The sequence below is a fragment of the Anser cygnoides genome, chromosome 12, assembly GCF_040182565.1.
Source record: "Anser cygnoides isolate HZ-2024a breed goose chromosome 12, Taihu_goose_T2T_genome, whole genome shotgun sequence".
Taxonomy (NCBI): Eukaryota; Metazoa; Chordata; class Aves; order Anseriformes; family Anatidae; genus Anser; species Anser cygnoides.
In genome coordinates this window covers 3,434,859-3,576,242 of record NC_089884.1, presented here as the reverse complement: position 1 = coordinate 3,576,242, position 141,384 = coordinate 3,434,859, and the positions used below count along the sequence as shown (strand labels likewise).

General features: G+C 42.4%; 3 protein-coding genes and 1 long non-coding RNA gene across 7 annotated transcripts; 3 read left to right on the top strand and 1 right to left on the bottom strand.

Moving 5' to 3' along the window:
- The first annotated feature begins 45,382 nt into the window (after positions 1-45,382).
- Positions 45,383-79,554, top strand: LOC106044855 (hepatocyte nuclear factor 4-beta-like). Its single transcript, XM_067004163.1, has 14 exons — positions 45,383-45,515; positions 49,399-49,590; positions 51,122-51,262; positions 51,995-52,131; positions 54,058-54,185; positions 60,318-60,489; positions 62,419-62,513; positions 69,895-70,001; positions 71,114-71,269; positions 72,394-72,481; positions 73,128-73,280; positions 75,464-75,700; positions 76,333-76,446; positions 77,531-79,554. The coding sequence occupies exons 5-14, from the start codon at positions 54,071-54,073 to the stop codon at positions 77,665-77,667; spliced, it is 1,374 nt and encodes a 457-aa protein (XP_066860264.1). The 5' UTR covers positions 45,383-45,515; positions 49,399-49,590; positions 51,122-51,262; positions 51,995-52,131; positions 54,058-54,070; the 3' UTR covers positions 77,668-79,554.
- Positions 79,555-80,447: 893 nt separating this feature from the next.
- On the bottom strand, positions 80,448-100,571 carry ZDHHC7 (zinc finger DHHC-type palmitoyltransferase 7). 3 transcript variants are annotated; one of them, XM_067004166.1, is made up of 9 exons: positions 100,361-100,504; positions 94,600-94,685; positions 92,469-92,791; positions 91,359-91,418; positions 89,511-89,635; positions 84,689-84,785; positions 84,153-84,234; positions 83,750-83,880; positions 80,448-82,685 (listed from the first exon to the last, which is right to left on the bottom strand). In XM_067004166.1, exons 3-9 carry the CDS (start codon positions 92,772-92,774, stop codon positions 82,509-82,511), a joined length of 978 nt encoding a protein of 325 aa, XP_066860267.1. In that variant the 5' UTR covers positions 92,775-92,791; positions 94,600-94,685; positions 100,361-100,504; the 3' UTR covers positions 80,448-82,508. The 3 variants fall into 3 exon arrangements, with proteins under 3 accessions (XP_066860267.1, XP_066860266.1, XP_047930998.1); XM_067004165.1 differs by lacking the exon at positions 94,600-94,685 and having other exon boundaries at positions 100,361-100,571; XM_048075041.2 differs by lacking the exons at positions 91,359-91,418; positions 94,600-94,685 and having other exon boundaries at positions 100,361-100,561.
- Positions 100,572-104,879: 4,308 nt separating this feature from the next.
- LOC106044878 (uncharacterized) lies at positions 104,880-114,169 on the top strand. The gene is made up of 11 exons (XM_013195071.3): positions 104,880-105,315; positions 106,702-106,836; positions 107,397-107,521; positions 107,827-107,895; positions 108,813-108,926; positions 109,207-109,322; positions 109,863-109,918; positions 111,370-111,422; positions 112,052-112,179; positions 112,374-112,530; positions 113,637-114,169. Exons 1-11 carry the CDS (start codon positions 105,112-105,114, stop codon positions 113,737-113,739), a joined length of 1,260 nt encoding a protein of 419 aa, XP_013050525.2. The 5' UTR covers positions 104,880-105,111; the 3' UTR covers positions 113,740-114,169.
- A 7,328-nt stretch (positions 114,170-121,497) lies between these two features.
- Positions 121,498-130,148, top strand: LOC106044843 (uncharacterized). 2 transcript variants are annotated; one of them, XR_010834337.1, is made up of 3 exons: positions 121,498-122,838; positions 123,331-123,480; positions 128,023-130,148. It is a non-coding gene; the product is annotated as an uncharacterized lncRNA (long non-coding RNA). The 2 variants fall into 2 exon arrangements; XR_007167527.2 differs by lacking the exon at positions 128,023-130,148 and adding an exon at positions 125,807-127,241 and having other exon boundaries at positions 121,499-122,838.
- The last annotated feature ends 11,236 nt before the right edge of the window (positions 130,149-141,384 follow it).

The window sequence follows — 141,384 nt, the reverse complement described above, 5'->3', positions numbered from 1 at the left end:
GATTAACAAAGAACAGAAACCCGATAAAAGGGCTGGATGAAGCACAGGGTAGATTCAGCTGTTCTACAGATGTGAACTCGTAGAAATCCATTTGGTTCTGGCTGTTTTTGAAACAAATCACCTCCTTCGCTTCTTCACCATGCAGTCTCTTAAGCGTTGTCACAGCATCTCCACCCCACCAGAAGGAACAAATATCCTCCACATGCTTACACTGTTGGAAACCCATCTGCAAGAAATAGGTTTTAGGCTTTGTATTTGAGTATATTTTTCATAGTTGGGCTCAGGGCTGGAGGGAAGCCATAGTGAGCACATAAACTGCAGCCATTCCAATAGCAAATGCTGGTCTGTGTTTGGGTGACAAATCAATTTTCCTGTGCTCTTGCCAAGGTCTATGACACCTTCTCTATTTTTTTATTTTTTATTTTTTTATGACGTTATTAGTCTCCCAGGAATGTTTTTGGAGCCTCCGTGTAACTTATTGCCCTGCAGGTACAGGGCAGCATCCAGCTTGTCCTGCTATAGTGGGGGCAGCTCACTGCTTTGTGCTGAGCAGCCTAGGGTAAAATTAATGAACTGTCTCCATAAAAGTGAACTGAGTAGCCCTGATCTAGTCCCGCTTCTCTATGGGGAAAAAAAAAAAAGAAAACAACATGCAATTTATGCTGTTAAGTCTTTTACATAGCCAACATTCTACTTCTTTGTGGTATAAATAGTACAAGCAAAGCAATCATGCTGAGTGTGATTTTTTTATGTTAATTTTAATGTATGTATGTAAATTAAAAAGGAAACATTGTTTAATAAAAACAATTTAGTGGTGACATTGACTTTGTTGTTACTAATCTCTGTTCTAGAGCTGAATTTCTGTGAAGAGACTGTCAAACAGGTTCAGGGATTTCCTGTGTGCATCTGTCCATTGGATAAACTCAACTCTTCTTTTGGCCTTCAAGTTTCTTCACTTTTCTTGACGAGCCCAACTGGAACCACAGGTAGATATCTGGAGACATTTTTTGTATTTCCTGATTTAAAACTGATATCCATCTCATGAGTATGAAACTAGGATACGTTGCTGCCACACAGATGTCCTTTACCCATTTTATCTATTGCAATACTTCTTGGAATGCACTCTATTTTCTCTTCTGTTCTGCTCCCTACATGGTGATACACTGGAAGATATTAAATAACAAAACAGCAAAGAGGATATGTTTTACATTATTTTGTTTATAAGAACACTTTTGACTGGTAAATAGCTACACCCTTCATAAGTGTTTTCAGTTCTGTCTTTGAAATATGAAACTGTAATGCTTTCAACAAGCAGCTCTTAGTTGTCTAGTATTTTTCTTGTGTAAGGATACCCAAATAGTTTGAAAATCAAAATCTTTCCAGAAAACATGAAAGTTTGGGCATGCTTATTTATTTATTTATTTATTTATTTTTTTTCCTCCTTGCCTTTTTTAAACAAGCCATGCAAAATTCAAGCTGTGACTAGAAAGGAATGATTGTTCATGATGGTGAATGGTTCATGCTGAGTCGGGTGCCTTTCGTATGGGAATTGGTGCATGATCTGTAAAAAGACACAGCAACCTGATGAGGCCACTTGCGTGAGAGACTTCACCTACTTTCTCTCTTATTAAACTCAGCAAAAAAAGTGTCTTGTATAATAAACAAATAGCTTGAGATGTGTAGGGAAGAGCGGTACCTTCAGACACACTGCAGTGGTCTGGAGTAAGACATTTCCATGATGATAATTTCTCAGAAGCAGATGACCAGACTGGTCACGATATTTCAATGCTCCTGCTCTGTGGCTCCCAACAGCACAAAGAGATCATAAAAATATTCATATTTACTAGCTCATGTTTTTTCCCTGGGAGAATTTCTGAGTACATTCTTGATACTTGGTCCCTTTTCCCAAGTGGGTCACAGAGATAGGATTCTCCTTGACTTCGCCATGAGAGAGCATGAAAAATGAGGTCCGAAAGTGAGGTGGCCCAAAATCAACTTATTCTAAGTTAGCGTTACATCCAGGTGATTTCCTTGTGAAAGGCTTTTTGGTCTTACTGAAGTCAGGATGATTTCCTCTAACTGTGCTGTACTCTACTGTCTTGATCCACACTTCCAGAGAGAGTTATTTCAACACTAATCTCAAGTCATTTTGAGAGCACCAGGAGTAGGTGCTAATCTCAAGTTGTTGGTTGATTACACAAAGCAAAAGTTTGTAGACTGAGTCTGAATAAATGCTTCAATTAAGGTCATAGTGATCAAGACTCTAAGGCTAAAGCACTTTATGGAAAAGCGGGCTCTTAGGAATGAGTTGTATTAAGAGTAAAGATTTTATTAGAGAATGAGAAACAGGGCTGGGAAGACAGGAACCTGACTTCAGCAATAAAATGTACATGGTTGCCTTTTTCTTGGAAACTGATGTGCAAAGGTAAAGTTGTACAACATGGTCAACACTTCATCAGGCCAATGTCAATGATTTGGGCTTTTCCTGACTCTGGGCAACAGCAGAGATTTGCCTTGCTTTAAACTGCCCTGAAAGGAGAGTTATGCTCTTGCTAGGAAGCAACACAGAGAGGCTGCAGTGAGGACTGGAGGCAGTGCTGGGACACTATGTGGCTACAGCAGCTGGTGGAGGTGCCTGTGGAGGTGAACTGGCCATGCTGAGCTGCTTGAGTGTTTGGCTCCCCCAGTTCAAAGTTAGCTTTTGGACTCTACAAGACAATAAGAGCTGAATTTAAGGATATCTGCAAGCAGAATGTAATCTGGAAGAGCAACCAGGGCAGATAGCCTTGGACATACTGTTGGAGTTAGCTGAGTTTGGCTCTTGGAGGGATGAAATACAGAGGCAGCCAAACACCCACATGACCCCAGCTCTGAGCTTCACTGCCTTTGCAACAGTGGATTTGTTGTTTCCTTGGAAAACCAGGCTAAAATCCCAGCAGCAGATCATTTTCAACTTCTCAACAGCTGAGGTAGAAAAGAAAGGCTTTATCCCGAACTGTTATCACTGGAAGCGCCTAGTGGTGTTTGAATTCTTGTCCTTCCTTCATCTTATCTTCCTCTAGGAGGAGACCAGTCCCAGGAGCAGGGCCAGTGTGTTTGCATTTCACTGCTGAAGTGTTAATGAGATGTCCTCTGGTTTGCTTATGAGGACGCAGGATGCAGCCGGGTGGGCTGAGGGCCAAAGGGAGGGACGTGGAGAGGATGTGTCAGAAAGGACCGTGGCTCTGTGCCTTGTGGGAGCCCTCCACGTCTGTGTGGCGGTCCCAAGGGCAGAACTGCTGGAAAAGGCAGCTTCACCCCCACTCAGCCTGTGCCGGGGATTTGCTTTGAGTATCGCTGTTCGGTCCTTGGCAGAGTTTTTGCTTAGAAGTACAAGGCAATGATCCAGGCAAGGCTCAACAAACGGGGAATTTCCATTGCAAAAACCACACGCTTCATGGCCGTGCAGTGATCCTTCCTGTGTCTCCCTGTGTGGAGAAGAGCTAAGAGAAGTGTCAGTCTAGTTGGGCTCAGTCTTGGGGATGCTTGAGGGAAGCCATCTCATGTATGAGCACAGCCCCCTGCCCTCTCCCAGTGCTATATCCTTCCAGATTAGCATCACGGTTGGGCCACTTGCTCATTCTTCTCCTATCATCAGAATGCCATTTCCTCATCCTTCTCCTGTCAGCAGAATGCCAGCACAGAGAGGTAGCCAGTAATGTGGGAGATGATATGAGCAACTATCAGGAAGAATTCACTGATATACGACATGTTACTATTATCCCAGCAGCTGTCCATGTAATTACAGAGGGGCTCGTCTAGGGCTGCCATCAGCCCTGTAGCAGCAGAGGGGGATTGGCCCATCCCCTGCCACCCAGCCTTTGTGCGAGTAAACCAGCTTGGCTCCCAGGCTGCATAACCGAGGGAACAGCACAGCCCAAAGAAAGTGTCTTTGAGGGCAATGTCTGCAAATGGTGTGCTGTGGTGGGACAGATGAGTCTCTTCTTGTTTGCATTTCAACAGTTGGCTTTGGCAGCCTCAGAGCCAGTGCAGCCCATGAGCATCAAAGGGTTCCTGTTTGGGTATGAGCAGACCAGACTTTCCCGAAGGAAAAAGTAGGACCACATTATTCAAAGTAGTTGTGTGTAATTGAATAAAGAAGCTTGGCGCCTTGCAGAGGAGGTACAGCCACCGTTTCGTGTCTTGCCGTTTCACATAGAAGTTGCAGAAGACTTCAGACATGGGAAGGCCTCCCAGAATAAATATTCATCAAATACAAATGTGCAGTGAGACTTGGAAGTCTGGTGAGGAATAATTATATTGCATTAGCTGTGTTATTACACGAGGCAACCAATGTACGTACACACTGCAACCAACCCCTGCTCCTCCAAAAAGCTGCCTGAACAAGGGATGTAAGGAAGGCTGAGTATTTCTATGTGGCTCTATCTCATGCAGTGTTGGTGTAGAGTTTACCACTTGTCCACTTCTGCAAACAAATTACTTGGTCTAATGAATCAGTGAACCTGCAAACCTGACTTCATTTTATCTTCTTGGAGGTTTTTAAAGGTGTTTGAGTACCAGTGTCTGTCCTGTGTCAGCATTAGAGACAGTTATTTAAAAACAAAAATACAGCTTGAAAGATCAAGCAGGGTTGATGGCTATGCAAAGAGAAATGTATCACAGGGTTGCAATGATTGTGTTTCTGATCATGTTTTTAGGGGCTGCAAAGCCAGGAGGAGAAGCTGCACATGCAACTAATGTGTGCTTCTGGAGACCCGGGCAAGTCCTTGTCTACCAGCAGCATTTTGTCTTTCAAGCAGTAACACTTCAGGGATAGCTGAGATATCATTTATAGAACAGTACAAGACCAAACCCATGCTCTAAGACTACTTGATCTAACGAATGCTTGGCTTCTCTAAAAGCCTTGAGATGCAGAAAGGAAAATAACTTTCTGCTAGTTGGAAGGGTAAAAGTAATAGTGATAACACAAAATATTTCCTGTGTTCTTCGTGCAGAGGAAGTCAACAGACTGTATAATTCGAGAAGCCATTTAGCCGTGTCTGGATGTTCTGTTCTAAAGCATGACTGTGATTGCACCAATTCATTTGGTGGGGTTGCAAAATAAAATATACTGAGTCAGCAAACGGTTGCAAATATTTTACTCAGTTTCTTCATTGAAGGTTTGAAGGACTACATTGAAACCAAATGTAATACAAGTTGAGGAGATTTAGACAGAATTTAGACATTTTTTCCTATATCACTGGCAAGCACTGAGTAATAATCCCACTGGCCTCAGCAGAAAAGTCCTAGTCTGAGCAGAGCATTTCTAAGGTTCAAATCAGCTGGTGTTTGTGGAAGTTTTTTTGCTGTTTTGCAAAGTTTATTTTCTCAAATGAGACAGAAACATCCAGAAATATCATGACTTCTACAGAAAACAAGTTGGAGTAGGCCAAATAAAATGACAGTCTCCATTTGGCAGGGAGAGGAGATGATGCAATTAGCTGATTTTTTTGTTAAATGAGTAGAAAGGTATGAATTTGATACATAGCCTTTTTCTGGCCAGAAATGTCATGGCAAACTGAGCAGAAAAGATAAACAGCTAAATATTTTGGCAAAAAATGACCTATGTCTGTGTCTATAGTCAGATAATATTCGATTATAAAACTTGAGATGAAAAAAAAAAAAGACCAAAACAAATCTCCTTAATTTATTTATTTTCTCCGTACTACCACTTTCAAGTCTCCTTCAGATCTCTCTCCCATTTTCTGAATTTATCTCTGGTAGAAATCTGGTCTGGTCTTTTGCAAAATCAGAGCATGTGGGATACTTTCAAAAATCACAAACAAATAGTTTCTGCTTTGTTCTTTTTCCTGAAAATACTGGAAAACAAAAACTGGTTGTGAGAGACCAGAGAAGGAGCATAGCTCATTTCCTTAGATGAGACCTTTTTTTTTTTTTTTAACAGGACCACCTGAATTGTTGTCCTAAAGATGTCAGCTCTTAATTGAAGTCAGGGAAGTCTAGGCTAGGGGAGGAGCAAGGAGGCTAAGCCAGTTTTAATTGGTGTAAATTTGCAGCCACCAGTGATTAGAGGTGGCTGTGTGAGGAGCACCAGGAGAGATAAAGGGTTTGAAGGGAGACTATGGGCCTCTCCAGGTCCTGTCATCCCTTCTGAAAAGGGGGATTTGTTATCACCAGGTGCCATCGTTACTGCTTTCCCTCTCAGTAACCAAATCTAATAGCTGTCCTGCCCTTCGTATTGCTGTATGGATTTAAATGTCTCTTTAGGAAAATTTTTCACAGCCTTGGTTGACAAAACATTGTGTGTGGATGACCCAGCAAAGTTGACATCTGTCTAAAACTGCATTTTCATGAATGTGAGTACATTTATTCTTGCTGCAAAATCTTTTTGAAGGTATATCAACAAGCTCTTTCTGGTTTTGACCTCACTGAAGGCAGACAGGGTAGCAGTCATTTCTTTCATTAATCAGCCTTACACCATTTGCTGGATTTAGTAACAGTCGTGTTTTGTTCTTTTTCTCTCTTTCATTGGTGAGTTGCTGAAGCAATAGTTGCAAAATATTTGGGTTATGTGTTGCAAAGCATGAAATGTAGCTCAGAGTGAAGCCCAAGCTGGCTACCGTTTGTAGCTTCAGAGGTCTTTGGGATATTGTCCCTTGAGTGACATCTGCAAGTGGAAGCCAGAGTTGTCTGAGGTCACGTCACCAGAGGTGACCCTGAGCATTACCTTACACCAAGAGGTAGCTTCTTGCCTTTATTTATTTTCTTGAGGTTCTCCTTGGGTTTATTTTTGGTAGCATTGCATTGAAGACTTCTCCAAGTCAAGGTGCTGTGCAGCGCTGGATGCCAGAGCAGGCTTTGGCAGTGCTGGTGAGGCCTGGTGTGTGGCTGCAGAGCCGCACTAGGAAAGAGTAGGAAAATTGCTGAGAGTTTGCTTGAAAGTGTTTTTCCCATTTGGCATCCAGACACGAAGCATCATTCTCTCAAATGTTGTAGCCGGTCCATCTACCACTTCGTTAGAAATGAGAATAAGACCATGAATGTTTCTCCTGCCCTAACTGTGGAGACCTGATATTTATTTCCCATATCACTTCTTGACCAACTCATAGTCTGCACAAGATCTTATCACTTCCTTGTACAATAATAACCAAATCTTTTCAATTGTATTACATTCCTCTATCAGTGCAACTGGCATTCTCTTTGTCTTCTGTGCTGCAGCTGCATGCGGAGCCGAAAGCTTTAGGAAGATTTTCTACAATCTCCAAGATTTCTGACATAATTTGCTAACTGCAACTCCTGTCAGTTTTTTACAGAACTTCCCATCCGGATTGGGAGATAGATTGCTTCAGGAAATGTTGCCCAATACAGTTATGTGTCATATAATCAAACCTCGATTGTTTGCATCCCATTTAGGAAAGCGAAGCCTTTGCTGTGCTGGGAGCTTGGTATGCCCCCTGAGGTTTGCCTGGCACTGCAGGAGCACAGGTGTTGCAAGAATTTTGCTCCTGCAAAGCACGGTTACAGCAGGGGACAAAACCAGCATTTTTTTTTTTTTGATGAAATTTGCACCGGTGCACAGGAAGTTTTGCAGGTTGCTGAGGCTTCAGGGGAGTTGTGGCTCTTTCCTTGGTGGTGTAGCTTGTCTCCATTCAGTTAACAAGGGTGCAAATGTGACCCTAATGCCACCACGCTCCTCAAGAGTGCTAGCAGGATGTGCCACAGGTCAGGGCATGAAGGCAGTCTTCACTTGCCAGGATGGTGACTGGCCTCTTCTGCCCATTTTCATGGTGTGCTGCAGGGCTGTAACACTGCCTTATGGCGTTTGTTGCAGCAAACACAGCTACTAGATCTGTAATCTTTTTCTTTTTCTTTCTTTCTTTTTTTTATATAAATAACTCTTTCCAGATTGGATTGCACAATCACAGCTGAATTGCAAGCCCTGAGAATCCTTTGTGCATTAGCAGGACACAAGTTTTTGCCTTTGACATTTCAGCTACAGATTAATTAGTGCTGCCTCCTCCCACTTCTGATCCACTTTTCTTTTAATTTTCTGAAAAATAAATGTCTCAAAATTCTACAGAGGATCAAAACCACAATGTAATCAGAATCTGACCGTAAAAGTATCACTCGGGCTTCACGCTGCTTGATGTGCTCAGACTGTGCATTCTGCTTAATGCAAACCAGCCTTGCATGCTGATGACAGAGAACTCAAAACGTAGCTCATTGCTCATTCGAGTCAATTGCTACTGCTCCCAGGGGACAGGTATCGTAGTTATTATGGGCTCACAACAAAAATGGCACTGAAAGCAAACAGTGTCCTCCTGGCAAAACAGACCGCGCTCTACTTGTGGTTAGTGTGTTTTTGCATCCGTGCCAAACTGAAATGTTTACAGCATTTCTGTGGGGCAGATGACTAAGCTAACATGTTGTTAATATATATATTTACTGCTGCGTTCGGGATATTTGACGCAAAGTTGGGGGAGGGGGGGAGGAAAGGAGGTTGGGGGGATTTCTAACAAAGCATCAATTCCATGCGGTGTCAAGGCCTGAAGATGTGTTCAAGGTTGTCATCCTGAGAAATTCTAGCAATGGGATTTTGGCAGGAGAGGGCAGCAGAATGACGTTTGGTCCTGGATTCTTGCCAAGGTCAATGGCATCTTGTCCTGAGCATGTATACCTGTGTTATCTTGGGCAGACACCCATCTTTGCTTTTAAAAACTGTGTTGGAGCATCACTGGTGAGCCTGTCCCCATGTATCCTTAGGACTGGCCACATTTCACCGTACCCAGCTTCACTATTGTTCATTGCAAAGCCAATTGCTTCATGTGCTCCTTGCTGTGGTCTCAGAGAGCTGCTGTTTCCTATTTTCTTGATAAGAATGTTTATCTCCCGAGCTGTGAACACACATTTCCTATGTCCTGTTGCTGCTTTTCTAGCTTAGACAAATTCTTGTTCATAGTTTTGTTTTCCAAAGTCATTTTTTTTTTTTTTCTGGCCATTCTCTTCTCACTTCTTCCAAGTTATTCGCGCAGTCTTTCCCATCCTTGAGTGGTTGAGTTTGATGAAAAATGGTTGCATTTGAAAGCCAGCAGCAATGAACAGGATGGAGTAAGCCTTGAGTCTTACAGCAGCAATATTTTAATGCAGCTCTGCATGGGATGTTGGCTGTATCTCAAGCAGCTTTTTCCCAATGACTCTTGGAGTCTGTCTCCGTCTCGCTCCTGGGTTCTCTGCAACGGTGGACACCCCTGCCACCTGTTCCTCATTCACACTTTGTTTCTCCTTTCTAAGTACAATTCTTTGCCCTCATCTTTGTGGAATCTGATCTTCTTCATCTTGTCCCATTTCACCAGTTTTCCAAGAAAATTTGGAATTTAATCCTGGCTGGTAAGGTTCTTGTAAGCCTTCCTACTGTGATACAACCTCAGACTTTGCAAGTTCACGTCTTTGTTTCTTTATCCAAGTCACAAGTGCCGTTACTAACTAGACCAGGTTCCTGGGGGGTAGCCCGTGGACCTGACCTCGCACTGATAAAACCGAGCAGGATGTTTTAATTAGGTTCACATTCACATTGCAGTGGTTTTGTTGCCACCAGATTTACCCATGTTAGCTTATCCAAATGTCATGCAGAGAGAGTCGCAGTAAGGTTCCCAGGGAAATAAATCTCCAAAACTTTGTTTCTGCTCTGCACTCGCTGGTGTCCCGCTGTGAACGTTATCTAGCTCTTAGCTAAGGAATGCTGGATTTTTTTTCCACCTTGCTTGATAAAACAGTGGTCTTAACCCAGACCTTTTCTTTGCAATGTTGATTCTTTGCTTCTCAGTTTGCTGTTTTTAGAGCAATAGCAGAGTTTTTAAGTTTTTACTTTATTTAAAACAGGGCTATCGTCTACTCTGTGCTTCACATAGCAAATAAACCCCTCTGCTTTTTTTTACAGGATAGAAAGATGAAAAATTTTACCAAAACAGGAAGCAATGACAAGATGTGGGTTTATTGGATTATTAGCTCTAGGGCATGAAGTTTTCATATGGTATTTTTGAGGTGGTAGCATCCAAAGGTCACTGAAAGTGTCAGACCACAGATACATGTTAGACTTGATGTCCTGAAGTTCAAGTGCTGGATCATTCAGTTTATCGAAAGTCCTATATTAAGTTATTGGCCTAGAGGGAATTAATTATCTGGTGCACAGAAGTAGTAATTAGATGAGTTATCTTCTATATTCTACCTTACTTGTGCTTCTATTCCCTTCTAACTTGGGAATATGCTTCCAGAAATACTTGACATATATGAATTTTGGGCTAGGAATGTCTTGAATAAACCACAAAACCAATGGATTCTCAATTTCTATTTCCATTTCCTAATTACATTTTATTATATAATTGTAATTAAATTTGATAACAATGGAACACAATGTACCAAACATTCAGGGAAAAAAATGTGATTGGAAAGAAAACAACCTTCAACCTTTAGTAGAATTTGGACTTTTTCTCTTTTAAATAAAACCATCTGTATTTATATTTTAAAAGTTTGTCTAGGCCAAATGTTGACAAACTGTACTATTTCCTAATCTGTAACCTGGATGGTGACCCCTTCATGTGGCCAGGCATGTCCTTAGCCTTCATATACAAGGTACAGTGTGAGAAGCCAGAGGAGAATATTATTTGCCAAAAGTACTTAAAAAAGAAAAAGAAAAATGAAGGAATGTATGCTACCTACAGCCTTAGAAAAAAATCAGTCATATATCCTTGTTGCAATGAGGTAGTCTGAGCTAAAATACAGAACAGCTAGACTAATGTACTAATAAGCTGTTCTCAGAAACCTGAAATATTTCTATTTTTTTCTCCTTGATTTCAAGCACAAACTGGAGACTGAAGCTTGTGCGTTCCTTAAGCCTGGAGTGTGCTTGGATCTCTGGCTTGGTTTATTCCCACATCCTGATTTAATTGTTAACTTAAGGTATGTTTATGCACATACACAAATAGAAAAATATCTTAACATTGGTTAGTCAATTCATATTAATTAATGTTAATGAAAGTAAGGATGAAGAAAAAAGAAAACATGGACTCTTATTCAGTTTAGAGTTTTGAATTCAAGCTGAGCTTATAACCCAAATCACTTCTTGTCCGTTGCTCACAACTGAAGAAACTGGGTTGCCCATACAGCAGGTTTAAATCAACTGAGAGGCAATAATTTAAATATTAAAAAATAAATCCATAACTTGATTGAGGAGCTTATTTTTGTGGGATATTTTGAAGCTGACCTATCTTGTGAAACATAAGCCTGTTAAACATCTTGGTTGGGACCTTTGACTTCAGAAATTTCTAAAGCTGTGGGTTTCTAAGGGCTGAATATAGAATGGGAATTAGTCACTGCTTCCCATGCTTATATACTCCTCCCTGAGCATCACCAGCCCTTTGATCTGAACCAGTCCATATGTTCTTGTGTTCTTGTCTCTTCACCTCTATTTTAACCTGAGTTAGCTCATTGGGGTTGACCAAACTGAAATAAAAACATTTTTTCTTTTCAGAGTAGACATAACATCAAGCATCCTTGTTCAAATAAAATCCTGTTCAAGTGACTGCAGCAGAACTGAGGGAGGACTTGGGATCTGGTCTTTATTTTTAAGTTCTTGCTTAACTTCAGAACTTAAGTATGATGATTCAGATTGGCTTGGTTAAAAAAAAATAATTCCCTCCTCCTCATGCCATAAATCAGTGTGTTCTGGCTTTTGTCCCCAGGAAGGGACTGTCTGTTCTGCTGCCAGCGTTATTCCCAGTTCTTTGTCATAGTTATAGGACACGATTATCTTCAGGGGCAGGCTGTTGCCTTGTCGTCCTCCTGACAGTTTTCAGAAGGCTGAGAAGCTTGGCCTTTGGTTTGCAGACCATCTCCTTTCCTTCTTGTCTCTAATCAGATCACTTCTCTGCCATGAGCTGAGCTGCAGAAGAATTTGGGTTCAGGGAATATTTGCATTTTCTGTCTGTAATTTACCTATAAGTGGGACTGGTGGGATGTTCGGTTCAGAAAATGGGGCAGCTGATGTCCCCTGGTGCAATACCACTGCCTGTGCAGCATATGCAGTTATGTTCAGACCCCATAGCTTCCCACTCTCTGGTCCTCTCTCCTTTTTTTCATCCTTATCCATGTTGATATTACCCTTCCCTCAGCAGCACTCAATGCCATGCTTAACATTGCATACATTTGTAAAGCTTACTTTGCTGAGAAAAAACACAAGGTTTTCCTCTGTAAATCGGCTGTTCCAGGACACCAAGGATGGCTCGTTGGAGGTGCACATCAAGGTGTGTAATTACTACCAAAGCTATCAAAGTAATGCATATTAGAATATTGAATATTTGCTATTGCAAACTGTTGGAAGCCACCTTTATAAGATTGCAAGCTGTTCTTCTATTTCCTCCTTACTTTTGCTATTTTTTCTCCCATGTTGTTTATCTGTAGGTTTTAGAAAGAATCCAGAGGAATTGCAGTTTCAGAGGTCAGTGCAATAAATTAATTAAAGAAGGTGTGTGGCTTTGGTAGGGCGACAACATGAGCATATGAGCGTAACAGAATGAAATCAGCTTCTCAGAAATTGTAAATCATCATTGCTCCTGCAAAATCCACCCTGGTAAATATAGGAGTTGGGAGCTCATGCAGGAAAATAGTAAAGACACTAAATTCATTTCCATACTAGTCCTAGAGTTGTAAAAAATCAGATAGTCAAACTTTTTTCGCTTTAATGCATGGTTTTTATCAACAACCTGCTCACTAATAATGAATTTTGGGAATGTACTTAAATACATGTTTAAATATAGTTGTATTCCAAAGAACACGAGAAATTATTTCAATTTCCACTGAAACTACACACAACAGTTGAGGTTGGAGGAGATCTCTGCTCAGAGAAAGGTCAATGAAAGCAGTTTGCTCAGGAGCAACTTTTTGCTCATTTAATATAAATTTCTGAATCAGGACTTCAACTTTTCCTTTATATTTCAGAGGTGAATGGGAAAGGAAACAGGAAAAAAAAAATCCCATTTTCCACCTTTCATCTTAAAGTCCCTTGTCCATGACAAATGCAGTGATGGTTCAGCTGATTTGCAGACTTCATGTATTACTGCCAATATGACAGCAATTCTGACCCTTCAAGAACTTGGAAGGAGAAACCCCCAAAAGACTCACTGTGACAAAAGCAACCCCTTTTTTGATATTTGAATGCTTTGAGTCCAATATTAAATGCCTCACTTCAAGTTTTAGTCTAGTTCTGTACCGGCACAGAGGCCAGTACAGACATGTCGATGTGATGTCTAGGGGGACCAAAAGTCATCAGGAACTGATCATGCCATGTCCGTGTGAAAGTCAGCAATAAGAATGGTCTCAAAGAGGCTGTGAAATCCTCCCACCTCTAGAGATTTTCAAAACTTGGCCAGACAAGACCCTGAGCTACCTGATACAGTTTTAGAAGTTAGCCCTGTTTTCAGTGGGGGTTTGGTCCTACCAGAAGTCCCTCTGAATCCATATTGCTCTATTTCTTGCAGATGGTGCTTGAAGGCACTTGTTGGCTTCATACCTTCTCAGTCTAAGCTCCACACCAAAGCTGAAAGTCTGATTTTTCACAGGCCTTCGTCGTTTTCTGAAGTGCTTAATGTCCATTTGATCTCCCCTGCTCTCTCTGAAGGAAGACAAGCTGGCTGGCAACGCGCTGCAGGGATTGAGGGGGCTGAAGAAGTGGAACGTAAACTCCAGAATATTGTCTGGACTGGCTCAATGTGCCATCAGGTGTGAGGTTTGGATAGAGATTTGTGGAGTTTGATGCCTTGCCCAGACAGAGCTTGAGTTCAATCACTTAAAGGCATGTCCGGCTAGGCACAGCCATTGTGTTGAGTCCTGGAACATGAATATCCTGTGCGCTTTCAGTAAGAGCCACAGAAGTGTTTGGTTTTACAGGTCACTTCATTTGTTTCTGGCCCTTGCCTATGATAAATAGCTCTGTCTATTGCACTGGGCTCTTGCAAAGCTGTTTGCTCATGCCTGTAGGCGGTCAGGTCTACCTGAGATGGTTTTTGCGTTTTGGCCCCGGTGGTCCAAGGCCCAGACTGGGAAGACACACTTTGTGAGCTTGGCACAAGTGGGATTTATTTGAGTACCCTCTGGGCTGTCCATTAGACAAAGCCCGCAGTGGAGAGCATATATCTTAGCAGTGGCATCAAGAGGTTTTATTTGGAGACAGGCTGAGATTTAGAACGTCACTTTTGACAGTTATAAATGAAGCTGTTTTCTCTTTGCACTGTTATTTATGCTGTGATAATATTGCATCAGTAAAATATACCACTCTGGCAGTGTCAGCTCTTGATTCCACCTGTCTAGGGCTGTGGCCAAAGCTCCTCCATCACAGTTGCTCCGTGACCAGATCTGTCATTGCTGTGTTAAGTCTCTTCTCTCCTCTACATCCTGGCAAATGAAAATCACCACCACTAGTAACAAAAATCCCAGCAGGGCTGAAATCCAAGTACCATCTGTGTTTATATTGTCCGTGTTATAATCTGTTGGATGGTCACCTGTGATACTCCTGCTCTGGAGTTTATTTTTTGGGAGCAAAAAGGCCAGTAACACAGAGGAAGTCGGCCTCCTTTGTGCAAGTCTCCATTATTTATACAGCAATGACACTTTTTGGGCAACAGTCAGCATTTGAGCTAGTGAGCAGACAGCCCGGGGTCACTCCCAGAACAGCGGCTGCAAAAATGTGCAGAGTTTTACAGTTGTGCCAACATGTGCAGAGCAGTCTGTCGGTGCCATCCTGCCTCCTCTGGAGATCAGTGCCATCACCCCAGCAGCTGAGATGCAACACATATCCCCTTTTTGGCAACCTCTCTGAAGGGGGCTTGTGGCCTCCTGTCCACCGCAGAACTGCCTTCATCAGGAAAACGGGGTAGGTAGCAAAATATAGCAATTCTTAAAGGCGTGGAAAAGCCAGAATAATCCTACCTCAGGCTTGGCAAGGTACAGCATTGCAGCACATTCCTTCATCATTGTAACTCTGGGCTGGGGCTGTACAGCCAGACGATGCTGGCAAGGCAACAGAAATTCAGTTTGTGATTTTTGGTGGGGGAATAAAGATTAATACCACCAACTGTAAACTCAGGGTGGGGGAATTTTAGGAGAGCAAAAATGTCCTGACTCTGGATTGTGCCAGAAATTAATATCCCAGTTCTTGCCCAAAGTACAGTGTTGTCTTTCCAGTATAGTCAGGGCCTAAAAATTACTTCTCATCTGAAAAGAATAATGTCTCTGAGGCAGCATATCCAATTAGACTTGGATGGCTTTGCCTTTAGGTACAGGTGTCTTGACTCTGTTACTGAATCCACAAGGTGGAAGAAGTCCAAGGCTGAATGGAGCATCATTCCCCAGCAACTCGTACCAGATGTTAAAGAAATGAATAGAAATGAAAGTCAGCATTCCCTGGGACAAAAGTATCAAGGTATTTCCTAGGCTTTTGTTTCGTTGTTTGAAAGCTTTTGTGTGTCCTGTGTTTTGGTTATTGACAGTTTTTCACTTCAGTCTGAGAGACAGGACAGTTTGCACTGTAGATGGCTGTTATTAATTAAAATAAGGAATGATGATATTAAAACCAGAAATGGTGAGTCCAGTCACAAGGATGAGTGTTAGGAGAAGAGGGGTGGTTAATGTTGAGCCCTCTGTTACCAGCATGTCGGTCACCAGCTTATCGTGTGCAGGCTTTGACAGTCAACTGCAGTAGGACAGAGCTTCTGATTCTGCCCCACAGCTTCGTTACATGAGCCCCACCAAGGCTACACATAAACGTCTTAATTTTGAAAAGCTGTCATGCTTTCCATGACCTTTCTGAAATCCTTTTTCTGCTGATCTTCAACTGGTTGTTACCACGTTGCAGGTGCTTCTTGTGGGCTCTTAAAAAAATCTCAGAGTTACAAGGTACTTCTGGTCCCATTGGCCCTTCAAACTAACCAAAATTGTTTGGGAGAATCTTGGGTAGAATTTGCTGGGGACTGAGCAAATATGTCATGACTACCCTTAGACATAATTCTAAGTGCTTCTGAACCAGTATATTCCTGAATGCAGCATCCCACCCGGAATATAGGAAAGGAATGTATTGACTATGAGATAAAAACCTAAAAATGTGCTATTGAATTCTCTATTGTGATTCAGTTACCATAAACAGTAATTAAATAGCTATGGGGCTATCCACTGGCATGAGGAACATTGCATACTGTTATGTTTTCCACAGGCACAGAGCCAAGCTTGGGCCAGAGTTAGTCTTGATGCCTTTTACTTCATGCAGAGGGAATTGCAAACATGACGCTTTCCTTCAGAGTCGTGCACTGAAAACCCCCATGGCATCTCCCATTCAAAATCAAAATGCATCCAGGAGCTGCATGCTATGAAGTGGGAACAGACAAATGACAGGTCTTTGGGGAATGCCGTTGCAAGGGGTACTCATTCTCTGGCACGTGTCCCAGCTCAGCCAGGTGGTGGGTGGATGTCCAACCTCCACTGCAAAGGAAACAGCAGAGCCCACGGCCACATCCCAGCAAAGCAATAACTTCTGTTTACTTAAACTTTTCTCCTCTTGCTTTTCCCCTGCAAGCATCCTCCTATCCCGTCTGACTCAGATTTGAAGTGACCTCCAGCACTTTGTATTGAGAAAGGAGGAGGAAAAAGGTAACCTGGCTTTGAGATAATCTTTTGGGAGGAGGATGCTGAAGTCATTAGTCCTCCTGCCTCTTCTCTGAATTTTCTTAGTCTGCTGTTTTCTGCTTCAAGGGTAACAGGAGCAGTACCAGCCCTCAAACGAATGGCTTAAAAGTAATGCATTTTTTAAATCTAGTAAGTTTTGTATTCTTACAGGATGGTGTCTTTTCCGTGGGGAAGTATTAGCTCTCATTTTTTAATTCTTTTATTTTAAAGGCAAGGAAGACCCTTTGCAAAGGAAAATAAAACAAAACAAAACCAACCAAACAAAAACCCCAAATCAATACAAGTGTCAGTGTTCCCAGAACCCGGACCTACGCCAACATGCCAGAGGTCCTGAAGTACATGGAAATACCTTAAGAAATGATGACAGCAGGCATCTTTTCCTCCTCTTTTTCACTGGTGGGTTTGCTCCCTTGTGTTTGCTGCAGATGAAGGTCCATGGACAGTCCCCATGCAGCAGGTTATGACTGTTAATTGTGAAGGTGGGGTGGACTGAAAAGACTTTGCTCTCATTGGAGCACTTAAAAATATTTTGAATCTATATCTTTTTCAAAATCTGGATGTAAAATGCTGAAACACCTCATGCCTTTGAGCTTCGTTCCTCCGGAACAGTTCAAGTGCTTGTAAAGTGGCAACCAGTGCTGAACCCTGAAAATTCCAGTCCCAAGAGTGTTCAGATATCTTGGATGGAAACTGAGGCATTGGGAGGTAGTAAGAGCAGAGCAAAGAGCTCAAGCCCAAATTCACTGCTCTAGCTGCTGTTCTCTGCAGCTCCTAGTGTCTATTGGTGAATGTGTTGACAACATTTACGTGTAAAGGTACTACAGTGAGAGGGATCATATAAATAGATTAGACAGAAAGACTTAAAATCAACTGGCAAGCTCTGAAGGTTAATAGTCTCCATCCCGAACAACTGTCTGAGCAATCAGCTCATATAAATCTCAGCTCCGTGTTCAATGCTACTCCTGCTGACGTTTCAGTAGAGTGATTATTAATTTCTCCAGACTTCTAGAGGAGAGCTCTGTGAAAAAAGAGGAAAAAAAAAAAAGAAATAGACAAAAGTACAGAAAGTACAAAAAAAAAGGTGGGGGGGGGAGGGGCAGAGAAAAAAAGCAGAAGATACAGCCAAGACATCAGTGATAAAGCGGAGCAGAAGAGGCAGCCAGAGCCTTGGACTGCAGCGCGGGACATTGTGTGCTGGAATCGGGAGTCGCTCAGAGAGATCAATATTTGCTGTTCTGCCAGCCCACATGCCAAAGGACCGTGTCACAAAAGGGGAGAAAACGCATCACGTAAATCTGTGGAAAGTGAGCGATAGGGTGTGAAATGCAGATAACAGGGGGTAATGTAATAAGTCTGTAAAAGAAGATATACTGTGGTTTAAAATAATAGATTATTTGGTGGATGTGTTTTTCCCCCTGCATCTGCCTTTTGTTTGTGTTCCTGTGCTTTGCCTGCCACTTTTCTTCTGTTTCATCCTCACTTTCTTCTAATATTTCCTGGGCCTTGCAAAGAAGAGCAAAACTTGTTATTGCCCTGGCTGACCATGCCAGGTTCTTTGCAGGGCCCCTCTGAGAGTAACCTTCTGTACCGTGCAATGGATTGAGGCCATTTGTCTCTCTTCTGCCTAGCTTTTTCCACTGCCATGGATAGAAGAGGCTCTGGGAAACTGCCTTGTTTTCTCCCATGCGAAGCTGGAGGTGGATGAAGGCTGGGAAATCTTTGCCTCTGTATCCAGACTAAGATGCCTGTTAGAGCATCTGAGCAAGGGATGAATGTACCTGGTCCTCTTCTCCTTGTCCAGGAGGACACCATGGACATCAAAGTGAGTCCTGGGATCACACAGCTCCTGAGCTACCACAGCTACACACCACACCGCTTACTCAGGGGTTGCAAGTGACTTACTACATAGCTATAAATTCCAAATTTCTCCTCTGCATATCGGGTTGCTCATCGGTTATCTGGACTGCCCAGTGGCAGCACTGTCCGGTTTATTGCGGAGCTACTTAGAATTTATTTCATATGTCAAATGTTCATAACTGTTCAGACTTTGGCAGCTTCTTGATTGTCTGATTCATATGGATGTTCGTTTTTGGCCATAGATTTAGCTTGCTCAGAGTTTTTATGATGTCTAGTGGAGGCTTCTGTGTTACCCTTTGGCTTGCAAACCTCATTTTGACGTGATGATTAGATGATAAAAAGTATTTCTCCTTGCTTGGAAGATACTACCATATGAGGGCTATGGGACCATAAACTCATTGCTAGGATAACGTCAGGCTATAAACTACAAATTAGTTGTCAATGTAAGGAAATACTCCTCAACCAAAGCCAGGCTTCACTTGTAGTCTTCCAGGGAACAGGGGCAAATAGATGGTAACCCCAGCAAAGAAATACGTGGTGAAGACAGTCCTGGGAAGTTCAGGTAAAGGATAGTGTCAGCAGTCTGCTTTGGTGCACTGGGATCTAGGACACATCAGCTGTTTCTAATAGTGAATGCTGAGCCTTAGCAAAACCCTGAAATTCATTTTTAAGAGTGTGTTTAGTGTCTAGCCAAGGAACTTCTTTTTGCTAAAACTTTTCCACTATAACTGGCAGAAATGCAACCGATCATAACTGCATATGAAAGATTGCACAACACATCTCCCTGTAAGCCAAAAACAGGGAAAAGGCAAAGAGCATCCCAGATATATTACAACGAGCATTTAGACTAAATGGTACCATAGCTATGTATACCTGCCATGAATGTCTCCGAATACTGGATGCAAGGACTGTGCTTCACTTTTAAATCTTTCCAGAATTACCATACAAATATTAAGAAGTCCAGCTACAAAAGGTATCAACAGAAAAAGATGAGCCTTTTGTTTGTTTTAGACATTATTCATCTATGGTGTTTCTTCTGTGGGTAGGAGAATCTTTTCTGCAAAGCTTGCTGTAACCTTTTCTTGAGTAATTATTGCAGACTACCAGAGCTCCTGCATATTTGTGCTGGGTAATTTGTTGGCTGCTTTATGGTGCAGAGAAATTTGGATAAAGCTCTGACCCCATGGAGTTTAGAAGGATCGTGACTACCTCTGCCTTGGCACAATTTTAAAACCAAAAGAAAGATTTATATTAGGTTTCAGAGAGTAATTTAATGATTTAATTTTTTTAGTGTTTCCCCTTACTCACCAGGCACAGCAAAATTCAGGTAGATAGCCCAGCCCATATCTCAGTGTTCCTTCCCCATCCTCCCCAGCTGGTTTTTGTTCCCAGAAACACAAAAGCAGTCTTTTGGGAGAGGAAGGAAGAGAAGCTAACACCAACAAGATAATCATAGTGGGGGGTACTGAGGTCAGAATAATATTTTAAGGTAATAAGCAAAACAGAGACATACATTGGTTGAGTGAATCAAATCATTGCTGGAGAGGATGAGTTCTCTTTTACATTATTGAATGAAATTTCCCCAGAAAGTTTAAATCAGTGATGTTTTCTACTGTAACTCACTTTCTGTGGCAGGTTTGTGTTGTTTTTCAGGTTATATATTTTTCCCTGCTGTTCCTGTTAATACCAAATTTATAGAAAATATGGTGGTTTTTTGTTTGCTTTATTCTTGGACTTGTTCTCAAGTAAAGGGAAAGAAGAAAACAGAATTTTATGCAAATGTTTGCTGAAATTTACAGCTGAAGAACATTTGATTTGAAGTTTAGACATGTAATGCTCTTCATAAGTTACCTACTATAAATTTGAAACTGATGTTATAGTTTTGATTACACATTTTTATGATGCATTTTGTGCCTCATTTCTAGACAGATTTATAGCCCTTACAGAATACTAGATGAGTGACTCCACATGCTTCATGTCAACAAGTTCTCTTTATTTTTATTTTTTCCCTGAAACTTCTGCTGGTTAAAATTAAGCCTTATTGCAGTCAAAGTACATTTGTTCTCTTCATTTTTGAAAGGCTCTTGTTCATCCCAGAGAATCTGATGAAAATGACCAAGGGTTTTGACTCTAGAGATAGATAGCAGTGAATGAGGGCTGGTATCCATACTTCCAACCCTGAACCCAGGTCCTCATATATGTTTTGAATTGACCACCTGAGTTTTGACATGATTAAAGGGCAAGGCAAAGCCTATCTAACCTACAAAATGTCCTTTCCAAAATAATCCAAGCAAGAGAAAAAGAGAGAGGAGAGAACAATGTCGCTCTTTACAGGCTAACAGATGTGAAACTATCTCCAAATAGCAGAGTAGCCAACAATAATTTATAACAAATCATGAGCTGTTGGAAAGAAAAATATCTTTACACTGGGCTTTGAATAAATGCTGTGGCTTGGATACAAGTACAGATTTTGCCCAAGTGTTCTGGCAGATGCTTTGCCTTTGATGGGTCCCTAGGAAGGTCCCATCATTATCCTTGCATCATCCTGTACCACCCAAAAGTCTGACACATGTCAAAGCCAGACACGGTAAGCAAAACGTTATATTTATTTATATTTATTTCTGAATAAACAGAAGTGTGTTTATATTCATTTCCAACACCCTCAAGGGCTTACAAGGTCTGACTAAGGCTACCAGGACAGAGTTACCCTCTGGCATATTCATAAACACGGGACATGCAGACACAGGAGGTAGCTGCCCAGGATATCACATCACTGCTTGATCTAACTACAAGGTCAGCATGTGCTTCACATGCATTATTGCACCTGACTCACACAGGATGTGGCTTTTTTTTGCAGGCTTGCCCTTGAGTTCATAGTGTGGAAATTTGTTATTAGTCCCTAAAGAGGAATAAGCATCTTCCCTGGGTGTTGTATGGATGGTAGCAGTATCCAGCCTGAAATGAGTGGCTGAATCAGACAGAGGAAACGATAATGCCTTGAGTAGGCCATCCAGGGGAAATGTAACAGCCCGGTGGCAAAATAATCCATCTCCCACCCTTCATGCAAGGGGAGAGACAGGCATATTGCTGAGACCTGCTGGGATAATGCAACCCTGATGGGTCCATCAGACCTTTAGAAGATGGTGGCTGGAGGGAGACAGTCTGCTCCCCAGCAAAGTTTTACATGCTGTAGTTGGTAAGGCAGAAAATGTTCCCAGTGTGTCAAAGTGCACAGTTTATCCTGGGTGTAGTCCTTGTTTTCCAAACCAAGAGCATGTTTGGAGGCAGCAACAGTGGAAGGATGTTGCAGATGGGTCGGCACATGCATCAAATGCAAAACGCACCTGAAGCCAGTAGTGGTGAAGCTCCCTGTCCCATGGAGCTGCTCACCAAGGGCAGGGGTTGGAGCAGCTGGTTTTCAGGGAGCTGCTTCAGGAGCAGAGATTTACACAGTGCTTGACAGAAAGTCCACTTCAACAGCTCCTGTTTGCAGCTGGTGCATTGTGTGGAGGCAGCCACTGCTCATTTGCTTGTTTTCCAGCCCCACACGCTTTAGTTTGGCTCTGGGGATCAGGTGCCCAGGGACACGGGGAATAGGCCCTGTTCAAGGACAGAACATCTTGTTAAAATATTTTCTTTCCATTAAAATGACAGGGACTTTTTTTTTAAGGCTGTTGCCTGCCAGCTCATGAAGCAGAGCTAAGAACGAATTCCTCATGTGCAGCATATTTCTTTTTACGACCTGAAAAGCAGCACACAGAGCAGCTTACAGATTTTCTTCAGGCACTGCTAATTTATCTCACACCCAGCCTCCACCCCTTGGAACAGTTAATCTTCTGGTTTTTATTTCTTTAAACCTGGCCTTTTCAAAGTGTTTTTTGTAGCAGCCAAGATGCTGCCTGCCTATCCTCTCACTACTCTGCATCAAACCCATGAGAATCACTTCATGGGTTACCATCTCACATTGCTTTGGTGATTGGCTGTCAGGGGCAAAGAGAAACTGGGCCAGCTTCACCCAAAACTGACTTTTAGACCTTTGTGTCTCCACGTTGTGAGGAACCTTTGGCTTTGTTGTACCCTGGTAACTCCGTCCTCCTTTGCAGCAGCCTGCCCTCATGTTCCTCTTTGTAAGGCTGAGTATGGGATCTTTCAAACCCTTTCCTTCAAAAGGTTGTCAAAACCATTAAAAATGCTTTGGAAACAGCTTGAAAACAAAAGGTTCTTTGTTTTCTTCTCTGTGTTTTTCAACAAAGTTTCAATCTTTTCCACAGCATGAAGAAGTGTTTTCAGTTCATTTCCCTAAAAGCTGTAATACCTTGCAGGTTCTCCTTTTCCTTCAAATCTCCCTAAATATAACATCTTGAGAAATTGTCCTTCTCATGTTCTCCCCAGGAAGTGATGCATGTCTTTTTTAAAAATTATTATTATTACTTATTTTTTATTTGTTTTAACCTAATCTAGTTTAAGATGTAAGTTCTTCAGGGTGAAGAAGAGGGCTACATTTTGGCAGCCTTCGTTTGATAATATTGACTTAATATGGGTTAGATCGCCAAGAATGAGAACACCAGGCAGTACTTTCTGTTCAACACAAGTTCACGTTTAGGGAAGCCGTGGCTTTTAGTATTTTGTATTCTAAAAAAGAGAATTACAGAATTACAGAATCTGGTGTTCCTCAACTCTCTGCTCTGCAACTGTCCAACAAGGTCAGATGTTTCCTGGGCGTTATTTCTGTGCAATAAGTAGTGGTCATCTCCCAACCAGCTAAGACCAGATGCCTGAATCTATTGAGACTCCTGTGATTTGTCCCTCACCCAAGAAGTCTTCCCAGAGCACTTGAGTGACCTGAAAATGCAAATGCAGGGTTGAATTGGTAGCATCCTGTGCAGGCTTAGACTTCCTCAATGGCTGACAGGGTAGACAAGGATATCTGCAGAAGAGAATTACCTCTTTTCCTGCTGATTTCACTGAGTCTGTCACAGGTTGTTGTCTGAAAGCAGAGGCACTAGAATAAGAGTTGTTATTATTGCAGCCTCTGAGGTATGCGGAGGAAATGGTAAAATATGTATGCAAAATGTCTACAAGTGGAAGCACACCAAGAGCTATGAAAACGAGCAGGTGTTTATAAAATAAAGTTCTTTGCCTTCTACTTTTTTTTGTCTACTTTTGTCTACTTCCTTGCAGAGTTGGAGTTTTTGTCATGCTAATAGGAACTCTGTGCACTTTTGTCAAGGTCCTAGAGCTAACATGATCCAAAACATTCAGAATTTGTGAACTTTTTACTTTTTTAAAATCTTTTCCAGTCAGTAAGAGAAAAATCATTACTCAAATCTAGCAGTAATGGAAGTAAAGGTGGTGTTGGTCTAGTCCAAGAAAGATAAATTTGAATTTGATTCCTTTCAGTGGTATTCTAGGAACAGTGGCAGAAATAACAGATCTGAGGATGATCATGACTATTATTATGTGATTAAAATCCTATTTCTTTTTTAAAATGTCCCTGCTTTTTCAAAACTGTTTTTCCACAGGATGCTAGCAATATTTGATGATTTCCAACTGGAGGAATATATAAAATAACAAAGAATTGTTACACTTGATAGTGCTTCATGGCTGGTGGTCTGGCAGCTGTTCAGATGATACATTCGAACACTTAGATGAAAGTATCTTGGAGAGTTTTAAAAGCCTTTCTTAGAAATGGATATGTGTGTGATTCAGTTCACTTCTCTTCCCCAGCCATGACAAATAAGTGTTACCAGCGTCAGGATGAATAGTCCTGGTGAAGGGCAATGGCAGCTTGTTCAAAGAGGGTTTACAGCTGAAACGTGGAAGGAAAATACTGTCAGACCTGCCCTCGAAAGAGTGAAATGTGCTCAAAGAGAGGGATGTGACATAAAAAGAAAACCCAGTACGTTTCCTGTCCTCAGGCCAAATTTTCTTCCTACCTTTGAGGAAGATTGACCCCTTTCCTTTGGGAAAACTGTGCAACCCTATAAAGGAGCAATATCAGATTAGATTCAGTAAGCTTTTCCCTGTATATGGCAATTTTGTCCATGGTCAGGGTAATTAATGGCCAATATAATTAATCTGTTATTTTCAAATCAGCTGATGAAAACTGTAGGTAATGATTGCATGAGCAACTGCAGAAGGAAAGATGCACACTGTGGTGTCTGCTGCTAGATCTAATTTTCTGGAAACAATGAGTGATGTGGCTTTTTCTGGGGAGGATTTAAGAGAAAACCAGGATGAATTAACTATGAATTTAATAGAAAACCAGGATGAATTACACGTGCAGTAATAATACTATCTTGCAGGCAACTAAAGGGGCTACTTGTTTTTAATAGACCTAATCTTGCTTCAACAGCCTTCAAAAACTATCTGGATGTGTCTGACTATTACCCAGAAAGACAAAACAACAAGAGAAAAGTGGGTCAGACCTGTCCTTCCAGCACCAGATTTCCACAGGGGGAAACAGAGGAGACCCAAGTGGTGGGCTACAGGAGGGTGCACGCAGATGGTGGGAGCTGCTTTTGAAAACCACTCACTGGCAGAGCCAGAGCTCTTCACCATTACTGATGCCAATTCAAGTTTCTTCATGTTTTCCTCAGTTCTATTTTTCAGTGCAGTCCGAAAGTCTATCAAGGACTGTGGCTTAATTTTTCCAGTGGTTTGTCGGTATAAAAAGATGCCATTTCCACAGAGGCTGTTGTTCCCAGTGTAAATATGTTTTTAGGCACAGAGCAACATAATCCTACAGAGCAGAGAAGCTGCAAACCCTTCTGGCAGTGTCTACGGCAGCATAAATGCTCTGTTTCTATCCTTTCTATTTATGGAAATCCAAAGACCATTTACCTCCTAGATTCACATAGGATTTGATATAGCATAGTCAAGAACCATGGATTACTGCTTGGTAGGTGTAATTTCAAGGAAACAGCAGAGGTTGGGGAGAGGCTGAGCCTCAAGAAATAGCCATACTCCCCAGTGTGGCTCCCCAAAGAAGCCGTGGTGATGCCTTCTCCTGCTCCTTAACGGACGTTAATTTAACTGGTTGTGGAAATGAGACTTTCCTTTAAAACTCCTAGTATTACAGTTTATCTTAGATTTTGTATCACTGATAGCTGGCTCCTGAAAGAATGGGATCTCCACACAGGAGAATGGAGAACACGCAGAAACCCTTGCAGCCCAGATAGCTGCTTGGGTCTCCCTCAGTCCTGGCAGGGACAGGCAAAACTTTTTTTTTCCCATAGGCATTCTGTCATTGCAAAGTTTTTTTTTTTTTTTCTTTAGAAATTCCAGACTAAAAATGTATATAAAAAAGGAACATTTGAGTTCTCCTGGCTAGACCAAGAAAAATTCCTTGTGGTTTAGATGGTTAGACTTCAGCTATGTGCTGGCACAAGGCCCAGTTTGAGAAGTGATGGGGGGAAGCAGGGACTGTGCTGAAACCTTCTGGAGCCTCCTGTGAGGGCTGCCTGGTGTCCTCCAAAAAGCTCGTGCCGTGGCTCAAGGGTACACCATACACCACCACCATGCTGGTCACAGCTTCAGGCCCTTGGGCTATGCCATGAGTGCAATGCTGAGTGCTCTACATCAGCCGATTGCTGCTGCTTCTGTCGTGAGATTTGCCCATCACTAAGGACACTTTGGCAACCACTGAGTCGCTGTTTGATTTCTGTTTACAATGTAATAAACACATTTCTATTTAGCTCTGCCTTTAACACCTCATCTAGGTTTGCAGGAAGGCTTATGGTCCTGAAGTACTTTGGCAAAAACAGAGGGCAAAGTGGAGCTATTTCCAGTTTTGTTTTAAGAAAGAAAAAATAGTAAAGACACTTATTTATTTATTTTATTGTTTCTAGAAGAAGATGGGAAAGGACACGTAGACTACTCTGCAATATCTTCCCAGGAAGAGTAAAGGAACTGAAGAAGCCAGGAATGAGGTAGACAAAATTCTTCCTTTAAAAAAACAACAGCATTAGTTTAATTATTTGGAGAAAAATAAGAATCTAGAACAAATGCTCTAGCTGTTGAAGAGTACATCGTACGTTAAAAATTAAGAATAATAAGAAAACCTCTTTCTTTGGAGCGTTCTGAAAAGTGGAATAAAAAGAATTCCTGATCTATTTCTTAGGGAAGATTTCTCCCCACCCTGTATCCCAACAGATGTTTTAAATCACATGATATGACTTCAGAAGTCTGGTAACTTCTGCTGGGATTTTCCTAGTTCCCAGGTTTTCTGTCCAGAGGGGATGTCCTATCTCCCTGGAGTTCCTCGAAGTGGGCATTAATTTTGCAAGAAAAGACTTCAGTGGCTTGAGTTTCCCTGCTCCATTAGGTGGTTTCTCGTTATACGAGGACAACAGTGGCTGCATTGTTGAGCCCTTGGTTTTGTTTTCTTTTGTTTTTTTTTTATTTTTTTCCTGTTGTTGCTGTGCATGCTAATCTCCACTGCAAGCTTGACTGACATCTTAAAGAAGTTATACTATTAAACTCATCTTGTTTTATCTGATTTTTCTAAATCCAGTAGTTCAGAAAATTATTTCAATTTTAGGAGAATCTGAAGTCTTTATGACAATTCTTAAGTTAAACATAGCCTCACTTAACAAAGAATTAAACTATTTGGGTAAGTTCATTCTTTTCATAATACTGTCAGGCTCAAAGGGGATCCACCAAGAGTAAAGCTGTGTGGGTAACAGGCTAGTTGATATTTGGCTGGCCAGATCATAGAATCATAGAAAGGTTTGAACGCAGTTCCTTAAATATCACATAGCTCCAAACCCATGGGCAGAGATGCCACCCACTAGATCAGGTTGCCCAGTGGCCATGTGTAATTGCTTATGTAAAGGTACAGCTGTGGACCATTTTCTAGGCAAATTACATGTGTCCTAGATATCCTGTTTAGGATATCTACTGCAGCCCTCAATGCCATGCTATTTTAGTTGGGCTTGTAAGTGGAAGCAGAAAAAATGAAGTCTACCTTTTGCATCTGTCACAACATCAGGTAGAAATTATCTCCTTAATAAAACTAATGATGTAATTATGATAGCTACTTATGTCATTATAATGTCACAGTTGCTCAAGTTCTTTCACTGGATCAGGACCCTTGTCTGCCATCTCTCCCTTACCTGGCATTTCTCAGATTCACCAGAGTACTCGCATGTATTACAGAAGAATAATTTAGGTTTATCTGAGGTTTGAAATCGTATCTCTGGCAGTTGGTTACTGCACTGACTTTGGTGACTCTCACTATTACTGCATGTCATCGCTGGCCTCATGTGAGGAACAGTGAGTGTCAGATTAATCAGCCCTTACTGTAACGAAAACCAAAGCCAGTTGGTTTCAAAAAAAGGGTATGGGTTGTTGGTCTGGTAAGGAAAGTACTGGAAGAGAGTTGTTTTTGCCAGCGTTGGCACCAGAAAAAATGAAGCAGAGAGGGTTGCGTGCTTGAGTTTGAATTCTCAGCATTCAGGCAGAAAACCGAGACTTGCATGCTGTGATAAAATCCCATGCAAATCATAAATGTGCAGAAATTCATTTTAACAGGAAACAGCCAGTTTTGGTCTAAATAGCTGTGCGGAGGTTTTTGCTGTTACTCTGAGCAGTGGTATTAGACTGCTCTGGTGCCTCAGCTCCAGAGACATGAGGAATCCTGGCAATAAAAATGCTTCCTCCAATAACACCTTCAAGCCTGGCATTGCTTAATGGGCTGTGAGATCACATGAAGGCAGCTGCTTCTGACCATTATAGAGGACACATTACTCCTTTTAGTCAGTTTTAGTACATAGAAACCACAAAATAAGAAAAAAGTAAATCAAGGCTAAAATACGACATCTCCACCTCCACACGCAGGAAACAATAACAGTTCAGTAGTGCTGGCATGAAAGGGACTGATCTCAGCTTTATCGTATTGGGAAAGTAATAAACACCCATATTAGAAGAGCTGTAGATCATTTCATTCTTCCTGCACACCCACTGTGGTCCTCCTGTTCCCTGCCTCCTGCCATCCCACAGGGGAGATTAAATAACGTGGAGGATGTTCTGTGCTGCATGACTATAGTGGCCAGAAGATTGCTGGGACCTGGGACTCATTTTATCCGCAGTTTGGTAAGAAGAAGCAGTTTGTGCTCCAAAAATCTCCTTAACCCAAAGGAAAACTTCTTCTAAGCAGTTGTTCCTGTTAGAAAAATGCCCAGGCTGGAAGGTGCCCCACCAATAACTCCAGCCTGTGTCACACAGTAGAGACCCACGTATTCCCCAGAGGACACGGACTAGCCAAGACCCCTTGGAAGGCATGTTCCTGTATAGCATACAAGGCGTGAGACTTCTGTCCTGCCTCTCAGCTGGAGCCAAACAACCCTCAGACCTCCCCTAGGACATGTTCAACAACCACACAGGACAAAATCCCAGAGTAAAGAAAGGGACGTTGTCTGCTAGATGATCTTCATGCACACTTAAGACAGTGGAAGGTTTTCAGGGTGACTTTTTCTTTCTACTCTCGAAAGACAAAAGGCCACCTACAGAGCAAGGTCAGAATTCTGGCTGTAATTGCAAATTTTTGTATTTCATATCTCCATACCTGCTTTTTGTTTTGCAGGTATGAATGAATTTTTATTCTGGCATTCTGGCTACCAGGGACATAAGAGTTCAGATATGAGCCTTCAATTTCATTAGTAGAAGGAAATCTTCAATGCAAGCCACACTACTAGGATAATACTGATGTGTTATACCTTTCAGAAGGGACCTCACCTACTGGGAATGCTCTCTCCTTTCCAACTCCTGTTTCTTTTTACCATCCCTGGAAGAAACCCCTGAATAAATCTGATCTCATGTTTTTATTCCTGGAATACAGAAGCCTTTGAGAAACATCTTCTTCCTTTGCTTCTAAAAGGGCTGTGGTAGAGAACATGAATGATGGTGTATCCTGTGGCTGGCAACAACACGTCAGAAATGGGCACCTCTCTGGGGACAGAAGAGAAATCATAGTCTTCCTTCTTCCTGCCTGCTGAAGCCAGAGGTATTGTGTGTGGTACGGCTGTGGTTTTGTTGTTCGGCTACGAGGGCCTGTTAATAGTGATCCACATTTCAGGAAGTACAAGGCAAGAATTTTTTATTATTTTTTTTTTAAGGTTGGGAGTGAGTGACTGAGTGTTCTGTTTAACTTCATGGGTATCTTGTTGCCTAGACGTGTTGAAATGGTTGATCTGCAATACTCAGAATTTGGCTTTCGCCTCTTGCAGCTGGGAGGGACAAGAACATTGTTCTTCCATTGATATTTTCTGGAATTCACCCTCCTCTGAATCAGTTCCTCCAGGTCAATCTGTTCTTTAAAACAGATTTTAGGTTGATGCAGCTTCTCTTCAAGTGCATCAAGTACAGGGCACATCTGCCAGTAGCAACTTTTTGGGAATATTGTTTGAAGAATATCTTGAAAAATAACATTGAGTGGCAAGGTGCAGATGTTTGTAATAATTTTCACTTCTCATTTGAATGAACTGGGTGAAATGGGAGTGGGTTTTGGCTAGATGACTTACCCACCCTTCCACCACTTCCTCCATATCTGCCTCTCTTGGACCATACCTGATGGCAGGCACGTCAAAAAGGGATAAAAACAGCATGTCACATATCTTTGATGTGGGATTATTTTATGTCTGTCCATCTGAAAACCATTGCAGTGAGACACCAAAAGCATAACATTGCTGAACTTTTATTGAAGAATTTGTTCTTGGCTTCATGCCCATAATGCAGCAACTAAAAGTAAAAAATAGAATGCACTTAGCTTGCACTTTCTCCTTACAGTAACTTTCCCTTTTATTATAATTCAAGTCTGGGGGCTTTCTCTAGAGAGTAAGTATGAATAAAGTATATAATGAAAGCTTACATGGTGGTCTAGTTTTCAAGGGTCCAGCAACACTGTAATTTATTCAGTTTCAAATTAGTCACCAGCTTGAAACTGCAGATATAGTCCCAAGTTTTAGGGCAGTCAAATGGGAAAAATCGTCCTCAAGGATAGAGAGGTCTGTCGTTTTCTGAGAGACTTTAATATTCTCAGTCATGATGTGGGGAGTGCACACAAACAGACTCAGTGAGGTCAATGAGGGAGTTTGTCTTCAAACATGTGTGGGAAGTATGCTGAGCTCCGTGTTTGTCTGTCCACTGCCCAGGTGAGGTCAGCCAAGTTACTTTAAGCTGGGTCTGAAGAATTAGTCCTATTTTACCACTCTTAATTAAAGTGCCAAAGCTGCCAAACAAGTCTTATTTTCCATCAGTAAATGTTTTTAAACAGCTAAATATCTGTGCCTGGGACCTTAAAATTGCTTAAAGTATGGCAGTGTTGAGGAGTTAGACGTTTTAGCTATGATACTCAGATACTTTGTATGAAGCATTTATTGGAAGACAGACTAAACCCACATCTCTGTTTCCTGCAGCGGGTGCTCTTAGCATGATGCTGCAAAGCTGCATAGCCTGGCTGATGGGAGATGAACCTTGCTTCAGGCAAGGTGGTGGTGGGGCTGGATTGCCTGACCTCATAGGAAAACACCCTGCTTATTCAGATTCTAGGAATATCTGCAGATAAAGCCAGAAAATATGTCAAGGGTCAAAATAGTAAGTGTGCCACAGATGGATTGTGACTACTATGGTGATCAGGTATGAAATAATCATTTACAGAAGCCTGATGGCTGGCTGGTGTGTATCTTTCAAAACATATACTCTTTTTAATCAGTGGGTAACCATCCAGTTTTTCTGTGGTGATCTGTCCAGACAGGCCCAGAGTAAGTGGTACTTTCTGAATCAGATCTATTAAGGAGTATGCCTCATCACAATAATTCAAATCTGCTCCATATTTTAACAAATTGAGAGAGAGCGAATCTCTTTTACCATGTAGACCCATGGTTTCTTTCCTCTGTTTTGTTCTCCCTATTAGAAGGAACTCCATGCTGGGTTTTCACAAGCTTAGAAGGGTTTAGGAGCAGGGAACTAATGCAGGAACAGAAGCTAATTGCCCACCTAAAATCCACCCTGATCCAAATCTCCCGCCTTGGCACCACATTTTATCAGACCGTTTCAGCAGGCACAGTACAAGAAGCAACACCAAACAGAAAGCTTGCAAGACATCCCCATTGATTGTGTGCCTGAATACTGCAAGCAAAAAAGAGTACGTTAGCCATGTGTTCCTTTTCAGGAAGGAGGAGGACATCAGGAAGTCTCTTAATCCTTGCTAGGTTGCAAAGTGATGGAAACTTGAAAGACTGCCAGGGAGAACTGGGATAAAAGCATTAGTATTCTATTTTTTTGGGAATAAAACTACCTACCCTGTGAAAAAAAAAAAAAAAGTCCCTGTAGCTGAGTGATATATCTGTCTCTGAAAGAAATTTGAGTTGGGTTCTTAAAATACTCCCTCCGTCAGTTTATGATGATGGTTTCTGAGTTCTTTCAAGTGGTTTTTTTGGAGCTGCATTAGATAGTATGAGACAATTCACACTGTTCTTAGAAACCATCAAGGGCAAGCACAGACAGAGAAGCAAGAGGACATAACTCGGAAGGGGCTTTTCTACCCACTCTGCAGATATTAGTTTGTAAAAAATAAATACATTCATAATCAATCTGGAAAGTGATACAAAAAGATCACAACAACATGTACTCGCAAGAATGTACTTTGAAGAACATGTTGTACTTTCATGCTGAAATATTTTACTTTCATTGCAAAATATTTTGAAATTGAGCTTTCCTGCAGGGTTATTTATCCAGCCTGTGTGGTTTAGGAGTGCTGCAAGAGGGTTTCAGGTGTTACCTCTCTGCCTCGCGGGGGCTTGGGACAATGAGCTGAATCTCATACACAGACAAGTTCGGCATTTGGGACTGAAACCACAGAAGGAAGTAGCTGCCTGGTAGGGGCTTAGCTCAGCATGTCTCAGTCCAAAGTATAGATCCTTAATGTCCCCATGTTTGGCTGCTGCCCAGTCAGAAAGTCCCTAAAAGTCCACTGACACCTTCATTTCCACAACGAGGACACTGAGGCATCGGGATGTCCCCTTCTGGGACCCTGCCACGCTGGTGTCTCTGGACAAACTAACCACCACCACCCTTAAGAAAAGTGGAAGCAGAAATACAGGTGTCTGGCTCTCTTCATTCCCATTCTTGGGCCATGGGCACTCCTCCATGAAGCATTTGGGTCCTCTTCCTTTTGACCTCCCTTCTTGAGAGGAATCTGGATACAAGAGGAAGGTGGTCCCAAGGTTCTGCAGTCATCGCGCTCCGTCACGGAGGGAGAATGACCATCAGCATGACTGCACTGCCCAGCCAAAGTGGAGAAAAGGGCTGTCATGGGGGATTGAGTACAGAGCACAAGATATTTACATAATTCCTGGCCCAGGAATGGGAGAGATGTCTCATGCCTCAAAGGTTTGTCCCCTCACAGCATTGCTCACTGAATGCATAAGGCAAAGGGTGGCTCTCATGATTCGGGCAAGGAGTCTGCCTTGGAGCATTTATGCAGCCATGGAGATTGTCACAATAAGACTGGAAGCCAGCACCAGAAGCACCTAATTTCCCGTGAGGGCTGTGGCTGAAGGCATACTTCTTCTGCTGGCATTTTCTCTTGGCCAGCATCTCCTTCCTCCCATGCCAGCTGTTCTGGAGGCCAGTCCAAAGGTGTCTTGCTGCCTCCACAGACTGGAAAAGAAGCCTTGGCAGCAGTGATCTGCTTCACACTGTAGGATATCCTGGCTGCCTTGGCTCGCCAGGGGATTTAATGCTGCTTGATTTGCCTGAAGTTATGCATGAAGCATCTCACAGGGAGTGAATTGGACAAGTCTTCCCTTCCTGCCATAGCCACTGCACCACTCCAGCTGGGGCACCTCTGTTATTTAGCCTGCTTTGCAGCTAAGCAGAGTAGCTCAGCTCACTATTAAGTATTGGTGAGTGTTTTCATCATCACTGATGATATGAGACACTTGTAATGCCATTTTTGTTTCACCTGCTTGAGCTTTGTCTCTCAAGGCTTCCATGAGGGACAAGATTCATTGCTGTGAAGTCGTCAGACACTAGTAAGGTACGTGGCCCTGATGTTATTGTGATTTATTGACTTCACTACTCATGTAAGAGTTGTGGGAAGTTGCTAAACCACTGACCACTGGCCTCCGAGAGGGTATATCAGGGGAAGACCTTGCACATATATCCTTTTGTACATACACCCATTAGCCCAGCCATGAGCATGGGCTTCAGGCTGAGCAAACCTCTGCTCTGATGTGGAAGGCAGTTTCCATGAGCAGCAAATGAGCATCTGTCAGGCGCTTCAATTGCAGCTAATAATACTTTAATTTTTCCCTTTGTTCTCTGCCTTTTATCCTTTGATGACTTAACAGGCCACCCAAAACAGAGGAGACTCCTGGCTTTTCAAAGCAGGCACTTAGCAGCATCTTGTGCAGTAGCACAATATCAGCCGAAAATGTTCCCCTGACTTCTGGGGAAAAGAGCAGCAACAATTTGCAGAAGGTTTATTTAAACATGGCTGTTTATTTTTACTGGAGATTGAGTTACCTTCCCTTATAGGAGTAATGTCTTGGAATCTTCCTCTGTTCGCCTACAATAAATCTCAGTTGTCCAAAGAAAAGGAGTGAAGCTCAGAGTCATTTTTCTTTGCTTTCCTCCATTGGCAAGTGAAGGAAATGCCCCATGAAGAATCATTTATAACAACCTTGCTTTTGAAATTTTTGGCAAGTCCCTGGCATATTGGCTAGATAAATTATTGCTCTATCTCTTGGCAGGCAGAACACAAAGCGGCAGCTCTCTTTTTTCTAGTAGACTGGTGGGATCTCTACTATCAGACAACACAGAGAATAAAGAAAGCCAGAAGAAAGGCTCACAGCTGGATCTCAGCAAGGGTGGCAGGGGTGGAGGCGGGGAACCCCAGGTCCTGTTATGACTTCAAGCCATCTTTTGTCCCAGCAGTTGCCGACAACCACACGGACAACATTTTGCTGCTGGTATTGTGGCTTCTTGCGAATCATGGGCTTTATTTCTCAGTGCGGGCAAACAACAATGTGAACTTGCACTCAGAGCTCTTTAATTCTCTGAGAAGGGACGGCATTTGGGCTAACACACAGTAAAGGGACCTCAGGGAAGAGTAGACTGATGGTGAAGACTAAGACTTCAAAGGCGTTCTGAAATGGCTTTGACTCTTCCCATCCTTTTTCTGAGAAGCTTTTCAAGGAGATTTGCTTCTGTGGGCTAAATTGCTTCAAAGTATTTGGCTGATAGAACAGCTGGAACTGATAATCTCCAGCATCTAACAGGCTCTGTTATGACAATTATTATTTATTTATTTGAAATTGCCCCTTGTTTTTCCCTATGAAGCTCTGAAAAGATTTTACAAAGGATAACTACTTTTTGCATAATCACAAATATGTACAGCTAGATAAACTGGGGTTATATAAGTAGGTCAGGATTGCACAGTGCATCAGCACATGGGCAAAAGGAGTGTAAAAATAATAGGGTGGAAATTTGGCAGCAAAGTCCGGGGAATTTCTATAAATTTTAGTCTAATTTCCTAGGGAAACGAATCTTATGATACCCATCTCTCTAAGTCTGATAATTTCTTTAAGGTTTAAGAGGAAACAGTGCTGAGATATGCAACATAGCTACAAGCAAATATCTGCATAGTGGCCAAAGTGGAAATGTTTTTTTAGGAAAAAAAGACACCTTTCCAGCATCGAACAAAATTAACGTGGCAGAAATACCTTTATTTGGGAACATGGAACGGCACCCTTTGATGGACTTGACCTAAAAAGTGGTGAGTGCCCAGTTTATTCTGCTGGTAAGTTTTGTTTTAAGATTATCAGACCTTTCTGAGTATCCTAGCATAAAGACATTCTGCCTCAAGTGGTGTTCATCCACAGGAATGCTGTGTATTGTCCCTTTTCTGTAGTATACAGCTAAATCTGGAATTTAGCCATATTGCAGACCTGACCCAATAGTCACGAAAATACAAAATTATAGTTATTTCAGACTTTGCAAGGCAGGAAATGGGATATTTTCCTCCTTCTCAGTCTCCATCTCTCCTTAGTGGTGTTAGGATTTACAAGAATTTGGAGGTTGTATGCTTCAGCAAAAACATTTCCCCAGATTAGATGAGGCTCATTCTTTGGTCTCCTTTAAAAATATTATAAGAAATTTCATCAGACCATGAAACTCAGAATATCAAATTAGAGTCTTACCCAAATAATCCAGGTTTGGGGGATCTTGTCATGCTAAGTGGATTTTTTGGCACCAACCAATTTTATTACGGATGGAGCCACAGTGGAACCACATTAGAAAAGTATATTGTTACAACACTTTCAATATCAACAATGCTACTTGGAAAGTAATAATGCGTTCCAGATGGCTAGAAAGAATTACTGTCCATTTTAAAATGGATTTTTTGTTGTTGTTTAGATGATTTATTTTGATAAAATTTGAGATAATTTAGATTTCTGTCAAATGGTCAGTAAATGTGAAGATAAGGCTGTTCACAGAGCATGAGATAAGCTTATTCTAAAAGGCTACTTTCATGTAGTTTGATTAGATAGAGTTTCATATCGGTCTTATTTCTTTCATCTGAAGTATTACAGCTAATTTTGCTTTGTGAAAGCAGACATTGAAACTGCTCGGTTATGTCCAGGGTTTTTCCACACCACTGGCAAGCAATGGGACTGCAGTTACCTGTCTGTAAGCTGTGTAATAACAGCCACTGATGTAGCAGGTGAGAGTTTGAGATGCTCCAATGAAATTTATCTCAATTTGTTATATATAGCACATGAATTGGAGCTGAGCTACTGAAACTGAAATAAAAAAAAGATGTTTTAAACCTGTCTTTGCTCTTGTACTGAACACATTTGAGGGAAGTCTAGGTGCTGTTAGGTGAAGTTAAAGTCATTGTAAGTTAACAGGGGTGTGTTTTTTTTACAGGTTCCAAATCACCATGCTCCTTCATTGTCCCGGTGCACCAATACCCATGAAGGTCTGTGTAACACAGGTGGGGCCATACCTTGTAACTCCTTCCCATCACTGATGTTCTTCTGTACCAAATTATCCTGCAAACAAGGAACAGCAGACAATGCAAAGCTAACACCATCCCTGGACAGAGCAGGTAAAATATTGCCTGAGCAATCTTGTATGGAACATTTTTTTCAGTCCTGCTGGTTTGGCAGGGATATCGATGTTTAGTTTCTTGCTTGTGACATGCCACTGTCCCCAGGTATGGCAGTGTGAACAAAGGCTGTTGTGATGTGTCTTGGCCTTTTATTGTCTGTTCTTAAGACCTGCTGTATCTGGGCTCTTCCCCAGTTTCTCTTTTGGCCATTGTTTAGACACTTTGAATCAGGCATTTATAGGCCCCCAGAGGCACTGGGAAATGCTAGGCACAGGGGCAGCTGTGGCATTCAGGCTGGCTGAATCTGGACGTGCCTTCTGCTGAGCCTAGTCCATGGTGACATCCCTTGTTATGACACAAAGCTCGAGTCTGCTCTATGCAGCTCCCTCTCTGCTGTACCCAGCAGCATCCACCCATCTCTCCGGCCATTGGACTTTCTCTCTGAAGACTTCATTTTGCTTTGTGTGTTTCTCCAGCAGGCATTAGTTAAGCTGCTCACTGAAAAGCTTTTGAAGACATTCCCCAGAGTTGGTGGCTGCTGAGCATCAAGCAGTGGAAGAGCTTGAGGAGGTTTTGTTAGTCCTGGCTGACCAGATTCCTGTTTCATGTTTGAAATAGATCTGCAGCCAGTTGGTTAACAAAATATTATTCTCAGGATAACTACCTGAGCCACCTCGCCAAGCCAAAGAGTCATAGTAGGGTTCCAGAAAGGCCAATATTAAATCCAGAGACATCAACATTAGTGAAGTAGGACTAAATTATCTCCATCTGTCTCTTGCTCTTGCCTGAGGCAAAGAAATAAGTAGCTCCCTTGAAAAGAAGAAAAGATGAAGGCTGTGTTAATGAGGACCATAACAAAACTTGTAGCTCAGGTCACGTTCTTTTTCCAGTCCTATCAAGTTCAGTCAAAGAATATCTCAGCTCCCGTTGCTTGCCTGCCAGCTGCTCTACCAAAGCCCAGTTTCCTTGGCAGTAAGAAGAACAGCCGTGCCACCATGCAGCATCAGAGACATGAGCTGACCCTGCTTTCAGGGGTGGCTTCATATAGGTGACACACTGAGATTCTTTTCAGCTTGCATTGTTCTTGATTCAGTTAGCTGGTTTTAAGTGTTAATTGCATATTAAGCATAAACAGAAGTTGCTGCTAAGTGCTTTGAATCATAGAATCATCTAGTTGGAAAAGACCTTCAAGATCATCATGTCCAGCCATTGACCTGACCTACTGAGTCCCATCACTAAACTATGTCCTTTAGTGCCAAATCCACACATCTCTGAAATACCTCCAGGGTATTTAATACTTCCCTGGGCTTCCTGTTCCAATGCTTAACCACGCTCTCCATGAAAAAATTTTTCCTAATATCCAATCTAAACTTCCCCTGGCACAACGTGAGACTGTTATCTACCCACACTGACCAGCATCATTGAGTGTAAGTTTTGAAATGTATGGGGAAAATTATATGTAAACACTGGCCCTTGCTCTACCCTAAATGCATTTAAGGATAGAATAGAAGCAAAATAAAAATCAACCTTAATGTTAATTAAGAATGTTCAGAAACTTTCACTGTGTCTTTCTGTTCAGTTCTTATGACAAAACTGCTTGTAGAAGTAACACAGATTTCAGATGTGAATTGTGCCTCATTTAGTACTGCAACGTATCTTGATTCCACTATTAATTTCAATTAACATCCATAGGTTCTCTGGAAAACTCTACTTCCCATATGAATCTCTCTATATAAGTAACCACATCAAAAATGCTTGTATTTTAACGATACTTCATTATGATTAGGGACTTTTTCTTCTTTTTGAAAGCTTCATGATCCCCAAAAGCCCATCAGAAGCAACACTTTGGGGGAAGAGCTCTACGAGGGGCTTTACTTTTGAAAGATGATATGAAGTAAGGTAGAAAAAGCTTCCTAAATATAGATAGAGGTTCAGAAGGATGTAGCTGTTCATAAAAGTTTGCATTTGTGCAGCACTTTGGTGCATATTGTTGGGCAAAGTGGAGATGTGTATAATGAGGCATGGAAAACATAAATTCAGTTGGCTAGGATCATGGGGTAAGTAATTATCCCTGTGGGAAGATAGCAGGTGGATTAGTTACTGGGCTGCATCTGCAATAAGCAATTAAAGGAAAACATCTGTTTCACATCGTCCATTTCTTCTTTTCCAGGATACTCCTCCACTGTGTCTCTCTGATACTGCAACCTGGAGACAAGTCACTTCTCTAATGAGGCTGTGCAAACATCATGTGTTCCTACGTGGAAAGAGGTGGAGAAGGCCAGGAGCAACAGGACACAGTAAGTAACATCTGGGAACATCTCCTGACTCTCTTGTTTTATTTTCTATTAGATTCTGCCTTGCTCCAACACAAAATAAATCCGTTTCCAGTGACTTAAAAGTAGACCTATTAGAGGTGCAGAAAATAAATCCTAGAGCCAGCTCTGCTAAGTGACTCATAGTATCTCTGCTGCCATCTTGAGTAAGAGGAAAGTCTGAGCATCAAATCAACATTTTCCTGTTTGACTGAGCTGCTCAGAGTGGCTTTTGTTAAATTAGCCAGGCCAAAGTGATATCTGATGTGCAATGTGTTGTGAAGCCTCTGTTTGAGCCAGGAAAGGTTACCATGAACTCAGTGCTTCAGGGTATCCGTGGCTGATGACGAGTGTCCTTTTGCCAGTAAAAACTAATAATAAATGAAACGTAAATGCTACACTTTACATGCCCTTTTCTTCCTGTATCATTGCAAGCAAGATTTCTTTTTGTTCTGGATGAATTTAACTGGGCTGGATTCTGTTCAAAGTTATGATAAATCTTGAATAACCCTGTTTTAGGTGAGCTGATTTCTGTAGTGCTGGTGTAGATTTACACATTCATAATAAAGAGAATGATTTTTTCCCCCCATTTTTGGTAATTTCTCACTGTTGGTAAGTTAGCCAGCAACCTGAACCTAATCATCTATAGATTTTCAAGATGCATAGGGATTTGATTACATTTGTCTATGTACATAGATATAAAAACAATTTTTGAAGGTGCGGACTTCATTATTTAATGTATCCAAGTTGTGGACTTGGCTGAGTAAGCATTTCTTTCTCTGAAAAGCCCCTTATCATTATTGCTTTTGTCTGTGATTTATTTTTCAAGCAGGGATTTAGATTAAATTTCTGTAAAAAGATCGAGTATATTTGAGCAGTCATATGTGGTTTAGTGATGCATATCAGAGTGTCAGCAAGTGTTTATTTGCTTCTAAATATTTTGAACTAAACTCAGCTATCAGTTATGTCAATATACAACTGGAATAACTCCAGTTACAGCAGTGGAGTTGCTCCTGATTTATCCTTTTACTTTAAACAAGGATAAGATTTGATACTACATATTCCTACAGTAAAATGGGAACAGAGCAAAGACAGTGTGAAGGGCTTTGGCATTAGGTTGTTCGTGGAAAATATCGTCATGTCATGTGTCATTGATAACAGAAATACAAAAGGGAAGGAAAATTATCCACCCTTGCTCAGGATCACAAAAAGTAATGAATCACACTCTCTCTTTAAAATAGAATGAAATTGCCTGGCATTAAGTGTTTATGCAATACGAGAACTGTTTCCCTAATCTCTAGTTCAGACAGATTAAAATGCAAATATTTCCAGTGCAGTAAGAGTTCACTAAAGCAGACTATTGCCTAGGGAAATATGCCTTTTGGCTGTGCTTCCATTAACTCTCCTGGAAGAAAAAAAAACAAAAGAAAGAAATGAACCTAATTAGTGTTCCACGTTTTTCTAAGTAGAAAAATGGGCCAAAAATCCCTATATGCTTGAACAGAATATTGTGGTTATGGAGCGTAAATTGTCTTCTCCTGTTGAAATGGTTTTTCATGGGGGCTGATGTAGGTTAGAAAGTCCTAACTGGAAGCAAGCAGAGCTGCTGGAGGTCCTGGAGAAAGGTGCAATGATCTATTTTATAGAATCAGAAAAATAGTAGTGATATTTATCTTCTTTTATATTTACCTTCTATATGTGTCAATGAAATTTTGGCCAAAATAGATGTATTTCATTTCATGGTGTTGGTGATTCACTCTATCTAAGCTTGAGGACAGCTTCTTGGCTTGAAAGATGTTGCTAAATTATTTTCAGTACTTGTCATGGTCTTTTGCATAAAGGAATCAGTACTGATGATCAGCTCTTTGGTGCCTCTTTAAGTTTAAATGATTAGATGCGTGATCAAACTTTCTCCCACCCTGTGAGGTGTAGATTCAAGTGCATCTCATAAAGCAGCAGAATGATTTGTTGGACATGGCGACATGCATCAGTGGCTGAGCACATCTGGCCTCTGTCTTCAGCCTGGACAACTTGTTTCACACTTGAGTTTTCCTTTTTACCTTCTGTCTGCTTTGTTTATCACAAGGAGGGACTGCTTCTTACTGCATTTCTGAACAGCACCTGGTGTAGAAGCATCCAACCCCTAAGTGCTGCTGGAATATAAATAAGAGTAATAAAGAACTTTTTCCCTGTACTAATATTTCAACAGTGTTTTTATGCAGAAATTTGGCTTGGAGCAAAGTATAATTGGCAGAGAGCTTTTAACTAGGAAGGCCACATTGACCTATTTCAGCAGGGGACCAGAGAATAACAAACCCATGTTATGCTCTAAACATAACTGAATTGAGAAATAAAGCTTGGGTCTAAGCACTCCTCCAGGATTTAAGATGGTTCCCTACCACCACCACCCCAAATATCTGGAAAAAAAAACAGGAGGTCAGAAGTCAGGTTCTTCCACATGGCAGGGGAAAAATAGCTGTCATACTAGGAGCCTGAGTGCATTATTTGACATTGCACTTCAGCTGTGCCCCCACAGATCACTGTGTTAACACAAATCCTGCCTCTCCTTCCCCCTGTGTGTGGAATTCTAAAGGAAATTATTATTAGAGCTGGTGAAGACTTTTCATTTATCTTTCATTACTTTTTCCTCTGTTAATTTTTCCTTTCCTCTTTCAAAACTTTATGTGATGTGAGGAGGCATGATCAAAACAGGTTAGACAGAAAAAGTAAAGGCATATGAGGCCAGGTTGTAACTGGGTTCAGCAGACCAGCACCTGCAGAGGAAGCCACAGACTTCCCTGTCCCTTCTGCTCCGGGCCGTGACACAAGGTAGGAGGCAAAGCAAGGGTGGGAAAGACACCTTTTACATCCCATGTGTGTACTTGTACATATTCTAGACATTTTTCTCCTTTCTCTCTCTAAATATATTGTAAATGTCACTTTTTTTTTTCTTTGAATGCATTTCTAATTTACAGCAGGTAATCCAGTGACACTGAGCCTGTGAGCGCAATGGGACTTTTACCCCTGGGGTCACTGTTGCATAAACACAACTGCCGACATCTAAGGGATAACTGCCCTGACTGTCAAGGTAAGCAAGTGCAGAGCTTTCTAGGAACTGTTCATTAAAGTGAACAAATGCATGAGCACACCTAGTAGGGGAGAAGGAAAATGCAGACAAATTTTTTTGTTTCCTGGTCTTCATGGATTAGCAGCACAGACTGCAGGATTGACAGAATCATTTTCTGAAATGCTGGTGGTGTTCAGAATTTGAAGTTTGGTGTGAAACATAATTTTAACCCCCCCACCTTACTCTTAGGAAAAGGCAGATGATCATGAAACAGTTCAGGCTGAAAATGACTTCAGCATCTGGAGGTTGCAAATGGTCATTTTTGAGTCAGAGAACTGGTGGAAGGGTGCTGTGGGTTGTTGCATATTTGGTTCAGCCTAAATCATCACGGTCATAGTCATCATAATAAAAAGAAATTCCTTTCCCAGTACAACCATGAAGAACGGAGATGAGCTTCCTCCTTTGCACTCTTCCCAAACTATAGCTATTGAACTCATTGGGTGAAGTCTTCTATTAAAATTGATAGCTATGCTCACGGTGTTGTCTGCACTGTGAAATAATGGTCACCAGCTTCACTTTGACAAGTGTGTACTGCTCCAAATTAGGAAGGACTTTTCTTGTTAGAGACGGAAGTAGATGATGGAAAAACTTGCCTCAGGTCCATGAGATAATTTTGATAAAAAGAAGACTTTTGTGCAACTTGCCTCCTAATAAGCACATCTGTTTAGACTAGATTTAGGTTAGATCTGAGTGCTTTTTGAATCCATGCAGTCTTACAGGGCTAAGTGGATCAGATTATGACCTGCAAAAACCTCCCAATTTCCATATTTTTCCCTTATAAAATACATGTTTCAGCATGACCCACAGTTACATAAACTGATTGATGGCATAAAAACGCATGTAAGGTCTGTCCCTGATGTGACATTTACTGTGCATTTCGGTTCAGAGGATTTGTTAAAAACTCTGCTATGAGCATATTTTGACCCTGTCTTTTGATGGTTAATTCCAGTTTCTAAATTATTTATTTGATGTCACATACTCTTTAAGATATGAAATTGGTCTAATTAAAGATGTGCAAAATATAGCCTATATGACGGATATAAGGAAAACATACTTTTCTGTGTGAGTGGTAAAGCCCACAGCCACAAACACCTCTCCAGTTTGGTAGCCTCAAAAATGCATCCACAAATATTATTCATCTCTGTGGTCTGCAAAGAGTTATCAGGGGTTATAACTTCCTGGAAACATCTGTGAAACTAGGAGTTTTGTATATGGATGTATTTGTCACTCAGTAAAGAGTCACTTTCTTTTACTATTCCCACCAGTCTAAGAGAACAGCAATTATGAATAAGGCAGTCTGGAAAAGACTAAAATATTCAAAAATGAGTATTATGGGGAAAATATAGCCTGATGTTTACAATAATTTCTCCAATTTAAACTCATAAAAAGCATCTTTCCAACACGTCAATGTGTTTACTTAACACATTTTTTTGTGGGAGAATCTTTAAGAAAGAAAATGTCTGAATTTGTCCCAAATAGTTTTAAAATAACTTCTCAGTTTGGATGAGAAGGCAGAACATATCCGCCTGTAGGTGAATGCAATAATCCTGAAACTTCAAGAGTTGAGCAAGATGCATCTTGTACTCAGTAATTTTGATGAACAACTACTACTCAGTTTATGGATGTTGTTGAATCACTGCGTTATGTCAGATTTTTTCACAGTCACTAAGGCACTTTTTTAATGATATGCCTACTAGAAATAAGAAAGAGTCCTCATGGGATATAGGACTGATGATTTAGTAGAGCTCTTAAGTGCACTGGACTATGTTAAAGACTATAATGTTAGAAATACACACCCCAACCGATGCTAGCATTTCTTTCCAGTATTCACAGAGATTGGAGCACTGTTAGTGTTACTCAGAGCTTTGGATCGTGAAGGAACCACAGGATAAACTACTGAACGACACTGCTGGATTAAATATTTGCTGATGATACCCTTTTTCCTATCTTTCAATGTCTAGCTGAGATGAATGGTTTATAACGACTACTTCTGGACATATTTCTGTAGAGGGGGAGAGGCACTGATTCTTAAGGACTACTGTGTTTCCTTGTTTCCTGTTTTAAAAGCAGAAAAAATGGGGGATTCTCCCATTGTCCAGTTCCTTAGGTTAAACTACCTTTATATATATATATATATATTCATTTTTCTTATTGGTTTCTCTCTTTAACGTTATCCATTAAGACTCTCAGATATCACCCCCCAAGCTGCATTAATTTTGGTACAACAACCAGTTAAGATAATCCATCATTACTGGCAGAGCCCAATCAAATTAGGTCTTGTAATGTCCCAGAGAAAGGGACAATCCCAGTGGAAAAGGCTCACTGTTAGAAGGATGAGAGAAAAAAAATGCAGAGGGAAGGGAAACTAGAGAAACAATCACGAAAAATGATATTGCTAAATGTTTTCTTAGGAAACAACACTGAAATGAGTGATATGGAGGAATTCCACATTTGTTCTGAGCTATTAATTTGTCTGCACAATGGCAAAGCTAGAAAGTCTTGGGGCCAAGAACAGAAACCAAAACCACTCTCCAAAAATGCTGCATGATTTTCCAGGTAAGAAACTTGCTTTCAACTCCTCTATTTACTGGAACACAGACAATGATTCACTTGGTCACAACTAAAGGTCAGTTCATATTCTTAACAATTCTCTGGAACTAAGCCAAAAATCTGTTGATTTTTATCTCATGTAGTGAAAATACAAAGTGAAGATGCCGAGTGAGGGTGGAATCAACAGCTTACAACCAGAAAAGGTGGGTTTGAAAGAAAATGGAATACTCATGGTGTAGAGCTGAATCAGATTTCACCGCAGAAGTCTTAAAATACAAAAAAAAACACAGCAAAAAAGTTAGATACCTTCAAAACCAGAGGTAGAAATTTATAAAGTACAAGCGAAAGTCTAACAACTGCCAGACTAACTCTTAGCAATGTCAAAGATCTCATTTTAAGTTATGTGAACATGATTTCGGTAGGTTACCTTAAAAAAGGTGCTTTATATGACAGCAAAAGGCTTATAAAATAAAGGCATCCCCTAAAATAGAAAGAACAACAGTGACATAAAACATTCATCGTGCTTTCAGTGTGAAGTGAGAATTTGCACTCCTAACCTCCCACATTGGATCTGGGTCTTGAATAGCATTTCTGTTTTCTCTTCAGCTAAGCTAATGACAGATCTGAAGAAGTGTCAACACTGCAACCAAAAAAGCTTGAAGCAGCAGGAATGTCATTCACAGGGGAGATTGGAGTCATAGCAAATACACTTTTCAAGGTTGCTTACTCCTGACTAAAGGCATGTAGTTTTCAGCAAGAAAAGCCAAAATCTTGGCAGCGGTGCTCTCCAGATGAGTCCCATGCCTACTCTGAGCAGCATCAGGTGAGGTAATGTTGCTCCCATCTCCCTGGCTCCTCTCTCCTATCCCGCTGCCAGCTCTTGTTCAGGCTCAGGTATTTGCTTTAGTCAGACTTTGTCTTCATAGAAAGCAGGTGGAAACAGATTATCTCCCTGTCAAAGAGGGGAACTTTGTGAGGAGTCATATCCGAACAAGACATACTTACATTAAAGTAAATTCATTAAAATATGTTACATGGTGAGTGAGCTGCAGTTTCACAAACATTTTAATATCATTCATAAACTGATGGTATCAGATACAATCTATTCTGAAACCCTTATGATTTCAGACATAACATGCTGTACCCCAATAGTTATGGGGTTTGCTACATGGGACATAACTTTCCACTCAGTTATAGAAAGCAAAGCTGAAAGCAACTTACCATCAGCCTCAAATGTTAATCAGAAGCTGTACCATGGCTGACAGTTGCAAACAACAGTAATAACTAAGATGTTTTATTTCTGTCCTTTTAGTACATTTCTTTTGGTTCACTACCAAATATTTAAACTTTCACTCCTTTCTTCTGTGACTTTTAAACTTCAATAAACTTTCATTTCAATTTGAAATGAACAGTCATTTTGAAATCAACAAACATTCTTTTCCCCAAAAGGTATTTAACAAAGAAGCTTGTTCCCTTTCCTTTATAATTGATTTCAAGTGTTGACCAATTGACCTTTTTCAAGTAAAGAGAAGAAACAAGAAGTTCTCTGTAATATCTCCAAAGAATTCCCTCAATAGAAGTATTTTTTGATGAGAGGAAAAAGTTGCAGTTTGAAAAATATTGGAAGCGTTTCCTCTTTCTGAGAAATTGTTGCTGCTTGTGGAGAAAATAAATGCAAACTGGTGTATGCAGGCAACAGGTGTTTGCTACGAAGCATCTGCCAAGAAGGGACAAGTCTGCAAGGGGCATCAGACTCCAAAAGACCCCAAGTAGGCTAGGAAATGAGATTTTACTCAGGTGTCCAAAACAGGGGATATATTTGCAGAACATGAATGGCCTGTGGCTACATGAAGATATCTACAAATTCAGTCATTGTTCCCAGTGGGAGCTCCTGTTTCTCGACAGATGTGAAATTCAGGCTGTTTCATATTTAGAAACCTAAATGAGCACTTAGCACTTCTGAAGTTCTGGCCTTGGCCAAACGCACCATATCCAAGAACAAAAGTCACATGAACTCAGAACAAACCATCAGGTTAATCCTTGGTCACTGCAAGAATGTAAAACATCTCAGATTTATTCCCCAAATCCAGTACAGGTTTCAGCTGTGTTGAACAGTCAGTACATCACTGAAATAATTGAGAATTTCATAAATTCACTGACCTGAAACCATTGGTCAGTATGGGCTTTGTGATTTATGTTTGACGATTTGTAAAGACAAGAATCCATCATTCACGCCTGGTGGAAAATGCACCCAGGCCCCAGAAAGGTCTTTGGATTTTCTGTTGTTTGATTTTTAAATTATCCTAAAGGAATTGTTTCAGCATACTGATTGAAGCTTGCTTCACTTTCTATTTTCCCCAAAGGGTTACTATGGAAGATTGAATTTAATTAATCTAAAAGCAAAATAAGTAATTGCTAGATGAACGTGTTTGGCAGCAGCAAACCAAAATAAGTTCATCTGGAGAGAGAGGGAGTGAAAGTCCAGGTCCTTACGTCTAGATTTTCTGCTCCTGGTTGTGTGCTAAGGAGATGCAGTACCTATGGAAAAATTACTGCCAGAGATTGGCTCATGTAACCAGTGTTCCAGGGAGCCTGGCTCAAGTCCTTGAGCTTCTGTGTTGGCTCTGCTGCTCCTGTGTACACCAGTGATGGCTTCTGAGACCTCTAGGCTCTTTTTTTCCCCCCACCATAGAAGGGTCTGTCACAGAATCATCTAGGTTGGAAGAGACCTCCAAGATCTCCTAGTCCAACCTCTGACCTAACACTAACAAGTCCTTCACTAAACCATATCACTAAGATCAACATCTAAACGTCTCTTAAAGCCCTCCAGGGATGGTGACTCAACCACTTCCCTGGGCAGCCCATTCCAATGCCTAACAACCCTTTCGGTAAAGAAGTTCTTCCTAATATCCAACCTAAACCTCCCCTGGTGCAACTTTAGCCCATTCCCCCTCATCCTGTCACCAGGCACGTGGGAGAACAGACCAATCCCTACCTCGCTACAGCCTCCTTTAATGTACCTATAGAGAGTGATAAGGTCGCCCCTGAGCCGCCTCTTCTCCAGGCTAAACAACCCCAGCTCCCTCAGCCGCTCCTCGTAAGACTTGTTCTCCAGACCCCTCACCAGCTTCATTGCCCTTCTCTGGACTCTCTCAAGCACCTTCATGTCCTTCTTGTAGTGAGGGGCCCCAAACTGAACACAGTACTCAAGGTGCGGCCTCACCAGCGCCGAGTACAGGGGGACAATCACTTCCCTAGACCTGCTGGCCACACTGCTTCTTATACAAGCCAGGATGCTGTTGGCCTTCTTGGCCACCTGAGCACACTGCTGGCTCATATTCAGCTGCCTATCAACCAGTACTCCTAGTACTTCCCTTCTCTGCCAGGCAGTTTTCCAACCACTCATCTCCCAGCCTGTAACTCTGCTTGGGGTTATTGTGCCCAAGGTGCAGGACCCAGCACTTGGCCTTGTTGAACTTCATACAGCTGGCCTCAGCCCATCAGTCCAGCCTATCCAGATCCTCCTGCAGAGCCTTCCTACCCTCGAGCAGATCGACACATGCACCTAACTTGGTGTCATCTGCAAACTTACTGAGGGTGCACTCGATCCCCTCATCCAGGTCATCGACAAAGATATTAAAGAGGACCGGCCCCAGCACTGAGCCCTGGGGGACTCTACTAGTGACCAGCCTCCAACTGGATTTGACTCCATTCACCACAACTCTTTGGGCCTGGCTATCCAGCCAGTTTTTAACCCAATGAAGCATATGCCAGTCCAAGCCATGAGCAGCCAGTTTCTTGAGGAGAATATTGTGGGAAATGGCGTCAAAAGCCTTACTGAAATCAAGGCACACCACATCCACAGCTTTTCCCTCATCCACTAAGCATATCACTTTGTCATAGAAGGAGATCAGAACCTGCCTTTCATAAACCCATGCTGACTGGGCCTGATCACCTGGTTGCCCTGTAAGTGCCATGTGATGACACTCAATCTGCTCCATGAGCTTCCCTGGCACTGTCCTTTCTGAACACCTGGAAGTGTGAACATGGGAAGGTGCTGGAGGACTAGGATACTGGTTTGTGGTAGCAGATGCACAAGGCTCACTTCAGCACATACATACAAGTTGCTGGTGATGCAGATTATATTCTCAAAATATCCAGAACTGTGCAGTTACATCTTCACTGCTTGCTAGAGCTGGCACAAGTACCCATCCTGGGCCACCTCCAGCCACAGGAGCAAAGCAGGCTGGTTGTGAGCATACCAAAGGATCCCTTTGCTAGAACAAATGTTGTACCTGATATTAATTCCTCAGTCTTAGAAGTATGTGTTTTTTGTTGTTTTTTAAGCTGATTAATTATGAAGGAATGCAAGAAATAGAAAAACAAGAATAATTTTATTTTTTTTTCTAGCCATTTTCTTTGATTCAAAATAAAATGGCCAGAGCTTTCTGTGCAGTAGGCACTGTGATACCCTCCACCTTCAGTGGAACTGTTCCTCCTTCAGAGAGGGTATCCTCCTATATGGGTGGATATTGTCCTCCCATGGGTGATGTTATCCCACATCCACCACATCATCTATCACATTCAGGTCCATCATGAAGATTTGAGGAATGCTGGATGGTTAAAGCCATTCCAGCTACAGATGCTGTCAAGGCATTGTGGAGAAAAAACCTATGTCCTTACTCAGGTTTTGTTCACTGCTGCAGGATATGACTCATTGGCTGACCATTGTCCGGCTCCAGAAATTTGGTCTCTAAACAACCCCAGATTTGGTGGACTTAAACTCTGACGGATCTGTCACATCCAGAGGTCTTTGAAACACAAAGACTGAAGCATGGATTTCCAACAGGGGAATCAAAGGAGCTCTAATGCAAAGCCATCACCGAGCCAAACCAAAGGTTTGACAATTTTGGCTAACTTTTTTTTTTTGAGGAGGAATGCGTTGTTAGTTGGCTGGTTGCCATTAGCTTCAATGAGAATGGTATTAGCTTGGGGGTGGAGTGGCCTTTTGGGGACTATAGCATTCAGAGACTCTTGAGAAGTGATCGACCTGCCCATCATGCTGTGCAGAACCCAACATCCCCAAATGAAGGGTGAAAGTAAACCATGGAGAAACTCTGCAACACTCCCCTCTCCAAATGTAGTCAAGAGCAAGAAAATAAAACCCACCTAAGTAACTGTCATCTTTAAACCTTGTGAGCCTCCCCCATGGATAATTCAACTTTGCAACTTTCAATTTAGGCTGTGGTGACACAGACATTCCTAACGGGTATCTGCTGTCCTGATTTTTAAATATTCAGTGAGTTTACAGCACAGTAAATGAATTGGCCTGATGCTGTTTGGAAAAACAAAGATGCTGGCCAAGAAGCGTATTAAGCTGTTTTTAACTTTGCAAGCAATTTAGGCAATACAACTGGAAGAACAGGCAGCCCTTCACTATGCAGTAAAAGTCACAGTACCAAATGATTAATCATAAGAAGTGCCTGATAACGTAAAGAGATTCTGCTGCTAGTGCAATTCAGTCTTATACGCCATATGAAACTGCTTTCAAGAAAAGAGGGAATGGATCTAGTAGACATCTGGTCTGGGTAAATTTGTCATGTCTGCAGTTGTAATTATACGCTAATGATATGATTTCACACTGCTTACAATCCCAGCAGCACACTGTTTCTAATTATACATTACCCAGAAAAAAAAAGGCCTTACTGACTTCTGCCTTTCAATTATTGTTTTTATTCAAGTTTATGGGCTACTGATGCTTCTGGTATCTGAGAACCACCTGAGGATTGTTGAGTACATACTCACAAAGACTTGCAAATTCAGGAAAGAATATAATTATTGCCACTTTTCAGGTGAAGAAAATCTATAAATTAGCAATAGGGCATTTCAGTGTGCTTTTAAGAATGAAGGAAGAATACTTAAATTTCTGTGCCAAAAGAAACAGTTAGGGTCTGAAGTCTGCCTCACCATTTTGTATAGCAAAGGTCTGTCCTCAGTTTCAGTGTCTTTGACACCTCCCCCCATATGCAGCAGTCTCACTTTCTTTGAAAAAACAGCATCCACAGACCAGCATGCAACTGCCATAGCTTACAAACATCTTCTCCCACCACTTACGTTGCCAAAAAAGTGTTGCTTCTGACAGCATGTTTTTGGTGTTCTGTGTTCTTACTTAATTCATCAAAGAGTTCTTATCTTTTCTGCACTTCAACTTGTCTAATAAGAACTCCCAAAGGCATCTGATTTTATTTCTAGGAATAAGCTTGTTGTTTTATAGAGACCATGTGCTTGTCAGAGCTTGCCCTCTGTCCTTGCCACAGCACATATGAGAAACCACATAGATTAATTCCCAGAGCACTGCCTTTGAACATACATATTACTTTTATTAAACAAAACTCCGCATTTTTTCTCCATTTTCCCTGCACTCTCCAGCTACCTCCAGTCTCAGAGTCAAAAAAGTGAAAAAAAGGACAAATCAACATTAACTCCCTATGGAGATAAAACACCAACAAGATGTTTTGGAAAAATATGAAGATATTAAAACACACAATACATTGTGGTAAACTTACCTAGGTAGGTATCACTTCTACAGCCCCAAAGGAATGCCCTTACATAAAAACTCTTCCCCACCTCATAAAACAACTTGCTAGGACCCATGTGTGGGACATAGGGGCCCTAACTGGGGGGAACAGTTACCACTCAAACACCACCCCCCCTCTCCCACTTACCACCAGCCTCTTTCCTGGGCATATTTATATGTCTAACACTAGCTTGAGATCAGCTGGAGAGAGATCCCTCCCTAGCTCCCCAATTGGTCTGCTCTTAATTAAAGGTTAAATCATTTTATGGTAAGGAAGAAACCAGAGGTTTGCTGGCTCTTGGCTGGGACAGGTGTTTGCTTCATAGGGATAATGAATGGTGCTGAGTAGATGTGAGGGCACCTAAAAGTGAGCTAGATTTCTCCCAAAGTTAATAAAACTCAATCCCAGCCTTGAATACATCATAGTGAAGGTGTAGCTGTGGCTGAGAAATTGATGCAAGAAAACAAAAAGAGGAAAAAGAAGAAATTGTTCAGCCCTCAGCAAAGTTTCAATACTCTTCAGGGCTGCTTTTGTGCTGGCAAAGTTTGGAACAGGGTGCTGACTTCTGTTTGAAATGGGTAGAATTGCATTTTATCACTCCAACACCACCTTCCATAAGTCAATCCTGACATCAGTATGGATGCGATGTTGAAAGCCTGGTCCTGAACTGTAAAATTTGCTCAATAACCTTTTCTTGTTCCTAATACTTCTTTCTTGTTCCCAGAACAAGAAGTGTTCAAGCATGTCCTCGCTGCCCAGATTTCTTTGGAAAAGAGCCTTAACCCTCACTTTGTACTAAGAAATTGAGAACAGCAGGAGCCCCAGTGTCTTCTCTCTGGGCCACAACTGCCTGAAAGCACGGTGAATATATAGATGGCTATTTCAATGGTGATTAACCCATACAAAACCCACTCAAAGCAGAGAACTCTAAGTCTCTTTACTTAGCTGTGATAGTAGCAGAGTGCTGAGAACCAAGCAGGATCATGTCCATAGCTCAGTTCAAAAAAATGTGCCAGATTAATAGGCATAATCAAGACTGACATTGAGTAAGAGGCAAGAACGACTAATCAGATGCTAACTTAGCTGATGCTGGCATTACTGAAAGCCTGGGGGCATAGTCCAAGGATAAAAACATAATGTCTTATCTAACCAAGGAGTCATTTGTGCACCACTAGTTACAACATGTACTTAAAAAAGGAAAGAAAGAAAAAAAATATCTATGGCACATGAAATTATTTTATGCCCCAGAAATGATAAGAAAATAAAGTTAAGTGTTCCTGCACCCAATCTTTATAGGGGAAAAGCCCATCTACAGTTAACCCATTGCAAAGTCTACTGTAAGTCCCCAGGATATGGACAAATCCTGACAGCTTGCATTTAAAATGGAGACTGCGTAGATGAAATAAAAATGAGTATATCTAAGATATTTCAAAATGCAGTTTTGGCACATTTATTGCTGTTTGGAGTTTGCTAGGATACATGGGCTGCCCTGTTCTTTGGTTCAGTGAGAGTTCAGGCCGTCTGGCAATCCCCTTCCTTTGGCCAAGGCTCTTTTTTTTCTGGCAACACATTTCCCTGTTTCTCAAGACTTCTTTCCTCCAGATTCAACAGGATGTTGAACTGGATCTCACAGAACAGCTCATGGAAAGGAAAGGCTCTCTGACACAAAACAACGTCACTGGAGGGTGAACTTTAATGTCAGGGAAGGCATCTGGAGGATGAAACCAGGAGCAAACCAACCACTTCCAGGTGTAATGCTATGGGGAAATTCATGGCTGTGTCTTATTTCCAGTCTTTTTCAGTACAACTCATGAGTCCCTAACAGTGAAAGAACTTCTGTGCAAAATTCATTAAATTAAAAAAAAAACCACACACGGTCCTGGGGGAGAAGCTAGAATTGTACTTCCATAATACAGGCCTTTCCCAGAAAAGCCAGGCATGGGTCATCATGAAATGCAACACCACACATCTGTGAGGGAGTCTACCCGGTTCCTTCCAGCCTTTCCCATTTCCATCATTTGCCATCACTTGAAACCTTCTGCCGTAGCAACCTGAAACCACAGCCAAGCCTTTGTTGGGTGGGAGCTCTGGGAAACTAGGGCTGCCTGGAGGGAGGAGGAGGAAGACCCAAGTGATGGAGCCAGTGGGAGAAGTTACCTCACCTCTACGTGTGGGGCAGGGTGAAAGCATGAAACCGGCTGTAACAAAACCTCATTTTTCCCTTCCAGTTGTTCCAAGAGGCACCACTAGTGCCTATTGGCAGTACCTCCGGCTCTAAACACTGACCTGTCTTAATGGTCTTTAGCCAGTGGTGACACTGACTCATTGTCTTTGCCAGCTTCAAGTGACATCACTTGATCTTCTTCCCAAGGGCTGGTAGCCAAGCAAGGTGACACCTTCGCGGCACGGGCATGATTTGACATGACCACCACTTCACCCTGGAAGAGCAGTGCATGTGTGAACGCCTCTCTGCAGCCCTTTTCAAAATGTTTGTGCAGGAACAGCCATAAACCAGGCTGTATTGACCCAAAGATGCAATCCAAGTTGTTTGAGTCTAGGCCTTATCTACATCATATTATCAGGACCGAGAGCACAGATGCACCCCGGGAAGGGAGGGGACTGAGCGCGAGAGAAGGAAAGGCTTCGTCCCTTCTCTCCTGGCACGGGGAGGGGACTGCGGGCAGAGCTGGGTAATGATTTGTCAGCGCAAAGGCTGGGGTGTCTCTTTGTGGAGGAAAAACTTGGCCGTGATTGACAGCAGGGCTGTTTTTGCCGCTTCCCTTGCAGTTGACAAGTAATAATGAAGCTTTGTCAGTCCATCATGGACATGGATATGCCAGATTACGTCGACTCCTTGGACTCCTCTTATACCATGCTAGAATTTGAAAACCTTCGGGTGCTTCCGAACAACGCTGGTGAGATTTCTGTTCGCTTCCTCTTGAATAACCTTTATTGCCTTTGTTAAAAAGCTGAACGCCTAGGAAAGACAGGTAGGAGGTGTGGGGCAAAGGGTGGAAAGGGTAATATTTAAGCAGCTGACCTGCCAACCTCTCTTGCATCTGCAGTTACATTTGGGCTGAAATGGGCCCCCTTCACTTCCTGGTCCTTTTTAGGTTATTCCTTTCCTTGGTGTGCTGAGCATCATGTCCTGAAGAGCCAACAAGGTATTGCAAATGTTGGCAGAGCTCTTGATGGCACACCATGCATTTGTCTCCCTGTATGACTTATGTGAGGAGTTATTATTAATATTTCTGTCTTAAAATTTGTTTTATTCCAAAATATGACTTAGGTTCGTATTTAATCCTTGGAAAAAAATGCCACCTGCATTGTAACTCACACAATACACCATGTGTCTGATGTAAGTTGTTCCTAGGTACTTAGATAGAGAAGCGATATGCAAGTGATCACTTGCCTTTTTTATTATTATTATTATTATTCGTTGCTACCAAGATTGTCCGTAAGCCCTTAGGCCATATAAAGAACTTGGCTAGGAGTCATGAAGTTTTATATAAAGAGACTTCCGCTTGATCACAGAAATAAAGCGTGTTCTGTGATATTTGGGATTTGAATAGTCAAAGGTATTCTAACTTAAAGCAAACACTTTTATGGGACATTAACTGTTCACTGCCTGAAATATAAAGGACACTTTAGCCATATAACATAGAACCAATCATGTAACTGAATGAAATCCTGATGTTAGCAATGCCTTTGAAGAGTTTTGGCAACATTTCGTTTAATTTGTTAAGAAGCTTAGTGAACTTGAGATGGGATTTTGTTTCACATTTTCTGATTAGATGTCTCATCAAAAAAAATCAGAGTTTCAGAAGGGCTATAGCCTATAACATAAAATGTTTAGACTTATTATTGTTGGACATGGAATATGTCAGGAGACGAGTAAAGTTAAAAGGCCTGAATAAATTTAAATTTAAAGTTGACTTCAGGAAAAGCTCTCTCTGCCCCTAAATAAAGGATTTTTTTTTTTTCCCAGATCCAGATAGACTGGATCTTATTTCTTATTTTTGAAGGAAGTTTTACATCCAACACTCTACTCCAGAAATGTTATTTAACACAAATATTTCATTTTATCACTCACTGCTGAAAAACTAGATATTTTTACTTTTTGGAGTGGTACATATTTCCTCCAAATTCAATATAATTTTTCAGATTCAGTACCAAAACCTGTTTGGAGCTCTTTATGTATTTCTTTTTTTTTTTCATTCAGTGGAACTGACAGGTTGAGTTTTTCTGAAGTTTATCTAGATCAGTCTTGGGTTATTTGTCTAGCTGTTAATGAGTAACTGGTTCTCTCAGGAACTAGCTGTTTTGAAATTAGCTTGTTTGTCTTGGGTAAGTGTCCTACAGTTTGTAAAAATAACTTTAAAAAAGACCTCAAATGTCCATACATTGAAATATATTGCTAACCAACCAAGTCATCTCCTGTAGGTAACCTTAAATAGCAGTTGACAGAAATTCTGTGGTTTCAGAAATATTTTTAAATTGTTTGAAATCAATTTTAGTTATTTTTTTTAAATATATTGGTTTGTTTTAAACCATATCTTTCTTATGAGAGATATATTTCTTTGTGAGAGATTATTCTGTATTTCCCTTATTAAATCTAGTGGTAGTTTTGCTGTGTATGTAAAAATGAACAGGATATATTTTAATAGTATTGAAACTGTTTCTTACACGCTAAGCAATGTTAAAGTGAACATATTTTCAAATAAGGCAATTCTTCATTAAAAACAACTCTTTCCTTCTTTGGAACATTATTTCATCAAAATTTTGAGGTTGATTAATGATGTGGAATAATTCTGGTGCTAAGTTTTCTGCTTCAGGAAGCTGCTATAGTTTTGAGATTTGCCTAGATATATATTTTGTATTTTCTACCTCTAAGTTACTCATAATTTGCCAAACATTTTGAGACTAACTAATTCAAAATGAAGAATAGAGTCCTTTGTGGGAGCAGAGGGGGAGTTTAAATAACTGTTTTAAATAGAAAGAAGGCAAAAGGAAATGAATGAAAATCAATGCTAATCCTTTCTTTTTCCCTTTATAAAATATGTGTTGTAACTGCAGAAATTTTCCCGTTTGGTACAAAGTTGTTTCCTTTACCTTGGCTGCCATTACAAGCTGTATTCTCACTTGGTTTTTATGTGCTGCTAATACCCATTTCCTTGCGCTCTTGTCAGAGTTGTCATCTTGCTTAAAATATGAAGCAATATTAAAATATTGCACTAATTCTTTAGTCAAGTGTCAGTGAACACTTTCTCCCCATGGTTGTGCTCGTTTTCCTTTCTCAGCACTCAAGCACCATGCTATTCCCTGAGAATTTGGCACAATGTTGGCAAAAAAACCATTCCCAACTCCACTGCAGCCTGGCCCAGCTCAAACTGTGAAAAAAAACGTCAAAGATATTTTGCCCATTGGAGGGTGCAAATTATGTGCTTCCAGGATATGAGCCAAGACTCACTTGGATTTCTGGGTGCATGTAAGCAAAATCTGGAAAGTATGGCAAGGTAATTCTCCTTCACAGTGTGCATTCAGAAGAGATAGGGATTACCTTGAAGAGCTTAATAGCCAGTAACGTAACTGAAAGGAAAAGCAGCAAAGAGCTCTGAGGGGTCAGGTATCATGCAGAGCTCCAACTCTGAATGAAAGCCAGATATCACTCCCCAGCAGCATGAGACCATCCTTACTGCTATTTCATATCATTCTAAAACTTGGCATCCTCATTTCAAACCTGGTTTGGTAATGACCTACATACTGAGGCAGTATGTAACAAAAATTGTATGCATTCTGTTTGCGAGCTTGGTGCCCCCAAAGGTGATGAAGCCACTGAGATGCTCTTATCATTGCTTGAATGATAGGTAGAATCATTGAATTGGTTAGGCTGGAAAGGACCCTTAAGATCATCAAGTCCAACCATCCAGGCAGGCTGTGGTTCCTGCACTGCACACTGCTTATACGTAACTCAAAAAAGACATGTACTTGAAACCCCAAGTTTTAATGCTGGTGAACGTCAGGGACAATCCAAGTGAGGAGTCTGGCCGCAACCACAGGTCTTCAGCTCAGCTCAGGATTCAAACCATGTTGAGATGAGTATCTGCTGGGGGAACATCATCGGTTGCGCCTCTCCAGCAGAAATTTCAGAGATACTGTGTTGGCGTGGATTAGTTGTTTTTCTGCAATACCACGGTGATTAACAGCTATAACTGATGCATGTCTCTGAGCATCTCTCTCCTGGGTGGCGAGGACAGTCGTGAGCTTGTTTCAATTGTGAGCCAGCTGTACTCTAACCAGATTCGTCTGAACATCTCAGTGTGATGCTGAGCTCCAGGCAGCAACCCCTCTAGAGAGGCACAATGTGTTAAATAACACTGAGCAGGTCATTGGCTTGTGTCAGGCAGGGCTGAAATAAATGGTTTGCAGTTTTCAGCTAATTTCACAGGCACACAACAGTGCCAGCAGGGGTCTTGGCTTTCCTCTGCCTTTCTTAGTAGTGATCAGTCCAGGAAAAAGCCAGACATTTCCCAAATACTGGGTAGGTTTGAAAGCCCCGCCAAAAATCAACTGATGCATACGATCTTGTTTGTGCCTTTTCTTCTGAGCTAATTCTCATTTGGAACTCATCATTAGCTGGTGACAGGATTTTGTAATTAAAATTAATCATCGTAAATAACGTGCATGCTGGCTTAAGGCTTTCCTTTATCTTTAAAAATTTCTATTCTCATCCAACTCAGCTGAACAGCGCATGTGGCTACCTAACAGGGACTGAACTATTATTATGGTGCTTTCATGGGTAAAAGTGAGGGCAAAATTTGATTTGATAACTTCCATGGGCTCTCACGTGCTCAGAGCTGATGGTCTTGCCTCCTGTAATACTTGGTTTAAAGCTAGATTATGAATTTCTTACTTGCTTTAACAAATAGTTCCTCACACGTCTTACTCACGTAAGGGACAAAAAAAAAAAAAGAAAAAAAAAAAAACTTCTCTGGTGAGTAAATGCTTTCCAGCATCAGGGAACATTTTGCAATCCGGACCCAGCTGAAGAATGAAGAGTCCATTGGAAACCCACATTGTATGACCTTGGCTTGATTCTGAAGTCAGAAGAGAAAGCATGGGTGGAGCAAGGATAAAATTGGCTTTCTTATCATCATTTTTGTTGTGCAATTTTTTAATGGAATCCAGCACATTCAGTGCATTTGTTTGTGTTCGTATGTTCCTTCAAAAAAATAGATGGAGCAACAGACGCAAAAATGTTTAGCAGCACAGTTACCCTTGAAGGAGTGTCCTAGTACAGTCTATTTAATAAAAAGTTATCAAATCAACATAAAAATTAAAATAAATATAAAGAAAAATAAAAATCAATTTGAATTACCATTAAGCACCTCTGACACAGACAATTTTTGCAAAGGGCCCAAGTGCCACTTACCTACTGACAAAAGTCAGAGCTGGAGCATCTTACATGGATTTTGGGAGCAGGTGAATCACAATTTCTGTCATTACAACCTAAGAATTATTTCAGTGCTGTCATTTTTTATTCTCATGATGCTCCCATCTCACTACAACCTACTTACTTATTCATCCCTATGTTAGAAGCTGAAATAAAGATGAGAAGTGTCTTTTTGAGGGGGCAAAAGGAGACCTGACCTTCACATTTGTCAAGTCTTAGCTAAAAATGTCTTCATCTTAGCCATAGCTAACAAACTTTCCAGTTTTTGAAAAACTAAAGCTTTATTGGCTTTTTTTTTTTTTTTTTTTTTGGCTTTTGATTACAATTTTCATTGCATAGCAAATATTTTCCCTAGAAATCTTTGATGTGTGTTCACATACAAAAATAACATTCTCTCTCTGGGTATATATAAGTGTTGTGTGAGGATGACCCAAAGCTATTTTTATGCATTATGCAGCAGAAAACTTTCTCGAGACTACCCAGATCAGGTGCCAGTTCCTCCCGTTTGAGCAATTTTCTCGTTTTCTCATTGCTCAATACGACACCAGCTGAGCTGTTCTCATTTCTGCCCAGCTCTAATGTGAGGCGGAACATGTCTCATCCTAGAGCCTTTGCCTAGGTTGTTGTAGCACGAGATTGGCCCCTCTGGAGCAACGAACATGCTCCCAGAGGAGTGATAAATTCATAAATCATCCTGCAGCGAGTGCCCAGGTCAGGACAGACTCCACAAACATTCCTCCTCTCAGCAAGATGTAAACACTGTCATCTGCGCCTTCTCATGTGTCTCCTTTTTTTTTTTTTTCTCCAAGCTGTGCCTCAAATTAGGAGGATTAAGAGAGCAGCAAGTCTGGTGGTTAAGGCCAAGGGAGAAGTTTAAAGGGGAGTTTTCAGTGGTGTACACACATGGCCCGGGCAGAGCTATTCCTGCCCCAAATGAGTGGCTGCAAACAGGGGACATGACAGTGGGCATTCATGCGACCTAATTTTAGGTGCCTAATTTAGAAGGCGGATCTTCCTGCACCCCTCCGTATCCAGTGGAAAGTAATGGCACCCTTCAGAGGGCAAATCGGAGAAGGAACCAGACTCAGGAGAACCCAAGTGCCTCTTGTAGGAGCTGCTGTCTCTCCTGAGATGGTCTCAAGAGGAGGTCTCAAGGTGTTTTTCGTCTCTGTCACTTGTCCTGTGCATGAAGCAGTTCATCCTTTCTGTCTCTTCTGTCCCTTCTCTGCTTTCTATTTATTCAAGTTAATGATGTTTTTTCCACTATATTTTATGGATACACTGCACTTGTCAAGAAAAAGTAGTAGTAATCATTCGGTTCTTGTGAGTGAGCTGGGTTAGGTGCACTGAAATCTCTCTGTTCACTGAGGTGAAGGAAAATACTGGTTTAAGAAGCAAAGCCAAGGGAGCGACGCTCAGCTGAGGCTGAGAACAGCAGAGCTGTGATCTGGAGGCTTTACCAGCAGCACAATGCGTGCACACATGTGGGGAGGGCAGGCTGAGTGTACGATCTGCTTGAAAAAACCAACCTGCTATCAGCTCCTTCTGGTCTCCACCACAGAGACATCTAATGGGCCCTGTTCTCTGCCCGCAGAGACCATCGCAGCTGAATCAGCAAACACCAACGTGCTCGCCAACGGCATCGGCTCCCTCTGCTCCATCTGCGGGGACCGGGCGACCGGCAAACACTACGGGGCGTCCAGCTGCGACGGCTGCAAAGGCTTCTTCAGGAGGAGCGTCCGCAAGAACCACGTCTATTCCTGCAGGTACCTGCCCTCTCTGTGATAAATAACTACAATTTATTGACACTGGAAATAAATTGGGGTGAAGATCAGGTTGTACAATGGGGCTCCTGTCCCAGAAGCTGAATCACCATGCCATGAATGCAAGCATCAATACTGCAGCTTAGCCTTTGGCCAGAAGACAGGGAGCTAAGCCCTGTCTCATCTTAGATGCCGACACCTTTTGTGACACTGCACAATCCATTTTGTGAGCTCACTGTCACTGCTTTCCTCATGCTATGACTCAGGGGAAACATAGTCCTGAGGTTTAACTGGTGTGTGTAAAACCCAAGTACAGCTTCCAGGTGTGGAGTGACACCGCAACCTCGTCACAGCCCAGCAAGGGAAAGATGTGCTGGCAAAGGACCAAAACTTGAGAGATTTCTTCTCAAAATGGTCTTGATTTTCCTAGTGGCACTCAACATGAAAGCAAGAAATATCTTAGAACGTGTCACTCCCAGAGCCGCTACCTCCCCCACAGCTTCTCCATTTTTTATTTCAAACACATTAAACTATGTACACTGACATATCACTGATTATTTTACAATCATTCTGAGAATGTAGCATGGACCAGAGGTGATTCACAGCCACTTTGGCACACAGGTATACATTTGAGACACTTTTTTTTTTTTTTTTTTTTTTTTTACCAGGAGGACATTACAAAGTATAAATTTATATATCTAAAACTATATCTTGGTTGACCTTAGAAAAATGGTGTTTATTTTAACAGAGGAAAAAGGAAAAAAAAAAAAAAAAACACCACACAATGATCCACCCTCAACCTTTTCATCTCTAATTAAAACCTGGAAGTTTTCTTTCTGTTCCAGGGTTCTTCCTCCCAGGCATTCCACATTTTTGCAACGCGAGTCACCCTCCTTTTTCAAAATGCTCCTGGGGTACTTATCACCCTTGGACACACCAGCCACGAAAGACACCCAGTCTGATATCAGTGTCCACATGCACAGGGCCCATCCCTGGCACTGTGGGATCCCAGCAGGAGGAAGCAACAGCTACTACTGATTTCTTTGAAATTTTGGCTCTTATTCTCCCGGGAGCGGAGTTGTTGCCCCTCCCCAGGAATCGATGAATCACTGCAATATTTGGCAGTTTGGGGAGGACATGCAGGGTCGAAGCCAAGGGAATGGTAAATGCTTGCCTGTCTGGGAATCCTTATTTGGTGAGCCACGCTCTGTTTAGCCCAGCTCGGAGCTCTGTTGTTTATCGCAGACATGAATTCCTTGGAAAGTCTTCGGGCCTTTGTACCTTTGGCTTTTTACCAGCCTGGGAGAGTGCCTCAGCTTTTACAGCCTAATGATGGTCCCAGAGCAACCTGCATTGTCTGCTCTCTGCCTGGGAGATTCCTCGTCTATCGTTTCACCCCCAAGAGCTGCCCAATCTACATGTGCCACCCCTTTAACAGCACATAGGCTCCTAAATCTCCTGTTGAAATTAATGGGAATTGGGAAGCCACTTGCTTCAAACCTAGGCTATAGATACAAAAGGACTTGTAGGCCACAGTACAATTATTCTACGCAAAGTAAGACAGTGTTAACAAGAGGGACCAACCAGCCTCAACAAAAACCACCCAATAACCATCTGAAAGTAGGAGATGGAGTCCCCGCACCACCAGGCTCCAGCACAACTTGAGTCACAGTCACGCTTTCACAGCCAAAATCCTCACAGTCCTCACAGGGTGGGTGGTCTGAAATCGCTGCTCTCCCAGATGGATGTGGGGAGGAGGAGGAAGTGGGCCAAGCCAACGCTGATTCAATTAATTCCTTGCAAACCCTTTGGCTCTTCCCTGGGCTAGAGCATTGTATAGCCCAGTGAGGACTGGGACTGTATTTGGGGCTGCTCGGGGGGAGCAGGGTACAAGCCAGCCTGGTTGCTCCATCTTTTCCCATCTCTTCCCAGGTTCAGCCGACAGTGTGTGATAGACAAAGACAAGAGGAACCAGTGCAGGTACTGCAGGCTGAAGAAGTGCTTCAGAGCTGGCATGAAGAAGGAAGGTAGGTGCAAAGAGGCTGTTTAAAACTGCCTGCTGCTGTTTCTGGCCCTACTCCCACTGCGGAGGATAGCAGAGAGCAGCAGCAGCCCTGGCCCACAGTGGTGTTTGTGTGTCTCAGTGAGAGATATCTTCGTGTTGCGGCTGAAAACCCTGATTCCCATCTCTTCAGATTGGAATTTCAGCTACAGCCCTGTGCCAGTATTCACACATCCTGGGAGGCTGGTCTCTTCAGGATATTTTAATTCTGGGAAAGGGATTGTCATCTTCAGGGAATATTTCAGGGCACCTAAAACCAGATTCTGGCTCTGGACTGCCTGTAGGAGGCATTTCTCAACCAGATGAATCTAGAGATCTAGCTTGGTGCAACCGCTAGAGTGAGGTTCAGCCCAAACACGATGCTTTGCAGCTCCAGAGCTGCTCCTCCATGGCACAGGGCACACAGGCAGCACTCCTGGAGGCAGCTTACTCGCGTACCCACCCAAGATGGGATCTGAGCCAGAGTCAACCCCTTCAGTAGTGCTGTCCTCATGGTGTCTACGGCATGACTACAGGGCCAAGCAGTGCCAGTACTGATGGGCCAGCCCAATATCGTCTGGTGCCTTTTGGTACCATTCACACTGGCTGTACTAAGAGTTAGGTGTTGTTGAACATCTGGGTATACCAGTGACCATCAGGAAATGTCTTTCCAATGCACTGAAGGAAATACTAGATGTTATAATGCCTAATGCTTAAGTGAGGGGAAAAACCTTTCAGTTAACCTATTCCTTAGCTCCCTACGACCACCTTTCCTGGAAAAGTTCGGGACATATCATAGCACTTGTGATTTCTGGTCATTTGGTGTTTGCACAGAGGGAGAGAATGGGTGATACTCTTTTATTTACTCCAAGCTTCCTGGGCAGAGACTGACCTACTGTGCTAAGTACTGAGCAAAGTAGGGGCCAAACCCATGGCAGATGGGACATCCCCCCCCTGACATGCAGGTAGTTGGGTGATGGTTACAGCAATTCACTCTTCACTTGGGCAGTTTTCCAGCCCACCAGCAGTGTAAGAATTAGGGAGCTAGGAAGAAACTAGACAGTAAAAATCCATATTACCTAGTTAAATAACCCTCACCTAAGGGGTTAAATCACAATTCCACTGAAACCGGGGAGAAATTTGTCACTTATTTCTGGTAATCCGTAAGATTTCATGAATGATGAAAAGAATCTCTTTCCAAACTTCTGAACATATGTTTTTCTGTAGAACAGGGTGTCTTGGAGTTTGGCATAGTTCACAGATGTAGCAAAAATGTCTGTTGGCTTAATTTAGGAGAAATGGAGTAAATACAATATCAGGGAAAAAACGTAACCCTCATAGTAAAATTAACAAACCAAAGCTGATCTGGTGAGTTCTAGACGGAGGCAAAACCAATTGCCAATGCGGTATGCTCTACAGCTTGGAAAAGCTGAAATCTGGTTATCAGCTCCTTTCTTTCAGCTGAAGCATGATTTTTATTGGTTTTATAGTAAAAGTTATAAAACCTTGGCTCGTTCCTCCATTATTGATTGCAGCTTGATGGAAGATGACTCATTTCAAGTTCCACATAGCCACATTCTTTGCAACGTTTTTATGAGTGCGTGGTCAGGTTGTGTGCTTGCAAAGTGCTCATGTGTTTGGTACAGAAGATTTTTAAGGCACCTTGAGCAACTGCTTTGCAGAAATTAGCTTAGCTGACCGGAGCTGTATCCAAAACATGTGTGCAGAACTGTGAAAAAAAAATATTTCTTGCACAATTGTGTGCACAAAAAGAACACAGTTATTTGCTTTAGGGTGGTTCTAGATTAATATTAAACAGTATTGCAAAGCATTGGGGGAAAAAAGAGAAGCCACGTCTTAGGATAGAGCAGTATAAGGATGATACAAATGTTTGTACATAATCTTTTTCCAGTGGTGTTCCCTGATTTATGTCAGAGTTGTGACATCCACACTCAGGTTGTTATGTCAGGTTGTCCCAGCACTGGCACACAGCACCTTGAAACTTTTTCTCTGTCGCATCATTTTTCAAACAGCCCGTGTAATAGCAATCAGACTTTCCAGGGTGTGGTAACAACACTGTTTATTCACTGTAGAGGGGAAGAAGCTGGAAATGATCATTTTCCCGGCCTGTGCGTGACAATACACCTGGGGTGGGGCCAGTGGGGTTGTGTCACCCTCACCCGTTCCCACCACCAGCACCCTGCTGACCCACTGCTCGATGGCTTTATGTGCAATGTTGGAAAACTTGCTGCTCCCCAGATGTTCTCATCTTGGAAAAACTAACTGATAAAATGGAGATTTGGATTCTGAGATTTTTTTATTTTTTATTTTTCCCCAGTCTTCCTGTGTTGTAAGACGTGACGTGACACATTTGGATCTTTCTTTCTCTTTGTTCCCCTTCTGGAAACTTCTCTAATGCATATGAGAAGGAGAGGGGCTATATTAACCAGCCTGGCAGAATGGAAATTTCTGCCTAATGAAAAAGCTGGATGATGCAAAACCTTGAACTAGCTTTAGACTGGCTCTCTATAGTGGCAGTGATGTAGGTGCGTGGCTGAAGGTATCGTTGTGGGCTGGTCCTGGGAGCATGGTATTTCCAGGATGTATGTTCACCATAAGTTTGGGGCAGCTGGGCAGAGTTCATTAAGAAAAGCATCAGTAGGGTTCTTTAGATTGTCCTGGTTGTATGCTCTGGATTTGATTCTGCTTTTGGAAAGGACCAGGAATGTCCCACATGAACCCTACGCCTCCAGTGAGAAATCTTGGAGAAGGAATGTCCAAAGCATCCAGCTCCTGGTCGTGCCAGAAGGGATCCAGGTCCCATCGGAGCCAGCAGGAGCAAAAAGGGCCAAAACTTGAGGCTTGTGGAAAATCCCATCTCCAGATTTCCTAGAAATTAGCTCATTCAGAAACACTCCTATCGCAATTACATTTTTGATATCAATAATTCATTTTAATAAATAACCAATCATTAAAATTGAGACAAATGAGGAGGAAAAGACATGACTATGACTGCGGTTAAGGGTTTCTGCAGGAGATTCACTCCCTTCGTCTCGTTTTGTGATTAGGGCTGGGACTGTTCCACAGGATGGTCGATGTGTAACAATGGCAGGGCTGGGTGTTGGTTTTTTCTTTTCTTTATTCTTCTTTTTTACTTTTCTGTCTGTTCTCTCTACTTTTTTCTCTTTGCACAGGAGAAGGTTCGATTTCTATTGTTTTGCACAATGCTACTGGACAGGTTTTTGGTCACTACGGTGTCAGTGAATGAGGAGTGCATCTGATATCTAACCACCCCTCAAAAAAATATACAACAGGAGACTATTTTTAGCATCTTATTGAGATCATGTTTAACCTTGAATAAATTAGCAGGGTGTGATTTTTCCAACGAGCCAGGCTACCAGCTCACATGGAGCTGGGCACCTAATAACCTTGAAGCCTTTTGAAATGTCCAACACCGCACTGTCAGGATTCAGTTTGCTGGTGAAAAAAGAGAGGTTAATATTTAACCTCTCATCCCCTTTAAAGTAGTTTATGAATGTAGATGAAATCCTTTAGATTTATGCAGAAGTAGAAAGAATTATTGTATCACTGCCACATCACAATAGGAGGACTAGAGGCTATTATTCATTTATTCTTGTTAAATGGGATAGGTTTATGGAGTGGTTTTATTAGTGTTTCACAGGGCCTCTATCTTGTTTCGTGCCTTTTCTTTGTGAGTCTCTTCTGCCAGCTTGCAGCAGTCTGGGACCACAGTTTATTGGAAAGGGAGATGGAAGAGTTGAAGGATCTTCCCCACTTTGCGATAGTCATAAATCAGCCCCCAGCACGTGAAAGGATTAAACGTGCATGTACCATTGGGTTTTACGTGCAAATAAAATATACCACACCTACAAAATCAGAGATAGCCTAGGGAAAAAAAAAACAAACTTGTACATATAAATTAACTCAGCAGCAAGAAGGAGTAAATCTGTCAGTGGAGATGGAAGCACTGTGAGAGCTGGTGAGTGCCAGCACCATGCTGGGGCACTGCATCTTCCTCCTCCTGCTCTCCATTTGTGCACACACACATGCACATCTCATTTAATACACTTCCAATCCCATCAACACTGAATGAGGACTATTTTTTTTTAGCGGATTAATAACAGAAATGGTACCTCCCATGTAGGCAGGTGGCAAAGGAGGGTTTTAACCTCAGCAGTTACCATGGAAAGTTACTGGTTTGGTGCTGTTCCCATCAAATCAATGCCTCTGTTCGTATTTATTGGATTCCCCGGAGGTTCCTTGTCACATGCTCTGAACCGATGTGCCAAGGTAGCAAGGACAAAATGTTTGGGAAATGCGGGCTTGTTGCAATCCCACAAACACACTGCTGTTTGCTCAAGAGCTGCAGCGAGCTCCACAGCCCACCCGCTGTCATCCTCGATGCGCTCATGGCAAAAGGGCCTGGGCTTGCTCTGAATATTAAAATGTCAGATGGAGGAGATGTTTGTTTTCCCGTTTGCTTCCCACAGTTGAGATGTGTCAAATTCCCTGGAGAGCGTTGTGGGCATCGTCCTGCCTTCCCTCTAAATTCCCTGGGGGAAAAGTCCGGGCTGGGGACACGCTGTCTCTGGCCAGCAGTATCACAGGGACATTTTCCTGCTGACGTCCCCTTGCGCGGGGCTGCAGTGGCCCTTCCCATCCCTGGCACCCAGCTGCATGGCTCTGGACTCCTTGCGGGGCCCCCGAGCTATTTTGGGCTGGGGCCCAGAGCCGCGCACACCACAGACATCACGGGCTGCGCATTGCCCCTCCGCTGGGAGCCTGACCATGACCCTCGGATGTACTGGCTTTGGAAACCAGAGCACTGGGCAAAGGACGGGAAGAGAAAAAAAAGATGGGGGAGAAAAGCTTCTTCTTCTGGAAATAGTGGGAGACAGCACTGGGGTTTTAGTTCTTCCTACATGTTTGCTTAAAGTTACTCACTGCACAGCCACGATCACGTCTGAGCCTGAGCGCCCTCACCACCAGCGATGCCTCACCACGGGTGACCTACCCCTTCCCTTTTACAAGCACAATAAATATAGCAATATAATTACCCCACAGCAACAGATTAATTTTTGTGGCAGGTAAAATATTAACTCCCTTTTGTATCTAATTCCACAGCATCTTGGGTACTTTCAGTGATAACACCCAAATCACCTTGAGAAAGTCGGCCGGTGCCATCCACTTACACTTGAAGATTGGGCTTATCAGGGCATGAGGGAAGCACTCAAATATGTGCCATAAAAGCACCCAGGAGAAAAACAGGCTGCAGGCTCTTAAAGGAGTCTGTCATGGCCCAGGACTGGTTTGTGGGACCCGTGTAATGTGTGTTGTTTGATTAGAAAGGCAGAACTGGTAACTTTTCTGGAATTGCATAAAAGAGCCCATTCGCCCCCAGAGAGCATCTGCTACTAAGCCAGCCGTGAAAGGCTGGGCAGGGACTTTCCAAGGATGGCAGCGATGCCATATGTGCAGGCGGGGGCTGGCTTCTGGTCAAGGCTGGATGCTTTTTGGTGGACAGAGAAAAGCTGTGAGGGATTAATCTGTGCTGAAGATTAATCACAGGCAACGCGTGTATTTCCTATAACCACTCTCAGACTTGGGGGGAGCCCTGCCCGAGTGCCTTCTTCCACTGCCCCCATGCTTATGATAACACATGCTGATATCTCAGGTGGGTTAGTGGAGCCTCCTACCGTAACCTACAATATATATATATATTTTTGTTTAAATCAATATTTAATTGCCTCCAGAAAGTATCTGTAGACTGAAAAGGCTCCATGGCTACATAAGTGTGCATCACACCTTTTCCAAATCGATTTACCCATCATTCAATCTTTCATGGAGGGGGTGAAAAAAAGCCCAAAAGTGGCTTTGGCTTTTGATCCCAGCAGCCCCGTGCCCAGCACGCTCTGTTCAGCCGCCAGCAGGCCCAGGCTGCCAGCAAGGCTGTGTCCCAAATCCTGGAAAACAAACAACGCGCTTCTGCCAATAATGGGAAATATTGATCTTGTCGCTGTTGCCTGTTTTCTGCCCTTTCACTTTGTTGGCCTCTCATCAGAGGCCAGTTGGGAAAAGAGATAAGAGGTTTGACCTGAGCAGGCAAAAGAAGCCCATAAAACCAGCCACCTTCCCACCCCGTGTGAGAAAGTGTGCCCACATCTCCTCTGGGAACTCGGAGAAATTAAGGGCTCTCGCTCTGAAGCAAGGCCCAGCATCGAGGCAAATTCTTTGAAAGAGGGGCGGGCAAATGGGACAGATTTTGCTGAATCTGAAAAGAAATAAACTAAAAAAATCTTTGCTGGAAAAATCTGCAGCAGTTTTGAGCCAAATGCTGCACTGGTTGGTGGTGTCCGATGAGTTAAAGCCCATTAAGGAGTGCTGTGACAGCTCAGCCTGAGTCATTCCCCCTAAAAAAAAAAAAGAAAAGCAGCCTGGAACTGCTGGAGGAAGAAGGAGGGCTGTGCTCTATTAGCACCACATACTCAATCTTCCCGCTCCCTCTGCCCTGATGGCAGTCGCCTTTCGGAGCTGTACGTGGCCGAGATGGAGGAGCTGTCAGGAAAACACCAAGCCCAGGTCCTGGCTCCATCCCCCAGCCCCTGGGGGCTTGTTTGCTGCTGGACAGAGCCAATAGGGCTCAGGAGAGAAACTAACACTGAAGCCACGGCTGCTTTAAGTCTAAACCCTGCACGTTCCCTTGCTGCTGCTTTGCTCGATGGCTGCAGCAGAGGGGAAGCAGTTGCATGGTGCAAAAAGAAGCTGCTGACGTGCAGTGAATCCCTGATGTCCCACATGCAGGGCTGGCAGAGCAAGAAGCTGGATGCAGCTTGTGTTTCTGGGAAAGGGTGATTTAAAGGGTAGAACAATCCTAAACCCCAAATCAGCCTATCTTCTAATTTTTCTAACAGCCGTACCTTTCTGTTTGCAAAGCCCTGGGGCTGATCTTCACTCTGCAGGGTCACTGTAAGGTGTCCAAAACCTGCTGCATCACTGTCAGTAAGGCACGGGCTCCTTGGGGGGTCTCAGGAACAAGGGATGATACTAAGGGGGTGCCAGTGGATTGAAGCTTCCTTTCCTTTAAGCTGCTTTAACAAAGTGACTCTTCCTGCCCCCTGTGAGCAGCAGTGATGTCCCCTGAGGACCCCCCCTGTGAAGCCTCAGGGACAGGGGGACACGGAGGCTGTGAGGTGGGATCAGAGAACGACTTTTCCAATGCCGTGAGATGAGATGAGGCTTGGGAGCAGACGTCCCAAAAGCCCCAGCTCCCCCTGAGCCCTATCAACCCTGCGGTCAGTCGTGCGGGGTCTGCCAGCTAACAGCAGCGCTGCGCGCTCTCGTTTCAGCCGTGCAGAACGAGCGGGACAGGATCAGCATCCGCCGGAGCAGCTACGAGGACAACGGCTCGCTGTCCATCAACGTGCTCACCCAGGCCGAGGCCATGGCGCAGCAGGTATGAAACTTGGGTTCAGCTCCTTAGATAAGTATATGGCCTTCAGCTATTCCTCCTAGCTTAGGAACTCGCTAAAATCCACCAGGTTTTCCTCCTTTGGCTCTCTCTTGCACAGAGCCAGAGGGAAGAAAATACTTTAAAGATACCCAAAATCAGGCAGCAAAAATCCTCAGCGTTTTCTCAAGACAGCTTGTCCTGAAAGAAGCAGGTGGGGTCTTTGGGGTGTGAGATGCAGAACTGAAATTCCAAGGGCTGAGGGGTGCTGCAGAGCCCAGGTCCCCTCTGCCCCCCACTTAAATTATTGCCACCCCCCCTGAAAACTCCCCGCATCCCGTGCAGAAATTTAGCCCTCTTCATGTGCCCTGGTCTGAACACAACGTTCCTGTCATGCTCAATTATATCTTTCATTTCTACTTTTTTTTTTTTCTTTTTTTTTTATTGCCAGGACAAAAATTTTAGGGGAGAAAAATAAAGCTAATAAAACCGCTGGGCCTAAACTAACGCTGATAGCTTTCTTACTTCACGTTCCACAATGAATCTCACCCTGCGTGGCCTTTAAATTCTTATGCAAATAGCCTTTCTCCACTGAGACACATGGTCCAGATGTTACATATTACATGCAACAATGCGTCCGCTTCCTTCCCAAAAATTATTACATTTTAACCCTCTCCCCTGCTTGCAGCAATTTAGAGAGCAAAATGGATGTTTTGTGTCCTAGACAGCCACCTTGGGGGGAAAAGCTGGATGCATTTCATGCATTTTGCTGGCTTGCAGTGAAGCTGAGCCCCATATTTGCTGGCTACTGTAGTAGGAACATGAAGCAAATTTTGTCCTGAGGCAGCCGGGGGGAAGGAGGCGGAGGGCGGGTGTCTGCTGGGACTGAGCACCACCTCGTGGAGGCTTCGCCCTGGGCTGGGGAATAAATGAGCAGCCCCAGCTGCAAGCCTCTGGTCAACGGCCCGATGAGGTTTTTGTCCGGGAATGCTCCCCACGTTACCCGTGGATGGCTGCTGTTGAGGGAGGATGTGGTTAAGAGCATGGGAATGGATGCTCGGTTGGGAAAATCATGCTGATCGCGGTCCCAGCGCTAAACGGGGTTGCTTCTCTTTCAGTACGCGTCGCTGAGCCCGGTGCACAGCGCGGACATCGCCATGAAGAAGGTTGCGACAATCAACGACGTGTGCGAATCCATGAAACAGCAGCTCCTGGTGCTGGTCGAATGGGCAAAATACATCCCGGCGTTTTGTGAGCTGCCGCTGGACGACCAGGTAACGTGCAAATGCCTTGACCCTGCACACCTACTGCCTTCCACACAAATTCCCAGCCCTACCTTCCACCCTGCACAGAGCAATAAACTTGCAGGAGAGGAAGAAGAATAATGCTGTTGTGGTTTAACCCGGCTGGCAGCTAAACACCACACAGCCGTTCGCTCACCCTCCCCCCTCCCTCTCTGGGATGGGGGAGAGAAACGGGAAAGTGAAGCCTGTGAGTTGAGATAAAGACAGTTTATTAAGACAGGAAAATAATAATAACAATAATAATAATAATAGTGATAATGGTAATAGTATTAACAATAATAATGTGTAAGAAAACAAGTGATGCACAATGCAATTGCTCACCACCCGCTGACCGATGCCCAGCCTATCCCCGAGCAGCCGGCCCCCCACCCCGGCCAGCCACCCCTATATATTGTTTAGCATGACGTCAGATGGTATGGAATACCCCTTTGGCCAGTTTGGGTCAGCTGTCCTGGGTCTGTCCCCTCCCAGCTCCTGCTGCACCCCCAGCCTGCTCGCTGGCAGGACAGAGCAAGAAGCCGAAAAGTCCTTGGCCTGGTGTAAACACTGCTCTGCAACAATTAAAACATCAGCATGTTATCAGCGCTCTTCTCGTCCTAATCCAAAACATAGCACCCTACCAGCTACTATGAGCTACTTAACTCTGTCCTAACTGGAACCAGGACAAATGGACAAGGGAGTGATTAACAATGAGTCCAGTAGCCAAAATGCCCAAAAATATAGAGCTGATCACTCCAGGATGCACCAAGGACGAAAAAAGGTGTTCCCTTTATTGAAACCTGGTGGATGAATATAAAAACCATTTATTTCATAATAACTCCAATAAACCAAACTCTTCTCTGCCCTTTCAGCTGAAAACTTTTCATTTGTCGTGAACATAGCACCTCTGAAAAGTGAAGATATCCCAATAATTTCTAGCACTTCTGGAAAGTGAAGATTTCCTAATAATTTCTAGCTCTTAATAGTACTTAATCTGTAGAACTGACATGACTAAATAACCACTGAATTTGGCTGACTCTAAACAGCAACAGCTCACCATTCTGCTCTCTGCTTCTAAAACTTAATGCCATTTCTGTCTTCTGTGCCACCCCCAGGTCGCCTTGCTCAGAGCCCACGCAGGGGAACACCTGCTCCTGGGGGTAGCCAAGCGATCCATACCGTACACTGATTTTCTACTACTAGGTAAAGTAGTGAAAGCATTCCTGCTTTTATAATTTGCACACATGAAATTGTGGCTGAGAGAACCCCAATATTAAGTGGGATCTCAAAATGTTTTGCCTTTTTTTTTTTTTTATAACAAATTGCCAGAGTCCAGGCAGTGAGCTATTTGGGTATCGGTGCTGAAAAATTTAGCGCGCAGGCCTATTAAAAATTATAGTGCGAATAAGTAGCCTTTTCATGTAACTCTCTGCCACCAAAAATACAGATGGGATTATTCTTGGGAATAGGAGAATACTGCCCTTGACAGCAACATGTTAACGCAAGAGTGGGAGGGAGAATATTGTTTAAAAAAATGCACCAAAAATAAAGATACAACACCACTTGCAAACAGATGCTAGGTATAACAGAGGGTAAATCAGAGCAGAAGATGGAGCAGGCTTTGTGTATGGTGTGACTGCACCAACATGTGCAAAATAGATAATTAAGGACCAAAGAATCACATCCATGGCTTGCTTCTCCATCAATCTGCGTAGCAATCTGCATACTGGAAATCTGCTGTGCGTGGGCAGTGGGACTACTTGGCAATAGGGGTCTGGGTAACTTTTGGGTGAGGCCGTGTCTGCAGCGCTGGAGCAAATGTCCAAATCCGTATTTCTCGTCTCCCCAGGGAATGACTTCATCATCCCCATGCACTGCCCGGAGCTGGAAATCGCTCGAGTGGCCACCAGGATCTTGGATGAGCTGGTGAAGCCCTTGCGGGACATCCAGATCGATGACAATGAGTATGCTTGCCTTAAAGCCATCATCTTCTTCGATCCAGGTGAGCTTCCTTCCTGCTTGCTAGGGCAAGCTCGGGGCTTGAGAAGGAGTTGCTGTGTTACAGAAAGATACAGGAAATGGGGCAACAGGTGGGGAAATGCAGCTCTTCCTCCTGCTTTTGCAATCCTAAATGTAATGTCTAACTTCAGATTCACATCAAGGTTAGCGATCTGTTCAGCAGAGTAAAGGAAAATCCCTGAACTGCTTTCTTGCTTCTTGGGTGAAGCAGGAGCTCTACAGAGCTTCACCCCATGGATTGGAGTGCGATGGGTGCCACAGGCACAATGCAGGGAGTTACTGTTTCACCCATCAGTATGGAGCATAATATCTGGGCAGGGAAACATCTTTCATGACATTTCTGTAAAACACTGCTCTTGTTGGTTCTGAGCTACATTCCTTTCTCCCCCAGAGTGCCCTGAAAAGCACACTTGCAAAAAAAGTGATATTAGGAGGCAGCAGAAGCAGTGGGGGAAGCTGCCAGAGGTACAGGCTGTGAAGCCCAGGGAGGTTGAGGACGTTCTGATAACCAGGAAAACCCCTTGGCAGCAGCTCTGTATTTCACTCTGTCTCTGCTGTGATGAGCAATATTTAGCAGTGCAGTGAGGACATGTTGGAAATGGCCTCTTCCCGAGCACTTTACTGTTTAGCAAGTAGTAACACCAGCCAGACCAATGTGCAAGTCTCAGCAGACCTTAGAGGAGTTTTTCTGCTTCTGTAGGGTGGCTTCAGGAAAACCCATCAGTCTGAAATGAAAGAGATGCCTACTGAGGATATATATGCTTATACTGAATTATGCATAAGCTAGGCGAATCAATTGAGCAGCAGCTTGAAGCATCCATCAGAGTTCACAAAGGAGTTTTAAAAACCACAGGCAGCTGGACTGTTTGGGGTATTGAGTACCCAGAAATATCAAGGATGTTTGTTAATGGATCTTTCTGGCAGCCAGTCCTGGCCGAGGGCAGGGCTGAGCAGCTCAGGGTGGAGAGGGGAGCAGGGAAACACACAGAGGCAAAGAAAAGCTTGCTTTGAGCCTTTGCTATATTCTCATTCCTCAAACATGGGGGTTTTCATTCCAGCTTAGGTACGATGCCCTTGGTACCGCATTTGAACCCCTTTATTGTGTATTGCCTTGTAGCTTGGAGAAGAGATGGGAAACAATACCAAGTTGAGAACAACACCCTTTTGTCTTTGGCATCTATTAGCATGGAAAATTAGTGTATCATCTCCCATTAATCATTTTTTGCTGTGTTCTCCGATTTAAAATCGAGATACAGGAGTTTTACAAACATCATGAACTTTGGCTTGCTAAAGTTTGGCCGCAAACCTGTGTGAGGATGGGTGTAATCAAAAGTAGTCTGACAAATTACCTTCTCAGCTGATTAGTATCTCAATGAAGCTTTAGATCATTGCAACAATGAGCTGTGATTTCATCTGAAAGGAAAAAGTGCAAAGTTCTACAGAAGTGAAATTCATTCATGCTAACAAGTAAGCTTGTCCATGGAGTTACACATTGACATACAATAACTTGCTAACTACTCTATTTAATCTCTTGGCATGATGATCCCTAAAATGTATTGCTTGGCGGTTCTTTGTAGACTGAAGGAAATGGTCCAGCGAGCCAGAAATCTCAATTTTAGATAGCAGGAAAAGCAGGACAGGAAAGCTGTAAATCCTGACACTTCAGCCTACCCTTGAAAATTTACTTGATTAAGCAAAACTGGACTGGTTGTGCATGGAAAATGGATTGACCACAGGTCAAAGACAGGAAATCCAGAGAAGAATCTGATGCTAGAGCTCATGTGTTTACAACAGATAAACTCTAAACCTGCATGGATTTAGCGGCAGTAGTTGGGACTCAAAACTTTCAGGTGAAAATCCCAGGCTGTTTACTTAGAAGGACAAATACAGTTCAGCTTTTAAATCCTTTCTCTTCACTTATGGCAGTAGCAAGACATATCCATCTGAACCAAGCTCTTACTATTTCCCCTCAAACAGCTTATTTCATGTAAGATATGAAGTAGTGACAGCCTAATGTAAATCTATCAGATAAACTTGTACACTCGGAGAGAAATTGTCGAGTCACTTGTGTCTCAACCTTTTTCCTCTACAGAGCCCGAGTGCCAGAGTAACACTTTTTGGCTGCAAAGGCCACCAACTAACTTCATTTCTTCCGCCCCTCCCCAGACTGCAAAGGCCTGAGTGAGCCCGGGAAGGTGAAGAACATGCGATTCCAGGTCCAAGTCAACCTGGAGGACTACATCAACGACCGCCAGTACGATTCCCGAGGCCGGTTCAGCGACATCCTGCTCCTGCTGCCGCCGCTGCAGAGCATCACCTGGCAGATGATAGAGCAGGTCCAGTTCGTGAAGCTCTTTGGCGTGGCGAGGATCGACAGCTTGCTGCAGGAGATGCTGCTGGGAGGTATGAACCCTGCTGAGAAAGGACAGCGGAGCTGTTTTTATTTCGAAGCTATTATGGGGCTTCTTGCCAGGGATTTTGTCCTCTGGCAGATGTATGGTAGGGAGAACACAGTCCTGGGAGGAGAGGAAGTGAAGGCTCCGGTTGAATTTTAGCTCAAACATGGGATCTTCTCACTCAAGTCCAATCCCCAAGCTGTTCTCTTCCAATCTATCTCTGAAAATCTGACCCAGGGACAGTTTAGAAGCAGGTACACCCTGTGTGCTTCACACCACTGGGAGCTTGACTTTTTGGCAACCTGCAAAACTGATGCAGTTTGCAGGGAGACAACACTTCTTTGCTAGCACTATGCAAAAGTCATAACTATATGGGAAACCCTGATATGAGCGGTAATTGCAAAGCACACACAGAGATGAACAGCGCAGTTGGTTATTAGCTGAAACCCCAGCCATCCGGGAGGGCTGTCTCTGGACAGTGAAAGGGCTGAGAGCAGGAAGGAAGCAAAGAGGAGCCAAGACATTAACCCCCACCCACAGAGGTCTCCCGCATTCCCTGAAAAAAAGAGGCTTGTGCCAGAGCATCTGGCTTCTCGGTAACTATGCAAAGAACGATGTCCTTATCCAATTCCTCTGCAGGATCCACCATCGACCTCCAGTACCAGTCCGGACCTCCCAACCTCAACCTGGAACCGCTGCCAGGACACGTCCTCCCAAGCAGCATGAGCTCTGTGATTCACACTGTCCCAGACCGTATGTGTCCATTTTTACGCTACTAGTGTCAGCCTAATGAAGGGACTGGATAGGAGAAATGGTTAAGGAAATGAAGTTTAAGTTTATTTATATATTTAAGCATTACACTTAGATCTGAGTTCACATCTCCCCCTTGCTGACGTCCTTTACCATGAAGTCTGGAAACATGCTCCACAGAGAAGCTGAGATTTTCAATTAATAGCATGAGCCAAAGGGATTTTGAGATGCTACTAAACATCACAACAACAAACAAACAAACAAACAAACAAACAAACAAATAAATAAATAAATAAAATCAATAGTGGTGACGGTGAGTGTCTATTAATGTAGACAGCACTGGGGAATACCACAATGGTGCACAGACAGTTATTAGTGGCAAGAGTTTCCTTAAGTAAAGCATCCTGGTTGCTGTCAGCCACAATACCATACAGTCTGAACACCTGACCATCTTCAACAACTCCAGACACTGCTGCCAGGCAATCGCTATTTGTTAAGGCATTCATCCACTGTAGTAGCAGACTATGTTATTTAAAAAAAAAAAAAAAATCAGAACATGATTTGTAGTTTCACAATTACTGCTGCCACATAATCACAATGTCTTACACAGTTTCCTCTTGCAAGTTTTGCTCATACACCTCTTATAGTGTATTTTCCTGCTTCTTGACCACATAAATGCAGGTATTGTGTGTTTTAGCTTTCTGTCTCTTCTTTCTTTTAAAGCCACCTTGCAGCAAGGGAAATTAAGAGCAATGATGATGTAGACACTGAGTTCTGTAAATGAAGTCTAGTTGCCAGCAGGTTGAGCTTTCTTCTGATTAAGAGCATAAGGAATAAAAAGCAACTGGGTACAAGCATTTCCCAAGGGCAAAATACTGGGAAGAGCTGGTGTGTGCCTATCAGCACCCCCCTAGGCCTCTTTACAACCCAAGAAGGAAGAACATGCCCGAACTGGGGCTGGATTCCCCCCACCACCCCAAAGCTCCTGCTCCTTGGTTCATAGGATGGTTTGCTGATTTTATACGGGCACTGCTCTATTGACCAGCAGCAAAGACCATTCTAATTCTGTTTCTTTTCTCTCCCACAGCATCTCCTGAACCATCCCTTCCATCTCCTTCTACAAGCACAGGCAGTGAAGACTATAAACTAGGCCCTAGCGCAGGCCCCAGCGCTGTAGCGCAGCTCTTGCCTCAGACAGTTATACCCAAGCAGGAGATTTTATAGGGAGAGTGGAAGGAGAAGCTGGGAGCAATGTGGAAACCGTGCTGAAAGTGAATCGGGCCCTTTCTTTTTGCAGAGGCAAAGCACGGCAACCCCCTGCCTGTCACCGGACCTGTCGGTCACACTCTTTCCTGACCGTGAGTAAAGCACCAGACACCAGACTGCAGCAGGAGCCTCGCCATGGGTCATCCCGCCACTGCCACCCTCATTTGTCACCCCCAGTTCACAAGGGATTGGGGTTAATGCTCTTTTCAGTAGGACCAAGACTGTAAGCTCTTTGGAGCAGGGCTTTTGACTGCATGTGTCGTCACCTAGCTCAGTGTGATCACCACCCCTTTGAAGCCTTTGGCTGCCATCTTGTAAAAACAAATGCCTTACACAGCTCCTGTTAATTGTTAATGAATACAGTCTGTCTTGAATTGTCAGTATGGAAAGGCCTATCCCCATTAAAAAATTAATTACACTCCCATTTCTCTTGCTGCAAGTTAAGCTTTAGGATGAATATCTTCATAACCCTTACACGCTTTCTTACTCCACAGTGATGTGAGTAATGCTTATCCCCTGTAGACCAGCCAACCTTTAGTGCTGGTCATTATTTTGTTGTATTCCATGATTTCCAACATATATGGAGTCCATTTGTGATTCATTTGCTGCATCCTACTTTCTTGTGTGTATGTCTAACACCACTCTGAGATAGCAGAAAGACCTCTGCATCTGTCCATGGCTGCCCGGTCTGGTAAAACCCACAACTGGCAGCAAGCTCAAGAAGCCGTTCACTTACCAAATCACTTCTTCGCCTTTCCTGAAAACTTTTACTGCAACCATATTTGGAAGAAGCAACAGTCCTAGCAAAAATACCAAAAAGCTTTTCCAACTACAGAGGTGTGATTTTGCTGCAGTTTTCTAAATCTTTGTAATGTCTGTAACCTAAACTTCATAGCTCTGAATTTGCCAGATAAGGAGGAGGCAGGCCTTTTGTGATCCATGCATTTAAAAATGTTTGTATTTAAAACATAAGGTCTTTCTGAATTTAGTGTAAATCTCAGTCAGCAGTGACCAGTTATTAACTGTGCTACAGCTACTGAAAATAATCTCAATAGATGCGTATACAACCTCTAAAGTTCCTAAGGCGCAGTCTCTGCAGTACAGCATTTATTCATGTGAATTGACCATCATTAGAAAGCTAACTGCTGGATTTCTACAAAGCTTATGTTCTTTTCTGCAAAAGTCCAATGACCTCCATCAGGCAGCTCTCAATGCATTTAAGGATGGTCTCACACCGAATCTAGAACACGATGGAGAATTCTTTGTTCCGTTGCATCACACAGATCTGCCACCCCCCAAGCACCATCCCTGCTCATCACAAAGATGAAACGATGGTGACCAGCCATGGCTTGTTTTCACTGATGCTTGTGAAGCACTTTGAGGTCCTCGGATGGAGGACACCATGACAATGCAGTCTGATTGAGTGAAAGAGGAGTTGGGAAGAGCATCCGAACCTGCATCAAAAGGGGAACACTTTGTACTCAGGTCATTTCAGTGGTCGGGGAGATATTTTAGAGTTGCCATTCTACAGCATAAGAGAGATTTGAAAACCATTGAGGACTGGGTTGAATTTGACCTAACATCACAATGTTTTATTTTTCTACTGTCTATGATGAACTTGATCTGATATAAATGCTGATAACTTTGATTAGAAACAGCTATATCTGGAAAACAAGTCCCACTGCAAGCATTCCTGCTGCATCTGTACTTGTGTAACATTGCTTCCAGTTCCTCCATCATGCAGATTACTTTTCTAGAAATTAAATGTACATTTATACTCATTAATGGTAAGAAAATAAATCGAGTGGAAATAAATTCCATATGGTCCACAATTCTCAAAGGAAAGCTTGGCTTTTTTTTTTTTTAAATTCAAAACCAAGTTTTCAAGTTTCTCTGTTGATTTCTCCATCACAAATACCCTAGGGATTTTCACCTGTTTCATAAAAAAAATAATAATCTGTGGCTGCAAAGCCCTGATTTCACTTGACACTGATGTCATTAACTCACAACAGGCCTGCATTTAGGGCCAGAATAGATTCATAGCAAAAATCTCCTCCTGGCTTTCCTATGTCAAATCCCACTCTAAATTAAACCAATGTTCTTGGAAGTCAGTACTTCATTAACTTCTGCTTTATTGGACTAATAATTTCTGGTAATGAAAAGCTCAAAACCATAACTTAGAAATATTTTAGCAGTCCAGTAAAATGCCAGCTGTTTGTCAGAAAACACGCACCATGCATCTCAAGTAATAAAGTCTTACCTATTGCTCTGTAAGGGATGCATTTCCTTGCCAACTGTAACATTTGGCTCTGTTTGTTTATAGTTTGTATCTCAAACTACAGAACTAGGGGAAAAAGGTCAATATTTGGGTAGAGAAACTAGGGAGTCCAAACCTGTTTTTACAGAAACACCTTGAAGGTGTAAAGCCTGATTATCCTGTAAAGAGTCTTCAAAAAGAAAGCATTCACTGCATGTTTATCACACTTGCCTTAGACAAGCAGATACTAGTAAGATAAGGAGTTACTCCAGAGGACGCAGTTAAGCCTTTAGCATAGCCTAAAATCCTTACTAAGCAGAGTAGCATCCTTAATTTGTAATTAGTATCTACTGTTAGTTGATAGATTACAGGCCAAAGGATGCAAGACCATTACTCTGCAGTTGCTGAAATCTAAATATATGTGAATATGGATGTATATGTGCAAAAACGCAACATATACAGAGCAGAAGTTAATCAACTGTAAGTCTTCAATTCATTACTTTATTTTTTTACATTAAAAAAATTACAACGTAACAAGGGTTTGAAAAGCCAAGTAAACCTGATTTCACACACGCACACACTTGCTAAGTCACAGAGTTCATCCGCTTGAAGTGATATTTTCTGATTTTCATCAGGATATTTTATTAAACAATATACACATTAAGAGCCTCATGACAATCATGACAAAGCCAGACACATTTTTTCCCCCGTCTTTAAGATGTGCAACTGAATATGCAAAGATTCTCGTGGAAGTTCCAACATTCCCCTGACTTACATGAGATGTACTTTTGTTCATTTGGCTGCAATTCCATTGGATGTGTCCACCTCCAGATTCTCCAGCCTTACACACCATCCCCCCCAGGCAAAGTGAACCTACTACGTAGTATTGCACGGTTCTGTTTGCAGGGTCGTCGATAATAAATGGACCCCTTAGTAAGTTCACCCACCTAATGGTATAAAACCTGATGAAGCAGGGACCAAGATGCCACAAACAGTTACAAAGAAATGGAGAAGCCGGTAACTGAAAAAAGAAGGTATAACTTCTGTAGTAAGTAAACTTACTAAATGCAAGATTCTTCAGCACATTGAACTGCTTGAGGTGGGACAGATCAGTGCAACTCGCAAAGCAAAAGCAAGAACAGGACAATTTTAAGGCAAGTCCCAGAACAGGGAGCTATTTACTTTCTAGGCACGATTTCAAGCTATGCATCAAGGCTCCTGTTTTATCCTTTATATTGTCAGTAATTTATAGAACAAATTAACAATACAAAAAATAGTCTAAATGTAATTTTTCAAGAATCCACTGTTAGTTGAATTTCATTACTTGCAGTTTGCATTTAATTACTTGAAGATTTACAAACATTTCTTAGCACTACTGTTGTTTGTCAGGCCCACATAAAGCAGTTCTAGATCTTTTCTTAGTTTTGGTTGGAAAACGGTGAAATTAAAAATAATTTTATTGCAGATTCTTCTACATTTAAAATCCTTGAGAAAGAGGCAAGTTCTGTCAGCACTAGAGGAACCTTCCTTGTTCTTCCACTCTTTTGTTCATGGGATAACTGAGTCAATAGCTTTCCATCTATGAAAAGCCTATACAGTAAAAAAAAAAAAAAGGGCACAACAAGATCTTATAGACAACTGTTTTCAGTCGATTAACTCCAATCTCCAGTATTTTCATTTAAATCCTGCACAGGGGGATATAGCCACTGGTCCCACTTACCCCTGCTCAGAGGACAAGATACAATCCTCAAACATATACACTTAAGTTCCTCTAGAATCAATGCATTAAGAATTGGAGATGCATATCTGAGGGCAGAACTCGGCCCGCAGTTGTTAGTTAAAAGTGTTGTTCACTGAGGATTTAGAACTTACCGAAATGCCACACGAGATTAAAACTGCCAAACACAGGACATGCTTTTGTGAGCCTGGGAAGACATTTGGCAGGGGTGTAATAGTGCCTCTGACGTGTTATGCTGTCGTGTGCACAAGTCCCTTGAATCACTTGCATATGAGGAATGTGTGTCTGAAGTGGGACACAAGTACAGCTCTGTTTATTAGGACAAGCTGAAATAGAAATCAAAACTGAACAAACCACTATTCCCTGAAAACTGGATTTAGAAAGCTAGGTCTCATTTGAGATCAACTTTCACCATAATGCTCCTCCTTGATTGACAACTGCACCTAAGTATATAATTTTTATAAAAACACACTGGTAATTACCCAAACATTTGTCAAATAAAAAGGTTTAACAAAAATGCATAATTAATCTCATAAAATAAATTACAGTAGCATGACAACATTTGGCTTCTTTAGTGTGACCACGTGCTTTTCCTTTGTTATCTTGCTGTTAAGACCATTACAGATCCAGTTTGTGTCTCTGAAAGTTAATGAGATGTCTGTGACGATAAACGTATAAAACTCTGCTTGCTACAAGCAAATGTCTGATATCAGTTTCACCTGGTCACAGATTATATGTAGACAGCCTTTTCTGGCCCCAAATAAATATTATATAGTATTCTTGCAAGTTCCAGCATAACTAGACTCAAACAGAAAACTCAGGTCCTCCTTTCTTTGCTCTCAGTAGAATTCGCCTGATTCGAAATCCTGCAAAAGGATTGATCCACAGGAGTGAAGGCTGACCCCCAAAAACAGATTTCATTCCTTCCCAGCGTAGTCTCCGCTCCCATGTTGGCTTTTCACTCTTCAGTCTTTCAATCTCCTGTATGCAAACAGACATGCAGTGACACACTGAAAGTCCAAAGTTTAATGACATCTAATAGGAATTATCAAAGCCAATGACAATTTCACATTCTTTTAATTAATAGCTATGAGCCGATTAGTTTCTTACTATTTATTCAGTAAGGAAGAAATAAGAATGGCTGATTTAGCCTTGTGGATACGAGGCAGAAGACTTAGAATGTACAGTGTATACAGGACAGCTTGGTCTACCCCTACCTTTTCCCCCAGCCTCCCAAACTGAAAGATAAAATGAGCAGAAAAGCTGATCTGGAAACCAGAACATCTGCACACGATACGTGTACACTAAAAGTTGTTTACTCATTTAATGAAACCATGTAATAAGGCTTCCAAGACGACTTTGTACTCTAATTACTGAAGCTAGGCTTACTCTCCCAAATGCATTACTTCAATTTTTTTTTTTTTTAAATCTTTCTTCTAATGAAAGCTGGATATTTACCAATTGTTTTTCATTTCTGTACTGAAGAGCTTTGTGTGTTACAAAGTACATTTTTAAACAGCCCCAGATGAGAAAATTCTGAACAGTCACAATACTCGAATTTCTTACGCTTCTAGCCAATTATCTGGCGCAAAACATCCTCTCAAGGCTTAACACTGCAGATCTCAGGGCGAGGGAGCCAAATGTCCTAACTATGGGTATATTCTAATAAAATATATCAAAGTAGGAAAGGGTGAAGAGTTGAAACAAGATAGCTAGTTTAAGCGAACAGCTGAAGAAAGCAGTCACTTCTCATGACATTTTAGGAGTTTGCGATGGTTGAGAAGTAGAAGTCCAAACTGAAGTTGTGCAATCTGTGTAACTGAAAACCTAACTACAGAATTTGTCAGAAGAGCAAACAATACAAGAATGTCTGTTAGAAAGCAAATACCAAAGACGTCTCACCATTTTACAACTGTAGAAAATAAACACTATATTTCAAATTATTTTCCTACAAAATAAGAATTTTCCCTCATGTAAATAAAAATTATATATAATCACATTTTCCCAGTAGAATTGTCACAGTTTATAGAAGTAGCAGTCCTTACCGTTTCATCATTGCATATTGAGTGGATTTGGGTGCCAAACATGACTGCAGTGAAAGTGAGAAACAGAAAACCCTCAAGGCACAAGAAGATCATCAGGATCACAGTTACAGGTGGGGAGAAGTCACTGCATTCTGTGAAAACAACATATGTTGTTATAAAAAAATAGATCTATAGATTATGTTCATGCTAAGACATCTCTTCAACAAACCGCAATAAAAGCTAGCTATTTGACACTTGAAGAGACATTTCACAATTTTAAGAAACTTAACAGGTTTCAAAATGTTTTTAGGACCTCACTTGAAGTCCCATAATACTTCGTACATGGGACTGAAATAAGTGGAAAATGACGACTTTTACTTAGTACCTGCTGGATTAAGACAGTGAAAGTTAAGTATTTGCTTACCAGTCCACTGCCCTCGGACACAGGAGAAAAACTGAAACCCACACAGTATGAGCGCATGAGCTGAAATTAGGGCTATGTACATCTGGAAATGAGAGAGAGCTTAATTTTGACTGCTGCCAGGTATCAAACTAAACATTCTTTTCAGCCAGCCTTCACCACTGCACAATAAACATACTTTCCCACTTCAATTTTTAATCCAATCATTTTACAATGATGTAAATTTTAATTAAGTCTGAAGCTAAAAACATGGGCAACGATGAAAGCGTATAAAGATCAGCTCCCTAAATCACACTACAAATTCACTAATTTTTACTATACAAAACCATGACGACTTAAAACAGCACTTTACAGAACATACTAAAATGAATATGGGTAGAAATATCTTCCCACCTGGAGGATATCTTGGGTAGAAGGAAAAAAAAACAAACATAAAGCAGTTGTGCCCTTAAGCCATTACTCTCTAATAAGCATAACCAAAATAGTTATAAACAAGGTAGGTTCAAACTGAGATCATGCTGCTGTTGACTTTCACTTACCGTAAACAGAACAAAAAACCTCTGATTTTTCTCCCCCACACAATTATTCACCCATGGGCAGTGGTGATCCATCTTTCGAATACATCGTTTGCAAATACTAAGGGAAAGGAAGAGAGACATTTGTTGAGAAACAGTAAGTTAGATTTTGAAATAGAAATCCAGTTGCCAAAATACAACAGGCTGAAATATATTTTCCTGACAAACTGAAAACAGTGATTCCACTACCAGTTTCTTTAAAGTAATGCAAATAAAATATTTGGTCACTTTTGCCTGTTTTAAAGCCGACCATATAGGTAAGATGCTCTTCACATAAGATAAACAATATATGTGTTCTCACTTACTCTAGAGAATCATTGCAGACAAACACACAACCAAGTGAATCCCGTAACTTGTTTTAGACACTTGCAGCACTGAATGAACAAAGCCTCAGTCTTTTCTAGATTCAAGATTATTAAAAAACTTTTTTTTTTTTTAAAGACGAAATCATTATTTCCAATCTATAGGGTTACAAGCTGTAAGAGTAGTCTTTGAATGTGGAAAAATATTTTACACGTTCAAGAAAAAAAAACATTACTCAAGGTATCAACTGGCCATACAGCTCCAAACACATACAATCAAAATCTCCAACAAACAACTGCTTACTATGTCACAATTCACTTCAACATAAAACAAGAAATTAAAACTATACACGGCACACATTCTTTGTCTACTTATTAATGGATACTTAAACACTAATGGTTCTTTGTTAGTTCTGCAACTAATTGCTTAGTTTCTGCTCAGTTCTGAGTCACGGCTATTTCCAGAAAAAGTCAAATATTTCAATAACTCCATTTTGCATCTGCTAGGCCATAAGGCACTGGAGGGCTCATTACTCTTACATTCAGGCCCATCTGTGACCAAATGTGAACAGTTATGCAAGAAAAACAGAACAGCTGCAACGTGTTGAACTTCTTCCTTGTATCATCAATAGCTTAAATAACACTAATATTTCATTTTCCTAGCTTTGTACTTCAGATAGGCACAGACCCAAAGCGTTTCATATTCCCCTGCAAAACATCCAAACTGTTATGCATTTTCATTTCAGCAAACATAGAGCCAAATAAGCCTCACAAATTCAGACACCGTTATTCAAAACCCTTTGTTTTTAATATTTGTGTGTAACATCTACGAGTGCTGCAGGAACAAGCCACAAAGCAAGGCTAGATGATTGTCACTAGAGTGAAGAAAGGTGGAAAATAATCAGTACTCACAGGCATAAAATCATTTTTAAGTCATTGCATGTGCATGACTACAAAGTAATTCAGCAAGAGGCAGAACGTGCTCCTGTGCAGGTAATAGAAAGGAGTGCCAAATCTCAAACTGCTCTTCCAAAGCTCCCATCGCTCTGGGCTATCATGACCCAGTCCCTGTATTCCTGCTGCCTCTTGGTTTATCAGCACTGAAGATGATAACTCCGCTGATGCAAATTGCTTTTCAAATGGTGCCAGTCACACACAGAAAACCAACACCACAAGCAAACACTGCAACCATTCTCTAGCGCGGAAGAAGCAGGTACTGTTCAAGAGGAGGCATTCAGAAGGCTCTCCAGAAGATTCTCCTTTCACAGCGCGAGCCTGTAAGTCAGCCTCTCATTACCTCCTGAGAGGCTGGGGAAGGTGAGCTAAAGCTAGCAGAGCCATGCAAAACTTCTGATGTAACACAGAAGATATGCTGTCACCCTACTATTTATTAATACGACTCTTAAGGTAAAGTACTGAATAAAAATCATACCCGGATTCGAATCAAGCCAAACACGAAGGATGCGAAGTGGGCAGGACTCACTTTTGCTCATTCAGTATTTCTCACAAGCCTACTCAGCTCTTCCAAGACATCAGATGTCTGGAACCCTGCCTTCATTTCTCATTTAACGCCACGATTCAGCCAACGCTTCCAGCCAACAAACAAACTGGCAGTGATGCTGCCGACAGCGGGGCAGCTTGCTTCCTACCCCGGTTGCCGGTATTCTGCTCCTTCCCTTCTCCCAGCACAGATGTTCGTGCAGCAAAGAGTTTGGGGAATTCGCTCCTTTAGCTGCAAGAATCCTCACGCCTACTCAGGAGGAAGGAGCAGTACGGCAGTGAGAAAATGCAGCTGTGGTCAAAGAAAGGTCTTCTCCAGCTCAGTGCTGCTGCTGAACACGCTCAGGCAACTGCAGGTGAAATTATACTTGAATGCCGAAGGTACCTTTCAGAAAGACACAGCTAGTGGCTGAAAAGAAGCTGGTCTGGGTGACAGAAATTCACAGAAAAACTCATGCAAACATTTCAGTGAGCTGGTTCTGAATAACAGTTCCCTGCACACAAACACAGGCTGGAAATAACGACAGCTGTGCTCCTTCGGTGAAACTGATAAAACATTCACGTGGGCTAAGCCTCCTTCTTATGCTGAAAATGTTAACTGCTCGGTATAATCTTAGTTTCAAGTATTTCATGGAGGCTACTTAGCTGTAAATAAAGGCTTCTTGCTTGTTTTCCCATTGCTAATGTGTGTTATGAAACTATTTTTCTTCCTCAAAAGAACTTCTGCAGCGTTGCACAACAGTTTTGATAACTACAGCATAAGAGCCTCTTCTATTAATAATTTACTACTCAAAACCTGCGCTGTGGCTTTGAGTGTAACTATTTCCCAACAGGAACCAACTTCAATTTCCATTTTCAACTCTCTTCTATCACAAAATTGCCACTTTGACTATCTGGGACTAGACTGTCTTTTTAATATCCTCGGAATGGGTTTGTAAGCCAATAAAAAGCTGGCAGTGTAATCAAGCAAACCTTTTTTTGCTATCTGATACACTTCTGCAGCACTAAATATACAGCAAAGAAGCAGATTCTGGTACGTGATTTCCAGCTCATTTGTCTGTCCTGGCATCATGTATCCAACATTCAAGAAACTACAAGAAAAATCCTTTGTTTTACTTTGGAAAAGTTAACTGAAATTACTAGCAGCATGCTATGGGGAACAAATAAGTGGAGTTAAACCAGATATCCAACTCCTGAGGAAAAGATGACAGCAGGATTACAACAGATAGCATGTGCACTTCCAGGCATATGAAGTCCTTCCTTAGCATACTTTTACTATTTTTCCGTGAAGAAATACTAGTTTTTCAATCCATATTGCCTTCTCTGGGATCACAGGCTACTGCAACACCCAACGTAACGGCTCCCGAGGGTGACAGCCCAGATGTAGCCCAGGGACTCTGCAGTACTCATCTGAAGCCTCTGTAGCTGTTAGCTGCACATCCACCACACAAGCAGAGCCTTACAGCTGTACAGGCTCTAGGCTCTCCAGTCCTCCAGCTTCTTTATTCCTATGCAGAGTTCAACGTAAGATGTCTTCATTTAGGGTTATTTCAAAATTAGCCAATTCTATAGGGAACGAAGATGGGGGAAACACTTCACAAAGATACCTGCAAAGTCCCCGTGGAAGCCGGCCTAAATCTAAAATGAGCAAATCAACAAGATCCAACCTACACGCAGCAGAGCCTCTGCATCCCTTTACTGCATCCCATGAACACAACGCTCAGACACGTGAGCAGATTGCACAAAGCTATTTTGCATCCCCAGAGGGTAACGGCTTACATTCTGCCACAAGAAAGCAGCTGCCCTGCTCCTGCCCCCAAGCCTGCCCAGCAAGCAGTACAGCTGTGTTCACACAATGCTCGGCTGGAGCTCATCAAGGCGGCTCACTGCACACGAAGCCAGGCCCAGTACCTGTATCCATGCTGCAGCTAACCTGGAACACAGATAAATTAACTGAAGAGCATTCTCTACTCAATTATATATGAAACTTCTCCCTTCACGCTCCAGATACACAAACCCACTCACATCTGAGATGAGAACAAGATTTCAGTGCCAAGGCAGAATATTTATAGTGGAAATGGATTCTCAGCCGTAACTTTCACACGGATAAGTGACATACACTGAGACTTTTAATTTAGAAACCACACATTTACAGGATATTTGAGAGCCCTGACAAGACTTCTGTTCTTTTGACGGCTACTAACTCAGAGACTTAAATTGAATACGCCACACAATTCAATACACATCACCCCTCACACCTAGGAAGGGCCACTAGAATATTTACGTACTTATGTAAGCCTTAATTATGCAGGCATATCTATTTTCAACTCTCACACTATAAATATTACAAATGCATGTCCACAGTGCCTGAAAACTCAAAAGACTGAGAATTAAAAATGGACACATTTACTATCTCTTGCATAGCACACTAAGTTCAAATTATCATCACTTCTGTCCCAATGAAAATGAAGTCTCCAACAAGCAGCAGCACATTTAACTGATTTTTCATGCAACTTTGGGAAAATAACCAAGCAATTCACATACAGTTTCAAATGAAGCACTAAAAAGACAAGAAGAATACAAATTAAAGCAATAGTTAAAAACCCATCTGTATCTTTTTTTAATTTAAGATTGCAGGAGTCTTCTTTAATCTGCTTCTATCAGAAAATTCTTTGACGTTCTTTCCTTTGCCCTGCGTTATCACAAGTATGGCACAATTAAATTAGAATGATGTACAGGAAATATTCGCAGATCAAAAAATATTCGAGATGCCACACGGATTTTTTTTTATTATTGTATCTCTTGCTTCCTTCCTCTCATCCATGTTTTCAGTCATAATATGCTAAAAGACACTCTGCAATGTACAGATCTGAAAAGTTTATTGGATACTGAAAGAAATTTGTGGGCAAAAATTAGCATGGAAAACAGGAACATTATTCCAAGATTAAACATGAGTAATTGCTTTAAAAAAAACTATGCCATACCTGCAATGGTGTGCACGTTCAGGTTTGATACTACAGCACTTTGGACATTTGTAGATCACTTCTCCTGGTTTTAGTTGCAAATTATCCATGTATTCTTTAGTGGCATTTCCTTTGGGTACAGCCCCCTGAAATCATTTCAATTAAAAGAGGAAAAGCTGCTTAAATGGTATAAGACCATTTAAAAATACATTTTACAGACTTCAGGCCAGTAATCTCCACATAACTGCTGAAATAAGTTAATTTACTTAAAGTTAGTCTGCCATAAGCCAGAATCACTTCCAAATGAGTAAGCTACCTCTGCTTGACCTCAAGTTCAGTTTCATTTCAGCGAGTCTCACCCGTGGCCAGGTATTAGCATAATTCTGATGGAATCTGTAGTCACTTAAATAGGATGAAGAGGAAGGCATCTTTACATGCAGACATAGGCATGGCAGGTACGCTATTTGCTTACAAGTTACTCCAAGCGAGCACTACTCAGCACTATGATTTCTCATGTTAATTGTGACTTTCCGTTATTAGGCCAAGCCATCCACAAGTTAGCTCAGCCACAGCTACTTGTAAGATTTCAGTTCAACTCTCCAAACCCAAGATTTTGCCGCCTGCCCCATGTACGCAAGTTTTCTAGAACCACAAATCACCGTTATTTTCCCCCTTTACACTCAAAGTTTTGACTTGTACGCTGTCATGTACCACCATCAGCTTCTTCAGCCTGCACCTAGCATTTCCTTCTGCCTTTTGCTACTGTTAAAGTTTGCGTATATGCACGGCAAACATGCTGAAGGAACTGATCCAGAAGAAAAATAAGCCAACAGGAAAAAGTTCTTTTTTAGGTTATTAGTTCTCTGAATTTTCACTGCTGCATTTCAGAGCTGCATTAGCAGCTGCTCTGACACAGAGAATGACGATGAACAGCCAGGAAGAGGCAGAATTGCTTCTTCCAATAACACTATTGGTCCATTGCCTCAAGATATCAGAATATAACTTTGGATTAGTAGGAAGAAAACAATGCAAAGTACCATGTCACTTTGCTTATTTATGGAGTTAAACGCATATCTGTGGCAGGAAGTGATTTTGAAATAAAACACGATGTGAAACGAAAGTGCTACTGCTTTTCTGTACCAACTCCTCCAGGCCATCACTTACTTCACACAGGGATAACTTTCTCCAGCTTGGCTTGAACCAACTGCAATGGTCTATAATTGTCTCTCAGTAGGAAAAAAAGCCCACTGGCAACATCATCACTTATGTACACACCTTAAATTTTTGAGACAGGATTAACAAACCAGCAGGCACTTTACATTCAACTGTAAAATAACTTTAGACTTGGGCAGACTCTTCACTTGTTTTTGCTGTCCATGGCCTAGAGTAACAACCTTGCGTTTATCCTGCTTGAGAGGCAGTCCAAGTCCTGACCCTGACGGACTCTTCGCACCACAACAGAGCTCTTTGGCTAAATGGTGATTCAAACTTGAGCCAGCTGTCTTTGAAGGGGTACAAAAGAGAGAGCTTCTAAACACCATGGTGTGTTGCTTTTGTGTTTTGTTTTTCAGTATGAATGTTCACATTTAAGTTAGGAAAGTACTTTACTGTAGACATAGTGAATTATCTCGAAGAGATAATTCCTAAATGCGTAAACTTATCTTGTTCTGGGTAAATTTAGCCTTAAAAAACATCTCTCAAATTCACCTATTCACTTGTCAATAAGGATTGCATCCTCAGGTCACGCCTTTAGCATTTTGATGATAAAATACACTATTTCCATAATATCTTTTCTAATCTCAGACTGTTAATTCTTTTCAATGAAAAATACATATTTATGAGAGTATGTTATAATTCACATGTGTTTACAGGTGGTTTATTCCTCCTTCCTTCAATCTTAGCATCTATCACATAGTCATGTCTTCCGTTCTGGGAGATGGGAGAGGAGTGAAGAAAAAAAGGTGGTGAATCATCTCAGTTTCAATCGTGTTTTATCCATAAAGAACAACATGGGTCTAGAAAGACATACAGTATTAACAGTACATATTTTTAAGTAACCTAACCTTAAACTATTAACTTTCGTAGCTGTCACAGTCTGTAGAAGTCATAACATTTTCATCACTGGGTGTGGACTCAGAAATAAATCAACAATCTAGTAAACCATTAGCTGTAACACCCTGCTGTATATTTGGGCCACTCCCTGATTTTTATATACTGTTACTGTCTCAAAATCATGGAGAAAATATTTTTTCTCCCCCTCAATCCTCTCTCCACAGATTTCTTTCCTAGAAGAGTGATAGATTTTTGTACAACATAAACAATTTAACCTCTTGAATTCCTGAATGTAAAAGTCCTAAGAAATGAATGCTTCTAAGACCTCTCACATCAATTCTTACAACCACATGCTTGTTAAACTTACATCTTGCTTCCCAATGACTCCACATATCTAAATGAGATAACACAAGCGACGTAGTACAGTACTTGTGACTTTATGTCGGTATGTGACTGAGGTTTTTCAGCATGTTTATGTCTAAAAGTTCTTCCACATGCCATAAATGGAAGACATTTCAAACGATCAACAGGATGTAACTACAGCTTTTTATGAAGTTTCGAAAATAAATCTGGGGAAAAAAGGAGAAGCGAGAATAAAAAAAAGCCTAAAGCTTTATCAGTGTCTTTATCAGCGTCTTCAGATACTGGGTTAATATTTAACAAATGTAATGCATTTCCATGAGCCTACCTCTCCCTTGTAATTCATTTTACGCCGCCGCCTGCTCCTCAAGTCAAAGCTTATTTGTAGTTTCATTGACAGAACAATATGCAAAGCATAAATACGGTCCCTCCAACTCGAGGAGTTTGCATCTAACACTACTTTCTTTCCCTGGCAGGAAGGCACAGATACCACATTTCCAAATCTGTCTGCAGCTGATGAGCTATATGAAAGAGTACTCCAACATCAAGGAGCGATCGCATACTTACTGGATCTGTTAGCATAGTTCTCAGATGCGATGACAAAGCTAGCACTGCCAAGCAGTTAAAGAGAACACCGTTGATCACAGAGTACCAAAAGTCTTTGGAAGGCAGCAGCATGACAAAAGTCACTACGAAGTCTGCATAGACAACCAGAAGCCATGTCATTATAGCACAGACCATACCACAGCCATCTCGGATGAACCAAACCCTCTCTGCCATGTCAGCCTCTGAGGAAGAGGAATCGTAGCTGTCATTTTCGGCGAGAAGCGGGTGGTGCTCAACATCACGGAACCTGTGCCCTGATGACTGCATGGTTTTCCGGACTTGCCCTGCAAGAAGCAAAGATACCATTATTACGCGTGAGGAAACCAGAAATATGGGCGCTCTCCTTTCCTATTTTTGTAAGATAAAACATATCCAGCTTCAAAATATTTAATGGGATTTTTTTTTTGATCAAAAACTAAACAGTTCTGCGACAGCATAAGGATAAAATATTTGTCATCAGATGAAAAAAAATTGTTATCAGAAGAGACTCATTTACAAAGTTTCAAAGTTTCTGTAAGCTATTCACTGAGTGTTATAATCCCATAACTATATATTTTTTTTTTTATCATGCTACTTCAATGCCTGAATGATTTTATTTCCACCTTGCTATGCCTGTAATCCATTCTCCTTGTGTTAAAAATGCAACCTCTTTCTTTTATCTCGGACTATTCCAAATGGCAAGCTCTTCCTAAAATTACAGCTTATGTCTCTCAGAAAACAGCAAACTATGGCACCAGCCTGTTGAGTTTTTGTACTGCTTCTGCAACCCGAGGAAAAAGCAGAAGGAAAAAACAGAATAGAAACAAAGCTGTTCCAGTACACTGTTAATGGAAAACAGAGCAAGTTAGAAAGCAAGTAAGTTTGTTGACAAAAGTGCTATTGTATTTAAAGAAAAAAAAAAAGACAACAAAACAGTTACAAAAATACATTGGATAACTGACAAAACGATTTCAGATCAGACCAGATTTAAGGGAAACAAATGGCAGTGGCTAAATTAACGTGGCAACAGATTACATGAATCAGATTTTCAAAGAACATATTAATTAATTTCATGAAAACGCTTTTAGGGCTTTGTTGTTGTTCCAATGTGGAACAAAAACATGACTTGAAGCCTTAACAGCCTTCAGGAAAACAGGATTATTTTCCAGACAACTCTAACAGGCAAAGACACGGAATGGTGGAGCTGAAGTGCTACCAACAAACTGGAGACAAATTAAAGCTTAAATAGCATGCATCAATATTAGACTGCTGCCTTAGAAGTATACTGTGCTCTAAAAATTATATTGATTCATCCTATTAAAGGCCATATCGAAGGGAAACTTGAAAGCATTATATTGATTGCTGGCAGCTACGCAGAAGTCTCAGGTCTTTCCCCATAATAATAGCAGCCTATACGAGACTTCAGGTTACATCCCAAGACCTTGAATACAGGATCACTTTGTTAGTCTAAAATGGTCAAAGTGACCATCACCAAGACTCACATTTGACATAGGTTTCAGATGAAGCTATACAGTTTTAAACCCTTTAAAACACTCCCAGTCTTATCTATGGGAATCAAGTCAGATAAACATATTCTGATCCTTCAGGTCTAATGGCTAGAACCAGGCTGGGATAATCTTAAAGACTAGAAATGACAGCAACGCATGCAGACTGCAGTGTGAAGATTCAAACACAACATTTTTAACTGTTATTCCTCCAAGACATCTTGCTGTATAGATGCTTTGAAGTGTTTTAGAGGAATCAATGAACCAAAAAAAAAAAATCAAGCTCCCAATCTGAAGCCTCATATAGAACACAAATTTGGAATTCCCTCCACCTAGGGTGCGACAGCAGCAGAAACATGCAATTATTTTTCAATCAAGGCAAGTTTTCAGTTGCTCAAACCAACAAGTTATCATAAATCGGGACATCAAGATTCTGAAAAGAAATAAATCAATAGTTGTGTACGTCATGACATGAATTTTTGATTAATTCTGCAAACAACTACTGCAGCATGCAAATAGAATGGCATGAAATTACTGTATTTATTTTGTTTAACCGCATAAAAGGCAAACGAGAAATTTTTAACACAACAGGAAAAAAAACTGCATACCTCACAAATGTTTTGTATGTTATTCTGACATCATGTCCTTCCTTTGGGCTATACTAGGCTATTCACATAGTCATATTTGATGTAATCTGAAAAGACATCGTCAAAAAACTCATTAGTAAAGGACTCTCGCTTCGTCAGGAAAATGTCAAGCACAAATAATGCACGATGATAGGAGCACTTTGAAATATGCTGCATGTAATTACAGCAAGCAAGTTTCTGACCACAGGAAAAAATTTTTACACTGCTTAAGCTATGATAAACAACATTCTAAAAAACTCTAAACAGTGTTTCAGGTAACACTAAACAAGATCTATCCTGTTCATACTTTTGTTTTAGATGAGTTGGGTATCCAGATTTTAACATTACAAACTAACGTAGTCAAAAAGTTTGTTTTTCCTGTTTGCTGTTCCCCTATGATTAGGAGTTAAAGTATACCAAAAAATCCCAGACTTTGACTGACTTCATTGCTTACAGTAAGCTTTTTTTTTTTGGTAACAGGCACGAATAGCACTATTTTTGTAATTTTAAGATAAACTATGAAAATTTATTTTAAACGATTATTAGACCCAGCTATGGCCAATTTAAAATAAAGAAGCTACTCCTTCCAGAATCTGTATATAAAAGAAAATGGCCCACAATTATGCAAAGGGCAATATCCACTCTGAAAGTTCTCCTTGCTGGAATTCCACCAGAGAGGCAAATAACTACCACGAGACTTACGCTACACAGGGCAGCATAAGGACTGAAACGCTGGCAGGAGCTGTTCTAACCATGCTGATTTCACAACATGAACATTTCGCAAACTTGAATCACATTCCTTCTTTTTCACAAGGACGCAATACTCAAGCCCAACACACAGACCGTGTGAAGCGACGGCATTTTTTTAAGCAGTCTAGAGGTTTACTTTTTTCCATCATGAAAGAAGAGGAGAAAGTTTATTTAGAGAGCCAGGTACTTCAAAGCTTGAAAAATTCAGTGGTTAAAGTTTGGAAAACGCCACGTGGCATTTGAAGCAGGACTGGAGAACAAAACCCTGAGTTAAATGCCTATTTGGGGAAGAAAACGGCAGAGGTGTGAGTCTGAGTTTCTGACTAGAAGAGTTAGCGAGAACATGCACGCTCACAAAGTGTTGCTGTTCCCAAAAACTAAGTTGGGATCCCTGCACCAGGACTTTTATTGCCATTGCCCTTCTCCTACCCAGTCCTATTGCTGCAAACAAACATCTGCCTTGCAATTAAATCTCCCATACCCAACCAAGGATGACTTTTTCCTTTGTTTTTATGTAGTACAGGGTAAAATGACCAGCTTGTAGCAGGAATTTCAAATTTGTGTCTAAGTAGGGCTGAGGAAGTACCTAGGTTTATTTCCTCTGTTGTTTTATAGTATTTAAAATAACCTCTGTGAAGCTTCACTCTTACTTGGAAGGTTCATTTAAATTAAGGCATTTTGAGAGTAATGTAAGGATTCTGGCATTTAACAGCTAAAGCAAATATGAAGCCACTTTTAATGGAAAGCTTCTGAAAGTACTTGACTATTTCAAATGCAACACTACTGAGTTCTTCAGTACTCATGTTCAATTTTTCCCAGTTCAAAGAAAGTTATACCAAGACAGAAATCCCCTGGAAATTAGAAGACTCATGTCTTATTTAAACAAACTTGTATAATCTATAGAAGCCTAAAAGGTAAGGAAGTGCTTTTTATGCACATATAACTAAGCAAGGCTCCTGACTGCTTTCTGTTTTGCTTTATAAATAACCTTTTATATTTTTGTTAAACAACTTCTCACAATGTTGTGAAACCCACAGTCATTAAGTTGTCATTGACATGGCATTTTGTGGAAGCAGAGCAGAAACTCACAAAAAGAAGACACGCTGAGTGTATGTCACATTCATTTGCAGCATCACCCACCCGCTCTCCGAGCTGAGGATGACAAGCAATAGAAGACGACACGCTAAGCCTCTGCAGGTGAAATATTGAAGTCAGAGTAATCATTTGAAATTATGAGCAGCGAACTCATTGACAAGACAGGGACGTGATTCGTTTGGTCAGTTCCCTAATCATCTGTGCAAAACGTCAAGATTTCTCGTAGCATCCCCCCGACTGGTTTACATGGAAGCGCCATCACGCTCCAGCTTGTGCAAGAACGGATTCATTCTCATGTGATCCCTCCCTCCACGTCCACCTCCCCTGCTCCTGCACATTGTTCTCCTCTCTGGCTGTCTCCACCGTTACCCCCCACCTCGGTCCCTCTTCAAGGGGAAGGGGATCAATGTCTGAAAAGCACTTACACTTTACAAAGAGCTTTGCACCCCCACTGAGATGCTCACAGCTTTCCCGTCGACTGCGAATTTTTTTGCCGCCTGTCCTAACCAAAATCTACATCGCATCTTTGTTACACGTTTGAAGTCCAAATCTCCAGGCACAGCGTGATGCTTTAAACCCTAATACTCCGAGCAAAGATTTTCATTTGACCTTTTAAAAGTCGTTAGCTGGCACTGGAAGATAACACTGAATTATTCAACATTTCATGCAAAATGTCCTCTATTTGCACAGGTGATTATATTAAATCTAATCTGATACAGCTCCCCTCTTAGGTGTTATTTGAAATTCTCAGGTTAAGTATGTCTTATCTGACCTGCTCTCATTGTTAATGAAACACAGGCCCCAACAGCAGAGAGACCATTGGAATAACACTACTAAGAAGTGACAAGAGGACTGCTTAGAAAGCACGTGGCAATATATAAAAAAATAAATCTGATGTTACAAACTCGAGATCACTGGAAAGATGGTCTTGTAAAATGACTGGGCCTAACGTGCTTGTAGGGCTCCAACGAGGCTAAAGAGCACTGCACCAGTCTCCCTTCAGTAGGTTTAGTGAAATAAGGGTACTACAGGCTTCAGAAGGATGAATGATATCCACAACTATTGCACCACAAAGCCCCCTCTGCTGTCAGTTAAATAAAAAAGAGCACTTTAGAGTTAAGTACAGTCCTTTTCCCCACCATATTTTGGGGAAGAAAGCAAAAACATTGATCTATAAGAAAAACACTTTTTTTAACAGATAAACAGATAAGAATTAACGTACAGGTTTAAAATCTATCAGTCATTAAAGCCCAAATCTTTTTTGGGTCGCTTTTTCTTTCTAGTTATACAACAAGACAGTTCTTATGATTCCTCGTACTTCAGTTTCAATGAAGCAAAGAGAATGCTTTTATTTCAACTTTGCACACTAGGGTAACAATCATGCAGCACTCACATACGATTGATTTAAATCCTACAGAGCAAACACAGCATTGGTGGCAAATCGAGATTACAGAACCATAGTCTCACTAAAACAAGATAGCTTAAACATTAACTTCAATAAAACTGCAGAATTTAGAAGTAAGCCAAATGGGCAAACCTGTTACTGTATCTGAAATCATCAGCAGTTTGGACCACTCACTGCTGACAGATAAATAAATATCCACCAGCCAGCATCTAGAGGTAATCACGCCTTATCTGGGTAACTTACTTTTCACTACAGATACATACAATCCCAACTGCAAAGCCACTTAAGTCAACTGTGGCTCATTTCAACCCCTGCTCAGTGACTTACCTGGCAAACAACCTCCCAGCAAACAAATAAAGCTACTCCAATAACTACATTGACCATTAACTGTACTGAAAAGCCTTTAGGTCAGCCCCAGCAACAGCCTAGCTCTGCAGCAGGAAGCTCTGCAGCAGGGAACTCTGCTCGGTACTACGACTTCAAGGTTAAGCTTTCTCAGCAACCATGAAATGTGCAAGAACTGCTTGGAGCAGCCAGCGCTCAGCAGGACCAGTCCAACAACTACAATCCAAATAAATCCATCAACTACAACCCCGATCCTGTCTCGTGCCCTCTGTGACACGGCTCATCACCTCTCTAAAAACCTTCTTGCCTTTGCTCTAACGTATTTTGTACTGTACTTATCTTGGGAATTTCTCGTTTATGCCTTGTAACCCTTCCTTTTACTGAAACCCACCTGCTCTGCTGCAGGCACACTGACGATTTACAGTGGGAACACAGCACCAACGTGATGTTGTCTACATGCACACATCCGTGGACGAATTCAAGAGATGATCTTCAGTAAATTACATATTTCACAGGCAAGTTTAAAACTATTGTAATGGTTCTCCTTACGCCAGTCTCTACAGCAAGCGGAAAGCCACAGAAAACACTGGAAGAGTTTCTTTTCAGCTCTGAAAAGGGGATGTGCTACACGACCTCAGAAAAAAGGCATACAGTAACTCAGCATAAGTATGGATGTCTTACAGGTAAGCTGCTCGTCTAATTGCTCGTGTCTTTATGCTGGCAGCATCTTCAGAAGCATCCACAAAAAAACAAATGTGATTTCTGGGTAAAACAAAAATGAAAAATGCAAAGTGAAAGAAAAAAACTCTTCACACCTTCAGAACACACATCTATAAAAAGTATTAAAGCACTTTGCTTGTCAGCAACAAACCTGATAAATCTGCAGTACCAAGTCACTTTTCCATATTCAGCAAAATACCAAGTAGCTTCTGAGATGCTGCACAAGGCATCTTTTTTTAATAATTTTTTCCCCTCCATGAATATGGAAATCAAAGGGAACATATTTCACAAGACTTCAGAGCCCACCAAAGACGTACACGATCCAATACACGACGAGTTCACTGAGTTTCTACAGCAAGGACAGAACACTTCTGGATTAGCGAACAACCTTTACTCGAGAAAGGACACAAGCACGGTATGTGGGAGCTACGGCTGGGGTTTGTGTCTTACCTCTTCTGGAACAGGGCCACAGGCTCAAGTTCAGATTAGACTCCAGAAAGCTTAAACAAATATCACATCGCTATGTGGCAACTGTAAGTTTTACTCCTTTGCCAATGGCAACTGCCTCACGTTCTTCTTTAGAGTTTATTTATTTTTTTATTGTGGTTTTTACATCGATAAATTTATTCCATATCCTCACGTTCACTTGAGGATGAGCCTGGGTATCTCATTCACTGAGTGCACTGCAGTATCCAGGTGGCAGTACCAGGGACTGCCACTTATAATATCCACATACGATTTTTCCTTCAAGGTTACAGAAAGTAACGTCACAGATCAAAGCTAAAATATTTGCACTGGCGATTTTCAACATCGATTACGAGAACGCTAAAGCCTTTGCTTTCAACGGCTCCTCACAGCAATTAAAAATAAACTCTCACATTTTCTTTCCATTCTTTGTCTTCAGCCTTCCAACTGCTGCAGTACACTACCAATTTGTTTCCCTATGCTTTGAGAAAAAGCATAAACAGGGAATTCATGGGAAAAGTACGGCACGAAGTATATTAAGCTAGGGCAAAAGCAAGAGAAGTTTAAAGAGCGATAAGAAGTGTTATCAATCTCTTTTGGCCACCACGAGCTTTCTGCCATTAAAATCTGACCTAAAAGCCCTAAGTTCTCACTTAATTTACTGACGAATTAGCACAGCCCTCCTTTATCGGTACATTTTCGAAGCAGGAGAGCGTCAGCTCCCAAAGACCTCCTCTAACCCCGTTAATGTGAGCAGCCACCGAGCCTCCGACCCCATCACACCCCGACGAGGCTCGCAGTCACATCCCCGTGCCAGAGCACCCGAGCCCGTCACACAGCGCTGCAAGCACCGCAGACACCACCCGGCGTCCCCTCAGGGCCCGGTTCCCCCCCTCGCAGCGCTCCGGGGCTCGACCCCCCTCCTTCCCACAGGGTTCGACCCCTCTCCTTTCCAGCACTGACCTTCCCGGCTCCTCACCGACCTTCCCGGCTCCTCCTTCAGCGGCCTCCTGGGGCCGAGCCCCGCCGCTGCAGGGCCGGGCCGGGCCGGGCCGGGGCCGCCGCCGTGCCCGGGGCCGCGGCCGGGCGCTCGGCGGAGCCGACGACTCCCGGAAGCGGCCGGGGCGGCGCCGGCGGGAGGCGGAAGCCCGGAGCTCCCCCCTCCCCACCAGCCCGCGCTGCGCATGCGCGGCGCAGGGCAGGGTCCGTCCCTATGTGCGCTGCGCAGGCGTTGGTTAGCGGAGGGGGTTTGCGCAAGCGCGCGACGCCGGCGGGGAGGTTTTGATGCCCGTGTGGGCGGGGCTTCGCCTCAGTGGGTGTGGAGGAGGGGGTCTGAGGGTGGGGGTTGTCAGGTGCTTTCCTCCTTGTGGCTCCAGAATCTTGGCGTTTTTCGCCGCAAACGTTCAATAAAATCATCATTTTGGGTTAAAAATGTGTTTACAGCTTCTAAAGTGATACCTCTGTATGGCATTACAGCCCAGCAGAACCACATCTACCTGCCACTGTGATAACTGGCTGCAGATCCCAGGGGTTTTACCTCTAGATGTCCACCAAGGCTTTTCTTCTGTGATGTCCTACGCTTGGTGTCACAGTGATGTTTCTTCGTGTCTCTTCTTTAGTTCAGGAAATCTTGTTTCTTCGTGGCTCTTTAGTTCAAGAAGTCTCAGGAGAAGGATTTGAGGTGCCTAAGTTAGCAGCTTGGTGTTTTACCCCACAAATGTTCAATAAAATCATCATTTTGGGTTAAAAGTGTGTTCACAGCTTCTACAGTGATACCTCTGTGTGGCATTATAGTCCCGCAGTACCACATCTACCTGCCGCTGTGATAACTGGCTGCAGATCCCAGGGGTTTTACCTCAGGATGTCCACCAAGGGTTTTTGCATGATGTCCCATGCTCAGTGTCACAGTGGTGTTCCTTCGCGGCTCCTCTTTAGTTAAGGAGAAACCTTGTTTCTTCATGGCTATTTAGTTCAGGGAGTCTCAGGAGAACGATTTTAGGCACCTAAGTCAGCAGCTTTTTCAGTTCCCGTTTACTAAATTTGGTGAACCAAAATTGGTGAACCAATTTGGTTTAGGCTCAACATCTGTAGTTAAATTAGATGAACTGTTTCACAGGGAAATACTAGCACATGACTATCATTCAGTATTTTCCACAGCGTATTAGGAAAAGTAGATACCCGGTAGCCTTGAAAATGAGATGCAAAATAGCAATCTTGCCAGTGTGTGAGCTGAAGATGCATTTTAAAACACATTAGAAAAAACTGCTGAAGGATGACATTATCACAACTCGGGTACACTTTTCCATCCTGATTTTTTTCTTCTTGTAGCATGAACACCATCTAGTGGGACATCGGCAGCAAGTGCAAAACGAGTTCTGCATGCTGATAAGTGCAATAATATACAGCCGCCTACATGTCTATGTGTGTTTCTATTTATTTATTTATTTATTTATTTTCATTTTCTTCTGCTTCTGTCCTGAAATATTAGGGATTTCAGGAGAGCTTGCTTTTGTGTGTAGTCTTCTATTTCCCAACAGCTGGGCTTCAGCTGTAAGAAATTATTCTCTTGCCAAACTCTGCTATTGAAATGACAGTAGGCAAACATGTATGCACACAAAATCATAGGAGTTGACCTTTTCCTAAAACTTCCTTCTCTCTCCATATTCTCCCTTAATATAACTAATACGTTATTTATCCAAACAAAATGAAGAAAACCAAATTTTCTTGGATAGATACTTATGATGATGCAGCGCTCAATGAGCTTACCCCTCAAGAAAACTGAAGCATAATGCCTTGCTTGTGCTTCTATGTTAGGATGGCTGATACACAGCAATTACCCAGAAGACACAAAAAAAGTTGAATTCTCTATTTTTTTTAATATTTAGCAGTATTGACAAGACAGGACTCTGCATGTTGTTGTGCCCAAAAGGTTGGTTACTTGCTCCAGCGGTTCCTGCATGTGCTTTACCAGGAAGAGCTTCTAAATCAGTGGAAGTGTTGCAATCCATTTCGGTGGAACTGATGTTTAATAACTTGTCACTTCAGTGTCCCTTCATGTCACTGCTTTTGTCCACTGGATGGTGTCTCACTTACTTCCACAGCTGTAGGGCATCTTAAAATGTGCTAGTCTTATGCCGTGCTGACATTGGCAGACAGTGTACACTTCTCCAGATGCAAATTGAAGGAGAAAAGGTGTAAAGACAAAGCAGTTATTTGACAATTAAAAAAATATATAATGTCACGTGATGTGAAGTTAGGCTGAAACTAGGACATTCTCTCCCACATCTGAGCCTTCTCAAAGTTCAGTCACATCTGGGTCTTGTACTATACACGTGACACTAGCCATTATTTGTGGATGTAGTTCTGAAAATCCACTTTCATTTGCAGCTCTCTAAGGATTTGAGACCAGGAAGCATTTTTTTTCATGTTAGCTCTGATTTCTGCTCAAACACTGCTAGAGAGATTGGATAGCTTCGAACATCAAATAGTTTGTGCAAAGATCTAGAGAACCAGTTTGGACCTCAGAGCTTCCTTGAGGGACTCAATCTGATATTGCAGAATTTTTAACCTCAATTTCTGAGGGTGCTGAGGCATTTTGATAGAATATAGTTGTACTGTACCAATTTCTGTTGCCAGTCAGATGGTTTTAAAAGGCGCAGTGTTCACTATGTTGACTACACAATGGGAATTTTCACAGTCAATATGGCAGATGCTTAAGGGCAAGTCAGCAAATTTATGCTAACCAGAAAGCCTTAGATTCATCTTACTTTGTTCTCTGTATTTTTAGCACTGTGCAGGTTTCTCATTTCCTCCTGAACTCAAAAACAAACAAATCAGTCAAATATTTTCCTCCCCACATTTTTGCTAAGTGTGCAGAGCAGAGCTTAGGCAGGCTCATTTTAATATGCACGGTGTTGTTTTTGCCATGCGAAAAGCATTACCAGACATGTCAGGACTTCGGTTCTTCTGCAAGTCCTGCTGTTTTGGAACCCACTTCCCCGGCAAACGATGCTGCCAAGATAAATTGTTTGCCAGAGATAACTTCAAGTCCTCAAACAAATTACCTAAGAAATGTTGAAACATAATGCTGTACGAAGCAAATTGTTTCCATGCTTCCTGTCCTCGTAGGAAGGAACGGGGCTTATCTCTGTTATAGATTCCACAGAGACAGCCACAATACCTTAACCAACGTGTTGTTTAAATTGCGGGAGTTTTTGAATACTTCACGTATCAGAGGAACATATGAAATATGCATGCCCCGTTGTCCCTGCCCTTAGAAATGCAAATACTGAAATTCAAATGATTTGTATAAGGACTCCAACGGTTTGGCAAAGGGCAGTAAAGCTGCTCGCAGATTGCATTAGGAAAAAAACAAAGTGTTTACAGGAATATGTCGTTTGCCATAGGCCCTTACATCTCAAGCCGACTAGCGCTGTTGAAGGTTTAATTATGCATGTTTGCAAGGTGCCAAAGATTTGTTATTTGTGTGGATGCTTCCCCATTAAACGCTGCTTTGTGTCAATGTTTTATTTACATTTTAACTAAAAATAAAAGCTGTTTTTCATAATCCGTTCCCTTGCAGCCTTTCTCTGTTTTGAACTATTATCTACTCTGTTGCAGGTACAGAGTGATAACATTGTGACACATCTCCTATTTTGTGACTGTTTTCTGTCCCTCTGTGGCACAATCTGAAACAAGAAAATAATCTTTTTTTTTTCTTTTTTTTTTTTCCTCTCTGGCTCTCTGCCTACTGTTGTGTGGTTAACTTTAACACTTGCTCCTTGAATATTAACTGAAGCGATGGCGATTTACCGAAATAAATTTCTGAACCTTGTTGTCTCTGGTGCCTTCTGCGTTTCAGTTCCTGCCCTTCTACTCTTGATGCCTGATGATAGCAATAAAGCAATAATTTGCTGTTGTGCCCAGTCTCAGAAAAAGGGAACTGCGTAGAAGTAAGGAAGCTTTTTAAGAAGATAAAATGAACATTAAGCCACTAAAGTCTTTTGAAGAAACATGAACATAGGGGCAGAGGAAATGCACAGCAGTTCCCTAAAAGACTATATATTCCCAATGAGAAATCTGTAGGACTAGCAGAGCCCAGACACTCAGAAAATGAAAGCGTGGAAGCAGTGAGCCCCATCTTTCTCCAAAGCAAGAGCATCTGCACTTCAACCTTTCCAGAGACTGGATTTAATGCAGAGCAGGGAAATGAGAGGGGGAATAAAGGGACCTATTGTGCAGCCTGCCAAAAGCCATCAAAAATACGGCTTCCAGAAATGGCACCTGCGAAGGAGGCTGAAACGCTGCCTGCTGCCAGTCTTGCTCGTGGCTTGTCCAGAGAGCGCTGCCAAGCCTTTTCCATGCCCATCGCCTGGAGCTGGCAACGAGCACCCACAGAAGCTGAAAGCCGAGCGAAACCGGTCCAGAAACCCCAAACCAGCCGCTGATATCCCGACCCAGGGGCCGGGAACGGCCTCAACCTTCAGCCGTAGGGCCGAGCCGACGAAAGCGCCCTCAGCGCCGGCTCCGAGGCGGGGTTTGGCGGCAGCCGGAGCCGGCGCTGCCCTTGCGGGCGAGGCCCTGTTGCGGCTCCCAGCCCGGCTCCGAGACCCTCATCCCGGCTCCGGGACCCCCATCCCGGCTCTGAGCCCCCTCATCCCGGCTCTTGGACCCCCCCCCGGCCCGGCTCGGGACCCCCCCAGGCCGGCCCCGCGATGCCGGCGCTGCTGGCGCTGCTGGCGGCCGCGCTGCTGGCGCTGCTCGGGGCGCTGAGGGCGGCCGGCCCCGGAGCTCGGGTCCCGCTGAAGCGCTGGGCTCTGGCCGGGCTCCTGCTCTTCCACGGAGCCTGGCGGCAGCGGGTGGTCGCCGGAGGGACCGAGGAGCCCCGCAGGCCGCGCCTGCTCTGGCCTGACCCTCATGTGAGTGTCCTGCAGCGCCCCTGGCACTCCTTTCACTGTCACCCCCTTCCCTGGCACCCCTTTCCTTGGCACCCCTTTCCCTGGCACCCCCTTCCCTGGCACCCTTTTGCCTGGCACCCCTTTCCCTGACGCTCCCTTTCCTTGGCACCCCATCTCCCCAGCACCCCTATCCCGCTGCAACCCCATCCCCAGCACCACCATCCCCTCCATCCCCATGGATGCACATACCCCCAGAGCTCCCATTCCCCCTAGACACACACCCCTAGGAACGCTGTGTGCAGGACCCGCACCCCTCTGCGTCCCCTGCATCCCTCTGCATCCCCTGCACCCCAGCACCTCTAGGACCTGCACCCCCAGGAGCCCCCAGCCCCTGCATCCTGATGCTGGGCATCCCTCACCGCCTCACCCACATCCTTCTTCTCCGCTCGACACATCCCTGGGAGGGCACGGTGGGCATTTCGCTTTGACTGTCCCTTGCAGTTTTTTTCCAGAAAGGAAACCTTCCAGAAGGAAGTTTTTTCCAGATCGTTTTTTGACCTGGAGCAACATTTACAAGACAGGCCAAACAATGATCCGGAAAAACCTTCCAGAAATGATCCCTCTGGCATCCAGTAGGCTCACTCTGTGCTGTCAAAATACCCCCTTACCTGTGTGCATAAGGACTATAATCATCAGGTTTTAGTATTTTTGGCATCTTACGATGGATACATTTTTGGAAGCAGAACTTTATCCATGCCCAAACATACATACATAAATCTTAATTTCCACGTTCCAGCTTGGGAAAGTTCACTTTGTGTTCCACACATATACGTTAAAATACACATCTGGATTTGAAGTTGTGGACTTCTGTCCCTAGCCCAAGTGGTAATCATGGTAGTGAAGTGCTAGGTTTTCTATGGCTTGCTCTCTTTTCCTTTCTTTTTCATTTTTAGTTCTATGTTTCCTGTAAATATAAGTTGTCCTGTATTCAATTTGGAGCTGGATGGGGGAGCAGCATATTTGGGGCTCAATTCCCTTTTCACAGACAGTCTTTTTTAGGACACATTTTGTAAGGATTTTGTTTGAAGGAACATCCCATTGCAGAATAGTCATCTTACTTCTCAGTAATAGTTCACTTTGTCTGTGGCTATCATGCAATAATTATGGTCCCTCTCTAAAACTGCTTCTCACCTGCTCCCTCTCTGCTTTCCGTGTTGGTCCTGATGAGGAAATGGGCAAAGAAGAAAGGGATAAAGCTTTTGGGTCAATGAACGGTGTGGTATTAGATAGAGAAAGTGAAAGTAAAATTCAGCTCCTAAAAAGAAACATGGAAAACAAAGAATTACTCGTCTTCTCCCCCTCCCTTCCTGCCTCCAGCTGGAGCTGAAGTCCATTTCCTTTCCCTAGGCGTTCGATTCGGTTTACTTCACGGGCTTTGTGGAGACCAACAAGACCTTTGTGATTGCTCGCCTTGCCAAACGTCCTCACGGGATCTGTGAGATGTGGCTGTTCCTGAGGGTGGATGGAATAGGAGAGTTTGAAGTAAGTGGTGGAGTGGGCTGACATTCAAAAGCAGTGCTTAACTCCTGTCTTGAACTTGTGTTAGGGGCCCGAGCAAAAATTAATGTGCTCTGCATCTTCACTACATTAACATCCTAGCAGGAAAACATTGGTGCTGTGACTAAAGGCACTGATGTTACAAGTGATGCTTGGTCTTGTCTTGCTTCATAAAGCCTGTCTCTGGAGTTCCCTTCCAGTGATAACAGCAGCAGTCACTGGCAGAAAAACAGGCCCTGAGTCCTGTATCTGCTTGGATGTAAGTTTGACAGAGTCACTGGCATAAGGAGCTGGGCTTTTACAGTGGCCTCCCTCCACACAAGTAATTCAGTTTTATCATTTGAAGCAATAACATGCTATCTGATAACTCTGGTGTTTTAGATAGAATTTTCCTTTTCCAATATGTGGTTACCAGAAAGCAGGCAGAACTGAAAAGCCAATTCAATCATATGTTCCTCCTGCAGAGGACTATCAGAGACGAATTCACCCGTGTTGCGTCCCCACATATGACTTACACAAATGTTTTCCCTGAAATGTCTTTTTAGCACCCACAACATCCAAACATGATGGTGAGTGACGAATCTGAAGAGATTTGGAGTGGAGGAGGGCTCACTATTGAGTACTTAGAGCTCCAAGCACGCTGGAAAATAAGCTTCGATGGATTACTTAGGTACTACAGCACTTTATCGTTTCATACACAGAAGACCAAGGCTTTGTGAACACTACCTGAAAATTTAATTAACCAACTTGAACCAAATGCAACTTGGTAACAATAGCACACGATGCTTTCTATGCAATGAAAATACAGCTGGTAATATCTACAGCCAGTGTTGGGTTGTAATAGAGGATTACTATTCTACCTTAGCACACAATAACATCATTCTTCTGCAGTGTCTTGTTGATTCCATTATCAAATGTGTAAGGAACATTTAGCTCTCTAGGGATGTTACAAAATTATAGTGCTTTGTCTTACAGAAAAGGTCCCTACCGACAGCAGTGGAGTGAAGAAGAAGGAGAACTTGTACCAGTTAAATTCTCTTTTCAGTAAGAGCATTTCACTTTGCTTTGGGATGTATAGGAGGTTTGTGGTTAGAGGTTTGGTTCTTCAGGAAATGAAACCAAACTGACTGCAAAGTGGTAACCTCAGTATTTGTTATTTAGGAAGTTATCACACCAAAGACTTCAATGTCTGGTGTATTTTTATTTGGAGAAACTGCTTTAAAAGGATTTTAGAGCTTCTACAGAGTGCTATAGTCCCAAAATACATTGGTGCTGTTGTCCGGCATTGTTTCCTGCATTTTTCCTATTAATAGTGGGAATAAAATGTGAGCAATTAACAGTCATGGAATGATTCTAGCATACATTTCCATAGGGGCTCTGTTCACACAACTAGGGAACAGTACATAAGAAAGAGAGCTCCAAACCACATTCTTTATTCAGAAATATTTCTTTGTGGTTTTGTTTCTCTTTTCCACATAGTTACTGTTTTCAAAGGGTCATGTGCACAAAGTAAACCCTTGCCTCTGCTTTCTTGTTCTGCCATCACTTCCCAGCAATGCAAATTCTACCTGCTTTATGGACTCTAGTTGTCTGATTAAAAATGATTTGCTATCAAAGTAGCTCAGCATTTCTGGCACAGTGCTGCACGTGTACCTCTGAACAGACCACATGAGAGAAAACAGCATCTTTATCCTTTTGCTTGAAGCTCTGCCCTTCCAGCTTCCCTTCCTTGGTAATCTGTGGATCCTTGCTGTGCTGTTCTACAGGCCATCATTTCCATGCTCTGTTTCCTTTCATTTGTTTTCTTGAAAACTAATGAAACACTAAAAATTACATAAATCAGAAATTTCCTAACACAATAACATGCAATGGTCACCATGGTCAGAGTAGCAAGTGCACAACTTGGCCTTGTGCGACCTGCAAACTAATAATGGCTTTTGGTTTTTCCCTTCTTTTCCTAGCTGGGAGAACTTCACAGAAGTCTTCAACTTCAGTGTCGACAGTCACCCCAGCACATTTGCCCGTGCTTTTGCCCAGGAACCATGGACCATTGAGTTTTTCAAAAGGGTCAAAAAGTGAGAGGCAAGAGTAAGGTCTTCTGGGGTTAGTAGTAATTAATCTACAGACCTCTTGAGGGTCTGGCCTCTGTTGTTACAGGTAACAGGCATTTTGTACTATAACTGGGAAATGTGAAAGTGGTTGCTAATGTGTAGAATCTGGCATAGCTGTGATCCAGATGCTCTTGAAATCTCTCCTTCATTTTGGGATGTAAATCCAACAGATCATCACTGTGGCCTCCTTACCAGCAGCTTTTTTGATTTTGCCTGTGTCAATTCACTGTTTTCTTTCTTCTAGACAAAGGGAACAACATTTCCGACATGAGCAGTGGGGCCAGTCTGTTGGAGAAATTGAAATAGAAAATCATGAGAAAACTGACCTTTCCCTCAAAGGCATTCGGAGCCACTCTTATGGTAACAGCAGCAGAAACAATTCCCTTGCTCAGCAGCCTTTACTGCTGTTACTGCTAGGACAGTCAGGCTAAAGATTGTCTTTAGAAATAGCCAGTTTCACAAAGAGGCATAAATAAAGACATTTCACAGGAAATTCCATTTTGATGGCTAAATGTCATTTGTCAGCTGGGTCAGATGAACGTAGAGATTTGCAATGGAGGGAATTTGGTTCATTCAAGTCTCCTGAGCTGCTGCAAAGGCACTGACACACTTGGAGATATTAAAGTATTTTTGGTGACATTTTCCTAGTTTTGGTCAATATGTAAACCTGTTGCCAGTCTGACTTGGCACGTTACTCTGCTCCCCTTTCAATTCTAGTGACCTTGAATTAATGGAAAAAGAGGAACAATTCCATTGCTGTTTTGGGGACGTGCAGACGCTTAGCATGTATCAGCTAGTGGAGGACTTCTTTATCCAAAGTTAATGTTAATTCAGGTATATTGTTTCATGTTTTCCAGCAATGGCAAACTTGAGGGTCGGTGACTTTGTTCTTCTTTGCAGGTGTCCGGAACTGGTCTGAGATTTACCGTTATGTTATGATTTTGGCACGTTTTGAGGTAGGTATTAACATGCCAACATGCTATTTAACCATGGCATTGGAGGTGTTTCTGAACTTATCAGTCATAGTTGAGTATCCTGACATAAGGCATTGGGATCACCCATGGTGTGCAATCAGCAGTGCTAACTGGTGCTCTCATTATCACGTATCAATGTTGCAAGCACCTCTCAAAAGCAGAGCCAGGTGTGTAAAAAATGAGATTTTGCTACATGGGTTGAACCAAGAATTGTTTTGGCAATTTGAAACTGTTTGGTTTGGCTTTTTTAGGAAAAAAAAAAAAAAAAAAAGGCAGCTTTACAGGACAGATTCTCTCCTGCTGCAGATACCCAGGGCTCAGTGGAGGTAATGCAGTGCTGATTCACAGTAACTGAGAGCCTGAGATATTTGTAAGCATCTTAAGCCCTTATGACAACAGTCAGCAAATATTTCTGCCTGTGCTCAGCTCTAATTCCCTGCTTTGCCGTTGTGGCTGTGCTGGAGGAGTGGCCGCTGGGAGCACAGCCTGGGGAAATTCTGAACCCTGGCAATACAAGCTGGCATGAAACCCGAGCAGATGCTTCTGAAAAGGCATTTCCTTCACCAGTGCAGGCGTAAAGAAGTCTAAACTCACTGTTAGAGGCAGCATTACAGAAGTTAATACAGAAGGCAGAAGAAAAAATCTTTCCTGGGTATATGTTGGCCAAGAGAAAAACACACCTTGGAAAATCCCACATACGTGCAGATCCAGTCACTGATGTGATTGAACTTAGGCCTGTGTACCTTGTAATAAGACTCTGGATTTGTGCTGTGGTGTGCCTAATCGGTCATTAACCTCTCCTTTTTCTTTATAGTTATTCAGGACTCAAAATGGCTGTTGCTTTTCCCCTCCTAATTAAAAGCCATCTGACTGTTTGTTAAAAAGGAATTAATCACTGATTGAAGTTTGGAGTATGTGTACATTTGTAACATGGCAGCATAGGCTTAGACTTGGTTTCAAGCAGCTCCAGCAGAGCATGGAGGGATTCAGACTCAAGGACGGAATAGAAATGAATAAAACTATGAGATTCCAGCTCCTTCTTATTTAACTTTTTTTCCTGCATACTGCTTTGAGGCATAGAATAGTAAGGTTAGAAGAGGTGTCTGGTCAAAGCAGGGCCAATTTTGAGAGGCTGCCCAGCAGTTCTGAATGCAGCTAGCTGAGATCTCTGCACGTATTTTCTCCCTCCTTTTATGTCTGCCTTCTGTGGACTTTTAATTGCATTACTGTCCTTAATTTGTCCTTAATGTGTCTGGTTTGTATTCTTGGACTTTCATTTGCAGCCAGATTTTCATGGAAGATGTACTGAGAAGATTTAAAAGTATCAAGTAATAGCACCCTGCGTAATCTGAGTTGTATCCAGTGTCTTCTTAGTCAAGTCAGCATATGATCCATACAAATCAGGCTGCTTTTTCTTTATTGCTGTCTTTCAGGATGGGACTGCAGCACATTTAACAGTTATAAATATGCCAGCTACCACAACTAAGTAAGTAACCAAGGAAGTTTACACGGATGAAAACATGCATCTCAAAGGTGACAGAAGTTGCTCTGCAAGATAACTTTATGCACATTCTTGCTTTAAACCTGCGTAGCCAGATTTCCATCCACACCCTTTTCTTCATGCTTTCCACTCCCTCTGCCGAGTTTTCCATTTGCAATTAGTTAGAAGGACAGCTTTTACCTCTGATTGCTTCCTTTCCACTCAATTATTGTTTGGCTGATGCAGCTGTCTGTCTTACTGTCAAGATGATTTAGAGCTACAAATCGAGCACTTCCAGCTATTTTTCAGCCTAATGTTATGCTTCTGGGAAGGGTGGAGAGCTTAAATCCCTGCATTCCTGGCCCTTCAGCTCTGTGACCAAGTGGGACCAAGTGACCTGCCTGTCCACCCTTCCCACTTCACAATCCATCCTGCGCTCCTCATCTCCTTTTCTGCATGCATGGCATCCCCTACTCAGCCTTCACAAGATCCCAAAATATAACCATTTTTATGTATTCCTGCTGCTGGTCAGGGTGAAGGCCATGCTTGATGTTGAGCTCCCCTGGAAGGCCAGCGTGCTGGTCCATTTGAGCTTTGATTGAACTTTAGCTCTGCTCCATTTCTTTCCCCTTCAGCCTTACTGTAGGTTATGTTTTTTTCCCTGATGGGAAGAAGGCCGGGATTGAGTGGTCCAACGCCTCGCTGGCCGAGATGGCTGATGATGGTGTTATCAGGGATGAATACAGAGTCAGTTTTACTGCTGGTAAGCTAAATGCGGTTCTGAAAATATGCCTTGGTCAAAGATCTTAGGCAATTTACAAAGCAGAGAGGAAAAGTATTGCTCTTTACTAAAGCATCAGAAGAGAACCATAAGTAGAAATAGTAGATCTTGTAATTTTTGTAGATTAAATATGACTGAAGACTGGAGACACTCTTCCCTTTTTACTCTTACCAAAGGTGGCAAATACTTTGATGTTTCTGCGAGGCTGGACAAGCAAGCTTGCCCTGTGGTGTATAATGGCCTGACTGGAAGTGGCGTTTTCCATGAGTGCGTTGCAGATTTCCAGCTGAACGGGTTAACGCAAGGCTGGGGCTTGGCTGAATTTTATTACAGGTAAAATAATGATGGGCAAGAAGAGGTAGAGAATTCCCATCCTCTTCTGTTGACCCATGTGGCTACAGCTCCGTACATAGTTGAAGTGTACGTGCACAGATTTTTTATTTTGTGTAAAGAAATGTTTATTTAATGCTTAATGTGTTTATTAATTTGAAAAATACCTTATTTGAAAAAGAATGATTGTGCAAGCACTTTGTGCATGCAAACGAACCATAGGCACTTGTTCAGCTGTTTGTTATATAGGTTTATGTAGATATTTATATAGGTCTCCATATAGGTTTATATTGTGAGTGGATGTTTTACTCTGGAGAGCATCTTGTTTAGGCAATCTTTCACATTTTAAATAGAATGAGTTCTCTACCCGAAACAGCAGGCTAACCATTTATGGGGTGAAGTTTGCTCACACAAGTATGTGTCAGGCTAGAGAACAACAGATAAATGTTCAGAAAATCAATACAGGAATGCCTCTTCTAGGGGAGAGGGTTATATCGACAAAATACATGCTTTTCAGTGAGTTGCTGTTTCTCCTGCCACAATTACCTCCATCTTTTACTGGAGCCTTTTCCCTGTTGAGTCTTTTCTCTCATAAAAAAGACAAGTTTGCTTGTTTACGTTTAGAGTGCCTTTTAAAATAAACACCGATAATTGGCTGTCAGAGCAGATGCCATGGATGACTTTCAGAAAATTGAGAGCTCAGCTCCTTCTGAAAAGCAGACACTTCTAAAGCACATAAAATAGGCCACTAAGCCCCAAAATGCACACTGACTGAACTTGAAAACCTTGGCCTGTAGATGCTGCCAGGTATCTGTTTCACTCCCTTCATGGGCTGTTAAATGCTGCATTGTGGAGGAGATGACCCAGCATGGAAAGTCTTGGGTACAACTTAAACAAGGCATGCTCTCTAAGTCCAGACTGTCCTGGAGATTTCTACACCTACCCCAGGCAGGCTTAATTTGACAATACTGACAAAATCTGCCTAGTCACCTATCTCATATCTACTTCCAAATCAAAACCATGTCAGAAAATACAAAGGGCGAGAGGGGGGATCTGGTTCTACCCCATCGCTGCAGGATGCCAGCTCAGCATCTCTGCTCTTCTTGCAGGGATGAAGCCGCCCAGCTGGTTCCGAATTTGCAGCTCGGTTCCAAAGCCAACGGACCCAACCTTTCCTCCCAGCGCCCTGTGAGCGACGGCTCTCCTCCGTGAGCTTTTGCAAGCTTGTCCCAGCGGTATTAACAGGCAGCAGCTTTCAAGAAATGCTATTTCCTGCAAAATGCACAGTTTTGAGTATGGGACTCAAAGTCACAGGAGGTCAAGGGTGTGGAAGGATTTGGAGAAAAAGAATTTGTGAGAGGATTTGGAGAAAAATGAGATACATTTTTACTTGTGGATCTCTTAGTGGTTGCTAACCGTGGTGGTCTGGAGGAGATTTAGAGGAAATTTCTGAACAGCTGACTGCAGAAAGTTTGCACAAGGAAGGATTGCTCTATGCTCTGTCTTTTGGTATTTTTCCTGAACTGCGATCTGCTCCCCACCGTGAAGACCAGGACATGGGGCTACATGGAACTCTCACCCACATAGCAGTTCCTCTGTCCTTTCAGATTTGTTTTTGAAATAAAAGCTCTGTCTTTCTGAACTCTCTGGTTGTTACAGTCATTAAAACATGGGCATAAGCTTTTACAGGAAACTACACTGATTTGACAGTCTTGTCTATAACTGCATGAGAAGTTGAAGAACTAGGAGAAAATGCATCTAAATGAGGTGTCCTCTAGGAAAAGCGTTTATGTATAGGCTAATGAAATAAGTGATACAAACACATTTTCCCTTGTCTGAAGGGAAGCCAGGGTCTGGTAGTTCAATTACAATAACAAGCTGAATTTCTCATCATTCACTTGAACTTAGATGCCATATTCATCACAACGTCCATGTTAGCCACTGGCCAAAGTAAACTACAGTCCATTCTCTACCCAGTTACATCTTGCCATTATGTACTGCAAATTAAGCTTACTTATAATACGTCAAAACTGAAAATAGTTACATGGAAGATTATATACATATATTTTATACATGTACATATACATTACATACATATTTTAATATCTGCTTCTGTTAACACTGAAGGAGATTTAAATAGACTTTAAGAAGACTTTCTCCTTTTTGAAAAGAGTTTTTGCACTTATTGCTACAGCAATGTTATAGCAGAAGAGGTGTCCAGTGCTGGAATGTAAAATCATTGAGCCTATGTATACCACAGCCACGATTTCAAATTTGGGATGTGTTATTGAACAAAGCTTTGTTATTGCCAGCTTTGGGCAAATATGGCTTATGTCATTTATACAGCCCTCCCAGTTAGCAGTTTCTCAAGGCTGTGGTGCTATACTGGTGGAACTGGTGGCCGAGAGCTGCACCCCACACAGATTTGGCCGTGGAGCCCCTCCTTGCCCCCCGAGCCATCGGCTGTGTGTGTGAAGCAGCCTTATGACTGCGTCTCTTTTGGGACAGGCATTGATTCAGAGCTTTGGATCTTAGCCGGACTTCTCCGATAAATACATCTCTGGTTACAGTGGTATTAAGAAACACATTCTTGGGAGTCTTGCACAAATTTAAAGGTGTCTTAAATCTGTCTGTGTGCTGGAAGCCTCATTGCACTGAAACAGAGAGCTTCTAAATTATTCGAGACAATGGTACTTTGACAGAAGCAAAGGCCTTATGCCTCTTTTTACACATAAGAAATCAGTCAAATAGGTAATTTTAGAAAGGTTAGAAAAATAACAATGTTGTACATCACAATTTGTTCCTACTAAGTATGTGGCTTTGTTTTGCTATGATCTCAGGAACATCTGCTACTTTTTCTGTGGAATTTTTATCATCTCTCCTTTTTTTTTTTTTTTTTTTTTTCTTTTTAGATTAAAATATTAAAATTTAGAAGAAGATATATAGGCACATAATCAAGCAAGGTCTTTTGAGGTGTGCTTCTCTCAGCGAATGTAGATAATGAGAAAAATTGTGAATTGTTACACTGGAGTCATAACTGGAGAAATTGATGTAAAAAATTTCCCCGTCCAGGTCAAAAACTTAAAATCCATCTCATCAAGCAAGGTATTGGCTTTCTAACTTGCAGTAATTGGGCTACGTCTAGGAATACCGTGGGACACACAGCAGTTATCTCCCCCAGAATATCATCTCTGAAGTTTCTGTTCCAGCAGTGGAGGAAGTAGAGGAGGAGGAGGATGCCTTCACTCCTCTCCTTACGTGCTTTTTACTTGTTTCTTTTGGTACCAGTGGATGGAGAATTAGAGTACTCCCGAGTTCAGTTTAGAAAAGTTCAAGTAGGGTACAGAAAATGATTAATAAAGTTTTCAGCTGGCAGGTTTATTTGCCAGGTGATGAACTACTGGTAAGGTATTTCAGCTTGAAGGACTGAAAAATTGACTGTTGGGGGTTTTCTCCATGGATTTCAAATTAGTTTATAGTGAGCTTGTGTCCAGGACACATGGAAGAACTTATTTAATTTAAAATAAATCTACCAAGCCCCACGCTTTGACCGTATGAAGTGGTCCTTCTCTTGTGGCTCCTTTCTTGGTGGAAAAATCCATCTTGGGAAATGCTTCTGCAGCCCAAAAGCATTAATTTTGAGCAAAAAAGCAGTAAATGGAGGAAAATCCTGGCCAGAAGTGAAATGTAGCATACGATCTGCTCTCGTCCGGCACGAAGGGGGGCAGCTGGAGCGTTGTCGGGATGAGCTGCTCTCCAGCATCTGCATTTTGCACATCTGGGAGGAACCGAGCACCTGTAATTCCTGCTGCTGTCAATGGGCCAGTGCCTGACACGGCAAAATCCTTGCACAAAATGCTTGCACGTCCCTCTGGAGCTTGTGTGCACGTTAAATTTCAAGACTGAGACACTTGTAACGAGGTCATTTAGAGGCTGTCAGCCCCAAACTAAGCATTTCCCATCAATCTGGCCCTGGCTACTGATGTCTAGAACGGTAAATATTTTACTAGGCTTATTTATTCTCCTTCCTTTTTGCAGCCTTTCATGTATGCATAGATATAAAGGCCATTTGCAGCGATGCTGTATTTCACTGGTAAAAAGAAAGAAGAGAAAAAGTTATTTTTTTTGTTTGGATTTATGTCCTAGCTTTACAGTTGGTGAAGCAAGGTGACTGATTAACTGAAGCCCAGGGAGTTCCATAATTTATCAAAAAAAAATGCATACTATGGCCAAATTATCTCCGCAAAGCAACCAATTATTTCAAAAGTAGACTTTTCCCTCCATAAAAATGAGCTCAGCAGCCAAATGACTCAAAGACATTCCAGACTAAGTGACTGATAACCACCCACTCCCTTCTCCTATTTACTGGAACCCTTGTGCTCCCTCTTGTTTACCATAAAAAGCCACATTGGTCTTTCTCTGTCCAAAATTGCTCTTCCCTAAATTGTGGCTTTTTTTATTATTGCTGCTTTCCTAACATGCTTAGACTAAGAGCTCAGGTGTCCGAAGCAGGGCCTCCAAAGGCATCTGTTCTGGGGGTTTTTGGGTCGTCCCCCCCTCCATTGGAGGGATTTTCCTTTCCTGGTTGAGGTTGTAATTAGTTACAGCATTGATTTTTGCTTTTATTCGGCACAAAAACCTTCCTAAAAACACAGTGCAAGTGAAGTTCATTCTAATCTGGCCATAAAATTTTACGAGTGATGTAAATCAAAGGGAGGAGTGGCAGCTAATGCTCTGGAACAGTTGAGCCCTGTTCAGGCCTTCTCAATAGAGTTAAATCCCTCCAGGAGCAATTAGCCTAACAAGCTGTTTGGTCCACTTATAAATAACGTCACCGATGGAGACGTCTGGAGGTGTCTGCTCTGTGTACAAGAGACTTTCCAAATATGCTGAGCAGTGAATGGCTTTTTTTTTTTTTTTCTTTTCCTTAATCCGCAGCAGGGGGTGGAGATGCTTATCTGACATGTCCCAGCAGCTTCGCTCACATATTTATCGTGTTTTCCAGGAAAGATATCGAGTGGAAAGTAGGAGTGCCGCGCTCTTCTGGAGTGTCCTCTTATATATTGCTCGGTAGCTGCATGTGGGACAGCACGTCTTGAGGGACGACCCCAAACACTTTGGTCAGAGCAACTCAGAAATGGCCCCGTGCAGGATAAACCTGGGGCTGGTTCATGGCTGAGGCTCTTGTCACATCCCCTGTGACATCTGAGCCTGGTGAGGGACTTCTGGAGCAATGCCACCCACTTGGGAGAGGTGTCAGAACTGGGGTCTGCAGACGGACGCCCGTTGGATGTGATTTGAGCAAGACGATGTTGACAGAAGAGAAGGGATGGTTGCAGCCCATGCTGTGCCAGCCCTGGGGTGAAGTTTTGCCTCTGCAGAATGACTTGCCATCTGGAGAGGCTCAAAAAGGTGGAGATTTCTTTTGCATGTGACCAAGTGACTCTGGTTTCCACATTCATAGGCATCTCCAGCATATCCAGGCTCCATCACGACTAACTTTTTGCCCTCCTTTTTTCCCTTCTGCTTGAGAGCTGGCCTTAGTTTTCCCACCCAGCCTTTAGTCTTGAAAGCTTTTTTTTTTCGCTTTTTTTTCTTTCCTTTTTTTCCCTTTATTGTCATCTGTTTGTCTTTTATTTTTTCTAAAATACATCGTAAATTTATGGCCTTTGTGGTCTCATGACTATGGAGGAACCTTCTGTGGCACGCAGAGAGCTCACTCCGTAAAACTGGCTTTATAAATTGTTAATTAGAAGTTTTCAATTGCAAGTATAAATAGCCGCCCATATCCCTGTAAAGTTCAACTCTTCAAAACAGGGCTGAAAGGGGATCTTGGCCAATCTCTGCCAAAGCAGGAACTCCAGCACTGGTGAAAAAAACACCCACACAAGGAGAAGACAGCATAAGCTAATTCCGGTAGTTTTAAGGTGGTGCCATTCACCACCAAAAATTGAGACTTTCAAATTCTTTGTTATTTCTTGGACTCTTGATCCTGTCTTTTAAGAAAAGACCAATTTAAACTCAGCAACCCAAACCATAATTTAAGAATTTTTAGGAAATTAACAAAATTATAGATGTTAAATTATACATTAAAAAATATAAAAATTCCTGCTACTACTTGAGTGACTTGAATACCAATGAACACCATACAAATGAGTTTCTCCTAGACCTGGGATGAAGTGAGAGGTAACCTTGGGTGCTATGAAGAAGAGACCTGTAATTTCCCAAACCTCTCAGTCTCAGATAGGAGGGAACATCACTTTTATAAGCTAATAAACCTCAGCACAGATGCTACCTTGGTTTCAACCCTCACATGACTGTCATTTGAGCAAGCCCTGCTTCACCGAACCCAGCAAATTTCCATGTGTCAGGAGGCATGAAAGGATGAAAAGGATGGGAGAAGGATGAAAGCCTTTGGTCTCATCCTGCTTGCACCTTGAAGGTCCAGGAACAACACATCTCGATATGCCTTAAGCCCAGCTCCAGGAAGATAAAATATCTAGCTACCCAAAAAGCACAGGGCTGAGCAGCTGGGGCATGAGCACCCGTGAACAATGTCACGGCTGAAGGCACGGTACCAAGCAAGGAGATAATGATGTATTTTTATTTTCTGCAGTCAATAAAAGTTAAAATATTTAGGTGTTTTTTTGTTCATTTGTTGGTTTGTTTCAAACATGAATGCATTTAAGTGTGTGAACAGTTCTCTTCAGTCAACATTCAAAAAATGTTGCATTCTGCTGCATTCAAAAAAATTAGGCATTAGATATTTGCTGCTGGTTCTGTGAAACGTTTTCCTTGGAAAAGATCCTTTTTTTCCGTCTGCAAAATGGCCCAAATTATGCACACTTAATACATTTTGATTAACTTTCTAACCCTTCCTTTGGGATGAAGCATGGGAAATTCGTTCAAGTAAAGGCTGGATAATCAGTTGATAAGGAATTCAAAAAAAAATTAATTAGGGGCCCCTAAATTTTAGGAATATTTAATCGTATTTTGCAGAGATGAGGAGTGGGAAACGCTCTGAGGTTACACGATGTGCTGTGCTGCTGGTTGTCTTTACCAAAGCATCCAGAGCTCAATGTTTCCTTTCCCAGTCTTGTTTCTGCTGTTATTCTAAGGCATGTAGGCTTCTACCACATGTTTATAAGCTGATAAAACCATAATGCCAGGAATGTTTTGCTTCCTCTATTAGATTAACAAAATGAGTGACTTTTCAGATACAGCCTTGTTTACCACACTCTCCTCACCAAAACAACAGTTGTGAATAAATGTCGTAACTCACAGAGAGGTGAGAAAATCGGAGTTGCTTGGCATCGATGCAGATGTAAGACTTATCTGTGCATCTCAGTTCTGATGAGAAATGTTCTGCTCTCCTGATGGTGTTCTCCTCGTGGGAGACCCAGTATCGCCTTGCTGCTTTTTGCTGGGCTGACAGAAGGGGTGACGCATTGTTTAGTCCAAATACCAAAGGATAAGTCCCATCAGACATGACTGGGTCCTTTTGCAGCTGTTTGTGGGATATCTGGTCAATAGGACTAACAGCGCGATTTGCTGCCACGTGTTCATGGTGGAAATGCAGCAAGCCTGAGTGGGAAGAAATTTAGGCAGAAACTGAAAAAGGCATTTTTCTGAAGCTGGGACTGTGAAGGGTCTCACAACCCCCTGGTGAGCCTCTGTCTCTGGATATGGGGGACAGCCCGGTTCCTTTTATGAAGTACAGGAGTTCCTGGTACAGAGGCCCAGACCTAAGAAAGTACCCAGGTGAAAAATGCCTGACAACTACACACAGAATCCATTTGTCATTTGCATGACAAGTTACTCTGGTGTTCATGCGGAGGTTGGCTAATTGTACATGTCAGGCAGCCTTGTGACTACATGGGGTTTGACTCGCATGAAGACAAGACAGCCACACAAAACACTTTTCATAATATTTTAAATGATCTATAATGAGATTTTCCCAAAGCCATAAATACACTGCTCTTGATCTGGTGTGCACTTAGAGCAGCCATGTGCTGTGTGAGGCTTTCAGAACAAATACCGACACAAAGGAGTTTTGGGGATGAGGAAGAGCCTTGAGCCATCAGAGCCAATTACACTAACTCCCAAAATACATAAAGCATTTCATCAAAGGAGATCAAAGTGCCTTTCATGGGAAGGAAGAGCTATGGTCTGCATTTTACCCATGGGAAAACTCTAGAGAAGAAACCGTCTAGCCAATTCTATAGCAGCATTCTTTAGAAGTTAACCCAAGAGTTTACTTTCCTTTCGTCGCAGCTTCCCTGTGGGCCCTCGTGGCCTCTGGTGAGCTCTGCCCAGACCTACAGCAGCCTTTACATGTTCTGGGGTGGGACATGTGTCATGATCAAACTATTTTTGCAGAGGTTGTATTGCATGTCCTGGATGGGAAATTATTGTCTTGGACTGTGGAGAGCCCAATGGTTATGAATAATCCCCCATTTCGATTGTCCACTTTGAATACACCCTGATGGTAATACCAAGGTTTTTTTCCTTCAAATCACTACTGTGTTTGGGTTTCATAGTGATGGCTGGATCAGCTCAAGCTGCAGTTGGCATTTTCTGGGTATTTAGTACAGCAACTTGCTCCTGGATGATCCGGTACTCTGGAAAGAATGGAGAAGTACTGAAATGAGTGATGATTAGCTCAATTATCCCTCATCTTAATGAACTGTGGATAAAATGTTCCTTAAACATTATTTCCATGTTGTTACATTTGCCTCAGAGAGAAAATATTCATCACATGCCCCGTAGGATAATGGAAGTGCTATGTGCTACTCTGCAAGGGTGATGTGCAATGAAGCACTGACAATTATTAAAGTATTTTTGGAAGGATTACAGCTTGATAGTAATGATATAAACATTTCCTGATCATCACTAGCAGGACAAAGTGGCAAAGGATGCAAAATGCAAAAGAGCTCTGGACACAAGCAGGCATGAGATGATGTTCACAGGAATACTTCAGCTCTGCATTTACATTTATCATCTCTTCCTTCAAAACTTGGTGGTTTCCCATGGACAAGCCAAGTAAACAGCAAATGTTTCTGCTGTGACAGGGCAAGTGGATGCTAATTGGGTTCATGGACTTCGTCTGACTGAAACATCTGGTTCTTCCATTGTTCCAGCTTGTGCTGAGTTTCCTTCACCAGGACCAGTCTGGGCTGAACTCTTAGGACACTCATTTTGCTCTAATATTCAGGAGTTACCAATAGGAACTTAGTGTAGCCCAGAGCTTTGCCGTGCCCCGGCTCCACTGACTAAGAGGACTGGAAGTGGGAAGTTCTGGAAGTGGGTTTTTTCTCAAGGAAAAAATATCGAAGCATTATTTGAAGACTTTCTGATTTTTATTATTTTTTTTTTTTTAAATTTAAATCCTTTCTTGCTCACATGTACACGGTACATTTGTTTAAGTACTGTTTGCTGTGATTGTTCAGCTGTTTCTCATGGTGTCTGTGGCACTTCATCAGCTCGCACCGACTGAGGAGCAAGGACCTCGGATAATTTTGTGCAAGTGGATGGACGAACTTGTGCAGGAGCAGGAAAGCACCCAGATGTGTTCATTGCCTTCCATGTCAGCAGTTGTCACTGCACAGTCACTGCTGGCAATGCGGTCCCACAGAAAAGCATTCCTTCAGGTTGCGGCCTTCTCCTTCCACGAGTTCAGGATGGTTTTGCTGTCTCTCCCCCTTTGGCCAGCTGGGACCTGCACTTCCAATTTGTCTTTTCGAACAACTCCGGAGGGTGTTTCCGGTAGGGTCTTGTCTCTTGAATTTGTTTCCCCTGTCTGATTCACAGAGCCTGAGCTTGTTTGATCTCCCAGGGCCAGCATTTTCAGCAGCTCCCTGGGGCTCCATGAAAGGGGAGAAAGAAAGAAGAGTTCACATATGCTACACAGAAATCTCCATATTTTAAAGGGTATCCTGTATCCCTGCTGGAACGCTTTTAATGGTCCACAAATCAGGAAAAAAAAAAGTCGAAAACCACACTTAAGGCATTCATTGTTCGAAGCCCAGATCTTTGGGGGGCCTCTGCCCTTGTGAAGGCTCCACAGGGCCGTGATCTGAGGAAGTTGGTGCTGAGCACCGAGCCCCGCGACACCGCTCCCTGGGGCCTGCGGGTGCGCCAAGCCCACGCTCTCACACACCGTGTTTATCTTTCAGAGATCTGTTTCCATTTTCGGTAAAGGAAACGAGCAAAAAGATTTCCAGGGAAGAATATTCAAAGGTATTAGCTATGGAGATTTATGCCCTGCTTACGACAGCCGACAGGGATTTGGTGAAATAAGCGTTACAGGAGGTAAAGGTTTATTTTATTCCTCTTTCAAACTCGAGGGGTGGAGGTCTGCTGTCCTTGTGGCATTGTCTGATGAAACTTTATGATTAAAAAGGCTGGCCAAAGGCAAAAATGGTTGCTGGGCCTTTCAAAAGGCCTCTGTCTTGGTCTGAGGCCTGTGGTGAGAGAAAGCTGAGCTCCTCCCCACCTTTTCTCTGGGCCTTTTGCAGGCAGTTCAAGTTTCAAACCGTAGCCCAAACTCAGTTTGAAATGGTCACCAATATCCATATTCTATCTATGTTTACATGGCTTTTTGGAGATCACCTGCACTTGGTAAAACCAGTGCTAATTCAGCATATTGCAGCTCCTGTGCCCCTTTGGGCCTCGATTCTTACCGTCTGTGAATCCCAGTCACTGTGACTAACAGAGAAAATGAAGAGCTACAAAAATAGTCTTGTGTTATTTTTAAAAATAAGTTATTTAATTTGCTTCTTCTGTTTTACTCTTTGTTCACAGGATGCTAGAAGGAATCTGTAGGTGCTGAGAAAGGTGGCTCTTCAGGACAGAGATATATTTTGTGGGAATCATATACGTAGGCTGGATTTTGTCCTTCCCTTTACTCAGAAGAGCAGTTACTGAGGCTGAAGAAACAATATGCCTCAGGAAGTAAGTGATGGGACTAGCAAACAATATGGATCTTAAAGTTTAGACAGACAGAAAGAAACACAATCATTTCTTGTGATGGTTTGAGAATAGATCCTCAGAACATCACATTATCATGTATAAATACTTTCAGAACATGTTTGTTCTACAAAGTCTTCTTGGATGGGGATTTACATATAATAATGTTTGCGTGGTAAACATTTAGGAACTCTGCTTCCTGGTCAGTAACTAATTAAAGCAGAAATATTTGGCAATTATAGAAACAAAACTTAATGCCATTTGATTTTTAAATGTTATGAATCAAAATGTACCATATGTGACTATTCTGCAAGATGTATAAAAAAAATGTTTGTAAGGAATTCAGTATTAATGTTTCAATAATAAAGTTTTGCAAACTCTTAAAAATGTTGACAGTCTTGAAAGGTCAACAGCTTCTAGGGAATTACCATTATTTTGGCAGAGAAATTGCTAAAGTAATAGCTTATTTGTTAAGACAGGATCTTTTGCAAACGTCCTGCAGCATATTAGAAGTCTCCAGTTAAAACTGATAAAAAAAAAAAAAAAAAAAAAAAAAGGACTTGACACTTCTCCCAGCTTGCAGTGCCACCATTGACTGACCAGTTATTTCGTACTAGTTGAGATGCTTTCACAAGGAAGAATACCTTTTCCCCTGGCTAGCTGTGAATGCCATGGGCAGCTTTCAGTGACCTGCTCCTTCTGGGTTGGCTTTATGATGTGCTGCTTTGTTCTGGTCCTAGAGAGCATCAAAACAAATCTTAAAGCTAATATTGCCTCTAAAGAAACTGCCCCAAAACTTATAAAATGTGTAATCAAGCAATGCATCCCAGAAACTGGGAATATTGAGTGATATTTGCTCTCTTCCTTAGCTGCTTTTTTAAAAAACCATGGGCTAATGTGTATTTTTCTGCCCTTGGACAGCAGAGATGCAAGCGTTTGCTGTCACAAATTGTTTCCCCCTTTTGGTGTTATTTCCCCGCCGCTTCTTCACATGCCTCATCCGTCCTCTTCCTCCCAGCTGAGGAAGGCCAAAACAAGCTGGCTTCATAGCGGGCTCGCATGGGGTTCACCACGAGCTGATGAGGGGGCATGAGCATCCAAACCCCCCTGGGAAAGTGCTGGTGCAATGAACAGAGGCCCCAAAACTTGCTGCTCCCTCTGCATCCCAGTGGCTAGTCTCAGGCTATGGTGGGCTGACCATGGTGGGTTCAGACCATGCCTGGCTCGATGCTATGCTATGGGCACATACATGAAGGAGGATTGAGGGTTAACCCATCACTATGAGTGCGTGGTTGTGAGGACCTCTAATGCCTCTTGCTCTCCTCCCTCCAAAGGTGCATGGGTGAGCAAAGCTAAACACATCTCAAACACCCCTCGCATTTCAAGACAAGAGGAATTCATGGAATATCCTGCGATTATAAAGGGCTCTGGGGACCTCTCGTGGACAAACACATTTGTTTCCTTCACGCTGCGTTTGAATTAGAGATAGGGTGCATTTATTTCCCAAGCTTTAACCCAGTTTGGCATCATTGGTGGTCCATGGTGACACAACAGCTGATCCTGGTCCTGTGGTGCTGCTCAGGCGAAAGAATCTTTGAATATTTTTGTCTACTTTCTCACTTTACCATATTGTACAATTTTTAGAATACTTTTTTTTTTTTTTTGTATTCTAAAGTGGTATAGGCAGTGAAATAATTCAGATTTATGTAGCTGCCATATTGCCCTTGATAAAAATGGGTTTGAGAGTTTCTGTATATTTATGTTTATATATATATATATATATCCTTGTTAGACAATACAGATGCTACAGGAGGACAAATTAAAACAGCAATACTAAATATTATTCCTGCACACTCATAGTCAAGCAGGCTGATTATATTGACCGTTTCCCACCATTTTTCAATGATATTTTTTCCTCTGTCAAAAAGCAGAAAATTACCATCAACCAGGGAGAAACCTGGAGGTTACTGCGCATTTCTCAGGCTGGCAGGAAGAGATGTTATATGGTTGAAAAACAGCAGTCTTAAAATAAATAAATCGGATTTTAAATTTTTATTTACCGATGAAATTTTTTCAAAGATTTTCACTGAGAAATGTGTGAAGGTGATCAGATCTGGGCCCTGAGAGGTGCCTCCTGTGAGACAACTGTGTTGTCCCCAAATCCACATGTACACCCTTCTGTCCGTACAGGGATAATTTATGTTTTTTTCCAGAAGTTATTCAAGTTTTCCAAAATCCACCTCATTTTTCAGTTCCATCGTGTCCTCACCGATGTGAATTACTGGTAACACTCAAAGTTTTCTCTTAACAGAAAGCAAAAGGAGAAGTGGTTGCTTTCTTCCCAACCCTGGCTTTGCATGGAAGTGCCATAAAACCAACGGCAGACAAGAGGGTTTATATTAAGGAGATATAATTAAAAAGTGCACTCAGTTCTCAGTGCTTATCTTCGGCCTCTGTGAGTAGCTCACTGTGTGGAGCAAGTAAAAAAAGCAAGGTAATTTTTCTTTTTAATATTGCAATAACTCTAAGCACTTTTAAGAGAAAATCTGCTGACAATTTTGGGCAGAAAGCAGCATTTCAAAATAAATTAAAATCTTGGCACAAAGTGCCTGATTTCTCAGGAAAAAAGTGCAGTGTAGCGGAGAGCTGAAAACCAAACTAGCAGGACGTATTTCAGCTGAATACATTTTTATACATGCCAGGGGAAAAACAAAGATTGGATTTTTTTTTTTTTTAATGTATTTTCTGCTGGTTCGCTACAGGGAAAAGGACCGAGCAGCACTTTTTCATCGGCCATTGGCAAGTGGTGGCTTTGGTTGTCAGTGCAAAATGCTAATGGAGGAATTTGGAAGAACGGGATAAAGTTGTCGAGGTTGAGAGCTAGCTCTCCTTTTCTGAAAGCACGCTAGGAATGCTTTAAATACTGAGTTTTAAGCCTAAACTAAAACAAAGTTACGACCGCCGTTGGTCGAGCAGGAACAGTGGGAAAGGATGGGAAGTTCTGACACCCAGATTAAGCTAAAGGAACCACGGAGCACCTGCCAGCTTTACCTCTGCCAAAATGTTGCCTTTGACGTGGTAGCATCCCAGGGACTCTGATTCGCAAAGACTCTCACTTTTGCAGTCCTGTGTATCGACCTTAGCCAGGCCAGATCTGGGTCTGGAATCCCAAATTCTTGCCCCATTTTGCTCTCTGTCTATGCATAAAGCTTTTTCATTTCACTTTGACAAACCACCAAGAAGTTTGGGTCTGGATATTATTTTTTGTGGTACATCTTATCGGCCAATTACTGTTTTAATTTAAATGTACAAGTGCCTATCTCTCCGTTCACAGTTATTCTGCCTGATATAAAACAATTGTTTGGTTACAGGCTTCATGAATCAATGTTATCACGACTCATGAAGTATCTTATTTGCTTTGTGATATGAGTGTTTAACGTATTTTTAAATTCTATTTTCTTGGTTTTTACTTTTATGTGCCATGAAAACCAGAGTGATCTCAGCAGGCTATTTTCCTGTTGTTAAGCCCTGAACCCTAATCTGAAGGAAACAAACCCAGCTCCTCTTATTTTCAAACAGATAAGATTTGCGAGGCTATTAATCACAGGTTCAAATGGCTACACTGGGAATTGAAAATGATATACAGTTTTATATAAAACTTGTCAACATTTATTACAGAGACGGACCATCCGTCCAGTGGGAGCCTTAGAAAGTCATTATGTGTCTGGTGTATGATAAAGAGCGATTTAACTGCATAAACAGCCATGACATCATGCTGAACTTACATGTTCTTTCATCTGCCCCTAAATGATACCGTTTCTTTTTGGCTATTGCCCCAAGCTTTGATTTTGGATGGGGGAGTTGTTTCCCCTCCCGTGCATCATTTAATCTATCTATTTATCCTTTTTTTTTTTTTTTAATAGAGTGAATTGCTGCTGTTGGTTTTATTTTTCTCAAAGATCTGAAAATGCTTTCTGTCCAGGTTCAGAGGCTTAGCTCCCGTGCCGGTGTAAATCAACATTATCCCATTGAATTTGGCGTCCATCAGACAAGGATTTAGCTTGCGGTGTTTAATCTTGGTGAATTCATACACAGGAAAACAAGAAATTACATCTTCCCACACATCAACAGACGCTGGTGGGAGCTGAAAGCACTGAAAGAAGATAATTTTCAGAGTGCTTTATTACCTTCCTCAGCCTTGCTCTTCAGAGATTAAACCTATTTCAAGGGTGAATGATACTTGAAGGCTAACCAACCCACTGGCTCTGCTGACAATTAATGACACAGAACGTACAAGGAGATGAATTTCTTCTTGCTGTAGCTGCCATAGCTGCAGGGGCTTTCAGCATGCACTGCCACATCACCATTACACTGACAAAATAGCTTTAAGCCCTGATAAATATCCCGTCAAAATATTCCAGTGACCATTTGGTGCTGAAATAAACTGGCACAACTGCTTGAAAAGAATGATTGATATCCCTTTATATATTCATATATTTATATTTAAATTTATATATTTATATATAGGTACAGAGGGACTTTGCAGAAGCCTGTGATGGGCTGGGACCCCCTTCACACTTGCTGCCAAGGACTGTGCTGGAGTAGCTGGTGATAAGATCCCGGTATGCAATGAATCCCCAAAGTGCCTTTGGAAGGGACAGACGATGGGAAGTGAAGTGTTTTAAGTGCAGCCAGATCTCTGTCGCAGGCTGGGGGGAAAAAAAGGAAAAGTGATGAAACGGGTATTTGGAAAAAGTGGCCTCTGAACCATGTGAAAACACTTGGATTTGAGAAATTAAGCTATGTGGAGAGTGATAAATACAGCTTTTTGCAACTGGTGATGCTGCAGCCTTGAACTGGCAACCCTGGGGCTGCGGATGCTGAAAGGCGAAGATGCACTGCATCTGTCCATGCCAGAAGTGAAATGGAGAAGCTGAGATAAAAGTCTTGACAAAGATTTCTCCTTTTCCTTTCAGTGATTCCTCATTGCAGGAGGACAAAGTGCAGGAAGACTGCTAGAGACGTGATAGATTTTCCCTCGGACATACAAAAAGGTTGTTGTTAGAACAAGAGAGGAAAAGCTGTGTGTCAGATTTTTTATTTATTTTTTAAATCCTCTATCTAAAAAAAATAATCTCCTCTGACAGCTGGCCATTCTTTCCTTATGCGTACACTTATTAAAGACTCTTTAAATTACTGCTTGGAATACGTCACTTCTAAGTAGAGGCGGATGGTCAAGTCCAAGCTCTGAGAGGTGGATGCTCAAGTCCTTCTGTGTCCCTTGGCTGCAACCACAGCATAGTACCCATAATTGTTGTCAGGTTCAAACTGGTTGTTAACTAAACACCAAAATATGTACCCCACATCTCAGAAAAGTTTTAAAGCCTGCCCTATGGCTTCATATTGCCACAGCTAACTATATCTGACCTCCAGGTGTAAAACTAGCCCAAACTAGTGTCAAAATGACGGCAGAGTGGCTCTCTTCTGCAGGGTGGATATCCAGTGGGGAGAATCATCCTGGCAGCCATCAGCTGAGTTTTTCCCGTTGTATCTGTTGTTAAAACGTTATCCTTGCTGTTATTTGGATAAAGACATTTTCATGAGCAGGCTGCTCTTCAGGTCCCTGGAGGTCATACATAGCTGAGATGGCTGTATCTGAGGATAACATTTTTCAGGGGAATAGGAGAGATTAGCATGAGTAAAGCATCTACAATTGGGTCTTATCACAGTCCCCACACTGTGTTTAATGGGAAAAACATGTGTGTGGGAGGAGACTTTTTGTTGAGGCTTTCTCCATTAGAGTTTTAGACTTACTATAGGTATTTTCCCCTGAAACATGCATATAATTTTGAATTTGAAGATTATTTTTTTTTAATGCAAAAGACAACTCGATTATGGGCTAAAGCTGATGCTGTAAAATGCTCTGCTCTTTGGTAGAAAAAAGGTTCACTGTTTATGCAAGTCTAAATTCTTCCTTTTAAAATAAAATTTACAGCCTCCTGAAATGGCTTGCACAGACCTCCCAGGCTTTGATTTCTCGCAGAGTTTTTGAAATGCATATGAACCCTGAGACTGGTAACAGACTGAAATAATTACACTCAATGGTAGGTGTTAATGCCTTTGACATTGCCTGCCAGTTGTCTTCATGCTTGTGAGAAATTTATGCACCAACTACCCAGCGTTTTACTGCCAAACTGTATTCTTTCCACTCCTCTTAAGGATCACCCTCCATGCCACGAATCTGCGTGCTCATTTATCATACCAATTCTTCAAGTCAGATTTATTTCAAAGAACAAACAAGGCGTGGGCTACAAAGCTGCTCACTTGCAGTGTGGGATGGGTTTCCAGAGGTTAACGCACCCCATGCAGACACTGCTCTGCCTCATGCAGTTGCTGTGCATTTATCACAGGGTAGAAGAAAAGCTGGTGAAGAAATCTGGGATGTGCTGGAAATTCAGGCAGTGTGCTGAAAGGCAGCCTCCAGATCTGCTGACACTTGGATCTGGGAGGTCATCTGATGGCAGTAGCTTGGTAAACCTCTACCCTCTGGTCTTCATCTTGGCTAGTGAAAGTGATGTGGTCGGTTTTCTGATCCCTTGGGTTAAACACTGCCTCTCCCACTGCAAAACTTTATCGGAGATGAGAAAATTCAGTGTTTTGGGGAAGTAAAATGAGCAAGCTCAGCTCTGATGGAGCTTGGTCAATGCCCCAGATGGTGTCAGCACGCCTGGAGCTCATCTCTCCCTGCTTGGTCTTATAAAAGCCGAGCAAAACTTCCCTTCACAAACCTCCACCTCCATTTCCCATTTTACACCGTGATAATGCATTTGTTATCTCGGTGTTTAAAAACAAGACAACAAGAGGGGGCTGAAGGCCTTGTGCTGATGCACCTCGCTAAGTAAGAGCTGGAGGGTGGGCCCAAGGTGCGGCAGCGGGGGCCCTCCACCACTGCTCCGCATCAGGGTGCATCACAGCACCTACCAGAAATAGATATGGCTGGGCTTTTACACCTGGGTGGGACCACATGCCCTCTCTGATGTCTAGGAGAGCCGTGCCAAAAAGCCCTGACATGAAACGATATGATTTCACCACCCTTTTGTTTCCTGGCACGTGGTTTTGTGTGCCGTGGGGTGGGAGCACGTTTGACCTCTGTGCACCAGGCGATTTTAATTCTCAGGGCTTTCGCAGTGGCTTTGCTTCCAAAAGGCAAACGTGCAGCTGCACTGGAGTCATTTCCATTTTGATCATCTAAATAGGGGCAGGGAAGTGGAGTGCTCATTTCCAGTAAATGATTTTGCAGGGAAGCTTCTTCATGCATGTAATTGGCCTTCAACATAGAAAAGGGACTTCAATTTGAGAAGTTAGGGCTTGAGGAGGTTTTGCATTGCAGCCTGATTTCAGCAGAGCTGAAAAAGCTGTTTTTTGGCCCGTGAAAACTAGCCCTAAGGGGTGGCAGCATCTGCCATTGCCTTGTGCCGGAGTTGCAGAGTGAAGCACGAGGCACTGATATCTCTGGAGGAAACGTTGACTTGTGCTGGGCAGATTGGTCTGGATTTTATTTTTCCAGGTGGTTGTGGAAGAGGCTGGTTTTGTACATCGTGGTGATGAAGGCAGCAATTTTCCTATCAGGTTCTGACTTGTTAAACTCTTTCGGGTGATACTGAGGAGACCGACAGGATTTGAACACCTAAATAATTATAATTATCTGCAGCCAACACACAGGTCTGTCGGTGCTGAAATGGGAGGCATTGAGTGAGAGCTGAGAGACAAGTAGCAAAAAAAGGAGACATAGAAAAGGAGGAGCAACATCTCTGCACTTTCCATGTTTCTCAGAAAGGATTTGTTGGGCATATGCAAGTGTCCCATAAAGCAGCATCTGCAGCCCACATTTAGGGCTCTGGTGCATTTGAGGACGGGCTCTCCAGGAGCTGTGTGCAGCTTATGCAGACTGCGTGCAGGGCTAGAAAACAAATACAGCACGATGGAGCATTTATCACCTTCCACAAGCATTTCACCAACTGCTGTGCTCGCTGGTGACATCTCGTTTTAACCATTAGCTTAAAAAAATGTGATGCAATGGGCACCTTGTAAGGCATGTTCTGCTCTCCTGGGATACACCGGTTTTATTCTCTTTCTCTTTTCTTTTTTTCTTTTTTTTCCTAGACAGGGACTTTTCTCATCACCCTAGAACATCGTTATTTCAGCTGCTCCTAACATTCATGTACCAGAGGTAACCCAAACAATGTTTTTTGTGGAGTATTTCCCAAACTATCATTTAAAGTCCAAGAATATTGATAACATTTATTTCATCGCTCTTGATTTTAAATTTATCAGATTTGAGGAACGTGAAGATCGGTGGAAAGCTGTGCTCCTCTTGAACCAGGGAATTTGGAAGAGTTTTGCTAAAACAGTAGGTACTTTAACAATGTTTTCAGCTACACACCATCAAATAGCATGGCTAAACAGGGAAACGGCCAGACCTTTGAACTAATTTTTGTGGCTCCTCATCACTCACTTCTGTGTAGAGCTCTCTCGTAATAACGATCCTGGATAGAAAGGCAGGAGACATTTAAAATATGAGTGGTGTTTCCTGCCAGCTGATCTCAAAGAAACGGTAAATGATCCTACATCTAGGCAGAACCATGGGTCACATCCTAGTCCTTTTATTTTCATTAGTACCTTAATCTGGGGGTAAACCCTGAGGAGGTCCTTTGGCTTAGAGCTCTGCAGAGGATGCAATGCAGATGAAACCTCCCTATGGGTTGAAAGAGATCCTGTGAACCAAAAGCCATGGGATTTACGTTAAAAAATGAGAGCTATCCTCAGGCTCATTTATCTCCCCCTTCAGTGAAAGTGCCACAAGGACTGGGTTTCTTTGAAGTCTGAGTTGAGAGAGGAGTGGGGAGGCAGGTACCTGGGGGAAGGCAGCGCTCCAAAGAGCAGTCTCTGCTGAATTAAGAACAAAAAAGCAATGGGGTGAGCTGGTGAGCAACAGCTATTTTTGGACACGAGGCCCAGCAGGTGGTCAAACAGCAGAGAGGTCTCCAGACCTCCCACCTAACTGTGCAGGAAGCTTGTGTAGAAAACCACAGCATCCTGGCGTCCACCTTCCACCTCCTCTTCCAACTTAGCCCCAGGCTCCCGGTAAGCCTTCCTGGCTAAAAAGCACCCAGAATATTACAAAATTAGCCAGAGATTGTGTTTCCAGTCTTCATCTCGATGTGCAGGAGGTCTGAGGGCCCTTTTTGGCAAGGGTAGCTGGAGGTAGTTGGGTGTTTTGGGTCCAGCTGTTGGCTGTGGGCAGGAGACAGCATCTCTGTTTTTGCTACGAGATAACCAGCTCTTGCAGGCTAGCAGGGCTGAGCCCAGAGCAGCAGCCTGCACTGCCGTGGCTTGTTTCCTCTTGCAGATTAAAAGCCCTTTCTATAACCTCAGCAACACCCTCTGCCAGGAGCATTGTTTTGGAGAGCGCCGTAGATGCTGCCCATTAAACAGCAATTAGTCTGCGCTGGATGCACAGCCCGCTCTCTCCCCCAGACGGCTGGTTATTAAGATATTTATGGTTAATATGAATTTCCCCTGCCATAAATCACCGGTCTTTATACCTGCAGGGAAGTCATGGCAATCAGCGACCCCGCTCCGTCGGCCCGGCCAACGAGCGCTGTCTTGTAAAATAAAGATCGTAACAACTTATCGTCGCCGTAAAAACAACAGGAGAGGGAAAAATCCCAGTGCTGGTATCTGATAACGTGCTGTAATCAAGCGCTTGCATATCCTCTTCGAGGAGGCTGGTAAATGGAAAGTTACACAGCTTCATTTGTCACGCCGGGACTTCTGGCCGAGGATCCGGAGCCTGCTGCAATTAGATGGGTGGGAGGACGGAGGAGCAGGGACGTGGAGAGCCGAGCGGCTTGCAGGAGCCAGCCTGGGGAGGACTGCGTGCTCCTCGCCCACGTGGGGAGATAGGGAAAATGCCAGCTTCTGCAGGGAGCTGGGAAACACCCTCTGGGACATGCTGCTGTAGGTGCTGCAAGCTGCAGTTTTTCCCAAACCAAGGCTCTTCTGAGATGAGTGCACAATTTTTATGTAGTTTGTGTACTTCAAAAACTTGCTGTATACATGTATCTCAAAATAAACCCTCCTTACTGTTAGTAGGCATGCATACATCATGTTGGTTTGCTCTTGTGGTTGACATTTGGGTGACTGGGGGTTCAAGACGTGAAAGCATGCTGGGTGTTTTTACCTTTGGGGCTGATCTCATGCTTACCCCATGACTTTGGTGTTATCAGAAATTCATGTTCTTTGCAAATGTTAGCTTATGGCTGTTTTAGTACCAGCCAAACAGCGTGCCTCTGAGAGTTCACCCAATGAGCAAGGGATAGAAAAATCAGCTCTTGAGGTTTCCTGCTGAGTACCCAGCGGTTGTTTCAGATGTTTGGGAGAGCGTGGACATGCAATGTCAGTAGATGGCACTATTTTATACTTTATGAGGACAGTACAGGTAGGGAGCGAGCAGCAAAGCTCAGGAGAGGTTGCAAACACCGGTCTCCTCTTTCTCAATGCAAAAATGCTCCAGCAAACCCAGCGACAAAGAGGTGAGGGGTTTGCTCCATGCAGCTGCCACTCGTTCTTGCACCGAGCCCCTTGCACAGGCTCAGGTTGAAGAATGGTCTCTGGCATTTACAGATCTTGTTATGGGATGATAAGCTCCCATTCCTGCGAGATGAATTTGTGTATTTATTAAACATCTCTGAGCTAATTGTGTTCAGAAAATATCCCTAAACCACTACATATGGTCTCGTGTGCTGGCCCCAGGCAGCAGCGAATGTTAGCATCAAAACTAGTAAGAGGATGTCTTCTCCCAGAAAATTGCTAAAACTGGGATAAAAAAAGGTGAAACATTCCTCTGAGGCTCACAGTTACTGACGGAGCTGCTAAAATTAGCTTTTTGTTATTACAAGCATTTTATTTATTTATTTATTTATTTTATTCAGCTGTGCTGGACTGAAAGATCTTTAATGTAAAATGGCTCTGTGTGTTCCATACCTGGGCATAAAGTCTTCTGCGATTAATACAGACATAAACCGGGCAAACTGGAGGAGGGAAGAAAGGTACAAAATGGGGCAAAATAGGGGCCTTTCTTGTATTGCTTGCAAAGGAGAGACAAAGCCAACCAAGGGACTGACTCTGCCATTTGGTGCTGTTTCTTTAGAGTCGCCCCGGGTTTATTTTGGAGGCTTTAAAGGTCAGAGAGTTCAAAGTTCAAAAATGCTCGTCAGAGTTAACATATATTTTGCCTTTAAGTAAAAAAAAAAAAAAAAAAAAAAAAAGGAATCTGTCCTTCACTGCTAAATCCCTTATATTAGGAATTCCTGTCATCCTCTGAGGGTGACGTTTTTATTCCCTTTAGTAACTGATTTTTTTCCCTTTCCCCAAGGCCTCCCTTGTTTTAACTCTTGCCGTTTATTACTTTCCTTTTGATTTGACATCTTGCGTGCTGCTCCGTTCCTTCATCCCTATATTGTCTCCTTTGCTGTACTGAAAACACACAGGAGACGTGCCTAAAGAGCAGTAAAACTTGCTGGTCTTTGCTAACGCTGGTCAGCAGAAAGACCGAAACGTGCTCATTTATACACAAGCCGTTTCCCCCTCTCTGCCCTCCCGCTCGTTCCCTTTCGGTTGCTGCTGCAACGCTAGATTTGCAAAAACCCCTGACTACTATACTGTTTTTATCTTGGGGAACATCTAAATCACTTAGAAGTCTGTTGGCTGAACTCAATAAATAAATAGCCGCGAGCTCGCTGGTAGCGGTGAGTTATGGCTCTTCTGTCACTGCTGCGCGGGGCCGCGCACAGCAGCTGCGCCGACAGCCAGCCCGCCATTGGCACATGTTCCCTCTAAGCCAGCTCAGAAGAATCAAAGCAGTGTTCTCCACGTCGGGGAGCAGGGGGTTGTCGAAACGATCCAGGTAATAGTTACCAGGATTCGTCCGCGGGCCCGTCTTGCTGCACGTTCCCATCACGGGTCAGAAATAAATGCCCTCTGGTCCCCACCAGGGCCGGCTCCTGCTCTCCCTTTTCCCAATGGGTCTGCACAGAGCTGGACGGGTGGCACTGAATGAGAAAAAGGAATTGCTTGTGCTGAAAGGCAGGGAGAAAGATCTGTCGGTGCTCCCGCGCTGCTCAGCGGCGTGCAAGGAGATGGATGGGCTCGGCCGAGCTCGCGGCCCCGCTCTGATCTACGAGAAATCAGCTGCTATCGTGACCATCTCCAAGCAATTGGCAGAGCCCAAACTGAGCCAGAAAGCAAGCAGTGCCCTGTCCTGCCAGGGAAATAAAGCCAGCTTCATAAAAAAAAGGAAAGTCAAGCCATGCCTGATGCTCTGAATTGCTTTCTGTGTCTCTGTACATATATAGTCCCATAGATGAAAAAGTCAGTACGGATATTGTCGTCCTGCCCATAACATAAAGGAAGCATAATATACACTTTTCACAGTGAATGCACACACAAGGAGATTGTATAAAAACAGGTGGGATTTCTATCCTGGCACACGCACTGCACGTGTCAGCTATATCATATCTTACAGGTGATGACGGACAAGTCTCTGTAGGGCAGAGATCTGGTGCATTATGCATTGTACGGAAAGTACTCGACATCCATGACTGAAGGAAACTAACTCTCGTAATATTATTCACTTGTCCTCTCCGTACTGGTTAAACAACCCTTAATTTTTAGTTATCTCCATTTTGAATATGCTTTAAGTGCCACCGCACAATAATGGTTTTGGTTTTGAAAATATTCCGCATCTGTTGCCTTGCATAAAGCATGCTAAGATTTTTATTTTTATTTTTATTTTTAATTCAGGTTAGCAGCCGACTCTGTCCTTTTTTCAGCTTTTTACACAGCTTTCAGTTTTAGGTTCATTTCCAGTTTCTTTTATTATGACCTCATAGAGTATTTACAATATTTCATTATATTTTAAACCAAAAGCACTGAGAGAAATGGTTTAAATAAAAATGCCCACAATTTTCCTGTTCCCTTGTCACTGTCTGAAAACCTTATCAGAGTTCCTCATTACTTTAATGGTATAGGATTAAGGATAATGAAGAAACATTTAGGGTTCTGCAGATCGCTTTGATTTCATTGTATAATGTAACAGCACTTCTCCTTGATTTACTGCTCAGTTGTTTGAAATAGCTTATGGTATTTATCAGCCTTGGAGGAAAATCTGTTTCCTTCAACAACTAACTAACTACACAGCCTAAAGTTGCGTAACTCTTTTCTTTTGTCTTTTTTTTTTTTTTTTTTTTTTCCAGAGCATTTATGGATGAGAAATAATGAAAAATAATGAAATCCCTCCCCTGGATCCTATCTTGATAACTTAGTGACCTAGAGATAAGTTTCTCACAAATGTTTTATTTTCTAGACTTTTCCCCCTTTTTTGGTGATTACAGCAAAGATCGCAGTTTATTGTAAAATTAAGTTTACTTCTATATTTTTGATAATTTTATTTGCTCAGTTTGATTTTCATTTTTTCATTTGGTTTTGTTTGGATCTGTTTTCCTCATTGCCCACATGGGTTTCTCAGTTTCCTCACCAAGGGGGATGTTACTCAAGTTAAAAAGAAAAATGTTTTGAAATAAAACCCTCACAAATTCAACCAGCACAACATTTCTGACTATTACAATGCCAATAACGTAAAATAAAAAATCAAAAGAGCCACCAAATCACCAATACATTAAAAAAAAATAAAAATGTTGCAATTTTCATGACAATTCTGATCTTTCAGCTTTTCCTGTTCATCAGCTGTTAAAGAAAGAGTCATTTCTCCATAGATTCACCAACTTCTGTACAAATAGTGCAGGAAAATGCCCTGCCTCGAGGTGTGTATGGTGACCTAAAGCCAAAAGGGGTGAATTCTTGGTTTATATTTCTCATCACCTGCCAGCATTTCTCATCCCTCCTCCCAGCAGCATGCTGGCATCACGTCGGAGGTGCTCCAGTAAGCTCCTTTAAGCGATTTAACAATTGCAGATTAAAATAATGTGGCTGTGGTTTTGCTTTTACTACAAGGAGGTGAGTGTGAATCAGGAATGAGGAATTGGCCGTGACATAACTGTGGTTGCATAAAATGAACGCTGCGGGATGTCCCCACCCATGAAGGGCTGATCAAGTCAACATCTCGGGAGCTGGAGAGGTCTGAGCAGAGCAGGAGGTGGGGACAGGGCACCAACAAGTCCAGGCAGACCCCTGAAGCCTGGAAAGTGGTGAATATTGCTAATAAGGCAGGTGTGTCCTAACAGGCATGAGGAATTTGGTACGGAAGGGAGAGAGAGAGACAAATTTGTTGTTGGCTTTGATTTGCTCTCAGTGATGCTGAAGGGACGCTGGACAATCCCAGTCCATTTGCTTAATGGGTGTTAAAAAAACCCTCTGTATCCAAGTTGCTGGGGAAAGGCATCCCTCTTTAAGTCCTGTGAGCTACCAGAGAGAAATACATAGTGAAACAACCTGAAGGTGGTTAAAGCACAACTGCTAACAGTGATTTGGCAGTCCGTCACCTGGGAAAGATGCTGTAAGAAACAGCAGCTATTGACAAAAGGCGTCATAGGCATCTCATGACAATTTTTTTCCCCTGGAAACCAAACACAGAACATGTTTTTACATCCAGTGAGAGCGCTGTCAAAAGCACATAAACAATGGAAGAGCCTACGAGCTACTTTGAGTCTAGTTTTGTGAGGCTTTGAGAAGTTTAATCCCATGTCTGGGGGTCTCTTTGCTGGATTCCCTGAGTTCGGATTAGTGTCTATTAGTTTCTAGTTATTTGCTTTTCAGATTTTCAATGGTTTCTTTTTAATATCCCTGGTCTTGCAAGAAGAGAAGTAGCGTACAAACCATAATATATAATCTGTACATTATACCAGCAGGATAATCCTATATGGCGATTGGGAGATAACAATATACTCCAGGACTCAGGGAATCACAGAACAATTTTGCTATGTAATCAGTGCTACCAAAACCCCTCTCCCAACAATTTTTTTTTTTTTTGAGGGGGGGAGTAGAAAGAGGGAGAGATTTCAAGCTAATTCTTTCCATCTGGGCTTCATTTATGGATTATGTGGGAAAAGGCGAGATTAATGCAGAAGAGGAATGAGCAAGCATTAATTTGCCATCTGCGGATGTAAACAGGAAGCCCAACGCGTTGTGCCTTAATACGTGCTTATTGGTTTAGTGAGGAAAGATGAGTTGACGCCACGGGTCTTATGCTGAAAATATTTTAGTAAATTCTAATAAGACATTATAAACAAACGTCTGTCCAAAGCTTTTCTAAAAATGGGAAAATAACATTGTCCTTGGATACATGAGCAGCTGATAGGAGGGAAAAAATCCTTTGAATGAATTTGGCAAGAAAATCTCACTTGTTTGAGATTATTTTTCTTGAAGTTTGACATTAAAAAAAAAAAACTTTGAATTGCACATGTAAATGAACCCCCATGTTCAACTTCTGAGCATCTGCTGCTCCTTTTAGAATACAATAATTGGCCTCGAGATCTGACAATGCTTTTAAAACATAAGTTTATGAATAATCCTCTTGTGCTGTGATGTCTGAGTGAAAGAGGGATGACTTTTCTCCCCTGGCCTTTTTCTTTGCATTTCCCATGTATTCATTAAACTGGCCAGGACCACCTACGTGCAGGGAAAGCCGGAGGTCTCCCTGCTTTGCTCTCAGGTGACGGGAGCCCGTCTCTTTCCACAGTTTCACTCCCTGCAATATATCTCCCCACCTTTCCCGAGCACGTTTCCCTGGGGAGGTGGCAGCGGGGTGGCTGAGCAGAGATGACACAGGTTCTGCTTTCCCGAGCCTTGTGGCTCCGTTCCCACTTTCCCCTCCAGCGGCTGGGGTGGCTACTCCAGCCCCGTAGCCCCACCGCAACACCACAATGTCGCTCCCCATTGTCAGCACACATGCTAAAAAAAGCCTGCATCATGCTGGGTTTGATCCTGGGTTACCCAAAGGATGTTTTTTGCCTTCTAACCTTATGCTGAGCACTGTCTCCTTGTCCCAGCACAGTTCATAAATCCTCTCACGGAGAAATGCTCAGCTCTCTGCAGACAATAGAGTCTTTCAGGCCAGGAGTGTTTATTTGCTGTCCCTGATTCGAGACAGTGATCGGGACTGTGGACAATAAATGTCGAGCCCTGACATTCGCAGTTTTATACAAAGATCAGTTGAGAAATTAGGGCAGGTTGCTCTTATGGCTGCTCCCTCCTCACGTTAACCCCTCCCGTCTGCTCTCAGGGTCTGCTGGGGACACGGGCATTCCCATCCAATGTCCAGCAAGCTGTGTAGGGTAGGATGCTCCTTGCACTTCAGTGGGGTGCCCTTTCTTCACCCCCATGCACTCCACATTGCTCCCTGCTCAGGAGTCTGCTGCAGGGAAGTGGAAGCAAGAATTTCATTGTTAGGGAACACATGAGGCTCCATCAGACTGCTAGAATCCCAGAAAGCTAGAAGATAGCTCATACAGACCTCACAGCAGCCTCCTTTCCTCTCCATATCCCATAATTATCCTCAATATTCATATTTTTTTTCAAGTACATATGCGTATGTGCATGTGTATGTACTCATGTAACGATAATTGCAGGGTTTTATAAATTTCCATTCCTGTCTAATGACTTTTTACAGGCAATGTAATTACCTGTTCTTTTTATTGTTATTGTAATGATTCAAACATGAATATCCCAAAAGTTTAGTCCAGCTAAAGAAATGGCTGCTGTAAAATTCTATATATATTTTGTCCGCATAGCTTTAAATTAATCCATTTTTATTAGGGTGTTTGGCAAAAAAATTAATCGGAAACTGAGTCCAAACAGATTAGGATTTATTGCAACTCTGTAACTCTGAAGAGTGACTTGATGGATTTAAACCATTTTTACAATAAAAAAAATAATAAAGCAAACAAATTATCCTGGCTTAAAAGCTGGAAAACCATTCTCCCTTCTCGTGCTCTGCAATTTGAACCAGCTGAGATGATAAACTCCAACTCTCGAGTCTTTCAGCGAGGAAGACTGATGAACTCTGACCAGGCGGCGTTTGGGAACTGGGCTCTCTGCAGCTGCGAGGTCTCCCCACGTCCCCACAGTTGCCGCTCAGCGTCACAGCGCAGCTCCCCCAGGACCCGCGGCCGAGCAGCCGGATGCTCTGCGGGCAGCACCTCGGGCCAGGAGGGCGGTCGTGGATTGCTTTTTTTCCAGGGGGGCTGTTAATCAAATGTGCAGCAAGGCATCGAAGCTTAGCAATAAGCACTCTAAGCCTCAAGGGTCTAAACTACTCCTTCCCAACCTCTGTAAATACGACATAATTTTGTGTCCCTTCTGTTTCCCTCGGGTCTTTTGTGTTCTTTTCTTTGTGTGGAAAAGCAAACCCAGTTAAAGCAAGGAGAGGTCCTGTAATTTCTGGTGCCTGTCCGTGTCCCGCCTCGATGAAAGCTCTTTCTGGAGGTAAGTCAGCGGTGCAGAGGACTCCCAGCACTGCCTGTGGTCGCAACGGGCTGGACAAGTGTTAATTAATCCTCTGCTCCTTTGGAGGAATGTTTTCCAAGACTCATTTTACATGCTTTAAATCAAAGCACAGAGAGTTCCCTTTGTATGCTTTGATAAATGCTTTCTTATTATTTATATTACCATGGTGTTCAGAGGCCTCGGGAGAGATCGGGGCCCTATTGCAATAGGTGCTTTACAAAACCCCCCTGAGCAGCTGACAGTTTAAACAGATAAGGCAAAAATCAGAGATAGGGAAATACAGGGAAGTGACTTTTCTAAAATATAGTGAGGCTGGAAGCAGATCTCTGTCCCTGTCATCTTGGTCACCCCATGGTCAAGCTAAGA

What these genes read in the sequence shown, in the direction of transcription:
- LOC106044855 (XM_067004163.1), top strand. Translation starts at nt 54,071, where the DNA reads ATGAAGCTTTGTCAGTCCATCATGGACATGGATATGCCAGATTACGTC. An exon ending in CCGAGGCCATGGCGCAGCAG is followed by an intron (nt 70,002 to 71,113) that starts GTATGAAACTTG and finishes CTTCTCTTTCAG; the next exon opens with TACGCGTCGCTGAGCCCGGT. An exon ending in AGCTGCCGCTGGACGACCAG is followed by an intron (nt 71,270 to 72,393) that starts GTAACGTGCAAA and finishes TGCCACCCCCAG; the next exon opens with GTCGCCTTGCTCAGAGCCCA.
- LOC106044878 (XM_013195071.3), top strand. Translation starts at nt 105,112, where the DNA reads ATGCCGGCGCTGCTGGCGCTGCTGGCGGCCGCGCTGCTGGCGCTGCTC. An exon ending in ATGGAATAGGAGAGTTTGAA is followed by an intron (nt 106,837 to 107,396) that starts GTAAGTGGTGGA and finishes ATGTCTTTTTAG; the next exon opens with CACCCACAACATCCAAACAT. An exon ending in ATGCCAGCTACCACAACTAA is followed by an intron (nt 111,423 to 112,051) that starts GTAAGTAACCAA and finishes TTTCCCCTTCAG; the next exon opens with CCTTACTGTAGGTTATGTTT.
- ZDHHC7 (XM_067004165.1), bottom strand. Translation starts at nt 92,774, where the DNA reads ATGCAGTCATCAGGGCACAGGTTCCGTGATGTTGAGCACCACCCGCTT. An exon ending in GAACGTGCACACCATTGCAG is followed by an intron (nt 84,786 to 89,510) that starts GTATGGCATAGT and finishes CCTTTCCCTTAG; the next exon opens with TATTTGCAAACGATGTATTC. An exon ending in CAATATGCAATGATGAAACG is followed by an intron (nt 82,686 to 83,749) that starts GTAAGGACTGCT and finishes GTTTGCATACAG; the next exon opens with GAGATTGAAAGACTGAAGAG.